The 144,179-nt window shown below is 38.2% G+C and overlaps 1 long non-coding RNA gene across 1 annotated transcript; it reads left to right on the top strand.

Annotated features, from left to right (window-relative positions):
- The first annotated feature begins 49,841 nt into the window (after positions 1-49,841).
- Positions 49,842-113,865, top strand: LOC140509114 (uncharacterized). Its single transcript, XR_011968579.1, has 3 exons — positions 49,842-50,372; positions 54,256-54,424; positions 112,888-113,865. It is a non-coding gene; the product is annotated as an uncharacterized lncRNA (long non-coding RNA).
- The last annotated feature ends 30,314 nt before the right edge of the window (positions 113,866-144,179 follow it).

Genomic DNA, 144,179 nt, shown 5'->3' with positions numbered 1-144,179 from the left:
CCAGAAGGCTTTTTGCTTTGTTTATCCCTGAGTTTAAATCAGAAGACTCCCTCAATTGCCAAGGCATATAGCTCATCACAGACTGAGCCTTATTATGTTGCAGATACAGGATTGTTCTTTATTGGGAGGAGGGGGGGAATTGTCTACCTCATGGTTTTGCCAAGGGCCAGGCTGGATTCATCACTATTAGAAGACAGGGAACCATAGACTTATATTAGCGGACCCATGGTAAGATGCTGTGTTGTCAGTGGGCAGAAAATATTTATAACTGTTCATGAAACCTTTGCAGAATCCTAAGTAATGTTTCTGGCATCCACAGCAAATATCATAATCAATTAATTGATCAATCAATTAAGCATATATTAAGTGCCTGCCATGTTCCAGGCCCTATGCTAAGTATTGGGGATAGAAATACAAAAAATGAGGTAGTCCCTTCCTCAAGGAACTTATATCTACAAAAGGGCAAGAATCATGAAAGGGCTCCTTTGTATGAACTTCCTCGTGCAGTTAAATAGCTAGGATGGATCTGGTATCTTAGGTCACAAGATTCTGTGGGAATAGGGTAGTTCTGGATAAGGAGGGAGCTCATCTAAAGAGTGGGGTCAGGGGAAAGAAATGTGCCACCTATTAGCTTCCTAGTGTATCCATTTATTCATGCTAACTGGGTACTAGGCTCACCTTCTACCAGCTAGTGGAATATAAATACTGCCATCATGCTGGTACAAAAGCATGCGTTACTTTCACCCTGGTTATGGCTCCAAGTCTCTATAACTTCATGTATCAGCATGTATCATGTCAGCTTGAATACATATAGAACTAAGGAGCCCACTTTTAGGCCTGGCTCAGCAAGAATGTATTGAGTTAAGTGGGCTCTCTCTCTTCCTTAATGAAGTTATCCACCAATATTTATTAAATTTACTCTTTGCCTGGCACTAAACTAGACTGAAAGATACTATTAATGAGGCACTTTGCCCAGCTCCTGCTCTTAGCCTTCAATGGAGCCTCAAAATATCAATTCTAGCATATGTATCCTGGATGAAGAAATTAGAATAATTATGGATTTCATATCCCAAGGGGCTGGCTTCTGATTACTGTGCAAAGAAACCAATCATTTACAAGGCTTTAAAGGAGCCAATCTACTTTCTTTTTGGAAAAAGACAACCTTGTGGCCTCAAGCCCCTGAAATAAAGTTCCTGCCATTACTATATGTATTACCACCAAGGGCTAGCTCCAATCTATTTACATGCATCGATAAATGCCTCCCAACTTGCCCAACATCTCACCATATTAAAGACAAAAGGACAAGAAAAACTCCCATGTGGTAGAATTGAGGTCTAATCCAGGGGGTCAATAATGAAAAACAAGGAAGGAAAAACTCAGGTGCTGAAACTAAGATACAAGGTCAGAGTAATTTGGTATCATAGGATTATTTATAGGATCACCGATTTAGGGATGAGTCTTTAGAGATGATCAAATCCAGTCCCTCATTTTATGGATGAAGAAACTGAGACTCAAAACTATGGATCTATGGATTCATTTATTTTCTGTTTCTAAGGTCTCATGGCCTGGGGCAATACTAGGACTTCTGGTAGGTCTTAAAGTGGCTCTAGTTGGAGAGTTCAGAAGGATGCCAGGACAGGGTTCTGGGAAAGTCACTGGAATTTCCTGACTTACACTTCATTTAAACACAGGGGCTAGATTTCTTGACTGAATTAGTGCCCCTCATTTGTCTGGGCTATACTCAGTCCCTACTACTAGGCCTCTCTGATACCAACTACTCATCTGTCTGGTCCTCTCCTGATTGCCACTTGAATTCCTGTTTGGGGTGATTTTGACTTGTTGACTATGAAACATATGCTTGCATAACCATCCTTAGATCATCCAACCACAGGCCTAGCTTCCATGTTTATCCTTCCAATCTTCGCCTAACTCTGAGGGTCTACCCAAACTCTCAGTTTAGCTTTTTCTTTTTCCTCTATTAGTTCTGGTACCAAGGAGGGCTTCAAGTTCTACCAAGAGGTCCTAGTTTACTGGTTGGAAATTCCTGTATTAAGCCTTTAACTTATGCATCTTATTCATGTAAAGAGGAGACTGGCCAATGGGGCCCCAGTCCCACAAGCATTCACAATCTATTTTGTTGGATGCCAACAGATGCTTGCAATGCCTGCTACTAGGAACATGTTATGATATGTAATGGAACTTGAAGGTAACTTCCCTAAGCATCCACCTGGGTTATTGCAAGGGAGATCAAATCACAAATGCTTGAGGGATTGGGTCCTCAATGAGCAGTGCCCCATCATACTAAGTTGGCAAAACTATTTGTATTATGAGAATCACCCCAGTTTTTTACATGTGTGATCACCCAGGTATGCATAGTATGTTGATTTATGCATGTATGTCCACATGTGCATGTTTGAAAAGATTATTTCTGTTCTTTGAGAGAAATTGGAGTGAGATTGTACCACTGAAATTTTTCATTTTTTTAAACTTTCCTTTTCGTATAAACTTAATTATCAACAAATAAGAATATTTCGATGCAAAGAAAAGCTAAAAATGGGATATTATGTCTAGTGAGTATCACTCTGACTTTATTTTCCTTGAATGGAATTAGTTACATCTCCCAGTCAGAGTTTTAGGGGAACTGCTGAGAAATTAGGTTGTCTATCTCTTTTCTAAAGGTATTAGCTCAAGTTTCCATTTTGTTAACATTTCCCAAACTTTTTAAAAGTAAAATTTTACTGATATCTTTTTCTTACATCAAAAAATTTTTCCCAGTATCCCTTCCTCTCTCCCCAGGGAGATATCTCATATAACACATATTTTTAAAGACAAAAAAAATCAGCAAAATCTATCAATATTTTTAAAAGTCTAAAAATATGCAATATGTGGACCTTGTAGGGACCTCACACACATGAACAAAGGGGTAAGATGTGTGTGTTTTTTCATATCTCTTCTTTAAAGTCATATTTTGTAATTTTTGATATTTGTAATTTTGATATTTTTTTTTGCTCTTTCCATTCACATTGTTATAATCATTATGAATATTGTTTTCTTGGCTCTCTTCACCCTGACTCAATTCATATAGACCTTTCCATGCTTCTTCTGTATTCATCATATTTATCATTTCTTATGTTGTTGTGATGGTTGTTCGGTTGTTTCAGTATGTCCAACTCTTAGTGACCCCATTTGGGATTTTCTTGGCAAAGATACTAGAGTGGTTTGCCATTTCCTTCTCCAGTTCATTTTATAGATGAGGAAACTGAGGCAAACAGGGTCAAATGCCTTGCTCAGGATCACACAACTAGTAAGTGTCGAAGACCAGATTTGAACTCTTGAAAATGTGTCTTCCTGATGCCAGCCTAGCATTTTATCCACTGTGCCACCTACCTGCTCCATAATTTCTTATAGCACAGTAATATTGCATTACATTCATGTACCACCATTTGTTTAGACATTCTCCAATCAGTGGGCATCTACATTTTTTTTTCAATTCTTTGTTATTACAAAAGATGTGACTATAAATATTTTGGTGTATATAGAGACTTGTTATTAATGACATCCCTGAAGTATAAGCCTAATAAGGGAATCTATGGGTCAAAGAGCATAGCCATTTTGTTAATTTATTTGCATAATTCCAAGTTGTTTCCCAAAATGATTGTACTGATTTACAGCTTCATCAGCAATGATCTACTGTGCCTATCTTCCCCAAATCCATGAAATGCTACCTTTCACTTCTTTTCTCATCTTGACAATTTGTAGGGTGTGAAATGTAATCTTAGAGTTGTTTTGGTTTGCGTCTTCCTTTTTTATTAGTGATTTTGATAATTATTTCATATTGTTTTTAATAGCTTAACATTTTTCTTTTGAGAACTGTTCATATCCTTTGACCACTTATACACTAGAGAATGGCTTTTCTTGAACAATGACTCAAAGTCTTGGTACAATTTTAAGCTTTTAATAGGAGCAAACTGCACTGTGACTTTTGGGACATCATTTAAATATTTGTTAATTGCTTGTATAACTTGGATACCATATCCTTATGGAAAGACGATACAAAGATTTTTTTTCTCTTATTTGACCACTTCCTTTCTTGTCCAAATACATTAGTCTTGTTTGTGTGGAAACTTTTCATTTCATGTAAAATTTCTCTTTTATCTTCTTGTAATTGTGTTCATTCCTTGCTTGGTTAGTGATGCATTTTTTACCCATACCAATGAGATATATATGATCTGTTTCTCTTCTATTTTTTATGTTATGATTTTCAATGTTAAGGTCACATAACCATTTAGAATATATTATAGAATATGATGTAAGGTGTTGTTCTAAACCTAATTTCTGCCAGACTGCAATCCAGTTTTTTAAAGTCAACAAAAGAGATATTTCATAAGATATATCTGTCTATATCTGTCTCTCTATATATACACATCTCTGTCATCAAACACTAGGTTATTGAGTTTCATTGTTTCATATTCTTCCATGTTTAGTTTGTTCCATTGATCTACCTTTCTATTTTTTAAAACCAACATCAAATGGTTTTGATGACTGCTGCTTTATGACATAGTTTGAAGTGTGGAAGTGTTAGTTCCCCTTTGTCCCTACCTCTTTTCTTTATTTCCCTTCATATTTTTTATTTTTATTTTTCCAAATGAATTTTATTGATTTATTATTGTTATTATTATTTAGTTTTGTAAAGTATACCTCAGATAATTTGATTGGTATAGCATTAAAAGTGTAAATTAACTTGGGTAGTAGTGTCATTTTATTGCATTTGTATGGCTCAGCCATGACCCCTGATTATTCCTTCACCTATTTAGTTGTTCTTAATTTCTTTAAAGAACACTTTGTAGCTGAATCTATGAATGTATGAATCACATATTTTGTATGTTTTGGTAGATTGATCCCCAGATATTTTATGTGTTTTGTAGTTAGTTAGAATGGGTTTTCCCTTTATATTATTGTCTATCAGTAATTGGATGCTTACTAAGAAAATAATCAAACAATTCTAAACCTGTTCAGTAGACTTTTACACTACTATTATTGATGGTTGTCTGGTGTTTAAATCAGACAGACCCCAGTGAAATGTCAGATTCAGCATTGATTCTATACTTTGGGGATAGACAAAGGGATTTATGGGAGCTGAGAAATGTATCCTTGACAATGACAAGGGATAAAAAAGGTTTTAGTATTTTACTTTGGACTATTAAAGAATAAGATCTGTGCTGAATCAAACATAGCTCATGAAAGGGTCCCTCTTTCTACTCTACCTCTTTAATGAAGCAGCTTCTTTTTCAGAATTTTCAATATCTGAAATCCTTAATCTAGTTAATCTGATAGATTAATACTTAATCTATCAGAAGGATGAACTGCTTTAAGAAGAACTCAATAAACCAAAACCCACATTTAGAAAGCAGACAAATCAAGGTCTATTTTCCTATGCCAAATAGTTATTTACCTTATAAAGGGAATGATTTAGAATTCAAGTGGATAGCTAGTTGCCTTAATGAACATACCATATGATTTCATTTAAAGGCAACTTTTCAGGAGTACATCTACTGCATAATCAAGGCACATATGTATCAATAATATTATTAACAATGTTCCAGATATTTCATCATTTTACTTAGTGTTATTACTGCCTCCGTAATCATCATTATCGTAAACATGGTTCCAATTAGAGACTATGGGTCTGTCATTTGAGGACTAGTCTAGCTAAGGCTGGTTTTATAATAATTTTTTTTGGTTATAGCAGCTCTGGAAGACCATGCAGCTAGTCATGACCATGTTGAGATCTATATCTGTAAATGGCCTACTAAGACCACTGTAATCAGGGATCCTTAAATAAAGAAATCAACAACAGGTTCTAGCCTATTCTCAAATGGATCTGTGATCTCACTGAATGTGGGCACTCCCTCCAGTAAGGCATCTCACACAGCCCTTTGATATAGGGACAAGCTAGGATCATTAAAAACAACACCACCAAAAATTCAATTTTTCAAAGGGAATCTAGTTTACTTTCCTTCATTCAATTCTGAACCCAGCTCAATGTCCATTTACAGTGTCTTACACACACACACACACACACACACACACACACACACACACACACACACGAATGAACTCTATAGGTTGACCATTCAATAGACTATACAGGGGTGGGAAAACTACGGCCTCAAGGGCACATGTGGCCCTCTAGGTCCTCAAGTGTGACCCTTTGACTGAATCCAAGAACAAATTTTGAAGTTGAATTCAGTCAAAGGGCCTCACTTAAGGACCTAGAGGGCCACATGTGCCCTTGAGGTCGCAGATTCCCCACCACTGGATCATAATCTGGACAATAGGTGATTTTTATCCATTTCGTATTTTCTGTGGTGTATAGCTAGATCGAACTCTTTAGAGTGATTGTGGGTCTGATTTAGAGGCTCTGTAATATTCTGAGGCTTCAATTAGCTTGATATTGTACACAACAGGAGTTTATGAAGGACCTTAGCAGCTCTGGGAAATCCCTTTTTGACTTTTGCTCTGCACTGAATCTCTTCTGCCACCCCAGAAAATGTATTTGGTGAGCATATATTTTATTCTTCACTTGATATTACTGAACAGAAGGCTGTTAAACAGTTATTCCTGTTGTTTTATCTTTCAAGGAATCTTGTATGGTTTTGACATATACATGAAAGATACTTTACAGGAGGTAAGTCTTAAGAAAAAGCGTTTTTCTCTACTACAATTTTTAAAATTCGTCAATAAGCAGTAAACAGTGGGACACCTTGTATTTTCTGCATCTTTCTATTTTGTGCAATGGTAAAAAATCGATCTGATCTAGAATATTGCTTATAAAATCTGGCCTGTTCCCTTCTAACACTCTCAATCAAAAATGACCTTGTATAAATTATTCTCATAAAGTGTTATATAGATGGAAAAATAGGCATATGTGTAAGTCAACAGTTATAAATATTCGCATTTTTTGGGGGGGAGGTAATAATAAGGTCTGAAATTTTTCCCATGACTTTTGTATCTCTTCCGTCTTCAAAGACCTTTAGAATGAATTCCTCAGTGCCATCAAAATTGTTTTGTTTCCATCACTGATCTCTTCTGATCACTCAGAATAGACCAGATGTTTTATCCAGCTTTGTTTTCTTCAGGGCCATTTCTACTTCCTTTTGAAGCACATCTGCAATTGATATTTCAGAGTCCAAATAAAGTAGCTCCATTTTCCTTTCTGGTAAAATAGATCATTATAAAAAATTTTTACAGATTGTGTCTGTCTTTTTGTCTGTTTGGTGTCTTTCCTTCAGTTTTTCTCTTAAATCCCCTTGGGATGCCTTAGTTTAGTTGGGTCTCATGCTGAGCTTCTTTTTTTTTTAATCTGCTTTTTCATACTTCTGACTGCCTTTCACTGTCTCTGAGGCAATACTATTCATAATTTTTCATTCTCCTTTTCTATATTATCTTAGAAATGAGTTTATATTTGAAACCAGTATTATCTTTGGCTTCTATATTCCTCTACTTTGCAAGTCAAGCATTTCCTGACTAAGCAGTTATTCAGGATCTTTTGGTTTCTCATTCTGATAATTGATTTGCATTGGTTAACATTTTTTAAAATAGAATTGTTGTAATCATTGTCAATATTGTTTTTTTCAATATTTCTTATTTTAGTATTAATTACTTAGTTCATTTACATTGTTGTTTAGTCATTTCAGTCATGTCCAGCTCCTTGTGACCCCATTTGAGGTTTTCTTGACAAAGATACTGGAGTGGTTTGTTGTTTCCTTCTCCAGATCATTTTACAGATGAGTAAACTGAGGCAAAGGAGTTAAGTGAGTTGCTCAAGGTCAAACTGCTCTTAAGTGTCTGAGGCCAGATTTGAACTCAGGAAGATGAGCCTTCCAAACTGCAGGCCTGGTATCCCTATCCATTGGGTTACTTAGCTCTTTTAATTACATGCAATTGGCGTTTGCCTAACAAGTGATATTCATCTCTACTGTGCCAAACTTGTGAAATTTACAGGGTCATTCCCTCTAACTATATCAGATTCTGCCCTATTCAATTCAGTCTTTATCATGTATATATATAAATGTGAATAGCTTATTATAATCCTATTGATATATTCAGTTATTTACTTTTCTTGGGCTTTTTCATGCGTGTTTTTCACATAGGCTCAGTGGATAGAGTGCTGAGCCCGGAGTCAGGAAAATCTAAGTTCACATCCAGGTTTTGACACTTCTTAGCTGTGTGACCCTGAGCAAGTCATTTAATGCTGTTTGCCTCAGTTTCCTCATCAGTAAAATGAGCTGGAGAAGGAAATGGCAAACCACTCCAGTATTGTTTTCCAAGAAAACCCCAAATGAAGAGTTGGACACAACTGAAATGACTGAATGATAGCAACAATGCAATATATTTTAGAATTCTGCCACTATTCAAAGTTTACCGGATCATGTTGTAAATTTTAATACCCTAAACATGGAGCAGCTGAGACCTCAGAAGGCCAGATAAGCCATCTTCTGTCTCAAGTCAGTAGATGACTCAAGAACAGACACCTCCTTTCCCGTTAGCCTCCCCAGCCCTTTCCTAGCTCTCAGAATAATGCTGGGTTTTCTAGGCCATATGATTAATGACGCTGATTAAGTGGATTTGGGATTTGATTTTCAGTGACACTACCCTGGATCTTGCCTGTGTCTGCACTGTTTCTTGTTTGGGGGATTTTCCCCTGTTGGTCACCATTTCAAATGAGCCAGAAGTACTGCAGAGGAGAAGGATTTGAGTGGGATTTGATTAGAAAGGTCTTTGGCCACTAAAAAGCACTAGATGACCTTTCAGGAATCTGGATTTGATGTTAGACAATGTCCGTAGGCAACACTCTTTACTTTAGGATTCAAAGAACCTCAGAACTGGAAGGGAGTGAAGAGGTCATGTAGTTCAGCTATCTAAGTCTCTTAATGGGCTCTGGTGGGAAAACGTAAAATTGAGCCTCTGAGTAAAGAGGTATGCTCTGGCATTCCCACTGATTCATTACTAAAATTCTTCATGAAGAAAAAAAGGCAAAAACAAACCAACTGATCTAAAGAGAATGCACTCATTACTTTTTCTTTGCTGCCATAAAGGACATTTACATAGTCACTCATATAGATTATTTCACGTGATCCTTACAGTAACCCTCTGAGGCAGACTCTACTTATTGTCATTTCCATTTTATAGATGAGGGAACTGAGGCGAAGAGAAAGGCTAAGCTTGTGGTAGCTCATCTAGTAAGTGTTGAGGACATGATTTGAACCTTGGCCTCTCTTAATTTCAAGTCCAGAGCTCTTTGTATCATACCACACTGCTATCACAGCATGATGCTATGGTCAAGTTAATGAGCATTTATTAAGTATCTACTATTTACCAGATAAGCATATAAGAAGCATTTTGATAACTGAAATGCACTGTCATCTTAAAACAAAAATGACTGATCTTGGCTCAGGATCTTTTCAAGGTCGTTGTTTTCTCAGGGATTCAGCCAATTCCTCAGCTCTGTTGGTTCTCAGTGCTTGGGTAAGATGGCAATTCAATGAATGGATACGATGCTGGCCTTGGATTCAGCAAGACTTGAATTCAAATCTGGCCTTAGTTACTACAGACTAGCTATTTGACCCTTGGCACCTCATTTAGCCACCACTTGACTCAGTTTACTCAATTATAAAATGGAGATCATAATGGCACTTACCTCCCAGGGTTGTAAGGATCAAGTGAGATAATATTTGTAAAGAGCTTAGCACAGTGCCTGGCACATAGCAGATACCTGATATATCCCTCTTCCCTACTTAAGGAGTGCAGCATTTATGCCCTTACACTAATAACACTTTTTTTTTTTAAAAAGAAGTGATTCATTCATTCCTTTCTGAAATTAGATATAGTGATTGGAATCCTCTTTATCCTACTCGGCAGTTTTCCTTTATGGGGAATTATGAGAGAATAATAGGTAGAAAGTTCAGAAGAGGGAAAAGAATAAACAGAATGCTGAAAGGAGAAAGGACGAGGAATGCTGAATGGATAATAAAATATTTATTGCTTTTCAATTAACTGTTCTCACGATTAGTACACTAGTATATTATATCATAAAAATCATGTCTATTAATTTTTTGCAGCCATTATCTTGACTGTGATTTACTCCCCTCAAATCATTAACAATGCTATTAAAAAGGCGGATGGAGGTGCATGTCCTGGAGAGCTCACAGGAAAAGCAGAGGATTATAGCTGTGGGTCAAGAGAAGGATTGAAGAATAAAGGCTGGAGGGAGAGGGGAGAGCCATCTGAGGGCAAAGGGGAAAATAAAGAGGAAGAAATCCAGCCTCAGCTTTTATGTGACTGTCAAATTGGCCCAGTGGATCAGAGGTGCTAGGAGGGGAGGATTCCCCCTAAATGTGGCAGCATTATCTTAACCCTGGGAAAATCTGGTGCTGTGAAAACCCCAGTGTTTTGGATATCATCAGCTTTTTCTCACAATGAAATTCCTTATGTACATGGGGGGGGAGGGAAGAGGATAAGTGTGTGTGTGTGTGTGTGTGTGTGTGTGTGTGTGTGTGTGTGTGTGTGTGTGTGTGTGTGTGTGTAAGAGTCCCTAGGGTCTTTTCTGAGGCAATGAAGCATCCCTGTCTCAGGTTGCAGTGGCAGCTTGAGGGCAGCATTTCCATCCAGACGAAAAAAAAAGGCTATGACTCTTCATAAATAGTATTTTTCTTGGAAAATGAGATAAGCTATATAACCAGGAATATGTCAACCCAAGAGACATGAAGAACCTCAGCAGAGGGACTAGACTGCTGACACTGATTCAGGAAAGGTTACACGTGGGAAAAGTTTTCTTGAAGTTTATTGTGTTTGGTGAGGGTTTGAGGAGGGGTTGGCTTGAGGATATTTATTTTTGGTTAAGCATTGAGCTGTTCAAAACAAGGTAAAAATAGCAATTTTGGCTTTTTAATAAAACAACAGCAACAAAAACCCAAGGGAAAAAATACTATAGTCTTTAAGGTGATAATAGAAGAATTAGTTTTTAAAATTATCTTTTTCTCCCTTTATCCTGTAACTTCAAGGATATATGGAGCAACTTCAAAGTTTCTATAAATCTGATGCCTAGAACCCTGTCTTTCATTCACTCATTAATTCTTCATTCAGCAAACATTTATCAAATATCTGCTGTGTGCAAGACACTGTTAGGCACTAGAGATATGAAGCTATTTATGATATAGAACTTGCTGGCATGTATATCAGATGCTGAGATGGTACCAGAATTCCCCTGGAAACTTCTAGAGGCTCTAGAGAGTGCGCTCCAGGATGCCCCCTAGAAGCCAAGTCACCCTCTTCTATGCATCCTTAGAAGTAGCTGATGTGAGGAACAGTGAGAAAAGTACAAAGGAGAGCTCGAAGACAAAGTGCTAAGGGAGATTTTAGGAGGGAGATAACATTTTCCTTTGAGGAGTTAAGGGAATAATTCATGTTCCTCATTTAGTCCCTCAGGTTTGCAATCTAAAAGTCCTCCTGTATGCCTTACTATCTCTCAACCCCCTTCCCTGCCCCATGTCCAATCTGTTGTTAAGGCCTGTCATTTCGCCTTTGCAGCATCTCTTGAATATACCTCCTTCTCTCCTCTGACACAGCCACCGCTTTGGTGCAGGCCCTCACCTCCTGTCTAGATTATTGCAATAGTCTGCAGACAGATCTGCCTGCCTCAGGCCTCTCCCTACTGCAAATCATCCTCCATTCAGCCACCACAGTGATTTTCCTAAAACCAGAATCCAATCATGTCATCCGACTCTGCTCCATTTAATAAGTTCCAGTTGTTTCTTATTGCCTCTAGGATCGAATACAAAATTGTCTGTTTGGCCTTCAAAGCCCTTGATGACCTAGCCCCCTTCCACTTTACAGTCTTTTTACACCTTACTCAGTGGCTCATCCTCTTCAGTTCAGGGGTACTGGCCTCCTGGCTGTTGCACAAACAAGATACTTCATCTCTCATCTCTACACATTTTCTCTGGCTGTCCCCCATAGCTGGAATCCTCTCCCTTCTCAACTCTCCCTACTAATTTCCCTGACTTTCTTTAAGTCCCAACTAAACTCCAGTCTATTGCTGGAAGCTTTTCCCAGCCCCTCTTAATTCTAGTATCTTCTCTCTGTTAATTATTTCCTATTTATCCTGTATATAACTTGCTTTGTCTATTTTGTTTCCTTGTTGTCTCCCCCATGAGATTGTAAGCTTCTTGAGGGAACAGGAAGACTCTTTTGCTTTTTTTGTATCCCCAGTGCTTAGCACAGTCCCTGACACATAGTGCCACAACATTAATTGATTGGATTTCAGCAGATAAATATGGGGAGGGAATCCATTCCAGATGTGGAGAATGATATAAGTGAAGGCTGGAATATAGAAGGGGGAAAGGTAAGGACAGTGGATGCAAAGTAGTCTGGTTTGTCTGGAACACAGTGTTTAGGAAGGGAAAAAATGAGAAACTTTGACAGGTATATTACAGTCAGATTAGAGAGAGCCATGAATACTAGCTAGGGTAACAGCCTCCTATAATAATTAGCTCATTTTAAGCCCTAAGCAATAAAATAGCCCTTCAGATCCCTTCGGCTCCCTTGTCTTCTGTGTTAGGAAATTTATTTTAAACAAAAACTTATAGTATACTCAAAATCATCCTGAGCCTCCCATTAGGAAAATTCTAATATTTGAATAAATATCAAACAATGTCTATTCATTAGATCCAGGAGAGGCAGGTAAGGCAAAAACAACTCTTTTCTTGGAACTTGAATAAGTGGTGTAAAAAGCATCAGTTTGACTTTATGCTCTAGGATGCCTGCAGAGCTAATGATCCTGGCACCTTGCTTCTGTGCTGTATCTCAGTGCTATGTTCTATTTCTTATTTTTCAAGATGCCCTTAAGCTACCTTCTTTTCAGCTGAGCTATAGATGTCCCTATTCCTTCTCCATTGTCATACCCTCAGAATCCCTGTGATTCTGAGATAGCTTCTTATTTTTATGAAGTTCTTCAAAGAGTGACCAAGTTTCTCATCCAACACCTTGGCTTAATTCAAGGTCTTATTCACATATGTCTCTGATGGACTCAATCAAGAAGTGTTCTCACCTAACAAAGGTAATTACTTTCAAGCGGGTTGGGTAACCCTGGTGCTCCACCCATGTACTGGAATAAGGAGTCTATACTTTTTGGCAATGGGGAATCACTAATGGTTTTTGAAAAGAGGTTTTGTATGATCAGAGTAGTGTGTTAGAAAGATTATTCCAGTAGCAATACGAAGCATGGATTAGAACAGACCTAGATTAGAGGCAAAAAACTCCAAACAAACAGTTAAGAGACCATGACAGAAGTCTTGATGAGATGAGGACCAAAAGAAGGGTAGGTGGAGTGGCAATGGAAAGGAATGGATGAATGTAAGGGATATTGTCAAGGGAGAATATAAAGGACTAGCTAACTGATTGCATCAATTGGATGAAGGAGGAATTAGAGGAGACAGAAATGAATCCAAGGTTGTGAGCCCACTGGGTCACTGAGAAGATGATGGTTCCATAAATAGAAATGGAAGATGGCAGGGTTTTAATGATGAATATTTTACACCTGTTAAGTTAAAGGGCAAGGCAGATGGAAATATTTAAGCAAACTCTGGGGATGTGAAGGAGAGCAGAGATATAGACTTGGAAGTTATCTTCATAAGGGTGTTAAATGAAGCTGTGGGAGTGGATCAGATCAAGGGATTCTCAAAAAAGAAGAGCAGTAGACCATCAAAAGAAGCTTGGGTGACATCTAAGTTTAAGGAGTAAGAGGAGAATGAGGAACTAAGCAAAGAGACATAATGGTTGGAGGAGTAAGAAGTGAACCATAAGAATATAATGTCACAGAAAGCAAGGGAGAAGAGGACATCCAGAAGGAAAGGGTGGTCTACAATATCTTTGCACTTTGGTTGTTCCCAATGCAGGTTAGAGAATTAGAAATATGCTCATTGATTTATTTGTAGTTTTTAATGATATTGGAAATAAGTCAGATATTGGAACAAAGAGCCTTCCCTCCCCTCTTCCTGTCTTCTTTTCCTTTCTTCTTGTTAAATGAGTAATTTTCTAAATGAAATTCTTTTATCTGCCCATAAGATATGCTCATAAAGGGTAAATGGATTGGCCTTGATCAGTAATACAGGAGAAATGGAAAATTAGGACCCACTAATTAATCAGATAATATTTTTGAACACTTGCATACTAGTGGAATTTTATAGAAAGTACTAGGTGGGTGGGTGAGGTGCATTTGTTAATATGTTTAACTCTGAAAGGTTCATGATCTCATTAGCACGCATATCCCCTCAGCTGAGAGATCATAGCTCTTCATGATGCCTTTTTATCTTGATATGCTCTTTTCCATGCTCTGTCTTCCACAAAAAACCTGCCCAGTATAGTGGAGGCCTCCCTTTCATTCATTTTGTATCTCAGGAGTGCCCACATAATGTCCAGGTAGTCTCTCTGCTCTCGCTCACTCTTGCATCACCCTGAAGGAAGCTAGGAGGCAAAGATGAAGAGGGAGAACATTCCAGGCCTGGAGGATAACAGTGAAAATTAGGCAAAAGTATAAAGAAATCAGGATGTAATGATTTAAATAGCAAGATATGACCCATATGTATGGCATTATGCTGTTCCTTAGACAGCTTTTGTATTGTTAATTTCCATCAGCTGTATGCGTCCCATTTCATTAACCATGTTTATACAGGACTAAAAATGGACTAAATACTTTGACTTCCTTTATGATCAGCATTGATAGCTTCAGAAAGCTGTTAACTAGCTACCCAACTGAATAAGCATCCTAGCTGCAAAATCTGAGAAGGAAGAAAATAAAAGAGAAATCAATAACTATCATACGTCTAACCATAGACTAACCAAAGTCCCACAATGTCCCACTAGCATTCCCTAATGTCATTGTCGGTCCTTTGATGCAGAATCTTCATACTGGGCCGCTTGCTTATATAAGCAACACTCAGAAAATCTCCTCCATCAGCTTCTACTCATGTGGTCTTTTGGTTTCCATATGATAGTTCAGCTACGTATTCTCAGACACAAATTATATCTCCTTCTACAAAGAATGCAGCTCTAGGAGTAAGGCATGAATTTCTGTTGAGACCATTGAACTTGTTTAAAATTGGCAATTTGAAACTGATCCACAGAATGGGTCATGAGAAATCAATGTACTGTGTTCAGTCCTGGACATCACAGTCTAGAAAGGACACAGATTCCTGGGAGGTCGTCCAGAAAAGGGCAGCCACAGTGATGAAGGGCCTTGAGCTCATGTCATTTGAGGATTAGTTGAGGGAATTGGACATCTTGGACAAGAAAAGACTCAGGGAGGAGATTCTGTGGTTGATTGGTTGTTGTCCTTTTTCTTGAAGAGTGTTGGGGGTGTAAGCTCAGTTCCATGTGGACAGTCTCGGGCAGGTAAAAGTGAGGACTTCTAACCTCAGAGTTCTCATGAGGCCCCCCAGGGAACAGCTGGGAATTGAGGCGTGAGAGACAGGCTATCTCGTGCATCTCCGCCTCTTCTCTGTGGGATACGTGCTGGGGAGAGGATCCCACCCTTGAGATTGGCCCGGGGTCTGAGCTTACCTGTTGTTTACTAGCTAAAGGCTGAGAGCACACCCGGGTATTCATGTGCAAACTATGCAGCAGGAGAGCTTAAGTAGGGTCAGCAAAGCCTGAAGGCGCTCTTAGCGCTGAGGGGCCTTTAGAGGACAGAAGGCCACTCTCCCTTCTCCCCTCTCCCCTCTCCCACTCCCACTTCCATTCTCTTACTATAAGATCTTTGCCTCCTTGGGAAGAGGATTCCTCTCTCCTGAGGAAGAATTCACCCTGCACATGTAACCAAGACCCTGAATAAAGCCTAACCCTTGTTTGACTCTGGAAAGTCTCTTCTCTCATACGTTTATCCGGTTTGGCCAGCCGAAGACCTGCGACAGGTAAGGAAAGACTCGGGCAGCCCTTAGGCCTCTAGGCCTGACAGAAGAGGACCAAAATGTCATTACTATGTTGGGGTCAAGGTACAGTGTGTGTGGCTGTGGCTGATCAGAACAATACGAGCTCAGAAGGCTCTACCACAAGTTGGATACAAATAATCCATATGAATATTTGGAGTGGAGATGTCTCTGAACTTGCACATCTCACATTTCTTTTGAGCTACTTCAATTCTCTTTTGCTCATAGAGCACAGCACTTTCTTTGATGTGGGCATGCCATGCTGGGTAGTCCTGTGTCAGTGTCTCCTATGTCTCAAAATCAATTCCAAAGTTTTTCAGAGAATCCTTGAGAGTGTCCTTGTATCACTTCATTTGACCTTTACATGAGTGCTTACTTCTTAAGCAAATGTACTTTTGGTTTTCCCATGATGGGACCAGCCTGTTGGAGCTGAGCTCTCTACCATAGAGTTTGAATACTTTCAGTTCAACCTAAGAAAAGACCTCAGTGTCTAGTATCTTATCTTGCCAGGTAATCTTCAGAACCTTCCCAAGATATTGTAGAAAGAATCAGAAGACTTAGGTTTGAATCTCAACTCTTCCATGTAATACTTAGGTGACCATTTAAGCTTTCTCAGCCTCAGCTTACTCCTCTGTAAGAAGCTTCAACTAGATGGTCTCTATGGTCATAATCCTTCTCATCCCTTGTATTGTATCCCTTGGCCCTTGTATCTGTATGCCTTGTATGTAGGCATATACTAGCAATGTGGAGCCAGTAGCTGGTCTTTTACCTGGCTAAGACTGCCTGAGCAGGTCTTTAAAAAAAAAAAAAGGTAAAAGATGTACTTTCTTTTGGCTTCCTAAGAGTGCACTGACCAGACTGGTCTTTGTCTTACTTATGCTATCCCAGAGCTGGAAATGACATTGATGAAAGCACATTTTGAATGGTGTTGAAAGAATGTGGTCCCTACAGATACTCAGTCCTAAGGGGTGATCTATGATGGATTATCCTTGACAATGTTGGGAAAAACATGTCACATGTCACCATCATGGGCCAACAGGATATAATGAGAAGGCTGCTTATCATGGCAGAGAATAGAGGGGTTGCGGATTAGGCTCCAGAAAGGAGTGCAGAGGTTTAACCAATATGGAGGCATAGTGACCATCCAAGAAGCAGGATGCTTCCCAAGGTCTGATCAGAGGGTATAGCTGCAATCTGGAGAAGGTTACCTATGTCACAGGGATGGTTTGTGGATGAGAATGTGTTGCAGCATGTAGGAATCAACACAGGCAAACATCACAGGCTCTTGACAAACATTTCAAATAGAAAATGCTGGTGCTAATCAAATGAGATAATAGTTCTAAAGTGCTTATCACAGCGCCTGGAACATTAGTAGATGCTTAATGAAAAGTAGGTGCTTGGAACATAGTAGGTGTTTAATAAATGCTTGTTCCTTTCCTTTTGAATTTCCCCTATTGACAAGACCTTATAACTGTACCAGACTTTGTACTACTTAAAGTACATTAACATTACCTCAGTTCACTTGATTCTCACAAGTTTTTTTAATTAAAAAGACATATTCATCTGCTAAATATATATTTATAATTCTTCCCCCTAATCAAAGAAATCACTCTTTCTAGTTTTACTAACTTATAATCACATCTCAGTTTCTTATAAACAATCAACTCGTATTTTTATTCTTTTCTTTCATAATTATCTCTCATCTTTCCCATAATAGGCTTGATGCATTTAGCTAGTTCCTCACTTGATCCTCATTAGGACCCATATGGAAAGTATTATTACTCACATTTTAAATATGATAAAGTCAGGGAACAGAATAGTTAGGCAATGTACTCGAGGCTACACAGTAGCTGGAACTGAAAATCAAACACATCTCTTGACACCTAGTCCAGCAGCCCTCAGCTTGAGCTGTGGCTGGCGTAAGCAGTTTTTATGCTGAGCAGCAGAAGGTGGCCCGTGATGCCCTCTTGCCTGGCACACTGTTACTGTGGAAGTCCCTCACTTTGGCAATCCTAGTCTCCTAGACATACAGTTGGAAGGGATGTCTGAAATCATCGATTCCAATCCTCTCATTTTGCAGAAAGCTCTCCCTCCTCATCCACCTGATGAATCCCCTGGCTTCCTTTTTACAGGAGGCCTTTCCCAACCTTTCTTAATTCAAGTATCTTCCCTTTGTTCATTATTTTTTATTTACCCTCTATATAGCTTGCTTTGTCTGTATTTATTTGCATGTTGACTTTCCCACTAGATTAGATTGTAACTTCCTTTAGGTCAGGGACTTTTTGCCTGTATTTGTGGCTAGCACATAGTAGGCACTTAATAAATGTTTATTGATTGATTGATTACAGATGAGGCCTAGAGAAGGAGACTTGCCCAAGGTCATTCAGGTAGTCAGTAGCAAAGGCAGGATTTGAACTCTGGTCGTCTGACTCCTTCCTAATAACTTTTTTACTGAGCCATACTCTTTTTTTTTTCCCCCATTACTGTTTGCCACCATTAAATCACTTTTGCTCCACCCTTGATTAGTACAGTCTTTCCCTCTTTGAAGTTGGTCCTCTTCCAAGCAAAGGATTCAAGACCTCCCAGTTGTGGCACAGGAAGTTATTTGTGTAGCTGGTGAGTTGGAGATGAAAGACTCCAGCAGGTAGTCTATGTAGAGTATCAGGCAGCAATCTAGAGCTCAGGGAGACTTGGTTTCCTTCTGGATTCCTACTGAGTGCTTCTTAGGGTAGCCCATAGCCCTCCAGGTATAACTCCTCACCCTCCTGTAGTCACATTGTTGTATGAATGACCTCAAGTGGAAAAATATTCCCAGAATGGCTCTGTCATCTCTACTAATTCTTTGTTGTGGTTGCTCAGTTGTTTCAGTCATATCCAATTTTTTGTGGCCCCTTTTCAGGGTTTTCTTGGCAAGGATACTGGAGTGGTTTGCCATTTTCTTCTCCAGCTTATTTTACAGGTGAGGAAACTGATATAAACAGAGTTAAGTGACTTGCTCAGGGTTACCCAGCTAGTAAGTATCTAAGACTAGATTTGAACTCAGGTCTTCCTGACAGCAGGCCTGAGCTTTATCCACTGTGCCACCTCCCTGCACTCTCTACTAGTTCAGAAGCTGTCAAATATCCAGGAGATGTGTGCTGTGGCCCTTTGTATCTTTGTTTGTATGGCACTCAGGTCTACATGTATTCATTTCTGCATGAAGTGGTGCAGAAACAAGGAGGGCCTATTCTATATAATTCAGCAAAGATGCAGTGGGACAGGGACCATCAACTGTCTCCCCTCCATGCACAGTTGTCAGATTGCTAGCTTCTCATTTCGAGACTGAAAAGAATACATCATTTTCCTTCATGAAACACAAACAATGGTGGAACAAAAGGCTATCTACCTCAGTTGAAAAACATTTCAGAATATTTATTTCTCATTATAATCTATTCATTAAATTTGGTGCCCTCAATCCCCTGGGGAGGGGTGCGCAGCACAATGCATTCTGGAGACCTAGATTGTGCATTTAGAGCTCTGACTGGGCTGACAAATGGGAAAAACTGTAAGCTACTAGACAATTCCCTGGTGAGCGGAGGCTGCTGGAGAACGCAGCTGGGGATGCACAGGAGCAGAAGGTACGCCAGTTAAGTCTGGCCTAAATCTGCGCTTAATATCTTCATTCAGCTCTGACTTTTTGTAGGGTGCAAAACAGCTCTCGTTATTCAAGGGCTATAACAAATACTCACTTTGGACTATATCCATTCACTTGATGGCTATTAATAATGCTTTTGCTTTTTGCCCTGACTTATGATTTTTGTCAGTATTAGAGAAGTCCCTGATGTGGGAAACTCCTTCTGCTAATATGGATCAGTGGTTTTTCTGAAATGTGCTCTTAGAGAGAACTGCTTACGGCACTAAGAGTTCAAGTGACTTGCCCATAGTCACATAGTTAGTATTGTCAAAGGAGAATCTTGAACAGAAATGGTAATAATCATAACTGGCCTTTATTCCATTGTTTTCAATCACATCCAACTCTTCATGACCCCATCTGGGGTTTTCTTGGCAAAGATACTATTTGCCATTTCCTCCTTGAGCTCATTTTATAGATGAGGAAACCAAGGTAAACAGAGTTAAGTGACTTATCCAGGGTCACACAGCTAGTAAGTGCCTGAGGCCATATTTAAACTCAGGAAGAGGCATCTTCGTGACTGCAAGCCTGCCATTCTATTCACTGAGCCACCTAGCTGATCTAACATTTAAGGAGTACAAAGCACTTTACAAATATCTCATTTTATCATCATCATGATCATGTGATCATCATCATCCTCGGATTGGGAAAGGCTTCTTATAGAAGGGGGGGATTTTAGCTGGGAATTGAAAGAAGCCATAAAGATCATGGGGCAGAGGTGAAAACAATTGGAGGACAGTCAGGGAAAGACATGGAGTTGGGAACTGGAGTCTTGTGTGTGAGGAAGAGGAAGGAAGTCAGTATGCTAAAGCATCGAGAGTGTGGAGGAGAATAAGGAAGGGGCCAAATCCCAAACAGAGGATTTATTTAATCTTGGAGGGAATAGGGGGCTATTGGAGTTTATCGATTAGAGGGATGATAATGTGTCATTGTGGACAAGTCATCACTCCTCTCAGAGACTCAAAGTCCTTCTCTGTAGGATGGAGGATAATAATTGTTCTACCTCTTTCATGGGTTGGTTGTAAAGAAAAACATTTAAAAATACTACGTGAGTGTGTTGTTGTTCAGTCATGTTTGAGACTTCGTGCCCTCGTGGACTTTACTCTTCATTGGGTTTTCATGGCAAAGATACGGGAGTGGTTTGCCATTTCCTTTTCTAGTGGATTAAAGCAAACAAGGTTAAGTGACTTCCCTGGGGTCACATAGCTAGCAAATGTCTAAGGTTGAATTTGAACTCAGGTCTTCTGGACTCCAGACCCAGCATTGTATGCATGGAGCCATCTAGCTACCCATCATGAGTGTGAATATGAGCTCTTATTATTTTTCTATTTTACAAATTTGTTCTAAACTGAAGCTCAGAGATTTCAAATGACCTGTCTATGCACACATAACTGGTAAGTTATTGTAGGCCAGACTCAAATCTGGCCCTCTTGATTCTAAGCCCAGAGTTCTTTCCACTGCACCAGGCTGCCTCTTTCCACATAATTATAACAGCTGTGTGGCTTTGGAGGTTCATCATTTCTGGATGACAGGGAAGCCAATTTTTGGAGTTCTGTGTTGTAGCTTAATATTATAATGTTGGTTCAGTGTCAGCCTAGAGGCAGATTAAGTGGATTTCCACCTCGATCACTCCTTGGTCCAGGACTATTTAACATTTCATTAATGATCTAGATGGTGGAATAGAGAGTCTGTTCATTACAGGTACAAGTGACAACAAATTGGGTGGAGCAAACCTAGGCCTGGTTTCAAATTCAAAGGCTGAAAAACTAAAGAAAAAGATGTTTATAAACAGAAAGGAGTTTGCAAGAAAATATGACCTAACAATAGGGGGCCTGGAGTACTAGGAAAAACTGAGTTTAAATCTGACCTCAGATATGTACTAATAGGGTGACGTTGGGCAAGTCATTTAATCCTGTATACCTCAGTTTCCTTATCTGTAAAATGAAGGAAGGAGAAGCAAATGGTAAACCACTCCAGTATCTTTGCCAAGAAAACCCCAAATTGGATCATGAAGAATCACAAAACTGAAATGACTGAAAAGCAACAACTTATATAACACTTTAAGGTTTACAGAGCACTTTATACCAATATTACCTTATTTTATCCTCACAACAATCCTGAGAAGTAAGTGCTATTATTGTTCCTATTTTACAGACAGAAAAACTGAGGCAAGCAAAAATTAAGTGATTTGCTCAGGGTCACATAGCTAGGAAGATGACAGACTTCTCAAGGGTCCTTTTGTACCTAGGAGTCTATGAAGTGCTTGCTATTAAGGAACTCAGGGCCATTATAGAAATCAATGAATACTCAGAATATTCTATAGGGGCAGGGACAAAAAAGTGTCTAAGGCTGGTTTTGAATGCAGTTTTTCCTTATTTGAGGCTGAGTGTTCTATCCACTGGGCCTAGATACAATACATTTGAAACCGTGCCAGGGTAAGGTAAGGGCAATATTTCCTTTAGTGGCAGCAGGACAGGAGAATACCTAGGGAGTTAGCATAGACTTCAAGTTATGCAGTGGTAGAAATATAATGTTACAGTTGCAACATGCAAACACCAGGACGTAAACAGTATATATTCAAATAAAACTATTCTCTACTTCAGGTGTTCTTGTGTCATAGACCATCTGGTAGTTGGTGATACTCTTGTCTGAATAATGTTCTTAAATGCATAAAGTAAAATATGTAGGATTACGAAAGAAACCAAAGGTTAGTGAGAAAGAAGATTTTTTTTTTATTTGCTCTTTCATTCTTTAGTTCACTTCTTTCCTTTATTCTTTTCACCTTTCTTTTTCTCTTTTTCTTTTTTTCTTTCTCTTCTTCTTCCTTCCTTCCTTCCTCCCCCATCAGAGTTCATGGATTTTCTGAAATCTATCCAAAGACCTTTGGGGTCTGTGGAACTCTTCCTCTAATAAACAACACATGCTTTTTTCTCATTATTTTCCCTCCTCCTCATGGTGTGGAGATGACTCTGAGTTCTCTAGGGCTGCACCAGGGGAACCTAAACTCTGGCAAGCCCTATTCACATGGAAAGACTTCAGATAGGGGCCCAGTGACAAATTGTGTTATCTGTCATCCAAGAACTAGCCTCATTGTTTGGAAAAATTCGTCACCAGAAGATGGCCACCAGGTAACAGGGAGTTTTTGGTCATAGCAACACATACAAGCCACTTATTGGATATCAAAGGGATGCAATCTACATGTGTGAAGAGATTAATACCCTCACAGATCCCTGAAGTGTTATAGAAAGGATGTTTTAGAGCTAAGGCTAGAAATGGTCTCACACAGTGATTCTTAACCTGGGGTCCAGGAACTTGATTTAAAAATATTTTTGATAACTACATGCAATAGGATTAGTTTTCTTTGTGATCCTGTGCATTATTTTATACATTTAAAAACATTATATGGAGAAAGACTTCACTAGAATCTCAAAGGAGTCTATATCACAAAAAAAGGTTAAGAACTTCTGGACTAACTGAACATATTTGGAGGCAGAAAAGCAGATGAACAAAGACTTCTCCAAGGTTCTTCTCTACCTAAGAGATTGAATTGCTTGCTATTATTATCTCAGGGTCATTATAATAATCAACAAATCTTCAGGATAGCCTAAAGGGGGATGGGCAAAGAAAGTACTTCTCATTTCACTGATGATGAAAATAGACCTGGAAGATGCTTAGAGCCCCATGTCAACAATGACAATGTTGAAACCAGGTTAGGACCAGGATCTAGAGTCACAGGAGAGGCTCAGTAAATGCTCTTATATGATAAAAGTTCACTTTCTTCCTCCCAGGCACCAGTTTATGCTAGAAGGACCAGGCATGTCACATGATACAAAAATTGTTATTGTAATTTTACTTTAAAATGACAGTTTTCATCTGATTTCTATTTTCTTTGCCATATGGATAAAAAATGCACTGAGTTGATTTCCCACAGTTTGGTCTTCAAGGTATTCTTGAATTCTGGTCCTTCTTAACACCTAGACTCTTCCATAGCATGTACAAAAATCTAGTCTTAAAATGAAATAAACATGCAGCATGCCAGGCCAGCCTGCAAGTTTACAACACTCTGTCTTGTAGGCCATTGTCTAGTTGTTGAAAATTTTTTGTATTCGTTCCATATGGAGTCAAAATATGAGATCATGACTGTGATAAGAAACATCATCTTCACTGGGCTTTTTTAAAGGGCTGAACTAAACATCAGTGGATCTCCTGAATGATTGAATGAAGAAAAATACCATGACACAGAATTTGTAAATGGATATCATAAATTCCGAGTCCAGCTTCAAGAGCAGCAGAGCAAGTGACTGTCCATATGGCACCTCCAAAGGGAAAAAAAGTGTTGTCTTACTCCACAATGCTTCAAATTCCTTTGAGTGGTAAAGGAACTTGCTCAAATCACAGGGTGAGTTAAGTGAAAGGGTCAGGACTTTGGCCTAGGTTTCCTGACTTCTACCCCAGTGTTTTTGCTACCTACAACCATTACTAGGATGGGGAGATCTGGGCTTTGTCCCAGGATGCTGAAATTTAGAGGACACTGACAGCATTTGTACCACTTTAGGAATTAGAAGCAGGTGAGCTTAGTAATGAGTTATCAAGAATAATTAGTTCAAACTGGAAGCTATGAGACGGTATTTGCTTCTCCCCACCTCCACCTCCTAACACTGATACTCTGTAGTGGCATTTCTGATGAGCTCCTTGCTGATTTGGTTTCAACTTGCAGTGTTATTGCCAAAGGGGCCCTACGATGTTCTGTAGTCTTTACGTGTATAAGCCGGTATCCCCAGTTTCTCCTTCTGTAGACCTTATGACTCAAGTACCAGATCTCTCTGAGATTTCCACCCAGTATGAATTTATCAATTTTTTTTAAAATTTGGGATGCCTTTCATATTGTTTGCTTTATTACATACAGTGTCACTTATAACTGTTGCTACAACTTCATTGATTCTCAAATTAATTTACACCAAGGTACAAATAACTGACATGAGTTACTTCCTAAGACAGGAAAGAGAAGTTATGTAGTTCAGTGGATAGAGTGAGAGCCAGACCTGGAGTCAGGAAGACTCATTTTCCTGAGTTCAAATCTGGCCTCAGATATATATTGGGCAAGTTGCTTAACCCTGTTTACCTCAATTCCTTCATCTGTAAAATGAGCTGGAGAATGAAACGGCAAACCATTCCAACATCTCTGCCAAGAAATTCCCAAATAGAGTCACAAAGAGTCAGACATGACAACAAAAAGAGCAAGAAGGAGAGTCAGCAGAAAAGAATAGGGTATTTAGAGAGCTTTGAAACTGGGGAGGGAAAGATGCTTCTCATGGGGACAGAAAGATGCAGGAAGCTAAGTCTATTTATCAAGTAAATTTTACTTGCTTCATGATTGTGCCTGATCTTAGTTTTGAGAAGTCTGAATATAAGTGTCACTCAGTAGGTATAAACCTCAGAGATTTTCATAGGATTCTTAAAGTTTTTTCAGCAGAAAAAAAATAGAAAACTGAGCAGAATTATATAGAGAGAGATTCTGGAGAAAACACAATGGCCTTGGCACCTGTCAGGTCTTATGGCGGTCTTTTTATAAAAAAAAAATTTTTTATCTATATATTATATTTTACATTGCCTAGACTCTTCCCCATATATATGTCCTCCCTCCACCTTAAGCCATCCTTTATAACAAAGGATTTAATTGTTTTAAAAAGCTAAGAATAAAAGAGCGAGAAGAGGGGGAAAAATCAGCAACACCGAACAATACATCAAAAAATCCCTGATGTATGCCATGTTTGCACTTGTGGACCTTCCCTCCCTTCTGTAGAAGTGTTGGGAAAGTGCCTTCTCATAGCTCTTCTTTGGAGCCCAGCTTGTTTTTTGTAATTTTAATATTCATTTTAAGTTTTTTGGGATTATTATTCTTTTCCTTTATATGATTATAGTCATTCATTGTGTATAAACACTTTTCTCAGTTCTGCTTTCTTCTTTCTTCATGACTTCAGGTTTTTCAATAAATCAAGCAACATTTATTAAGCACCTACTGTGTGCCAGATATTTTGCTAGCCACGCTTCTCTGTAGTTGTCTTCGTCCCCATTTCTTGTAGCAAAGTTCTCTTCCACTCCCTTCATGGACCAGAATTTGCTGAGCCAGTCCCCTATTGTTAGGCATGTACTTCGTTTCCATTTCCTCATTACCACAATCATTGCTCTTCTACAGTCCTCACCTAAGCTCTTCTTTTTTTCTATCTCATAAAGAAAAGAGTGAACATTTTAAGGGCATAGATGATCTCTAAAAGCTTCCTTCTCACAGGATAGCTGACAGGTAGATGCAGCTTTAAAGTTTGCAAAATACTTTACATAGATTATCCCCACAAAACACCTGTCAGTTAAGGACTACAGGGATAATTATTCTCCGTCTCACAGATGATAAAATTAACCCTTAAATACTTGTGCATTGTCATATAGGTGGTGCCAAAGGTGAGACTTGACTGTCCTGATTCCATACTCAGGCCACTAGGTAAGATAGTGGATAAAACATGGATCTGGAGTTAACAAGATCCCAGTTCAGATCTGACTTCAGATACTTACTAGCTGCATGAACCTGGGCAAGTCACTTAACTTTTGTCTGCTTCTCTTTCCTCAGCTGTAAAATGGAAATAATAATAGCACCTACTTCCCAAGCGGATGGTCTGAGGATCAAACGAGATAATATTTGTGAAGCATTTAGCACCGTGCCTGACACGTAGTAGGTACCTACTAAATACACATACTCTTTCCTCCTCCTCCTATATCACGCTGATTCCCAAATGGAAAGGCTGTTTCTTTCAATTCCCCTCACAGTTAGGTGGGCAGTCAACATGGCACCTTGAGGCAACATAAGACTCTTCCCAGGGGAGGCAGAAATCACATTACTCCAAGCTCAATAGCTTCTCTCCTCTCTTCTTTTCACCCTTCCCCCTCACAGTGCATGCACTGTAATTGCTATTTGTTCCTCAGAAGCACTTGTATTCTGTCTCTCTCTCCACCCACTTTATTTAAAATACATATGTGTATACATATATGAATATATATATTCCTCATCTTCTATATCTTTCCCCTGTAAAACTAAGTTGATCATTTAAGGCAGTCAATATCAGTGCCAGAGAAAATGTATCGATGCCATCTTTTTTTGGAAACAACTGTATCTGCAGTTTCCCATTTGTGAATAAATGCAGGACGGACAGAGAGAGTCGTACATTAATCTTAATAGGCTGATTTTTTTTCCCAGTTGTGTGATAAGGGGAGTGGGGGAGGAGTGGTGACTCTGAAGACTGAAGGTTTCTCATTCTTACAAACTGTGAACATGGTCTAATTTCAAATGAAATGCCCTCAGCTTTCTGCTGTGATAAATTGTATCCATATAATACCACAACCTCTCAGGCCATGGGTGATATACTAATTAATGCCAGCTCGGTATTGGCAGCTTTATATTGAGCTTTGGAATCTAGAAGTCCCCTGCTTGAAATATAAAATCTCATTAAGGGCTCCTGTTGCTACACTAGGCCACAAATAGCCAATATATTACACCAGAGTGGCATATACAAACACAGATAGAGGGGAAGCCGTGGAAAAAATGGAGTGTGAGGGGAGTGTGTGCATGTGTATGTGCATGTGTGTGTTTGCATATGCGTGTGTATGCACGTTGGCCTAGAGGATATTTTAAAGGAGGAATTAAAGACTCAAGACAACAAGAAGCTAAGAAATCCTAGTACCATTTGCCTTGGCAAAGAATGTGAATTGTAAAGAAAGCAGATGTAGTGATATATTATCAATAAGATGAAATTATTGCATAACCCAAGAGGGAGCAGGCTAAGTACGTTTCCCAAATTATTCACACACTGTAATGATAACTTTCAGTAGAACTGTGTGTTTTTGTGACAGTCTTTAGGTTATTGGACTGTTCCATGCATGCCATTGCCTGGTGATTTGAATGGCAGAGAAGGGCAAACATTTTCCCGTCTATAGCCTCTTTGGCAGTTGATTTTTTTCTCCATTTTACTGGAGTTAGACAGCATGAATTCAAATTCTGGCTTTGCTGTGAATTACGTGGCTATGAGCAAGCTGTTTAACCTCTTTGGGCCTCAAATTCTCCCATCTGGAAAATCAGAAATCTTGGACTAGGAAATTCCTAGGGTCCTTTCTAATAATAATAAATAGCATTTACATGACACTTCACAGTTTTACAAAGTGCTTTACAAACATTGCCTCATTTGAGCCTCATGACAGCCCTGGAGGTAGGTACTACTGTTATCTCCATCTTACAGATGAGGAAACTGAGACAGACAGAGAGGAAGTAATCTTTACCCAGTATCACACAGCTACTGAATGTCAGAGATCAGATCTGAACTGAGGTCTTCCTGCCTCCAGGCCCAGTGCTCTATCCATAGTATCACTTAGATGTCTTTTTAGCTCAAAGTCCTATGAATGAAGCCTATGATTCCTTTAAAAAAACCTGACTCTCCTTATTCATCCAGGGAGGAGACAAGTTGTAAGCACTATTATAAGATTAAGAAATTTCTGTTAATTCAGTTATGAACTTTGCTTAAACTTGGGCTGAGCTTCTATTTGGTTCAAATCTGCCTTGATTCTTTAAAAAAATGTTATGTTACATATTGTAATCTCTGACAGGTATGACACTGTGATAATATATTTCTAGGGAATGAGAAGACTGGTGGGCTGTATTCCTGATGGGAAAACTGAGGCTCAATGATATTTCTAAGCTCACACAGTGAGTTAGTTAATGTTTGGGAGACCCAGGACTTGGCATCCCATTCTATCCAGGAGACCTAATTTACCAATTCTACTTTTCTAAGCTTCATTGTTTTCTAGTAACTATACATTATTTCTTGCCATGAGCGATGCTTTTCGTGAACAATTCCCATAAGCTGTGTGTATGTGTGTGCATGTATGGAGTGGGGGTAAGAGATAGGAGGGTGGAGTGGTTAACTACAAGGAGAGACGAGAGGAGAGGAAGAGGAATATATAGACATATAAAGGACTGAACTCCATTGAAATGGATTGCCTAGAGATTTCTAGAAGTAGCCGAGATCTATATCGTTTTCAGCATAATATTTTCTGACCAAAGACAAAAAACAGTGGCAATGAGGTATGCACTGTGCATAGTGACAATCACAGGTCCAGAATGTCACTGGCTGGCAGTACCAATTTCCAGGGCAGTGGGTTGTTATCAGTGGAGCCCAAAAGGAATGCCAAGCCAATGAATTCTCTTCCACTAGGTAGTCAGGACAGTAATCCTTTGATTTTTGTGAAGAAAACTAGCTTATATAAATAAGAAGAAATAGGCAGGAAGGAGTTTGCAAAGGCTGAATGTTTTACCAACTTTTCCAATTCCTCATTGAAACTGAGCAATTGTATCGGAGTCCTCTTTCTTTTCCATGTAAATAGGAATAATCAGATGCAGAAAGTGTTAAACCTCTGGTGCCCTATATAACTGACTTGCATTAAGGCACCTAAGCCCCAGTAGCCTTTCTTAATGGTCCTTAACATCCTTTGTAATTAAGTTTGATACCCTGAGAGCTATATCCCCAGCTAATCACCCAAGGATCAGCTCTCCAATTTGGCTAGAAGATAGGACACATACAAATTATTTGCCACTGACCTGCAATATATTTTATTCCAGGGATCTGATAGTTGTCTACAGAATAGGATGCTTGGGAGAAAGCAACAATAGAATTCTTGTCCTTACATTTACCTAAGTCATTCTACAAACATTTATTAAACACCTATAATGTCACAGGAATGACAAATAAGAACTGAGCACACATAGGAAAACTTTCCTTGCTAACCTGTGTACCCAAAATGACTTTCTGTCTCTACTTTAATTGATTCTACCATTAATGAATCAATCCACTGTTTATTAAGCACTGACTATGTGCCAAGTTCCATGTTAAGGCACTACTTGTGGTTTGTTCTTCATTCTCGAAGAGGACCATGACATCAGGAAGATGATGACTTGCAAGTGAATTGGATTTAAGTGAGAGAGGGCTGTGCAAAGTCACCAGCCTCACTTTCTCCTCCAGAGTCCTCTGGGTCCAGTGGTGAGATATAAACCAGGACAAATGGAGATGACCCTCAAGGCACTAGGAATACCAAGACAAAAGCAAAACTCTAGTGTCTACCCTCAATGAGTTTATATTCTAAGGGGGGAGTGCTAGGGAGGGAGGTAAAGTACAAAGTGTATGCAGATAATCAAATATAAGATAAATACATGTACATACACATATGTAATAAATACAAAGTGATGAGAAGGGGCAAGAAGCAGATAGGACAAGGAGAAGGCTTCTCAAAGCACATAGCAGTTGAGCTGAGCCTTGAAGGGAGGTAAAGTTTCCAAGAGACGGAAGAAAGGGAGAACACTTCAAGCAGGGGAGTGAGGGACATCAGTTTGAAGTTATGGAGGTAGGAAAAGAAATGTCACGTATGAAGCAAGTAGGTCTATTTGGCTGGATTGTAGCATGTGTGAGGGGGAATAATGTGTATTTTGGAAAGCTAAACTGTAGCCAGATTGTGAAGGATTTTATAACAATTGAGTTAAAGAGAACTGAATGCCTTGTCAGGGAATAAGGGGAGAAGGTAAAGCAGAGTTGGAGCAGCTAGGTGGTTTTAGTGAGCAGAGGACCAGGTATGGAGTCAGGAAGACTCATCTTCATGAGTACAAATCTGGCCTTAGACACTTGCTGGCTATGCGATCCTGGGAAAGTCCCTTAACCCTTTTTGTCTCAGTTTCCTCATCAGTAAAATGAGCTGGAGTAGGAAATGACAAACCACGCCAGTATTTTTGCCAAGGAAACTCCAAATGGGGTCACAAAGAGTCAGACACAACTGAAACTGAAAAACAAGAAGCAGAGTTAGGCCGAGCTCTCTCTTCATTTTTTGCATGGAAGACCAAGGTTAAACTTAAAATTTTATCTTTCATTTGTTATTTTGATTCCCTACATATGTTTTTCTGAAAGGCAATGTGGGGAATAGCTAGGTGGCATAGTAGGTAGATAGACCAACCTTGTAGTCAGAAGGACCTGGGTTCAAGTTTGGCCTTGGACACTGACTGTGTGACCCTGGGCAAGTAACTTAAATTTGTATTTTTAATAATGTAATATAAATAATATTTTATTGATTAAATTAATTTTCATTATAGATATATAATTATGTTGATTAATTAAAGTTAAATATAGACATACATGTTTATTATAATTATAAAAATATTTATAAATTACAGACAAGTTGCTGATCTTCCTTATTGGAGGGATTCCAAAAGCAAAAAAGTTTTTCTAATTCTATATTGTGGTCCTTTGGGACTGCAGTCGTCTCCCATTACTTCCCACTTTTACCTCACTTCAAATACTAATCTTCTACCAGTAAACCCCAGGGCTTGGCTTTCTGACCTAGCACAGTCCCTGGCACATAGTAGGTGCTTCATAAATGTTGATTGATCAATGGATTATTCTGACTTTCTCTGCTGGTTGCTTAACCATTTTACCACTTTTCCTCTGCACCTAGATTCCTTGGACAATCAGATTTGCCTCTAGAAAGGGATTGCTGGAGAAACACATAAGCCTTCTTAGGGATTTGTGAAAAGTCTTCCCCCACTGATCCTTGCAAGATGTGATGTTCTTGTCTCCACAGCCCTCAGATCGAATCCCCAAAGTTGTGGTTTTGGGAGTGGGAAGCAAGGACAGGTGATTCTGTTCCAGAGGCCCAGTTCACCTTAGATTTTCTTATGGCAGATAGCTGGAATGGAGGCTTCATTTTACCAAGGCCAGGGCTGGGGGGCAGTTGTGGTGCAGTGAGGAAAGGGGAAAGGAGCAGAAACAATAATTTATTTAAAAAGCCTGCTATGTGCTAGGTAGAGGCAGCTAGGTGACTCAGACTGCTGGGTGTAGAGTCAGGAAGACCTGAGTTAAAATCCAGTCTCACATACTAACTGTGACTGTGGCAAATCATGTAACTTTGTTTGCCTCAATTTCCTCATCCGTGCAAAGAACTGGAGAAAGAAATATCAAACTATCCCAGTATCTTTGCCAAGAAAACCCAAGTTGGGGTCACAAAGAGTTGGGCATAACTGAAAAGACTGAACAACATTTCTGATTTTTTTTCTTAATACTGCTCCTTTGAGAAAAATCCAAAGAAGTACATTTAGGTGAGTATGGGGAAAAAAAGGGAGGAAGAAATAAAAATGTGATAAAAGATGGTGACTCAGAGTATGTCCCACCGCCCCTCAGGTAATAATTGACATTTCTACACCAGGTCCTCAGTAAATTTGAGATCTTACTGGTATCGGTTTTTTGTTCAGTGATGCAACTCAAAACCTGCCCCATATTGCCCATTCTGTGTGAGACTTTGTCCATGTCCTTCCATCAGTTTGCCAAGGATGGGAACCTCCTTCATGTGCTTTGGACTTTCCTTCATTTCTCTTAACATTTATAGAATTCCTATGGAATATATCAGCTGGCTGTCAATGATGCCTGACTCTCACCACATGACCAACCCAGCTTTTTCTATCATAAATGTTGTCGATAACCTTCTTTATTCCACTTCTTTGTAATTCTTTGTTTCTAATGCATTACATGCTTCTGTAGCCCACCACAGGTCTCTCCATTGTACCTTGGATGATCTTTGACATCTGTTTATTTATAGTCCCCATCATATCCCACACAACATCCCTTTTATATAATATTTTACAGTTTGCTAAGCACTTTATGCAGACTGTCTCATTTGAGCTACACAACAGCTCTTGACTTGCATGCTACATATTTTATTATTCCCACTTTACAGATGAGGAAATTGATACGTCAATTAAGAGACAACCTTAAAGAGGCAGCATGGTATGATTAGAAGAGCACTGGTTCTCAAGTGAGAGGACCCAAGTTGAAATCTCCTTTCTGATGCTTGCCTTGAATGTGACCTTGACTTCCTGGGTCTTAGTTTTCCTTATCTATAAAATGAGGCAGCTAGACTAAAGGTCACTGAGGTCCCTTCCAACTCTACATCTAAGATCTTATGACTTTCACATGTTTACACAGCAAATTGTCACAGGTAGGATTCAAATCCAGGTCTTCTGGACTCCAGGTCTAGCACTCTCTCTGTTGCCTTATTCAGCCTCTGTCTGTCTGTCTGTCTATCTCCTATTTCTCTGTATATATTTGTGTAGAATTTTATAATAAATAATTCAAGATTTATGAATATAAGGAGGAGAGGGCATGTGTGTTTGGAGAGAATTTAATAAAATCTATGTCAAAGTAAATTGAAAAGTTCAAATGCAACACAAATGTGCAGTATTGTCTTGTGCAAATCAAACCTAAATAAATAAAATCATGATCTCTTTCGTTGTCACTGGAAACGAGTAAGTCATGGTTTGATTACTGCGGCTCTCTGGGGTTGGTAGGAAGGTTCCTTCTGTCCCTCAGTGGAATTTTTTTGATGAGAACCACCAGAAGATTAACACATAAAGGCAAAAGATGAGAAGAAGGATGAGTGATGTCATCAGCAACAAACTGGGCCTCCATGAATAATAACAACCTCAGGAGAGTCGGTCAGGGCTTCTTCATCAAAGCACTAGTCTGCAATTTTTTAATAACTGAATAGAATTATATTTCAGGGTCATGACAACAGCAGTTGAACTACTCAATGTTTTTAATAGTCTTTTCGAGGTGTTTTTTTAATTGTGCACTATGGGAGGGAAAAGCTCACAAGGAAACAAAAACAGGACAAAAATGGCTTAGTCCAAACTTTAAAAATATCTGGAAGTGCAGTTTTCTGGCTTTATTTGATAACTATAGACCAACTGGGGTTAAGGTGAAAGTGATAAAGGTCTTCTGCTCTAGGGCAAACAAAAGGCTCAACCCTTCTCTGGGCTCATTAACCTCAGTACCATCATATGATTATATGGCAGTTGAGCTTATGTCTCATTACTCTGTTTGAGCCCCAAGGGTGATAACTGGTACTCTCTTAAGAGAGAAGGGTTCTCAGGTATGATCTAGAAAATGTCCCAGATCACCATCTGTAGCAGGATCCTGACTTCATGTTTGCTTGGAGTAGGTCATTTATGTATTTGGTAAATTTCACATATTTCATCTAACATCTGGATGAAAACTTAAAAATTCAATCACCTGACCAAATTGACTGGGAAAAGAGTCTACATTTGAATTGTATTGTTTCATTTTCAAAATGCTTTCATATATAATATCTCATTAGAGCCTTACAACAACCCTTTAAGAAAGAGGCAAAATAGGCATTATTATCCCCATTTTGCAGATGAGGAAACTGAGGGTCAGAGACAGTTTGACTCACCTAAGGTCATATAACTAACAAAGGGTAGACATGGAATAGAACCCAGGTCTTCTGACTGTAGCGTCCTTTCCACCACACCATTCTATTGATCACATGATATTTGAGAACTTTTAGACTTTTAACCAAATCTTTTGGTTTTCATCCATCTGTTTGGTGGTAGCATTAAGGTATAACATTACATAATGCCTATAAAATAGCTAACAGATGTTTTTGGAGTAAGGGATCGACCATTAAATAGCCAAATATTTTTTGCTAGATCACAAGTAAAAATAGAACCAGATTTGTTCCACCCAGGAATTTTATCCAAAGGTTTGTTTCTAAATGGTAAGTCCTATAATATTAAAATGTCCAAGTTTGTCTGCAAAGGCTCTCTGGGCATATAAATGATGAACAAAAAGATATCCTGTAGGCAAAAGCATTGAATAAGACTGAGATGATGTAACCACCACACAGGACTATAGTCACACATCCTTTCTCTTATGTAAGAGCCTCTTTGGGCCTTGGGAGAGAGAACTATGTGAGGAAGTCTTTTCTTGGTGGGAATTGTCTATTATTTTGAATATCTGTTGAAAGTATTTTAATATTCCAAAACCATAATGAAAAGATTCTGGAAGTCTACCACATTGGAAGAATCTCAGTGATGAGTCACCAAAGAAACCCTGGGGAAGTAGGCGGGGCATTCTTCAGACAGGAAACAGGAACTTAGTGGTTGGGGTAGGTGGGGAGGGAGTACTCATTTGAAACAGGAAATGAAGAGGTGTGTGTGAAGAAAGAGATCTGTTTCTGGCTGGAGTAGGAAGCAAATACCATGCTTAAGAGTAAGAGTTTAGAGCTAGAAAGGACTTCAGAGGCCATTAAGTTAAACACTCTCTTTTTGAGGAGAAGCTGAAGACAGCTAACATCTATAAGCTATTTTATAGCCATTATCTAATATTATGCCTTCATGTTACCAAACTGACAGATGAGAACCAAAAGATTTGGTCAATTGTCCAAATGTTCTCAAATATCATGTGACCAGTAGTATAGTGCTGTGGGAAGGATGCTGGAGTAGGTATCAGAAGATACCCCTCCTTTTCCTCAAAACCCTCTCTCTCAAATCATCTTTTCAGATGAGGAAACTGAGGATACTCCAAGATGCCATGGTGGCCTTTTGTCAAATAGAGATCAGAAGATCATACATTTAGAGACGGAACATAGCTTATAATCATAAAGGAAGAACTGTAACTTTACTTAAGAGTTGAATGGGTCCTAATAACTGACTGGTAGATATGCTTCACCCAACTTAAATGGGCAGGGTTGGTGAAAGAGAAACGGGATGCCCCATAAGTCTTCCTTTTTCTCCTTTCTTTGATATGTCTTTTGGTTAAAGGAGACATACCAGTATCCCTTCACATTCTACCACTCTTATGATGGTATCATGTCTTGCCTTGGTTTTGTCATTGATGGTACAAGAGAAATGTGTTGCTAAGGGAGTCTGTGGAAGTTCTTACACAGGAATTCTTTCAAGTTAGAGGAAAACTTTGTGATGGCTACAGTTTACCACTGACTTGATAGGAAATTATACAGCAAATTTTAGAGGTCCTATAATCCCCATGAATTAAAAAAAATTTAATTAGATATCTCCAATAATCATCACCAAGGCCATGTTTTAAGCTTTGACAATTTGGGAGGACCCATCAGATTAGTATTCTGCTGACAAAGCCTTTGAGAGCTCAAGGTCACTGTCACACTACTATAAGGAACTCTTTTTGTAATCAAAAGACCAAGCTGACTAAATTCAGAGAGGTTCATTGTCATGTTGGCTGTGGAGTAATGAACTTTTTCTTCCCAGTGACTCTCAGGCATCATATAGTATGTTGTAGAGAGGATTCAATTCGAGTTAGTAGAAGGGACATCCTCATTAATAAATTTATAGATGCATCAACATCAAAGTTAATTTTTCTTCTACTAAACCTGCCATTTCCTATTATTCTTTGATATAGATACAGCTTTCTATCCGCAGGTCCTGTGGCCTTAGGGATGATGATTTTTTTAGTCAGATTTTTTAATCCATTCTTTTAAAATTAATTAATTTTTAGTTTTCAACATTCACTTTTATAAAATTTTGTGTTCTAAATTTTTCGTCCTTCCCTCCCCAAGATGGCATACAATCTGATATAGGCTATACATGTATAATCATATTAAACATATTTCCACATTAGTCATGTTATGAAAAGAGAATCAGAACAAAAGGGAAAAACCACAACACAGAAAAAAAAGTAAAAGCAAAAAAATAGTATACTCCGATCTGCATTCAGACTTCATAGTTCTTTCTCTGCATGTGGATAGTGTTTTCCATCATGAGTCTTTCAGAGTTATCTTAGATCATTGGATTTCTCAGAAGCGCTAAGTCTGACAAAGTCGGTCATTACACGTTGTTGCTATTACTGTGTACAATGTTCTCCTGGTTCTGCTCACTTCACTCAGCATCAGTTCATGTAAGTCTTTCCAGGCTGAAAAGTCTGCCTGCTCATCATTCCTTATGGAACAATAGTATTCCATTACATTTGTACCACAACTTGTTCAGCCATTCCTTAATTCATGGGCATCCCCTCAATTTCCAATTCTTTGCCACCACAAAAAAAGCTGCTATAAATATTTTTGTACATGTGATTTTTTTAAAGCTCTCTCTGGGATATAGACCTATAAGTGATATTGCTGGATCAAAGGGTATGTGTGGTTTTATAGCCCTTTGGGCGCAGTTCCAAATTGCTCTCCAGAATGGTTGGATCAGTTCACAATTCTGACCATGATTTCTTAAAATAAATTTTTAGTGATATCTTTTATTTTTACATGGTCTTAATTTACCCTTCATCCCCTTTCCTCCTTCCTGTCTGTCTTCTTCTTCTTCTTCTTTTTTTTTTTTTACTATTAATAATAATAATAAACAAGAGGAAGAGAAAAAAATCAGCAAAACTAATCAATTCATTGAAAAAAGTCTGGCATTATCCCCTGTCTGTGGATCCACCATCTTTGTGAAGGATTGGAAGGTTTCTTTTCTTTTCTTTCTTATTTTTCAAGGCTATGACTGTTCTTTGTGATTTTTCTACATTAATTTTTGATGTATCATGGTGATTGGCAGGATATGACAACTGACTGGATAGAGGAGGTGAGCAGCACAGGAAACCCGGTGCAATTGTAATGTCAAAATATTGAAAAGGGAGACTCTGAGCCTCTCTGAACCTAAAGAATCTCTTACCCTTAATCTCAGCCTGAGTCATCCAAGAAACAATTGCATGCCCCTCTTAATGAGAATGCTTTATGATATTTTGAACAAGACATGAATCTATCCCCTCCTCTATCATAGTGGGCTATCAATCCTACTCATTTCTCTATCAATTTCACTTTCTCTTTTGGAAATAGCAAGATGAGATGATTTATTTCAGACTTTTTTCAAAATATTTCAAGAAATAACTATCCACCTGTGCAACATTTTACTGCTCATCCATTTTCATTCATCAAACAAATGTTTATCAACTATCTGCTATGTAGAAAACCTTACTGCTGAGTATAATTCAGGCACAAAAGCAACCAAGAGAAAAAGACTCCTTCTTTACGTATCTCACAAGAATATCTGTTTGGGCCTAGGTTCAATAAGAGTAGCAGAGTTTGAATTAGAACCCAGTGCCCAGAGTCCAGTGCCTTAAAGAGCTCTATTAGTGTTGGCCAACTCCAGTCATCACACTAGGCCTCAGGTTCCTCATCTCTTAAGAGTATGGATTGGATGATCCCTGTGGGCCATCTCTAAACTACAAGGATATTTACTGTCACTTGTGAAAATGGATAAGAATCCTGTACTTTTTCTTTGGCCTACAGTGGAATATTGGGTAGCTGTTAAGGGTATGGCATGCTAAACCTCCACTTATTTAATTTTCTATAGTTGTAAGACACTATCCTCTCAACCTTTTGAAATAGGTAATATGATTATAATTGTCACCCTTTTACACATGAGTATGAATTTGCTATGGAAAAATGAGTGAAGTAGCCTCCTGGTTATCCCTGTTGCTAATTTCCCACTGATGTTTTCATGAGGATTTTCCCTTCCCACCTTGATCCTACACTATTCCTTGAGGTCTCACTATGGCATAGGTACCAATAGGGCAACACCAGGCAATCTTCAGAGTGAGATGTGAGAGCGCCAGGACACTGGGGGTTGGCAGCCTGGGTCTGGTCAAGAGGGTGGAACTGGATATTTGGCTTCCAGGAACTCAGTGAGTGGGAGGGAAGGACTACTATCTCATGCTAGTTCCAACCCTGGAGCATGGTAGCATTTAGCAGAGAGCAGACTCACTGAAGAAATGTTGTCATTAGGGTGGAGAGGAGAAGGAATTGGAAAAGAATTGTGGAAAATGGAGGAGGGTGTGACTGAGTAGGCCCCTCTCCCAAGTGATGCCCCCATTTTAAGCTTTTGAACCCAGGCTGGATGACACCTTGTCTGGAATGCTATAGAGTGAATTCCTATTGAGGCACAGGTTGGAATACATGACTCCTGAAGTCCTTTCCAAATCTGAGAATGTCCCCCACCCCCTTCCATTATTTTCATAGGATCAGAGAATTTAACCATGGAAAGGATCTCAAACCTTACCTAGTCCAAAACTGCTGAGAAAACTGAGGCTCACAGCCTTGGAGTCAAGAAATTTGAGTTTGTCTCTTAGCTCAGACACTTCCTAGCTGTGTGATTCTGCACAAGTCACTTAATGTTTCCAAACTTGTTTCCTCAAGTACAAAATGGAAAGAATAATAATTATGATAACTCATGGTGTTACTATGGGGCTCAAATGAGTTAATACTAATATTAAAAAAAACCTTGCAAGGTGTAAAGAGCTATTTGAATGGTGAGTTATGTCTCTCATAAGCATAATAAGCAACTTTCCTAAGCTTACAAATTTGAATTTGAAACATGTCATCTGACTCCAAATCCGATCTTTTTATTAAGTTCCTATTGAAAATATCAAACTTGTCTCAATTAAGCCAAAAGGAAGGTTTTTCCCTTCCCTTCCTCAATTTTGGTCATTGTGGATGGATGAAGAGAAAAGAATGCCCCTCTAGAATAATTGTAGTGATGACAGTGACTTCCAAGCCCAGAAGAGCTGGTTGACTGGTACCAGAAGTGAGAGATTGGAGAACTAAGAAGGGTGGTATCAGGGCTAGCTGGAGACGCTATCCTCTTTCTACCTTGTGGTTCGAAATCTCATGCTTTGGGTAGATTTTGTGCTGGACTGTAAGTTTGTTGGGTTTCTGTTCTGGGTATATTGCAGCTAGATGGTACAGTAGATAGAGTGCCAGGTCTGGAGTCAGGAAGACTCTTTTTCCCAAGTTGAAATCTGCCTTTAGACCCTTTCTGGCTATGTGACCCTGGGCAAGTCACTTAGCCTTGTTTGCCTCAGTTTCCTCATCTGTAAAATGAGTTGGAGAAGAAAATGGCCAACCCCTCCAGTATCTGTGCAAGAAAATCTTCAATGGGGTCAGGAAGAGTTGAACGTGACAGAAATCGGTTGGACTTTACCAGTTTTCAAGTGGGTTCCAGAGTTCTGAACCCCAGGTTTATTCTCAACCATGGCTTAGCTATCCAGTATCCTCTTTATGTTGGAGAAGTAGCTCAATGACTCCATGTTTCACTTTGCTCAGCACTCGAAGAGAAGCAGCCACGCTTAGGCTGGTACAAAAAGCCACGTGCAACGTAACGTGGTGAAAGCCTTTGCCAGCCACAAAGGAGTGCCCAAATGTGCGCTGTTGGTGCTGCAGATGCTCCTCCTCCTATTCCTACCACCACCACTGCCATCAGATGGCCAGATTAGCTAATTCACTGAAAAAAAAGTCAGTCAAACCAAGGTGAATACCAAACTTCCATTGATTTCTTCCCCCAGTATTTCAACTCTTTTGGCATGGTGTGGAGACAGTGTAGGAATCCAATTTAAGGGAGTGCCTGGATGCAGCAGAAGCTTGCAGCGGGGGGCCAAAGCTTCAGGATGGATTCACAATATGATTTGGCAACATGAGAGTTGTGTGGATGGAAACAGTGGGTCAGGAAGCAGAAAGGCAATGAATGGTCTTTCTCTGAACAATCAGTGAGACCACACTTGGAACGATGTGCCATGATCTGGGAATCTCATCACCAGTGAGGTGAAGACAAATTGGAGAGAGTTCAGAGAAAAGCAACAAAAACGATTAAAAGACAGGAAGGACTGATTTATGAGAAGAGATGTACATAACAAAACACGTTTAACTTAGATCCACAAGAAACTGAAAAAATGTGATAACTATCTATAATTATGTAGAGACTGTTAATACCCCAGGGGGAAAGATTGTCATTCAGCCTGATAGTTGAAATAGTGTATCTCAGGGAGTTTCATGAATAGTATGGTAGTCTGGTTCAACACATACTTGTGTGTGTGTGTGTGTGTGTGTGTGTGTGTGTTTTAAAGCATAATTCCTGACCTCCCTTTGCCCTTCATGCATTCTTAGAGTTAGACTTAACCATACATATTTGCCGCATTTGCTCATGAATTTCCACTTTCTGCTTTCTTCTGATGATCTCCACAGACCCTTCCCAGATCATAAATTCTTTTATTCCATGATTTCACACCCTTCCCCCCCCTTTTTTCTCCCTCCTGAAAGCTTGATATAGGAGCAGTGGAAAAGGTCGTTTAAAGTAGCTAATTCACCAGGCAGCTAAAGTGAAAGAGTGAGCCAGGCATGGTGGCACATGCTTGTAATCCATGCTACCAGGGAGGCTGAGACAGAGGATCTCATGATCTAAGCTGCAGCGGGCTAAGCCAGACAGGTGTCTGCAGTAAGTTTGGAATTAATATGGAGAGCCTCTGGGAACAGGGGACCATCAGATTGCTTAAAGAAAGGAGAACTGGCCGAGATGAGAAACAGAACAGGTCAAAGCTCCAGTGCTGATCAGAGTGGAAATGGCCCATGAGGAGCTGGGTCAGGGAGGGAGAGAAAGAAAGAAAAAGGGAAGAAAGAAAGAAAAATAAAAGACAGGAGAAGAGAGAAGGAAGAAAAGAAGGAAGAAAGAGAATAAGAAAAAAGAGAGAAAGGAAGGAAGAATGAAAAGAAGGAAGAGAAAGAGAAAAAGAAAAGAAGCGAGACAGAGGAAGAAAGAAAGAGCAAGGAAGGAAGGAAGGAAGGAAGAAGAAACAAAAGAGAGGAAGAAGAAGAGAGGGGAAGAAAGGAAGGAAGAAAGAGTAAAAGAAAGAGGGAGAAAGGAAGGAAGAATGAAACAAAGGGAAAGAAAAAAAGAAAGAGGATGCCAGAGAGAGAAAGGAAGGAAGGAAGATGGAGAGAAAGAAAGGAAAGAAGGAAGAAAGGAAGGAAAGGAGTGGTTTCATTGCTCACAGCTCTGCACTACAGTTGTGCCCATTTTCCTCTTTTTATATGTGTCTAGCACCGTTTGGAGAGGAGAGAAGGGAGGGGATACAACAGAATTATAAGAAAAAGGACTGTCTTCAAAGAGACCATCACCTCACTGAGCAGATATTACAAACACACAGGGAATGTTTGTGACTAATACTAGACAATACCGTCCATCACAATAATAGCGGACATTTATGTAGCACTTTAAGGCTTGTGACATTCTTCATCTATATCATCTCATTTGATTTTCACAATAATCCACCAACGTCGGTACTACTATGACTCCCATTTTGCTGATCAAGAAACCAAGGCTAGGAGAAGTTAAGTGAGTGACCCAGTTACACAGCTACTAAGTGTCTGAAGTAGTATTTGAACTCATGTTTTCCTTCCTGACTCCAAGTCCACTTCTCTATCCACTGTATTACTTAGCTGCCTCAACTGATCAACAAACATTTATTAAGGGCCTACTATTTGTCTAGGCTCTGGCAAGTATAGACTGTTTTAGACCCCTGTTTCTTATTACATCCAGTCCTGGAACAGGATCTGTAAATTAAAACCATGTGAATTGTCTTTCAAAAATATTTTGTTTATTTTTAAAAATATTTTCCAATTACATGTAAACATTTTTGATATTCATTTTTAATAATTTTTGAGTTCCAAATTTTCTTCCTCCTTTCTGTCCCTCCCTCACCCCTTCAGAAAGCAAGCAATATAGTTTCAGATATGCATATATATATATATATAGTCATGCAAAAAATATTTCCATATTAGCCATGTTGCAAAAAAAAAACCCCATTCACACAAAACCAATAAACATAAAGGTAAAAAAAAGTATGCTTCTATCTGTACCCCGAGTTTATCAGTTCTCTCTCTGGAAGTAGATAGCATTTTCCCTCATGGGTCCTTTGGAATTGCCTTGGATCCTTGTCCTGATCAGAGAAGCAAAATCTTTCACAGTTGATCATTCTTATAATATTGTCATTACTGTGTACAATGTTCTCCTGGTTCTGCTTACTTCACTTTGCATCGGTTCATATAAATCTTCCCAGAAAACCATGTAAATTGAATAGGATTTTCTTCAACCAATTATTATAATGAGAGTTATGTTACTGATCAGGGACACGACTTTTTATAGAACTGATCATAGACATCATGCAAGGGATCTTTCCTAACCCTTCTATCTGATGTCCTCTCCCTCCTCCAACTTCTAAATCACCTTATATATTTTATATTTACTTCTATGTGTATATGTTGTAGAAGGGGTTAGAATATGAACTCTTTGAGGGCAGGTTTTCTTTTGTTTTGGAGCCTGGAGTGTGGTAGGTGATTAATAAATGATTATTGTTCAGTTGGTTGAACTTTTAATGGCAGTTGCATGTGAGAGAATACTAAGCTTTCCAAAAATACACCCAAGTCAGTTAGAGTCCAGAAGTAGGCATAATGAGGAACTCTGAGCATCTGTCAAGTGATGGCTGGTTGAAGGAAGACTGGATGTTACTATGGAGAAGAGAAGAATTAGGAAGGGAGATGATCACTCTTTTTAAGTATGTGAAGGACCATCCCTTAAAAGAGAGATTAAGCTTGTTCTTCTTGACCTGAGAACAGAACTAGAAGCAGGGGATGGAAGAGGCAACGGATAAGATATAGGTTTATTTTAGGGAAAGAAATTTCCTAACATATTTCCTATGTTGGAGAGAACCCTTCGAAGAAAAAGAATTTATATTTATGGTCAGGGAATTGCAGAGGAGGTGTTGGGCTCCATCGCACAGGACATCTTCAAGCAACAACTAAGCATGTTCCTGAGGTGATTATTGTTCAGATATGGGATACAATCAATTAGCCAATCAATAAGCATTTAATTAAGCATCTGAAAGGAAGGAAACAAGCATTTATTAAGTGTCTACTATGTACTAGACTCAGTGATAAGCACTTTATTATCCTCATAACATGTGAGATAGGTTTTACAGTTTTACAGTTGAGGAAACTGAGGCAGACAGAGGTTAAGTGACTTACTTGCCCAGGGTCGCTTAGCTAGTAAGCATCAGAGACTGAATTTGAACTAGTGCCCTAACCACTACATCACTTAGCTACCCCATCTGAGAAGAAGCATGGAGTATGGATAAAGACCTGGTCTTGGAAGGATGATGTGAACTGAAGTACTTCTGACATCTAATTGCAGTGTGACCTTGGGCAAGTTACCTAACTTGTCTGTGCTCTAAACAACTCTCTAGGACTGTAAGTTGCAGAAAGGGTCCCAGGTAGCACTGGGAGTTTCTTCATTTGAGAATTCTACATATCAGTGAAATCACAGGTCCAGTCTATCCCTCTTTCTGCTATGTACCAAGTACTGTACTCTGTGATGGGCATACAAGAACAGAAAGAGGGTACCCTCTGCCTATTCTCTGGGTGAGAAAACCTGTTTATAGATATGCAAATAAGGATCTTTGCAAAACAAGTTGCTGGGAGGATAGGGTAGGGTGGGCAGTAACAAATGGGACCAGAGCATCAAGAAAGGCTTTTTGAAGGAGGGAGCATTGGAGCTAAGCCTTGAGGTTGGCCAACGGTTCAAGGAAGTGAAGAGGAGATGGCTTCTGAACTTCCTTCCAACTCTGAAATTATGTAATTTTGTAAGTAAATAGCATGAAACACTAACCAATCATAGATGATTCAATTTTATTTATTTAAAATATTCTTTGGGTTAAAGCCTGTGCAGAATTGGGAAGGACCATGAATGGGTTGGAGGAAACAGCTGGAGTTCCTCCAGAAATGACAATGTGCCAAAGGCTAAGAGTAGAGAGAAACCTCTGAATAAAATCTATGTAGAGTACGAGGCAGGAGGCCTCCTGAGGTCCCAAGCCACATGTGGAATAGAGTCTGTTGCTCTGTAACACATCAGTGTGACCATGACATTTTGTGTGTTGTATGTCATGAGTAATAATCCAGATCTAATTTCTGTGCCTATGAATCACTGTTGATTCACTTGACTTTCAGTCGAGATCTGTGTGGTGAAACGCATCTGTATGCTTCATATGGTACAAGAGTCAGCCTGCTGAGGTACATAGAGAACCTGAAAGATCTGGGTACAAATCTTATTTCTGACACATACTGGCTTTGTGACCCTGGGCAAGACATTTAACCTCTGTTTGCCTCAGTTTCCTCATCTGTAAAATGAGGATAATAATAGCACCTACCTTCCAGGGTTGTTGTGAAGATCAAATGAGAGGATATTTGTAAAGTACTTAGCATAGTGTCTGTATATAGTAAGCTCTATATTATGTGACATTATATATTATATTAATGTATATATTATATATTAATAGAATGTATTATTACCTACTAAATCAAAGCAAAACAAAAATGTGTGGTGTGGAATATGAGTACCAGAGGAGTTAAAAAATGTAGAACCATGTGAGCCCAGAGAATTCATGTAGGATTTCTTTGAGGAAATAGACCTTAAAGGACATATAGGATTTGTAAAGAGAAATCAGAGAGGAGAAGGCTTTCTAGGCTTCGGAACCAGCATAAGGAAAGATGTTAGATGTATAGGGGGCAGTATGGTACAGTGATACTAGCATTATACTAGGAATCAAGGAGACCTAGCTTTGAGTTCTTGTGCCCTTAGCTAAGGGTATGATTTTGGTCAAAATTTTACCTTTACTGCCTCTCAACTTTCCTCTTTATCAAATGAAGGGGTTGGATTAGATGGCTTCTAACATCTCCTCCAGTTCTAATAATTTATGAAACTCTGAATGAATAATACAGTCAGTCAGCAAGCATTTATTAAATACCTACTATCTGCCAGGCACTGTGCTAATAAGTACAAAATATAAAAAGAAAGGCAAAAGACAGTCCCAAGGAGCTCAATCTAATGGAAGAGGCAACATAAAAATAGCTGTGTACAAACAAAAGATATAGAGGATAAATTGGAGATATTCAACAGAGGGAAGGCAGTAAGATTAAGAAAGACCAGGAAAGTCTTGTTTCAGAAGGTGGAACTTCAGCTGAGACTTAAAGGAAGCCAGAAGATGTAGAGGAGCAAGGAGAGAATTTCAGACATGAGGGATAGCCAGTGAAAACTGCAAGGGATTAAGGAATGGAGTGTCTTGTGAGAGTTAGGAGTTAGCTCCAAGAGAGGAGGGGGTTCACAGAATCAGAGAATGATAGCCATGATTGTACAGCTAAGGGTAGAATAAAACTTAGAACTCATATAGGTAGGAGTACTCAAATTCCCCTATTATTTTGTGACTTCCAGGATTGTTCTTTTCCCAGTTGGGAAGTAATGAAGAAAAGTGCTTACAGTGGTGGTACAGAAAACTTTTTTTCCTCAGAGTTTCCCCACCAAAGTGCCTGATGTCAGTGTTCTATATAGTATTTGATAATACCTGTTGATTGATTGAGGGAAAAGATGAAAGTGCTAGTCTTGAAATTTATTTCATTGAACTGAGAAGGCACAAGAATAAATGTGATACAGCACCATCTGGAATAATTGGATAATAATATAGAAGTAGAATAACTAATTTTATTTCTCTCATTTCTTCTTTCAGTGGCTTTATGATTTTATCATATTCTGATATTGGGTAATATTGCTAGACATATTAGAGGTATATTTACCAGCATAACACAAAGAGTTATAGAAGTAGTATTTTTTGTGGTCATTTTATCTTCCTCTCTTACTAATATTTCTCACGGTGATAACGATTGGTTAATTTCACACTTGGGTTTCTACTAAGACAAAATCATTTTTGAATTAAAATATCTGTTATAAGCATTTGGAATACTAAAATCAGGAAGGTGCTTCTAGTCAAATGGCAGCAGAAAAAAATTAAATAAGTAAAGCACTAGACCCTAGTGTTTTTTGACACATTCATTTATTCCAATCACTCACCAGAGTTTAGCATTCCAAATGGAAGTTTCAAAAAAGTTACAGAGAAAAATAGCTGGAAAAGCTCAATTAGGTCACAATATCTGTTCTTTGCCAAGGCAAGATCCTCCCTCTGCAGTATAGCTACTTTTGCTGCTCTACTTTTCAAATTAGCAGACAGCCAGGCTTTGGGGTGGATTTAAGCTATTAAGTCTTTTGTTCTCTAAAAACAAATCATACCCCCCACATGAAGTTGCAGGAACTTGGCTGTTCTCCATACAAATTCAGCTCCTACTCATTCGTGAGGTAGATTTCCTATGGTCAAAATTCCAGCTCCTGGTGCCAGCCTTTGGAGCAAAGGGTCTTTGGAAAAAAAAACCCCAACCAGTTATAAATAAGGGTGATGTACTTATATTGTCCATACTCCTTGGGGCTGCCAAACACAGCCGCAAATCTCCCCAGAACAGGCTTCCTGGAAAGGTTTCCAGTATTTCCTGCTCCAGGCTGGAAAGCAGGAAGAACACAGGGTGCCAACAATGAAAAAGAATGGCCATTCCAAGTTCTGCCAACCTCATCGGAAGGAGAGGTGGAGTTCAGAGAAAAAGATTTCAGGGGTTGTGTTTCTTCACTTGAATATCAGTTTTTGAAATGGATTTTCATCGTTATGTTTGAACACTTTAAGGAAAAGGGGGCACTTTCTAATCAGGAGTGCTTTGTTATGGGGTTCATTTTAGAGTAGGCTTAAATTTCAATGAGGACCTGTGCCTTTTTCCTGCTTGGTCTGATGATATGGCTGATATTCACACAGCACTTCAAGCTTACAAAGAGCTTTCCCGCTTCAGAGAAACATGAGAAGGTTTATATGAATCGATGCAGAGCAAACTAAATAGAACCAAGAGAAACATACACATGATTGCTACAACAAGGGAGTGAAATGATTACTAGAGAAGAGTTGAACTCTGAGTAACTTGACAAACCAGTGAAGGTCCTAGAGAATGGAAAATACCGTAATTCTATTCTCACATCAGAGAGGCCAGCATTATTAAGGTGAAATATAGTAGACATTGTCCAATGTGGTTATTTTTGCTTAATTATTTTTCTTTGTTTCATGGGGGAGATGTTGAAATGACTGTGATATAAAGACAAAGGCCATCATAATATATATCAAAAGCAAAGAAAAAAAGACTCTCCTGATCCATTATCTAATTTGTTCTTTATACTAACTTGTGAGGTAGGTAGTACTTGATTTATCCTCATTTGATCAATATCCACATATGATCAAACTGCAGCCCAGAGAAATGTGATGACTTGTTCAGTGCCGTACCTCTAAAAAATGGCAGAACTGGGACGAAAAGACAGATCTTTGGATGCCTGGTTGAATATTCACGTCACTGACCCATGATGTTTCTCTACTGCTAAATTGTGGTGAAATGCCTGGAATGGCTATATAATATAAAGACAAAGAAGGGAAAATGGAGGAAAAGGAACCATGAATTACTCATTTGCCAGGAACTATGCTAAGCACTTTGCAAATATTATCCCACTTGATCCTCAGAACCACCCTGGAGGTTGCTGATATTATTATTTGCAGTTTACAGTGGAGGAAACTGAGGCAGAGAGAGGTTAAACAACTTGCCCAGTGTTAGATAGCTAGTAAGTGTCTGAGGTCAGATTTGAACTTTGATCTTCTTGACTCCAAGTCTAACAGTCTATTCACTTGAGACAATGAACATTAGTAGATTATCAGTAAAACTTAGGAAATATAATAATATCACTAAATGTTTCCCAATTCTGTTTTCTGAGTGAATAATATATGGGTAATATCATATTATATATGATCGGTATAATATAGATTGTATATATTTGGCATGTATTTATTCATATGTATGTATAGCAAACTGTTATCTCTATATATTAGAAAGTATTCGGTAGAGGTACTCATCTGGGCAGGATAAGGTAAAACTCACCTGTCAGAGCTATGGGTAGAACGTTTGAACTGTATATTAAAAAATGGAAATTTGTCAGGGAAGGAAAAATAGTATACTTTTAATGGGACTGGAAATCATATCACATAAGGGGTGATTGAATGAAGAAATTAGGAAAGCCTTATCTCCTCTCTCTTTTCTCCCTTTGATCATGGAAGATTTTGTGAACTTCTGAAGGTTGAAATATTTGAACTTCTCATCGGTGTCCAATCAGTGTTTATGGAAAAGCAGTAACTGGGGACTGAGGACAAATTAAAGGCACTGGGTAAAGGCAGCTTCAGGACTCTATAAAAAAAACCCAGCAGAAGCTATATGATGCCATGGGAAATAGCTTGAGAACGTTAGGTAAGGGACTTTCAGGAGCTATGGGTTACCCAATTTTCCAAATGTGCCCTAAGCTTGAGATGAATTCTCCTTGATTCTATGAGTAATTGTAGGACAGTGCATTTGGACTAACTGTACTTATCATAGGTTAGAACAGTAATCTTACAATACCTTTGCAACTAATCATTTTTGAAAGCTAATTCTGGCTATGTGGTATCACCCGATAATTTGGGGGAGAAACATTTGTGGGAAGATATGCTCCTGTAGATTAAGAAAAATCCACAAACTAGAAGGTAGGATCATTGAGGAACACATCTGGATGAGGGTCAATGAGGAGAGAAGAATGATATCACGGTGAGAACATGCTACAGAGTTCTGGAAGTGTATGAATATAGATAATTTTTTTTAAAGTAGTGATGGGGACTTAACAATCTGAACATCTTTTGGGACTTTCTGACCAAGCCAGAGCAGCTGAAGAATTCCCAACCTGCTATATCTACAGTCATTCTTGAAGGTAAGGGAAGTGATTAAGGTACTGCTATTGTCGTCCTCATTTTAAACAGTAGGAAGAATTGATTGCCATAGTAAAATGACTGGAGCCTTACAGGGAAGTTACCATACCATATGAGAATTTGTGGTTGATCAAGAGAAGGAAAACTAGATATAGTTCAAAGGGTACTTTTGATTTTGGCTTCCCTCTTTCTTATCTCTCCCCTTCTAATTTTCTGCATAATTGCAAAAATAATTATATTAAAGTACAGGCCTATGTTAATCCTTCACTAAAGGATTTTCAGTAGCTCCCTATTGCCCTTGGGGTAAAATACAAGAGCTCCAACTCATATTTCTAGGCATCCCCCACATCTCCCCACCATTTCATTGCATTTCATGTAATCTTTGATCAGGCAAACTTAGACTTACCCAATCATGACATCTCATTGCTTGTCTCTGGGTTTTTGTGTAGATTTGCCCTCTCAACTTCTATGAATCCATATAGCTTCTTTTAATCCTCGGTTCAGGTGATACCAGCCCTCCTTGATCTCCCTATGCTTCTGCATGAAACTGCTTTGCATTTACCTATCTTTGTACATGTGACATCTCTCATTGTAAAGTTTCTTGAGAGCAGAGAATGTTTAACTTTCCTCTTTATATCTCCAGCACCTACCAAAATGTCATGTACATCATAGGTGCTTAATAAATGCTTATTTAATTGAATAAAGAATAAAAAGAACTTTTAAAAAATTATATGTTGGGGACAGTAGGACAGATGATATGATGATAATCAATAATGGAAAGAAGGCAAAAACTACTCAAATTTCATTTTACTTCTGTGTTCTTTACCAAGTAGAATGATATTTAGTCTGAGAAGTGTAGCAGAAAAACAGCTAACAAGGAATTAAAATCCCAAGTGAGATGGTCACAAAGCAACTAGCAACTTCCAGTATTTTAAAGCCAACATATCTGGACAAGCCATAACCCAGAGAATGAAAGAAATTTATGGGTGTTGACTGCTCAACCACTGTTGAAGCTGTTGAAATTTCACAGAGTAGGAAAGTTGCTGTAATGCCAGAGAAGAGCAAATGTCATCTTGATTTAAAAAAAAATGAAAAGAAAGCAGAATCTTCATACTGTCATGTGATGAGCTTGACTTCAATTCTTTGTAAAATTCTAGAATGCCTTTTTAAAGGGATAACTTACAAATACTTAGAAAGTGATGATTACTATGAGCCAGTATGGGTTCATCCATAATAAGTCATGTCAACCTACCCTCATTTCCTTTTTTGATTGGATCACCCTCCTAATAGACCAGAGTATGGATTATGGTAAGGCATTTGATAAAAATCTGCCAATGTATTCTTATAGATAAGATGTCAAGAGATAACAGGGGCGGAGACCCTATGGGCTGGAGGCCATATGTGGCCCTCTAGGTCTTCAATTACAGTCCTCTGACTGAATCCAAACTTCACAGAACAAATCCCCTTAATAAAAGGACTCTTTAAAACTTGAACTCAGTCAAAAGGCCACACCCAAGGACCTAGAAGGCCACACATGGCCTTGAGACCACAGGTTCTCCACTCCTGGGCTAGAATATAGTCTTGTTCAGGGGATTTGGAACTAATTGAATGTCTAGGTCCAAAGAATGGAGGTTAATGGATTGATCTCGATCTTAAGGAAAAATTTTGTGGAATAACTTGGGGCCCTTGGTCTTGAAGTTTTCAACATTTTTATCAATGACTTGTGTCTTTTAAAGGCATATATGCTGAATTTATTAAATTTGTGGACACCATGAAGGTAGGAGGGATAACTAACATATTGATTTATCAAAATGGTATCAAAAAGATCTCAACAGTCTAGAACAATGGACCATGTCTATTAGGCTATGACTTAGTTAGAATAAATGTAAAAACCTTCAGAGGGTTAAAAAGTCAATTGCCCAAATATGGGAAGAGGATGATATGACCAGATAGCACTTTATGTAAGAAAGACCTTGCCGTTGTAGTATCTGACAAACTCAAGATGAATCAAAAGTGTAACATGACATCCCAAAAGGCTAACATACATTAACAGAAGCATAGTATTCAGAATGAGAAGTGTGATACCTGGTAAACCCATATTTATGATATTGTATTCAATATTAGACCTCACCTTTTGGTGATAACGTTGAAATGCTGGTGGAAATATAGAAGAGGACAACAGTATGGTAAAGGGATTCAAAATCGTGATATCATAATATTTTAAAAGAAGTGAAGATATTTAGCCAGAAGAATAAAGACTTAATGGAACATAATAATTCTCTTCAAGTATTTGAGGAGCCTCCATGTGGAAGAGGTGTATACTTGTTTTGATTTCCTTCAGAAGGCAAAGTTAAGAGCTCATCCCTACTATGTTTTTCAAATTCTTACCCTGCCTCCAACTAAGATTCCATCTTCTCTATGAAGGTTTTTCTGATTTTGAGTGCCAGAAATAATCTTTCCCTCTGCTGATTCAATTCATTCTGTTTTTCCTTAGAGGGCAAGACAAGGACCAGTAAGTAGAAATTACAGCAAGTCAAATTTCATCACAATAAAAGTTAAAAATTTCTTAATCGTTTCAGCTATACAAAAGTGCAGTTGATCTCTTTAAGTGGAGACTGAAAAACCAGTTATTTAGGTGAGTGTCAATAGGGTTCTCACTTAGGGTCAGATTGGATTAAATGACTTCTAGGGTCCCTCTCTTTTCTGACATTCTATGATTCTCCAAGACCCAGGATGGCCTCAATGCCCATTTTTCAACAGTTTATAGAGCCATGACACCTAAAGACCCAGCAAGGAGAAATGCCTAAATGATTTCCTTTGCTCTCCTGGGAAAGACTGTATCTAACTCTGAGGCTGTGGCTTCACAACTGGCGGTGCTAATAGCATCTACACCAAATATCAGTTCAATAAATTGCTTTCCTTCATTAATCTGGTTGTCTGTGTCTGTGTTAATGGAGTTTACACAGCAGCAGGTCAGAAGGGGGATCCATGGCCCTGTTTGTAATGACATATAGGGCAGTACAGCAGGCACTAGAAAGATACAAGGAGAGGAAGGGTGCCTCCCTGACTATGCTCAAAGATGATCTCCTGGTCATTTCTCCAGAAAGTGAAGGGCTCTAGCTGTCAAAATCAGACATTTTGTATAGGTTGGTCCTGTCTCTGCTTGGAAATTTAGGCAGAACACTGCCCTTAGGATCTGCTGAATTTGTGTGTAGCAGGCTTAAAGAAAATGGCAGAATTTCCTCATCCACAGTATTAAATAAGAGAAGATTCCCTGCAATGTGCGTATAAATGTTTATTATTACTATAATTTATGTTATTAATAATAGCCATGCTGTAAATGTCACTGCAAAGTATGCCATGCATCCGGAGCAATTTTGCAGCACTTGGTCACCCCCCAAGGAGGCACAAAAATAGTTCAATCGTTTATAATCTGGCAAACGAAGGATTAAAATTCAGTATTCTATGACTCACCCTTGGACTTAGTGTGCATTTTCTCAGAAATATCCTGGGTTATAGGGTTATGTCTCTGACTCCAGTCTCAGGATGTTTATGGATTGGGTTCTGGGGCTATCCTTTCCCTTGTCGGCAGTTGCTGTAGGCAGTCTGTTCTGGATCTTGTAGTAGGGAGCATCATGGAGACTGGGTACCAGAGCATCCTACGGTTTGCTTGCTTCAGCGTGGATCTGCATCCCTAAGGTAGTCCAGTTACTTTGCACATGATCACGCAGTTTCTGGCTAAAGGCCAGAAGGGATTTCTGTTTCCGTGTGAATAACGTATATTGTTCTTTACATATGTTGTCTCATCTAATCTTCACATCAGTTTTGTGGGATCAGTATGTCCCTGATAGGTAGATATGCCAGACCATGACATATCTGCAAAGCCTGAGGATTTACTGCAACAAGTTGGGCTATCCCAGTATTTAGAGAAGTCTGAAACCTTACAGGAGGAGAAAATGGGGTACCAAAGAGAAAATGCTGGTTTTCTTATTGGGTTTTGGGAGGCTTCTTCCCTCACATTGTTCACTGACTTTAGTTAGCATGCTGATACAATAACTTCTGCCATAATGGGCCCTAAATATATGACAAGAAATTCCATATTGTGGTGGTAGTCCTCAAGAACTCAAGAATTGAAGTCTTGATCCGAATAATTGTTGAATATTTTCCATATTTGGTGTTGAAAAGGAAAGGAGCATGGTTGTTTCCCAAGGGGATAGCGCAACTACCCTCTTCTTTCCTCTCAGGGTGGTAGTGAGGGAATGGCCCTACTATCTTTGCAATTGTGAAGTCAGGAAGAAATCAAAAGAGAAGGAAAATATACTAGATAAATAAGGTAATGACAGCTCTTTTGTATAATCCATAGAATGAGAATAAGTGGCATTAAAGCAATTTGTGCTTTATTTGGGTGGATGAACTCCTCCAAGAGATGAGGGCTGAGATTGATAGACTTGTAGGAAAGACTTGAATTTTCCTCTTAAGATCTCTAAAAATTTCACTATAGTCTAAAGCAAACCATTTAACTTTTCTGTTCTATGATTCCTTGATTTTACCTCCAATATTCTTATGGCATTAATAAAGCAATATTTGGAAAGCACATGATTAGATGAGTGTTGTTGTAGAATTAAATATTTCAAGTAATTTATGGGTAAATCATGAATGCAAAAGTCATAATAAATGACCTTATATCTAGACATCTATTTTTCTCTAGCAAATTATTACCCTATTAGCTGAGAAACAGTGTGGTGTGGTGGAAAGGAATAAAGAATTAGAAAAGGGTATCCCTGGGTTCAAATTCCACCTCTGACATTTGCTAGTGGGTAGTCACAAGCAAGAGATTTAGTCTGTCTAAACGTTGATTTTCTCACTGGTAAAGTGGAAATAATGCTGTCTTGTTTGGAGACTTCAATGAGACAACACGAGTAAAGTATACTCTAAGTTAGTATAAGTGTATATAAAGCATATAAGTATATAAAGTATACTCTAAGTTGGTATGTAAGTGAATTGCACATTGTGTTCAACTTTGGATTTCTAGAACTGGGAAAAGAAGAGAAAAAATAGTGTAGTTACTCTTGTGACAATTTTTATGCTTTTGAACATGAAGGTTTCACTGGCAAAGGGTAGGTTGGGATCTTTTCTGTTATGTCCCAGTGCTCACAAGGTCTCACTGGTTTTCTATGACCCCTTTATTCAGGAATAGTACACGAGCTGTTTGTCAGGGCACGTGGCTTTGTTTGGAAGACTACCTGGAGGGAGGAGGCATTTCTTGGATTGATATCAAGTTACATTGGCTTCAAACAGCCAGTAAGGTTGTTTAATAGCAGTCCAGTCCATGTCCCATGGAGAACACTATTAATAACCAGGTAAGAGCCTTTGTGTACAAGCTGATTCCATTTACAGTCACATTATGTCAGGAAGATGTCAAAGTCCTATCTTGTCTTAGTCATAATGATGGCTAATATGATACATACAGGATAATAGATGGGGAGGAGAGGATGACAAAGTTAAAAATCAATCATGACTTTTCTCATACATTTCTGTGCCTTTGTGGCTGGTTAAATCATCAACGCTCTAAGATTGATTTTTTGCTTTAGTAATCAATCCTTCACAATCTGTTACCTTCTCCTTTTTAAAAAAATATGTAGACAAGAGTTAAATTCTTTCTCAGAATACAGATTGAGAAATACACCATGTTCTGAAAGGAAGACAGCACATTTTGAAAACAGCTGGTATGTTATAATACCAGTCAAGATTTGGGGGAGTGAGAAGTGGAAAAGAGAGTGTTTTCTACAGAAATGAATCTTGTATACTTGGACACTTGGCATTTTGTTTTACTGACTGAAGTAGAAACTCAGTTTTTATTGCCAAAGGAAATCTGATCATAACACTTAGTCAGTGGGACGTATTAACATGGAAAATATGGTCTTTTTCTTGAGTTGAATGATGACAAGAATCATTCTGCTCTTGCCTTGTCTTTAGATTTCTGTTTGGAAGCCGGGAGTGTTGCAGCTGAGTTAAGGGGAAGAATTTTAAAAAACTCAGTTCAAAAGGGGCAGCTAAGTGGTGAAATGGATGGAGCACTGGCCCTTGAGTCAGGAAGGCCTGAGTTCAAATCTGTCCTCAGATACTTGACATTTACTATCTGCATGACACTGGGCAAGCCACTTGACCCTGATTGCTGTGACCCCAGACCCCCAAATAGTCAGCACTAATCAGCTGTGTAACCTTGGGAAAATAATGCAAACTCTCTGAGACAGTTTCTATTGTATAAAATAAAGGGATTGGAAGAGAATTCTGGGATCTCTCTAAGATTTAGCATTTTATGACTTAAAAAAAAAAACCCCAATGTTGCTATGGTTCCTAGAATTAGGATAGTATTTTGACACAAAGCAGCAGTAAACTACCTCTGCCCCCAAAGTATTATTCCCAAGGCTTCAAATTATTTCAGGTAAAATCTATAGAGTTTCAGGTAATTTTCACAGAGTAGGTTGAAGGTCAGTGGAAGAAAATGGATTGACTGGGAACTGATGGCAAAACACAGGCTCATGAAAATCCTTGAAGTTCAAATATTGCTAGTGATCAGACTGTGAATTTGGATGCCTACTTGGATCAGATCCAAACCAAGACACTTTCAAGTTTTGAAATTCTCTCCTGGAAATTGTCAAATAGAAGATTTTTTTTCCTGGCAAGATTTCTAGGGTCCAGTGCTTCCTATTACCTAAAGAAACATCTTGATCTGGGTACTTCATATAAGCATCTTGCTGTTTTTCTCATCCCTTTTTATTCCCATTCCTATTGGAATCTGAACCCTCTGAACCACAGTAAGACATTCCTAGAATGTTTAATTTTAAAAGAAACTCCTCTTGAGAGAGTAGGTGATTGGTGCCTGGGGTTGGGGAGAAAGTAGATTTTGGGTTATAGGAATGGAGTTATAAAGTAGCAGAATTTTATAAGCATTTGCAGATGGCATTTCTCATGTTCATTCATCATATTCAGAAGTTACTAAGTTTTCACAAAAAATCCTTAATTTTGAACACAAAGGACATACATGTTTTCACGGGAAAAACAATCCCTTTAAAGCTTATTGGATTAAATGGGTATGTGAAGTAGTGCTTAAAATGGATGGCAGGAAAGGGATGCTCAATAATTATAAGTACTTTGTAAAGTGACCCACCGAATACACTTATCACAAGGAAATTGACCTAGGGTGAAGACAGAGTCTGGGGTCAGGAGAGCCCTCAAAAAGTGACCCTGGACCTAATGATTGTCCTAGCTCTGAGGCTGTTACTGATGTAACTTTCTACCAAATGAAATTTATAGATGAATACAGACCTCCTTCTGTTTATTTTGTGTGACCATAGGGGTTTGCAGAGAAATAAAGCTGAACCAATTAGGAAGCATTTCATGGGTCCTACGTATGACAAGGTTGTATTCCACTCTGATCAGAAGAACTGAGAGAATTTTAAACTTGGCCCTGCGTAATTCAAGAAGCTGTTGAACCATGATGTGTGTTGAACTGGAGAGATCATTGGCTTACAAAGCTTGGAAATGTTTCAAAGGCTTCTTCCTGTGTGCTTACTCTATTAGCTTGGGTATGGAAGTGGGGATTTCTAGGGCTAACTAATCCTAATGCTTGGTGACAGATTTTTGCTTTGTGGCAAATTTGCAAGTGATTTAAATGGCTTTGTGTGGTTGAAATAATTCCCTGCAATATAACTTGACATGTGGCATCTTATTTTATTAAACTGAGAAACTGGAAGAAAAATCAAGGACTTGAAGCATTTGTTGCTAAAATAAATCAGCCATCATTTCCCATAGGTTTAGAGTAGATCTTAGGTCTTGTTTTCTAAGCCTGTCTTTATGACACATGACAGTCAAATTAAAACCAGGTGTTAACCTGTATCACCAAGGCCTATCCCTTCCAAACACTTCATGGTCTGTGGAGCTACTGTTCATTGCCTTGAGCATTTGCACATGTGTGCTTGGTAGAGATGTGCTCAAGTCCTCAGAAAAGAACCTGAGAAAATGGAAAATAAAGAGGAGAAATCAACTTTCCTTGTATTTACAGCAGAGAGGTGATATTGCCTAATAAGTGAACAATCATTCAACATATACTTTTTACATTTCCATGCACATCGGTCTACCTACAGTTTCCTGCATGCCGCATTCTCTCCGCATCTCTAGGTCTTGCAAAAACTGTTCTGCATTCTTGGAATGCTCTTCTTTCTCACAACCACATTTTAATATCACTAGAATTTTTCTTGGTTCAGATTGTGCCACCTTCTATATGAGATTCATTCTGATGCTTCCATTGGAATTCCCTTTCTCCCCATGTCCTGAAATTTCTATGTATATATTTTCTGTTTACTTATTTGTGCACTTTGTAAACTTGCGCTGTCTTCCTCTAGTAGTACATAAGTTGCTTGAGGGCAGGGAGTCTTTTGTTTGTACCCCTGCAAGGCAACCTGGCTAGAGAACTGTCTTGGTCTCAGTCCTGGGTTTAAATCCTCACTCTGATCCACACTGATTTTGTGACCTTTAGGTGAACTACTTAACTTCTCAGCGCCCTCTGAATTGCAGAACAGGTTCTGATCTATATTAATAGGGGAAAGTTTCCACCTCCAAAAAGCTCCCTATAGGAGTGAACTTATAGGTATAGTCAAAAATCTCCAGGACTTAGGACAGGGCCTGGTATATAATAGATGCTTAATAAATATTTGTTGACTGAGATGAATTAATGCAAAGTGAAAAATCTTCTTCTATCCTTTTCACTGCATCCCAGCTGATATTCTTTATGCTGAAATATCTCCTGTCACGTAGTTCTAAAGGGGAAGATGGATAGAGTTATATCAGGACCATCTGGTGGTCTGTGTGACAGAAAATCATCCCTGATCCTTAGAACATAGTCCTTTTCTATGGCCTTTGCCACAACCACTTCCTATGTTAGTTCCTCTCTTAAGTTAAGTGTTTATTGCCCTCTAAGTCTAAACTTTTATATGTAATTAGCAGATGAGACTTCTTGGGGCCCAATCCTATTATCCATTTTCTGGCCACTCTCCTATTGAAATCAACTACTAGTCTCATTGATTTAGTTGGGGCCTATTTTATTTTAATCAATGCCTAGCAGTTGCTTTGGCTGGAAGTTCAAACTAAGAAAGTCTCAAAGAAGTGGGATGATGTTTCATTATTTCATAAATATTTCCCTTAAGCTATAGTATCATTTATGTTCCATTAAGAAATATGCACTTTTAATTTGTACTAAGATAAGCTCAAAACAAAGGGCTTAAAAAAGAAAACCCTCTCCATGCCGTAGTGCTATTATTGATCTAGTTGGAAGGGCTTTCTTCCTATTGAAAAATGATTGGTTTAAGACTAATTATCTTTCCACCAGCTGTGATGTGGAGCAGTACTTCACCTGGGGAGTAGAATCCTTCTGAAGGGGAATATATGTTAGGTTCTCATCATTCAAAAGAAAGAAAATCATTTTACTGAAAAGGAAACATCCCATTCAGCATGTCCTGGGGAGAAGTCCAGTTTTTGGTTACTCTCAAGTAGTAATGATTAGTGCCTCCCCAGTGTACAGAGGTTTGTACTCTGCACATGGAGTTCTTGTTGGCTTCAAAAGGGCTGGGTAGGTTAGGGTGTGGTTCAGAATGAGAATAGGTGTCAGTATGCAGAGCCATCGAAAAGTATTATGGTCAGGACTGACCAATATTAGCCAGTGTTTTCTTAGTCTTTCTTCAATCCCAGATTTAATGCCTTTTCATTCTGGCCAAACACTTCAGCCATTTTTCTCTGGATTTGACCTGGCCATTTATCCCACTTTCTCTTGGCAGAAGAATAGAAAACAACATTTGCAGCATCCCTAAATTAATTATACTTTTCTCAAGCTAAAGAACTGTGACAGAGGCACAAAACAGCAACTGAAAACTAATTCCTTAAAAGAATATGAAAAAAGGAAGTTGTATAAGATAGGGTAATTAATCTTGCAATAAAAATAATTGTTTACAGTTAAAATTAATGTAACATGCATTCCTCAGCAGATAATAAATTATGGATTTTCTCATTAGCATTTGAATTGATTTCCTCTAATTTCTGAGGAGCGCATGAGCATGTGACTAGATTAAGTTTAATTGGACTACAGCTGGCGCTGATTGTATGTGGATAGGGTTGGGAAGGGGGGTACTGTACTGACTGATTGGCTGTCTCTGCATTTTGTCTCCATTTTCTTTCCCTGTTTTGCTGTTTTTGTCACACAGGTTAGAAAGTTCTAAAATATCAAGGAGAGAGGATTATGGGATTTGTAGGAAGAGTCAAGTGAGGTCACTTGTGGGTAATGTTGGCTAACTGAGCCTCTCATCAGCAAGACTGATGGGCCCTCAAGCATTTCCATTGCCCCCCAATAGAAATTTATTGTATGTTATAGACAGATGTCTATGCAGGATGTCTACTTAGAAAGCATGCGTATTTGTTGAGAAAGTAAAGAAACATAAGAAGTGAGTAATTATAAGGAGGACAAAATATAGGATGATAGCTTGAGAACTAGAAGGGATTTCAGATACCATCTGATTCAATTCTATCATTTTATAGATGAGGGAAACAAGACCCAAAGACCTTAGTCACTCAAGTAATAAACATAAGAGAGAAGACTAGAATCCTTGTCTTCCAACTCCAGAACCAGGACTCTTTCCACTGAATCACACTGCTATTATCATCTCATTGACTTCTCGATTATGAAAAAGCATTAAGTACCTTCATTAAAGTCTGCTAAAAAGTGGAAAGGGAGGAAAGTCTAAGAATGGACTAATCAGCAGTGTGGGTTAAGGGAAATGTATACCTGGCCTAATTCTGACATAGGTCTTCTTCCTGAATGATGAGGAGGTTTCTGATTATTGATGAGGTAAAGGGCAGATAGATGCTACAGTGGATAGACTACTGGATCTAGATTCAGGAAGACTCATCTTCTGAAGTTCAAATCAGGCCTCAGACACTTATGACCTTGGGCAAGTCATTTAACCCTGCTTGCCTCATTTTCCTCATCTGGGAAGTGAGGTGGAGAAAAAAATGGTAAAAACTCTAGTATCTTTGCCAAGAAAGCCCCAAATGGGGTCATGAAGAGTCAGACATGACTGAAAAATGACTAAATAATAACAGCAAATAAGGCAAAGTAAGCAATTGTGGGACTTGAGCCCTACCCACAGTATTTTCTCTCTTCAGGAACAATCTTCATCATTTGAAGTAAAACAGCATTGTAAGGTCTTTTGGCAAATGAGCTCCTTCAGGGAACTCAGTTGATCCAAAGGCTGATGATCTTTCCATAGCAGTGAGAATTTAATCTCAGGAAATATTTTACTCCTCTTAGTGTCTGACTAAATCACACTCTTTGTCTGTTTACTTTCTGATAATGGGGAAAGGTGACAACTCTTTGGAGAAGAATCTAATGCTTTGGTAAGATGACCCAGTCAATATTATCAATCAAAACAAACAATAACAATTTTACAAGTAGCTTCCCTTTTGGATACTGATACTTTCTCCCCATAATTATTTATAAGCTATGGATTACCCTACAGTATTATTCATATTGAGGCACCCATAGCCTCCCAATGGTGGCTAAATCTAACTAGAAATATTGGCAACTTTGACAACTAGGATCAGAATTGAGAAGCATCTATGGCATAGTGGATAGTCAGGATGATCTGGGTTCAGATCCTGCCTCAGACACACATGAGAAACTCTTGATTTTTCTTTGTTCAAGGAAACTCTCTGAGACTATAAGTAATGTTAAGAGTTGATGGTCTCTTTTAGTACTGGGAATTTCCATGGGAGAGCTCCCTATACCCATGAACTTGTAGGTTTGGACTCAAATTTATCAGAATGAACCATTTTTGAATTAAATTCCATACTTATTAGTAACAGTGCAAAATAATAGAATAAATGGAAAGGGAGGTCTTTAGGGAATGTGATATCTATTTCATATTACATTTGAATATGGAAGCTTTTATCATTCATTTTCCCTGATAAGACTTCAAATCTTTTTCTTTTAAAAATATATTTCTAGCATGATTGATCTTTTGTCCTTCCCCAACACCCACAACTAATTAAAAATATGTGAAGCTAAAAAATATATCAGTTAGACCTAGAAGATCATTTATACAGCCACCTCTTCTATAGATGAGGCTTCTGAGGGCCAAAGAAGGAAAATAATCTGCTCAAAATCACTTAGAAAGTAAAGAGATGAGGCAGGAAAGCTCATCCCCTTTCTATCTAAGGTTGGTAGAGAAAGAGGAACCTACTATTTGCTAATTATTTTTAACACTAGACTTCCTTCAAATGTCATGGACCCTATGGGCAGTATGGTGAAGCCTATGGATTCCTTCTCAGAATAATATTTTAAATGCATAAAATAATAATAGTATTTCAAAGAAAGTCAGTTGTTTTGAAATACAGTTATTTCTATATATAAATATATTTAAACTAAAATATATCATTTATATTTATAAATATATTTAACACAAATATATTCATAAGTATGTATTAATATGCATGTGTGTGTATATGTGTATATATACATATGTGTATGTGTATATGTATGTATACATATATTTTTAAAATCCATGGGCCCCACTTTAAGAACTCCTTTTCTAGATAAAAGTTTGGGTCTGAGCAAATATTGTATTATATTATTGTATTGTATTGTATTATCTCTACTGGACAAGCCTGACAACAAAGTTTTGTGACCCCACCCCCACATTTCTCGGACTTTTTGTTATATTATATTTTCATGTTCCTAAATGTCTCTTCAACATTCCTCCCTGCTTTTTACCTTTTCAACCTTTTGTACCTGCTTTGATCAGGTGTTATTAAAGATCTATAATCCACAGCTTTTGTTTTCAATTTTATCACAAGCTGAAATACAATCTCACTTAAAATTTCCCAATAAATAAAGTGCCAGTGTTGTCCCAATCTTGCCTTTTCACCTCATTATAGCCAAGTAGAGTGGAGAGTGATGTCATCCTTGACCCAGTACCAGCCTGCCCATAAATGATACAGTATGTTCCCCCTTTTACTTCCTGGCTCCAGAATCAAGGAAGGAGCCTGATATGAAGCTCATGCCGTGATGACAGATTTAAAAGTTGCCATGGATTCTAATAGACAGCAACTGCATTTTGTAGACACACATGACACATACCGTGCTCTTGTATCCCAGAGTGATGACATCCTTCATTTATAGAGCTCTGGTCATATCGCACATTACCCATGCTTGTTTGGGAAATGAAGGTGGGAAAAAGGAGTTGGGAGGGGGGAAGAAAGGAAGGTAAGGAAGGCTAAATTGAAGGTGTAGAGATTTACCAGAGGACTATTCCACATGCTAGTCAGCAGTTTAGGGGCTAGACTGGCTTGCAACAGGTACCGTTGGGTTTGGGGCCTTCCAGGGGCTTTAGAGTTGAGTTGTCAGTCCACTGCATTCATTGGGGTTGAATAGTCCCTTAGACTTTTTAATGTTTTGCCTCTGAAAGCCCACATGGTGGTAAATTGTAAATCTGCAGGCAGCCTACTAAAAGCGTGCCAAGCTCAAGAGACCCCTGTTCAGTTTCAGCTTTCCAAGCAATTAAATAAATAGCAGCCACGTAATGTCTCATGGGAAGTAAAACATGCCATGAAGGAGAATTTACAGGAGCAGTGCGATGAGGGGGTCTCTCAACAGCATTTCTCTAAGGCATTTTGCCTGCTGCTGGGGACTCTCCTAAAAAAAAAAATCCAGTTTTATCCAAATGTATTCTATGGACATGGCTGACAATGATCCCTTTCCTTGATCTCCCTATGTGCACTGTCCAATCTTGTTTTAGCTCACTGGTTGAACAAAGACTTGTTTCATTCCTAGAATCAATTGGCAAATATTTACTAAACACCTACTGTGTGCTGGAGACTGTTCTGGGGGCTGAGGATACGAGTACAGAAAATGAGACAATCCCCACTTGTAAGAAGTCATATTCAGATGGGGAAGACAGAAAGTGCATCTATAAGGCTATACAGCAGAAAGATAAAGAAACACAAGTGTTACTTATATACAAAGTAGTTAGAATCAAGGTCATTTGGGAGGGGAAGCCCTAAGAGTGGGGAAAAGAAATCGATATTATACCTATAAATTATCACAGATAGATGACGTTATTATTTGTGGATAGGTCAGTGGTTCAATGAATAAATCACCTGACTCAGAGGCAGGAAAGGCTGAGTTCAAATGCTGCCTCAGACACTTATTGGCTGAGTGTGACCCTGGGCAAGTTATTTAACAATTATGTCTCCACTTCCTCATCTGTAAAATGAGAATAATAATAGCACTTATCTCACAGGGTTATTGGGAGAATTGAATGAATTAACATATGCAAAACACTTTGAAAACCATAAAACAAATATAAATTTTAGGTATTATTATTATTCACTTTAGAGAATTCCTTAGGCTCTTAGAATCTGGTCAGGATAATCCATCACAGAAAAGCAAAATGCCCTGGGATTTAAACCAATGAGGTAAGATATTCCTGAAGTGAAGTGTTTAAAACTTTGAGAGAATAGGGAGGAACTCACCATGTTTTCATTCTTTTCCAGACTCCCATCCATAGGACTTTCTCTACCATGCTACTCTACTCCCTGAAAGTTCGTTCCACCCTTGCACTACTTCTCACATTGAAGTACCCTTTGCTCCTGGGTTCTCTCCATCTGAATGACTGATTCCTCCCAGAACCTCCATTTTAACCAGAGAACCTGGTCCACTATGTCCTAATTCCTTTCCAGACTTCTCTGCTTACTTACCTCCACAAGACTTTCTCTATCATGCCTTCTACACCACATATCTCGGTGGAACACAGTTACGTTCATCCTTTGTTGCTGAAGAAGAGCACGCCACCAGAGAAATGATGACATGACTTGCACTTGACTTTGTTTTGAGTGAGGGAGGGCTGTGCAGGTCACCAGCCTCACTTCTCCTCCAGAGCCATCTGAATCCAGTGACCAGATATTCATCAGGATGACTGGAGATGACCCAGGGTACACTGATGCTTGATAAATATTTATTGGCTGATCGACACCCTTAGCCCCTTTCAACTTTCTTTTATGTACTGTCTTCCCCCACTAGAATGTGAGCTAGTTGAGGCCAGGGCCTGTCTTTCTTTCTGCTTGTATTTTTATTTCCATTGCTTAGCATAGTACCTGGCACATAGTTAGTGATTAATAAATGCATGTTGAGAGACTGACTAGCGAACATCATTGGATATAATGTCTGCTCCAAGGTCCAAGTGATTCTTTTGAAAGTAATAGGTAAGGGCCACATCAGTGGCTTTGAGAGCTCTCAATGAGAAGTTACTCGAAGTGTACAAAGTTTAGTTATGAGTATTGTTACATTACAGGAGTGAGTTTTATAGATCAGTGAAAGGTCTTAGATTCAGGTGGCCATAAATTATTTCTCCAGAGGCACAGAGAATATTGGTTGGCATGGTGATTCTATAACGCAGTCTGACACTTTCTTGTGGAATGATAGCTCATGGAAGGTTTCCAGAAGCTATTTGCTCAGATACAAGGGCAAGGTTGCCAATGCAAATGACTCTGAAAATCAATTCTTTGGCCTTGGTAGTTTTTTGTTTGTTTGCTTACTTTGGTGGGGACAGGCCTGTAATCCGCATTCAAGTAAATATTCTAATCATCTTCTTGGAATAGTAGTCAGTGCAAAGGAAGGCAGAAGCAAGGTACCTTCTCACTAACATTTTAGCCAACTATTCACTATTGTATTCCATGTGAATATTTAGTTATGGCTTAAGAGTCTAACTAATTGTGTACTAGTTAAAATTGAAATATTCCTGGTCTTTCTACTTGCCTTCAAATTTGGTAATATACAGGGAATGTAATAAACAAGGAAAAAAATAATCTTGAACCAAAGTTTAGAGAAGCATTCAATTCTTATTTCTATTTTTTTGTGAGGGGAAATGGGTGGTATGGTGGATAAAGAACTAGCGTCAAAGGTAGAAAAGACCTGGGTTTAAGACCCATCTCTGATATAAATTGGCTGTGTCGCTCTTTCCAAATCACTTAACCTTTCAGTGCTCTGGGAAATTCCAAGAAAAGTTGCATAGAAGGTATTGACCTGTATTGATAAAGAGTTTCCTTGCCTAGGAATTCCATATAGTAATAATCCTTTTTTTACCTTAAAACCTAGCAAAAATATCTGAACTTTTTCTGTTTTGTCTATTATTATTGCCAAACAAAAACTGTATGTCCTAAAATATGTGAGCCAAATAATTAAAAATATTTATTGACATGTACTTAATTTTACAGAAGAGGAAACTGAGTCTCATAGAAGTTAAGTAACTTGGTCAAGGTCATAGAAGTAGTAAGCATCAGAGGCAGGATTTGAACCCAGTCCTCTGACTTCAAAATCTGCATTGATAACTAGCATGGCAGTATATTAGGCCTTATGGGGAGTATAAAGACATGGAAAGTACAATCCCTGCCTACTCACCAAGGCAATTAACATTTCAGGAAACTAGATAAGTGTCAAATGGATGAAATGGACAATAAGAGTCATGGGAGTTCAGAGAAGAAAGGAGGCACTTCCAGCTGAGGTGTTTAGGGAAGCCTTTATGGAATAGGTGAGATGTGAGTCAGACCATCAAAGAGGGTATTTAAAAAGGCGGAGGGTAAGTGGTAGCTGGTGTTTTTATAATGATTAATATGCTGTGTTGTGGCCACAGCAACCTTGAACTGAATCATGGTTTTATCTTCCTTCTTTCCTTTTCTTTTCTTTCCTTCCTTCCTTCCTTCCTTCCTTCCTTCCTTCCTTCCTTCCTTCCTTCCTTCTTTCCATCCTTCCTTCCTTCCTTCCTTCTTTCCATCCTTCCTTCCTTCCTTCCTTCCTTCCTTCCTTCCTTCCTTCCTTCCTTCCTTCCTTCCTCTCTTTCTTTCTTGCCTGGGTGTAGTAGCAAACACCCTAACACACCCAGGATGGCCTGCTAGCACAGGATCTTTGATCTGCTTTGCTAAAGGAAAGACAACTTCAAAGGAGTTAACAATCCTACCTCAGTTAAACATATATGTCACTCACTAGTTCAGGGGAAAGGTTAATACCCTGAGGATAGAGAAAACGCAAGCAGAGAAATTAGCACAAAGATCAACAGACAGGGCTCCAACTGTCTGAACAAAGTGATACAACCACCTACATACACCACCAGATGGGGGAGCACCAATAGCATTTGAGTAGTGGGGGAGGGGAGGTGGCTCTTAATAAATGGCTACCCAGAGTCCCATCCAGGAAATCAAAAGGTCCTTCTCGTAAGCAAAACCCCCAAAGTACAATGCTCACGTCCCACTATATATAACAAAGATTCAGCTCCTGATTGGCTCAGAGCCAGTAGGTAGGAAACCTACAAGATTCAGCACAGCTGTGAACTGTCAAGGTTCAAAGGAGATCAATCCTTCAGATGTTTTCAATGAGCCTGAGAAACTGAACTCCAAAAAGAAAACAATAAAAAATCCCACTTTGCTTGGCCTTACACTGAAGTCAAATGGCCAGCAAGTATTAGGGGTGTGATTTGAATCCAGCTCTTTTTGACTCCCAGGCCAGCTCTCATCTATTACTCCAAGCTATCTTTCTTTAAAAATAAAGAATTAAAATGATTCTAAAACATTTCTGAGATTCATTCTTCCACTTCCATTGCCACCAATTTATTTTTGACTCATATTTTTTTATACCTGAACTACTCTAATGGCCATATAATAGTCCCTGTCTCTATCTCTGCCCACTCATCTCAGGTGTCATAGAGCATAGAGTACTGGACATGGAGTTAGGAAGACCTGGGTTTGAATCCTAGCTCAAACATTTAACTAGCCAAATGATACTGGCAAATATCTTCGGTTTCTTTACCTGCTAAAAGAGGGGGTTGGATTTGATGGTTCCAGATTTAAATCTGTGATCCTTTTCTAGACTAATCTTTTAGAAACATAGCTGACACCATGTTCATTCATTTTAAAAGGACTTAGCGAGAGAGAAAACCACCACCTCATTTCCTTTTGCCCTTCTTCCACTGACAGCAACAAATCAAAACACAAATTGTTGGGAAGCCTCTGCTGGAAAAGTTCTAACATTTGGGACTTTGGGTATTTACATAAATTTTGAGATTACTATTTACCCATTCAAGTGTTTCTTTTATTTTATCATCAGATAAGGTAATATGTGTAAAATACTTTGCAAACCTTAATATTCTACATAAATGTTAGCTATTAATAATAAAATTTTATTTCACAATATTTAAACTGGGAACTTGCAAGTAGAAAGGCAGTCACCATAAGTATTTCTGGGAGAGTGGATCATCATGTGTTGAGTTCTCTGGGTTTCCTGGGTGACAGTCCACAAATCAAAAGAAGTAAGAGGGAAAGACATACTTGGATAACAATTATGAGATTCTCTAACACAAGAATTACATCTTTTTGCATATTTCTTTTGCATTCCCTTAATTGCTTAGTACAGTGCCTTATAAAAGGTACTAGTTGGTAAATTTTAAAATTTGATCTATGAATCACTGATTAATAGAAGGAAAACTACCATAGCATCTGCTTCCTTCCAACCCTGAGCTACAGGCTTGCCAAATAGTGAATGCGAAATAATCTGGGATTCATTAGTTTTTGTTGTTTGTAGCAGTTAACAGTGGAATATATAAAATGAGATGAAATCCATTTTTTTAAAGGTTGAACTCCTCTGGGAAGATCAGATGAGGATACAACCTGCACAACTACTTTGTAGTTTTCTTTACAGGAAATCACTCCTTTGACATTTGCTGTCTGGACTGCTTTACTATTATTATTATTGATTTAAAACAAAAATTTTAATGTTGCTGTTGGCTCATTATTTTATGACCCATGGAGGACATTATTGTTGCAAAATTAAGACATTTTCAAGGAAGTATGGCTGGCATTATGAAACCAGGAGGAATTGAGAGTCATTTTGAGGCAGAGTCCTTGCTTTCTCAACCAGAGGCTTGTATTAACACCCCATAAAAAAAGAATCACAAGGGACCATATATTGACCCACTACCAGGTCCTCATCAACAAGGGGCCTTGCAGATTGCAATATTATTAATCACTCCTCCACTCACGCACTTTGATTTTTCCTAAGTAGTATTAAAGGAGAATGGAAGTGGAACTTTTCTTGATACTGCTAGAGTTCAAGTGAGGCCATTTTATTTCTCAGAAACATTATCCTATGGGCAGTCATTATTGAAATCATGTCTAGTCAGGCCTGACACTGGATGTCCCTTCATGGTTGGAAGTGATGAGACTTGTACTTGAATTTCCTGCTGCATGTAAAATGATTTGCAAAACTGAATCATGTCTTGTTTTGGGTTTATCATGTTTTGGATGACTGCATAAGGGGCAGGCAGAGGATGAATGACTAGTTGTCATAGACAGGATTTGGAAAAGACCTAGCTTTATGGATTTTGTTCTTCAAAATCTTGGCAGATATGTTTACTGTTGTGTAGTTTTTCTTTTTCTAGATGGGATAATAATTTCAGCAGTCTAAATTAATGAATTCATGCCTTTTATTTTTTTAAAAAAATTACTTATTTTTACAATTTTAATGTCTTATAAAGATTCCTATTTTCAAAATTGATTTCCAGATAGTATTTCATTTTCTCACAAAATGACTTAAGATCCTATCTTAAATTTCTGAAATTCTGGAATGTGCTTTTTGCCCATTTTCAGAATTATCATTATACAAAATCTTTACAATATTTGACATCAGTTACTTATTGTCATTCCAAATGCATAACTATTACTGGTCTAACAGAAGGAAAAATGGCCTGGAGCAAGTCACATTCTCTCTCTCAGCCTAACTTTCTAAATCTCTCAAGTGAAGGGGTTGGATCAGATCAGTGTTTCTCATCTTGTGGTCTATGGTAAATTTTTATCAATCCACAAAGTCAAAGGGCCTAACTTTCCCTGAACGTCTATAACTGGGGAGGGAGAGAACCCCAAACTAAACCCTCAACAAAACCTTTATTTCTCTTTCTCTTTATATTCTGCTCCTCCCACCTCTGGCTCCGTCTCTCATTTTCCTTCTAACTGTGCCAAAGGTTGAAAATACAAAGAAAGACAGGAATAAGCTTCTGCCCTCAAACAATTGATTTTCTGTTGGGGAAGATCAACTAAATAACTCAGTACACAGGAGATGTATGCATGTAGGTGCATACATACATGATTTAAATATTGCATGTGTACATGCATGTATATATGCATACATATACACATACAGATACATATATATATACAGAGGCAGCTAGGTGACTCTGTGGATGGAGTGCTAGATCTAGAGTTAGGAAAACCTCAGTTCAGATCTGGCCTCAGACTTACTAGCTGTGTGACCCTGGGCAAATCATTTAACCTCTGTTTACTTTAATCCATTAGAAAAGTAAATGCAAACCACTCCAGGATTTTTGCAGAAAGTCCCATGGACAGTATTGGCATGCTGTGATCTAAGGAGTTAGGAAGATTCAGACACTACTGAACAACAATACATATATACATTTGGCATGTTTATGTTTGTATGACTGCATATTTGTACATAAATATACATATATACTTACTTATGTATGCAATACCCAATATACATATAAACACATATATTCAGGTTATTTTGGATCCTTTTTCTAATATCTGATTTTATTAGTAGGTTTTTGGTCCTTGGGATATTTTAAAACATTACATTCTAAAGCATCAACTTTGTTGATAACAAACATTTTTATATATTGTATATAACATATATACGTAGGTCTTAAAATTAGAAACTGACTCCAAGTTTCTTATTTCCTTTTATTCTTGGCAAAGTGAACAAAGCGCTGTACTTGGATCAAGAAGATATGGATTCCAATCACACGCATGATGCTTCCTAGCTGTATGACCATGGCCCTTAATTTCTCTGAGATTATTTGCTTATCTGTGAAACGGAGATAATAATACCAATTGCTCCCAATTCCCCTGGTGTTGTGAAGTCCATGCTTTGCACTTAGTAGGTGTTTAAAAATGGTTTATGAGACCATAACTTATCACATGATTTGGAGGCATTTGAGTACTACAAATGACTCTCTGGTTATCCTCTCCTCTGACCTCCTTATTCATAGACTGCCTGTAAAACTGCCATCTGTAATATTGTCTCTTGAGTATTTTTCAGCTTTCTCAGGAGTTGATTCAGGGTACCCCATGGTGAAATCAATGTCATTTTAGACAGCTTAATAAATCAAATTATGAAAGAGAAGTTGATTAAGTGTAAACACGTAGACAAAGGAGACCTGAAAGTGAGGTGGTAGGCTTCTCCTAAGCTATCATTCAGCATAAGAGCTCCTAGAGGGGATGTGGGATGTATTCTCTCCACTCTGTTCAGACTTAAGGTCAGCTGCATCTGAGAATATAGTAACAGGGAATATGGCAGCATTTACATCTCTTCCACTTGGGGGGCAAATTGTTGGATCTCCCTGGATATAAAGGCAGAATTAAATCTAACTGATGTTTCTGACTTTTTAAAAAAATACTTTAAAGGTTTATTGATGCCCTTTCACTGAGAGGCAGTTAGGTGTTATAGTGGATCCAGAGCCAGGAAGACCAGAGTTCAAATCTGACTTCAGACCCTTATTAACTTTGTGACTCTGAGTAAGTCATTAACCTTTGTAAGCCTCAATTTTAGGACAGCTGCGTGATGCAGTGGATGGAGTGCCAGACCTGGAATTAGGAAGACTCATCATCCTAAATTAAAACCCTCCTTAGAAACTTCTAGGCTGTGCGACTTTGGGCAAGTCACTTCCTTGTTTGCCTCAGTTTTCTCATCTGCAAAATGAGCCAGAAAAGGAAATGGCAAACCACTCCAGGATTTTTGTCAAGAAAATCTCCAAATGGGGTTTCATCCTCTGTAAAATGGAGGTAATGATACACCTGTCTCACAGGGCTGTTCTGAAGATGAGATAATAGTTGTAAAGTACTTTGCAAACTTAAAATGCTAGCCATTATTTATGTATCTATTACTTTTATACCTATCTACCTATTATTTTTCTACCTAATCATTTATTTGTTTGCTTATTGATTGAGTGATTTATTTTTGAGACTAAACCTCTCTATTTCACCTGGGCCAGAAGTACAGTGCTGCCTCATGGGTCCAATCTCACTACTGATCAGCATGGCCCTCTCTGCCTCTGACCAGGGCTGCCAATTTGCTTTTCCCTAGGTAGCCTGGTGGCCCCCCCATTCCAAAGGTTCTTACTCTGTCACTGCCAGACTTAACATGGATACCCAATCAGCTTTAAACCACCGCTGCTCAGAAATTCTGAGCTCAAGCAATCCACCATTCATGGCCTCCTCAGTAGAAGGAACTAAGGGATTACAGGGCAGAGTGCCCCCAGCACTGAAGCCTCTCTTGTGCAGAATGGTTAACCAAAAATAATTGCTAAAGTAACGGCATATGCTACACTTGGCTCCCAAAGTCCCCCACCTCCCTGCAAAGAGAATGGAAATATATCTTCTCATCTGTTCAGAACCTTTCAGTATTGTTTTTGTTTAGATTCTTATAGTCATTGTATAATTATTTAGGGGTGGCCAGATGATGCAGCGGATAGAGCACTGGGCGTAGAATCAGAAAGACTCAACTTCATGAGTTCAAATCCAGTGACCCTCAGCAAGTCACGCAACCCTGCTTGCCTCAGTTTCCTCATCTGTAAAATAAGCTTGAGAAGGAAATGGCAAACTACTCCAGTATCCTGGCCAAGAAAACCCTAAATGGGGTCATGAAGAGTCAGACACACCTGAAAAAACAGAATAATAACATATATATTGTTTTCCTGATTCTGCTTTACTGTACATAAATCTATTCATTTCTCCAGATTCTTCATATTAATAATTTCTTGCGGCACAAAAGGGATTTCATGACTATTTTTTGTTCAACCATTCTTCAGTCAATGGAGGACATACTTTATTTCTAGCATTTTTTAAACCACAAAAGGTACAGTTATGAATATTTCAGTATCTATGGGACTTTTCTGTCTATGCTCTCCTTGTGTTGTATATGTTTAGTAGCTGGAATGTCTATTAATAAAACAATTACCAGAAAAGTCATTTTGAAAAAATGGAACTTAAAATAGTTTTTGAAAAAAATCTTTTAAATTAATTTTGAACTTAAATATAAAAAGGAAAAAAAGAACATTTCTATGTACACAGCATAACATACCAATATTCATATCATGAATTTTCATTTTGAACTGTTTATTTTGAAAAACTGTGTAATAAATACTACACATTGCTTCCAAAGCTACCCTACTTTCTGTGCTTCCTTCCAAGTTTTCTTTTGTTCTCTACTGTGCCCTTTTATTAAAAATTAGTTTTTGAAAGATGGCCAGGATCTACGGGAGAGGACCTTGAAGGTGGCCGAATAGAAGGAGCAAAATTACTGAGTTAGAAGTGAGCACACATCATGTTAGAGAGAGTAAAATGGTCAGCCTGATAGGAACTACATCTTTTGGAGAGTAGCAAGAAATGAGGCTAGTTGGGTCAGGTGGTGCCAATGAAAGGAGAATTTAACCTTGGAGATATAGAAAAGGAGAAACCATTGAAGATGCTAGAGTAGGGGAGTAAGTTGATGAAAATGATCTTTTCAGGATATTGGCATGGTAGTGGTATTCAGGATTGATTAGAATAGTTCAGTCATGAGGAAATGAGGGTGTAGATGAGGGTGGTCACAGTGGGTGGAGAGTGAAAAAGATCAGTTTGAGCAATATCAGAAAAGAAAGATCAGCAGGGTTAGTGATTGATTGAAGAGTACCAGACAGCATCAAGTTTTCAGATTGTGCTTTTTAATATCTTTATTAATGACAGAAAAAAGTGTAGATGGAATCCTCTGCAAAGTCAGCATTTTAAAGGACTTTGAGAGATTCAGACATTGGGACAAATCTAATAAGATGAATCTTTTTTTCTGGACCTAGTCTGTGATTCCATTGGGGGGAAAAAGAAAGCTACTTTTGTAAATGATAACTTGATTATACAGTTAAATAATTATGTAATCTGTAGTTATATTGTTATATATTACTTGTTATATGATATATTGATGAAATATTATTATAAATTATATTTATAATTATATAAATATGTAATAAATAACATAAATACAGAATTACATATTGAATAAATATAAATAAATGATGCTTTATTATAATTTTAAAGGAATGCAAGTTGTACATAATAGATTTGCAGTTTCATGTAAAATAATTTTTTCCTATTCTACTATGTTATGAAAATGCTTGCTTTATTTCTTAAATTCAGAATAAAATAAAAGAAATTAAAAAAGAAAAAAGAAAGAAAATCCCCAGTGGGAAAATCCCTCTCTACCAATGAAAATTTGCACCTGTTCTATAATGTGTTATTTCCAGAGGATACAAGGAGGTTAAATGATTTGCATAGGGTCACATAGTCAGGATATTTCAGAGTCTTCCCCACTCCAAAGGCAGTCCTCTATTCACTACACCATGGCTCTAAGTTGAATCTTAATAGAAATTAATATGAAGTCTTTGCTGTTGTTTTTCAGTCATTTTTCAGTTATGTCCAACTTTTCCTGACCCCATTTGGGATTTTGTTGGCAAGATATTGAAGTGGTTTTCCATTTCCTTCTTCAGCTAGTTTTACAGATGAGTAAACTGAAGAAACTGGAGGAGAAAGTGAGGCTGGTGACCTTGCATAGCCCTCCCTCACCCAAATCAAAGTCAAGTGCAAGTCATGTTATCATCTTGATGTTATGGTCGAGATCAAAGGACAAACACACAACAACACTTGATGTTGCATGCCTGGTGCTGTATCTACTGTATCACCTAGCTGCCCTGAATATAAGGTCTTACACATGGGTTAAAAAACAAGCAACCTCTTAACTACAGTGTTAGTGGATAGGTAGATAGCATTTCATTTGGAAAAAAACATCTGAGAGGTTTAGTGAATTGTAAGCTCAAAAGGAGCCACTATTACAAATGGTATAAGAAAACTAACCTATCTCTGATGAAGACGTAATCTTCTCTCTTTTTAATCTTCAGTTTTTTCCTATTTGTTGTTTCCTGCCCTGCTGCCTAAAAACATTTCTAGGTCTCTGCATCCTAGCAACAAAAAGCCCTCATTAGATCCTAGCATCCCTGTATCTCTCCTCCCCTTCTCAGCTGAACTCCTTGAAAAAGCTAATGCTTCAGTGCCTCCATTTCTTCTCTTACTTTCTTCTAAACTCTGCAATCCAGCTCCCAATTTCATTATTTCATTGAAATGACACCTTCCAAAGTCATTGTTGATCTTTTACTTGTCAGGTATAATAGCTTTTCCTCAGCCTTCATAATTCTTGATTTTTCTGCAGGATCTGACACTTGACCACTTGTTCCTCCTGGACACTTGTTATCTGGATTGCTAATAGATAACAGACAGGCAAGGGGCAATATTGCCTTCTAATAGGCAGTAGACTTCTAATTGGCGTTCCTTCCTCAAGCCTTTCCCTGTCTTCTACACAGCCACCAAAGTTAGTTTGCCTCCTAATAGGCATTAGTGAATTGTAAACTCAATCTGTCTTCTACCCAGCCACCAAAATGATTTCCCTAAAGTGTAGATCTGACCATGTCACCACACTACTCCAATGGTGCCCTGTTACCTCTAGGCACAAATGTAAGCTTCTCTGTTTGGTGTTCAAAGCTCTGCACAACATGGAGCTTTCCTACCTTTTTAGCCTTTTTGCATATTTCCCCATGGCAGCCATATTGGTCTGTTTGTTCTTTCTTGCACATGATAATTCATCTTCTATCTTTTTGTCTTTTCACGGGGAGTCTCTGATGTTTGAAATATTCTACCTCCTTATCTCTTGCCTCCTGGAATTCCCAGTTTCATTTTAATTTTGACTAAGGTGTCTTTTTTAGGATCCTTTTCTTTGCTGACTAGTACTTTCCCCTATAAGAGTACCATTCTTTATAACAAATAAATTTTAAGAGGAAGAAGGGAAAAAAATCAATGAAACCCATCAACGTATTAAAAAAAAAAATCTAATAGTACACAAAATCTTCCATATCTGTGAATCCCTTGTCTCTACAAAGGTGTTGGGAGAGGTGTCTTCTCACATTTTTTCATTTTTAACCTGTTTTTTTTTAAAATTTTTTTAAATATGAGAAATATATTTTTTCTCCCTCCCATTCCTCACTTTATTTGAAAAAATAAAAAAGAGCCAATTCCTTGTAACAAATATGTAGCCAAGCAAAGCAAATTCCCTAATTGGCCATGTTCAAATAAGATATTTTTCATTCTGTACTTTGAGACCATCACCTTTCTGTCAGGAGGTAGATAGCACACTTTATCAGCAATCACCTGGAATTATGAATGCTTACTGCGTTAATCAGAATTCTTACAACTTTCAAAGTGACTTGTTTTTGTAGTGTCTCTGTTATATAAATTATTCTCCTTGTTCTGCTCATTTTAACCCTCATAGATAAATAAAAATCTTTAAAATTATTCATTTTTAAAAAATTGATGTTACAGTATAAAATGTTCTTCTGATTCTGCTCACTTCACTCTGCATCAGTTTATGCAAGTTTTTCCACATCTCTCTAAAATAATCTATTTCCTCCTTTCTTATAGCACAGTAATATTTCATCATATTCATAGACTAGAATTTATTCAACCTTCCCTAGTTTATGAGATCCCATCAGTTTCCAGGGTTGTTGTTTTTTTGCCACCACAAAAATATATTTAAATATTTATATGTATGTTAAATAAAATATTTATAGTTAATTTAATGAAATGACTATTTTAAATTAATTTAAATAAATATGACAATTATTTTGCAATATAGCTATAGGAAAACTGTCATCTATTCTTATCTTGTACTTCCTTTCATTTGTAAATTTTGACTGTTCTTGCTCTTCGTGGTATCTACTGAACCAAATCCTGATATTTTTAGTGAGCTACCATTTTGGCTCTCCTCTGTGGCAGTGCTGAGAATTAGACATTGGACTGATGCAAGATTAGCATGATACCTTTTTATTGGCCTGATGTATTTCTTCCAGTCATCAGAAAGTTGTTGAGGTTCATTTTTACAGCCAGCAACTTTAGCACCTACAAGAGCTATATTTTTACAGATTCTTGAACAATTTCATTTTTCTGCCTCCTTTCTCTCCCGTTCTCTGTCACTTCTCACTTTTTTTTTCACTTTTAATTTAGTTGGCTCTCACCAAAGTCAAATATGTTATATTACTTGTGCTATGTTCTTAATTCCAACTTTTCTCTTCTGGAGTGAACATGAACTTTTTTTTTGGATAGTTTTCCTTTGTGCTTCCAAAGTTCCTGTAGGATCTATGTGTCATCTAGAAAAGTGCCATTTCAGAAGTCAGCACTGTGCCCTTGGACAGAGAGTTGATGAATACAAATGGCTTGTGGTTGTGAGGCAAACTTTCCTGAAAGCTCCATAAGCAAAAGTATATACTTTTCCAGCCTTTCAAGAGGACTTCCTAGTTAACTCAGACATTCTTGAAGCACAGGGACAAGGTAAATAAATTTGTGTTCTGCCTTGAACTCTGGACATCTCATTTAGAAGACAGCACCATTAATAGATCATGGGCAATTCCTGCAGAAGGCACCATCATCACGATATTGCAGTGATGTTCATTTTGTGGTAGGGGCTTGACATGAGAGATTAAAGGACTTCTGTCATTTCCACATTCACATGACTTCTAAGGCAAGCCAATCAGTCTCCCAGGGGACCAGCTTTTATAGTGTTCTAATGAATTCTCTGGAAGAGTAGCATTACCTTTACCATTTTTTTCAAACTTGACTTCACAAATCTCCTGCCAGTAAAAACTAACCAGAATAACTACACTGAAATAGGCTTCCTGTGGTAGCACTATCTAAATATAACAAATGAAAGAGATTTGATGCATAGCTTATGCATACTCTTTGTATAGTTGTGAGTGAGAGATTTACCATTTGGTATAAGATATTTACATCTGTTCATCAAAATATGACTCCCCTTTGCAGTCTTCTAAACCTATCCCTGTAATATACATTATTATGGTAATTTAAAAAGGAACCTAGTGTAGAAAAAGAACATGATAAATGCATATCATCTTACTCTTTATGGCTCTAGTAAATTTCATACCTTAGGCAAGACCGAATACATTTGGAGTTTCTCATGCAACAATCATTCTGGAAATGAGTCAGTCAACAGGCTTTTCCTTACTCATTATTATTTAGCCTAAAGATCTGAAGAATCTGGTTTTATTCTGTTATCAATTTATTTCCAAGAAATGTCATTGCCTTTACCTACTAGGATGAGCACTTCTTTTCTTTCTATTTATAATGCTTGTAAAACTAGATGCTTTCCCTCACTCTCTTCAGCTATTTCTAGGGCTGAACATTTTATTTTCTGTGGGATGCTTTCATCTATAAATTAGTATACCAGATCTTTCTGGCACAGCAGCTGAGCCTCTGACAAAGTATTTTTCCGAAAATCAGGAGATCAGGAAGATCTTTCATGTTCTTTTTATTTGCTAAGCACTAAATCCTTTCGTCTAAAACAGGGAAAAAATAACTAGGAAGGCGTTTGTTGAATTACACAAAGGGCATATGGTTTAGACCTTTGCTGGAGCACGGACTGCGGTTTAGCTGTCTAGGCACTATCATTCCCCTCAAAGGTGAAATGATTTAGAGGCCTAGGGAAACTTAATTTTTCTTGATCACCATGTGCAACCTGGAATTTTAATGGCAGGCATAATTAATTCTTCTGATGTTAATCATCAGGGCTGGGCTCCACAATTATCAGCCTGGTGCAGCTGGGGCATGGTGCAGACATGAAAAATTAGGAAAATGAATCAGTAATAGGGTGGCAGATTTAATCTGCATCATGAAAACAAAGTTAAAAAGAGGAAGATCGAGAGAATTTCAGCTGAAGCTTTTGTGCCAATGAGCAGTGACAGAACTGAAAAATGTTGCTGATGTCCAAAGTGATTGGTAATTACCAAGCCATTGAATTTTTTATTGTCAATTTATCATTGCGCCAGAGGTTAAATTTAACATCTTCTTCTAAAGCCATCACTCTAAGAGGAAGGCTGGCTGGGTGTCACGTGGCCCAGAGTCAGTGAAAGGTTAATCAGGTATTCCTTTAGTTTGCATGTGCTCCCAGATCACTCCTTCTGTGTCTTTCTGTGCCTTTCAGTGAGGGGCATCCATGCCACAGGGTATTTTCTGCTTTTTTACATTGTCTGTAATTTTCAGATAAATATTAGATTCCATTTGTCAACAAACAGGCTCTCTTCTTGGATTCCTTCATCTTTTAAGGTAGACTATAGGATGCATTCCTTGCTGCCGCACCCTCCCCCACCCCCCATTCTTTTCTCAGATTGGCATTTTCTAAGAAGGCTGGTGCAAGGGAAGAAGAATTATTTCCCAAGTAAGAAAAATCCCATCATTTCAAGCCCTGGGGACACCTCATTAAGGTGCAGCTGAGATAGGGCCCCATCACATCTACCGAAGTCTGTTCTTTGTTTTATAAAATGCTATTTTTGTGGTAGATGGTCATACGGAAAGAGGGAAAGAAAGAAAAAAAGAGAGAGAGAGAGAGAAAGAAAGAAAGAGAGAGAGAGAGAAAGAAAGAAAGAGAAAGAAGGAAAGAAAGAGCTTCTTATTTTTAAAAAAAATTAAATTTCTACCATTATACTTGTAAAGGGTCTGATTTTGCTTTCTTCATAATGAATCTTTTGATTAGCAAGTTCATTATTTGAGGGAAAACAAACAAAACCCAAACAAAACAAAGCTTACCTAGTTTAAAGCCATGAGTCTATTTAATGACCAAATACTGAACATGTCCTAATCTTTTTCTAGATGAATGGGTCATAATAGGTAGATTTTTTTTTTTAAAGGGAGGATATAACATCCCCAAACCCTCTAAAATATTTCGGTAGATAAAACTAAGAGATGCAGACACTGAGACTCCACATGTAAATGCTCATTTCTCTAGTCATTTTCTTTAGCTGCTGCTGCCTAATATGTCCTTTGCCCAGTCTTAAAGCAAGGCACCTGTTATTGTTGTTTTGCTGTTTGAGAAGGGTGTTCCTACATATTTGCACAGTCTCTGTGTATTTGGGAATACAGTCTGGACTCTTATTAAGGGAATGGTATGCATTTTCTATAAATTAAAAATGGAAATGGCCTTTCAGGGAGGCTCAGTGGAGAAATCAATGCGTGCATTAATTACTGCAATTCATTACCTAAATAAAAATGGGCTCAACCTTTCACTGGGATACAAATTTAGGGACGGAAGATGTTTGGGAAAGACAAAGCCTTGTGATCCTGGCCATGTTAATCTGCAGATCAGAGACTATGCGAATCCATTGCTGGTGGAAACTCCTCAGGGGATATTCTAGCTGGGATCAATCCCAAGTATACAGGCAGTGAATTATTACCGCTGAATACAAAAGCTGATCACATGACTGTCACCTACCAGCAGTGGCAGGAGTCCTTCCCCAGACCAGGCTTCATAGGACCTTGCTTTTCTGATCCCTCACTTTTCCATAATTAAATTTGAACCATAAAAGCCATACCTGTCCAATAACCTCCAGTTGCTCTCATAAACAAAACGGGCTCTCCCAAACATAGCGATTGTTTGCCATTTGGACAAAATGCAGAAAAATGGCTTTCTTTTTCCTTTCTTTCTATATTTTGTTGTTGTGGTTGAAAGCCTGAAGCTTCCCCTTTCTCTCTTTCCATGTTCTATACGCTGACTCCTTTCCCTTTCTGGAATTTCAACAGGAGACTGGAAAATATGCCACATATTAAAATATACAGAAAAGATACAATGATTTATTGAAAAGATTCCCCAGTCTTCTCCTGAATTAGTAACCTGTCCTTTTCCAGAGAAGAGGGAAGAAAGTGCTGTGGAGGAATGTAATATTTCTAACAGCCTTTGGATGGCTTTCTTGATCATGTTTTATGGCTGGGGGATAAATTACTAAGTGAAGGTTTCTGTTCAAACCCTGTGTGTATTTAGGATGATTCGAATCCTTCTCTATCTTGCACAATAGCCATTTGCTGGAGCGAGGGCTTAACATAAGTATCAGCAGCTCGTAGCCTAACACGTATTAGCTAGTTCCTTTCTGCCATTGGAACACTCGGCTATTTTAATTGGATTCTGTCCCAAACTGCAACTAATTAAGAATCAATTCAGGACCATTAGTAGTGGGACTAGCTAGCCAGTGTTGCATATTTCAAAAGAGTTAGTTTTAATGAGAGGAGTTCCTGGATTGGGGAGGGGATGGGGGCTCCAGGGTAGAGGGTGGAGAAAGAAACATTAAAGATAGTGTAGGGACCCTCTTCATGGAAGACTAACAACTAATGGAACATAGAAAGATGCTGAACTTGTAGTCTTCTCTAATTGATCTACTGACTGTTCTTAAAGAAACTACAAAAATGAACGCAGGTATTTACTGTGCATTAGTGGTTCAATTGCAATTTATAAACATTAGGGATTGTTGCATTCTGGGGGCGATCTTTCCCTTCATCAGAGAAACATATGCTATCTCTTTTCAGAGATATTAACCTTAGAACTGTCAAGCCATGTTCTCTTCTCTGGGCTTTGTACTCATGCAACATCTGTTTATCCATACAGCATCGCCTGCAGATGGTATTTTTAATTTGTTAAAGGGTTAGAGATGCCATGTTTCTGACAGCTGTAGTTTGGTCCCTTTACCACAAAGAAAAACTTTGCAAGAACTCAGTGCTTTGGGGGAGTAATTTGATGCACATTTCTTCATTAGTTACATTTATTCTTTCTGGGATCCTAATATCACATTCTCCATAATTGTGAATTGTACGCACGTTGTTGTTTTTCTTCAGGGGATGAAGGCAGAAAGTTAGTGTACAGTTAACCTTCTTTGAATGTTGCATTATGAATATATGTGCACTTACCATGGGGTAGCCGAATATTTAATCATTAGAGAGGAGAGGTAATAAATCAAATGTCTGAACTTGGATGCATTATCTGAGAGTCTTGATTTCAGACTTAACCTTCCCCATGGACTTCTGTCGTGAGAAATTACTTGGATCAAGTTTCTTCATTTGAGGCAATTCAAACACAACGCAAGGCTACTGTGACTATTAAAATCCCCCCCAAAACACAACAAACAACAAATAAGATTGTTTGTTTCTAGCAGCAAAAGAAAATATTATTCAATGGAAAGTAAATTATCTGAAGTTAAGATTTGATATATGGTTTACATGGTTTATGGAATGGAAATGGAAAAAGTAAATTTTCCCAGGATGTTGTTTTAAGAGATTCCTTCAGACATGCTAGAATGAAAGAGGGGAATCTTGCCTGTTAGGTTTTTTCTTTTATGCCATAAATGACATTAGACCAGAACTGATCTACTATTACTAATGTCTGCATTCACATTATGGTGTGACTGAGACTCTAACCACTTTGAGGTATTGGGGGGCAGTACCCCTTTTGGGGAGGTCTGCATCTCATCTGAAAGTTTCCTTCTCCCCCCTCTCCCCACCCAGTCAAGATGGCTCCCTCAATGCATAGTTCCTGTATTTAACATGCAAGTCTTAACTAACCTGAAGAACAGCTATCACAAAGCATTATTTCTTAAGTGCTTATTTATGAGTAACTTCACAGAACTACAGAAATTTGAAAGCTGAACAGGATGTCAGTGGCCGTGTAACCCAAACCATACCTGAGCAAGAATCGGCTCCACACCGTTCTGACAGGCCTTTCCTTGAAAGCCTCCCCTGAGTGGAAACTCTATGGCTTCTCAAGGGATCTCATTCCATCTTGGGGGGTGTTCTGATTATTATTAAAGTTTTTCTTGCAGGAAGTTTAAACTGACCTGCTTCTAACCATTGGTTCTGGTTCTGTCCTCTGGAGCTAAACGGGGCAAGTCCAATCCCATTTCTCTTTAGAGGCTCTAAAGGTGCTTGAAGAAGGTTATCAGGATTGTGTTAATGCATCTCTTACAAGAGGCTCTCTGAAAACTCTTCACAACACTTTTGAGTTCAAACTGTGTTGTTACTATATTCTCCACCACTTTTTAAAGCCCAGACAGTTAACAAAACTACAGATCAACCTCTGATTAATAGCATTTGTTCTTTCAGAGGGGTAATTACTGTTTTTTTTTTTTGTGGGAGAGAGGCAATTAGGTTTAAGTGACTTGTCCAGGGTCGCATAGCTAGTAAGTGTCTGACGCTGCACTTGAACTCAGGTCCTCCTGAACTTCAGGGTTGGTACTCTCCCCACTGCACCACCTAGCTGCCCCAAAACACGGACAATTTAACAAGTTGTTTGGTGCTGACTCCAGCACATCCCTGCCGGTTAATCATCCTCAGTTCCTTTGGCTAATCCTCATTTGGTATGAACTTAATTAAGCTCCTTCACAATCATGGTTATATTCCTCAGGACTCTCTCTGGCTTATCAATGCCCTTCCTCAGAGAATGGGACACAATAGTCTTGATATGACTTAACTAAGGGATACATGGTAGGTACAAAGTGACTATCAACTCTGGATTTCAGGATGCCATGCTTTCAAGAAGTCTCAGACTACATTAACTTTTGGCAGCTAGGGGGCACTTTGGTGCTGGGCATAGAGTCAGGAAGACCCGAGTTCAAATGTGACGTCAGACACTTTCTAGCTCTGTGACCCTGGGCAAATCACTTAACCTTGTTTGCCTCCGTTTCCTCATCTGTAAAATGAGTTAGAGAAGGAAATGGAAAACCACTCTATCATTTTTGCCTAGAAAACCCCAAATGGGATCATGAAAAATTGGACATGACTGAGCAACATGATTTACATTTAAACATTCAGATTAAAATCAAAACCAAAGAACTATCTAGCAATAACCGCCCCCCCATTTTAAGATTATGAAGTTAATTTTTTGAACCCAAATATAGGACTTTACATTTTTCCGTATTAAATTTAATTTTACTAGATTTAGTTTTGGTTCTAGTCTGGAGATGTCAAACCTCCTGTCCATGGACCAAAGGGCAACATTCTCATGCAGCCAGAATCAGATTAAAATGTAATTGGGAAAGAGTTAACAAGATAATTAAAAATATAATAAAACATAGATAATGTTACTATGTGGTTTTCTAAATCAATATGTGCTCATAGGGATCCTTATCTATGGTTAAATGGCACCCATTTCTATGTGAGTTTGACATTACTGATCTAGCTCACTAGGAGTTTTTTAGAATTCTGATTCTGTTATTTAGGGTGTTAGTCCTCCAGGCTTTATATTATCTGCAGATCTGTAAGCATGTCGCTCATGTCTTTAGCCAAATCATGGATAAAAATCCAAATGGCTCCGAGCCATTTGGAAGGCTTTGAAAAGATTAAGTGGAGATAGATGTAGTTTGTTCTCTCTGGGTTTGCGATCTGAGGCAGTTAACACTGACACAGATCAGAACATCAAAGATAGAGTCTGAGAACACTGCCTCAACCACAGACTTCAAGATTAAGTCAAATATTTACATTAGGTACCTCCATGGGCAAACACTTAATGTGGTGGAGAGTGTGAGTCATGTTGACTTGGGGAGAAATCATCACTTTCATTACAGCTAATTGAAAAAGTTTGGGGAGGAGTATGGACTTTGAACACTTGGTGAATCTGGGCACAGGCTAGGGCATGAAAGAAAGGCAGCTCCCTCCCATTAAAAAATCATCATCCACAACAACAAGCTTCTCTCCCCAAATCCAGTAGTACCAGTGGTTACATTGTTTTCATTTGATGATTTGATGACATAATGTTTATAAAAGAATGCAGGGTTAGGGAGCGTGTAAATAACCAAATCTGAAAACTCTAGGCTGTCTTCTATTTCCTGCACTGAACACCAGCTATTTCTGCTCTTATTAATGCTTCATAGTTGGCAAGAAGCAGCACAGAGACTGCCATTGGCTTTTAGAATGTCTTGTTTTTAGTTCCTGCCTTGTGGGCTTATGGGATTTAAGTGTGGAAAGAATAAGCACTAAGACACTTGCCCCATTCTATCAGACTGCACTTGGCTGCCTGCAGTGTCCAGTCCCAGATTCAAGCAGAGAAGCATTGTCCAAGTCCATTGACTCTTCATCCTCAGCTTTCTTTCACCAGATTTCTTGATGGTCTTCCTTGTTAGCTGCCATCATCGTTATCATCATCATCACCATCATCATCATCATCATCACCTTCAACATCATCATCATAGTAAGAGCTGGAAAAAGTCTTAGGTGTTATCTAATCTAACCTTTTCATTTTACAGAACAGGAAACTGAGAACAGGAGAGGATAAGTGAGTTGCCACACAGAGAACAAATGAGATTTGAACCCAGGTACTTTGAATCCAAATTCAACATATCTATACCATGATGACGCATCAATTTGCTCATCAAACATTTATTTTGTCTTTTTTACATGTAGTACACTGTAACCAGGGACTGGAAGGGGTACAGAGATAATCAAAACACAGTTTCTGACTCTCAGTGCTTAGTAGGAGGCTAGTAGTGGAAATTAAGTCAGATAGGTGGACCAGTGGATAGAATCCAGGACCTGGAGTCAGGAAGACTTGAGTTCAAACCTGGCTTCAGACACTTATTATCTATATGATCTTGGGCACATCACTTAACTCTTTTTGCCTCAGTTTCTTCATCTGTAAAACAAGCTGGAGAAGGAAATGCAAACCACTTTAGTATCTCTGCCAAGAAAACCCCAGATGGGGTCATGAAGAGTCAGGCAGGACCGAAACAACTGAATAATAACAAGGGAGAGATAAGGCAAGTCATAGTCATCAGTAATAACCAATAATTAACATTTATATCCCATTTTAAAGTTTGCAAAGCACTTTCCCTGTCATCTCATTTGATAACCACAGCAAGCATGTGAGGAAGGTGCCAGAAAAATAAATATAAGTTTGAATAGAAGTGCATTAGAGGAGAATGAAGTGCTCTTAGGATAGAATATCTCACAAGGCAGTGGTTCCCAAACTGTCTTCTAACGCCCAGGCAGTGGTGGGAATGGTGGATTTGCAGTCAGATCATCTGGCTTCTGGTCCCAGCTCAGGGGCTTTCTACCTTTGGGACTGTGGCCAATCACTTAACCTCCCTGGGCCTTATGTTCTTTGTAAGTGAGATGAGGGGCTTGCGTTAGATACACCTGTGGTCTCTTCCGGCTCTAGATCCATCAACCTCATATTCAGTATATTATGAATAGGGGTCCAGAGAGAACATTTTGATGCTCATGATATTTCTTGTTCTAAAAGATTAAATATAAAATTATGCAGGTATCAAAAATACTTATATGGGTCATCGTGAGGGGACATGAAGAAGACTTTAATTTTTGTATTTCAATACTGAGGACTGTATCCTGAGGACCAGCATTTATAGGTTCTGCCAAAAGGCGAGGATGTTCCATGGTCACATTTGAGGAAACATTATTATAGGCCAATTAGGAAAAGAAAGGGAAGGGAGATGAAGAGAATGACTATTTACATAGCATTATCTAAAAACTTGACAAATATTATGGCATATAGTAGGCATTTAATACATGTTCATTATTATGATTTCATTTGGTTCTCAAAACAACTGGGTAGTAGGTGCAATTATTATCCCCATTTTACAGATGAGGAAACTAGGGCTGAGCAATTTGCCCAGGGTCACATAGTTAGTAAATATCTGAGGCTGAATTTGAACTCACATCTTCTAACTTCAGGCCCAAGACCACCTAGCTGCCTCAAGAACAGAGGTGCTCTAAACAACCAAGGCAAATTCCATGCCAAGTTCTAGAACTTTTACAGACAAATGAGATGACATTTTCATTTACTTATTTGGTTGAGAGTAGAGGGGTGGGACAGGCCCAGAGAAAAAGAGTATAGCAGTGTATCACTTATAAAAAGATGTGATCTTTTCAGGGAGGAGGCAGGATCCCACCGGTCTTGAGCCATGGCAGCTACAAAGCAGACTGGGTGCCTTTCTATGATTCACTAGATCCATGATAGATCATCAGGCAGGGGTTCCAGGAGTGCAAAAGTGTGAAGAGGATACATGCTTCATTTGTTCACTTGTCCCTGGAAGAATCCAAATCTAGCTGATATGCAAAGAAGGGATTTACCTCAATCAGCTGCCTCAAAAAGAGAGGCTTAGCATCCCAGAGAACAGGGAAAGAGAGAAAACCTATGAACATTCTGGGAAATTATGTCACTGAATCCCGTTTCTGTCTGGGAAAGAGAGGATTCAAGAAGGTTTGGTTCCTCCAGCCCAGTCTCAAGGTGACTCAGAATTGCACATCCTTTCCAAGTACAAAGAAGACCTAGAATCTGTGTGTTACGGTTCCCCTGAAAACAAGGTGGGACAAGTTAATTAAGGCAACTGGCTTTAACTTCTCCACCAGCTGAAAGAGAAAAGATCTTTCTTATTTCTTCTCATCATGTAAATATAGAGGTTACCCATGACTCTGTTATTTGATGGGGTAAGAACAATCTCTGCATTACAGGATAGGCTACTTTTTCCTTAAAAAATATTGAAATGATCTTAGAGACTTAATTGACTCAAGGAACTAAGGTCTGGCACAGTGATGTAGTTTCCTGGTTGCCTGAATAAAAAAGCTAGCCCAAGAACAGGTCTAGCTTGACCTCCCAGTTGCTAGAGTCCTTCCCCCTGAAAATTACTTTGTATTTGTTAAAAGCATATTTTATTTACCTATCTGTGCTTGTATTGTTTCCTGTTCCCTCTACCTCCCACTTCTCTATAGAATGGAAGCCCCTAAGGCAAGGGCTACTTACTGATCTCCAGCCTGTAGCACAGTGCCTGGTATAGGAGAGACATCTGATAAATGTTTGTCACATACATGAACTGAACAAATACATTCTTATCATGAGGCAAAAGTGTGGTTTAGAAGCATAGGGCGAAACTTCACTTTTAGAACTTCTGGAAAACTACTTATCACAGCTTGGAAAGTGAATTTGGTGCCTGGTCAATACCATCATCCAGACTAGTGGGAGGTATTTCCTTAAGAAACTTGATAATGCGATCTGGCACTGAAATGGTAAGTCATTTTTCCAGAACATACGAACACACTTGCATGTGCACACACATACGCACACATACATTCCTTTCTACCCTAAGCTCTGGTGGGGAGAACTATGGCTAAGGGAATCTCAATTTTAAATTTTTAAAAACAGTCTCTTAAATGAATATTTTCTTAAAAAGCACATGCACGCACAGAGCAGTAAACCAACAATCCTCAGAACCCAATCAAATTCATCCATGAAAAATTCCATTAAAATAACATTAAAAACCCACTCTAATCCAACAGGAGCCGGGGGCCTTGGAGTTAGCCTGACACTTCTGTTCTTAATCGTTAAATTTTTATTGATAAACTTTACAACAATAATCTGTTATTTAGTTCACCACATTTACACCCCAATAAATCCCATTCCACTGTCAATTTTCCCCAATGTCCAAATAAAAAGGAAAAAGAACAAAATACTTCAATGCTTTCTCTTTCTCCTTCAAAAACACTGGAGCAAGTGGTAAGTAGTTAGGGTGATTCACCTTATAATTAATCCTGCTTAAATTTGTAATCTCATTTTTTAAAAAAACACAACACAAATGCATTCCAACTAGCTTTAGTGAAAAAAATTGTCTTTCTCAAACTTATCAACTTCAGGCCACAAGTGAGACAATACGCTTATGTAGGCCAAGTCACCTTCTGCTTCTGCTGAGCTGGTCAAATTGATCTGGATTTCACTTGGATTCAGCTCTGGAATGCTAGAATCCAGGGTCTTGTCAAATTTATAGATATTTTCTTCTTTTTCCAATCTCTTGACCATTTCATTGCTTACTTGAGCTTCATAGAACCATTGAATCTTAATGTTGGAAAGGACCTTAAAAATCATCTAACACAATTATCTATCTATGGATGAGAGAAATTCATATCCCTATGGTCAATTTTTATTCATTGTTATAATTTCTGGTCAATACTTGCCTGGGGCAGGTAGATGGTACAGGGGATAGAGTATGGGGTCTGGAGTCAGAAGGACTTCTCTTCCTGGATTCAAATTCAGCCTCAGACTCTTAATAGCTGTGTGACCCTGGACAAGTCACTTAACCTTGTTTCTTCATCTATAAAATGAGATGGAGAAGGAAATGGCAAATCACCCCGGTATCTTTGCCAATAAAATCCAAAATGGGGTCATGAAGAGTTATGTACAGCTGAACAAAAACAAATGAAATCTGGTGAGGAATTTAGAGTGTAGAGAAGATATTAGTTCAATGATAAAAGGAGACTTGCGAATTATCAGTAATTCATCAAATGCCTAGTTGGGGATTCAAAGATCTTTACAATGTGACTCTAGTCTATTCTTACCAGGTTTATTTAATATTATGACTATTCATACACTCTATGGTCCAGCAATACTGGACTACTCACTATTTCTTGGATTTAGCTTTCCATTTCCCACTTGTGTGACTTTGCATGGGTTCCCCAGGGTCTGGAACACACCGATTCTTGGAATCCCTAACTTATTTCAAGTTCCAGATTATGTATCACCTCCTAAAAGAAACCCACCTGATCTCCCTAGTTATTAGTGCTGCTTTTCAAATTATCATTTGAATGTGTATTTGCTCACACACTGTCTTTCTCAGGTGGAAAACAGACCCCTTGATGTTAGGAATGTTTATCCTTTTTGCTTTTGTAAACTTTTCACATAGCAGGTGCTTTATGAATGTTTGTTGGATTGGATTGAATTGTAGCCCTATCCCTAAGACGGCCTTCTCTAACAATCCATCCCTGATTAATTGGAAGAGAGATTGTGTTGTGTGCTTGATATGCAACTCTTTCTTGGCTAACCATCCAATTTATTGTGAATTAACCCTCACGTAAGATACATACGTAATTATATATATATATGCATATATATATAATTACGTATGTATCTCATTTTACAGAGCAAGTATGTACCCCCATGTTGCATATAAATAGACTTTTATAAAACACATATTTTAAATTCCCTGAGGGACATTGTTATTTAGAATATAATTTATTCAGAACATACCTATTCATTCAACAAATTTTGTTGATCAGTCTCCATATAAAACAATGTGTCAAAAATCCAATAATTTCTTTTGCAAAGTGAAGAATTCTTATGTAGGATGAACAACTAATTTCTAATTTATATGTGATAAGTATGAAATTTCAAAAATTTGAATCATAGAATTCTCCCCCTGTTTCCCTGTCATTATGAATCATGGAACATCATAGTCTCAGAATAATCGAAATTTACATATGCCTCTAAAAGATCATAGATTTTTAGCTGGAAGAGATCTTAGTGGTCATCCAATTTGAATCCTTTATTTAGGAAACAGGCTAGGTTAAGTGATGCCCAGGATCACACAGGTATTAAGTGGTAGGACTGGAATTTAAACCGGAGTCCTTCAACTCCAAATCCATTGCTTTTTAGGTTATGACATGATGCCTTATGGAGGGTCAGTAGGCTTACACATGCTACCAATGGTGACTTTTATGCAAGAGGTGGGCTGATCATGTAAGGAGAGATGACGATTATATGAATTATCCAAGTGCTACTGTGACTCTGTCAATATAGTAATAGAATAATAGAAAGGTCCCCACACAAATTGTATAGATCCTCTCTGGAGAATTTCTGGAATGATATCATTAAGAGTTACACAGGATGAGAAGGCATGGAGAAGTTTCAACAAACACTACCTATTGAGATCATAGAACTATAGACATATCAGAATGGTGAGGAACAACCAAGGTAAACTATTTTAAACGCTACCTGAAGGATGTAATCTTGAATATTAACAGTTAAGTATTTGCTCAAAGACTTCTTGTAACATAGAACTCACTGTCAACTGAAGCAGCCCATTCAGTAGTATATTTGGGTGACTCTAGTGTTGAGCTAAAGTCTGTCTCTGGAGAAGAAAGTGAGGCTGGTGACTTTGCACAGCCCTCCCTCACTTAGATCCAATTTACTTGAAAGTCATGGCATCACCTCCCTGATGTCAAGATCCTCTTCTAGAATAAAGGACAAATAATGACAACAAACAAACATCCCTGCAATTTCCACCCATTAATCCTTGTTCTGCTCCTGGGGCCAAAGAGGATAAATATAATCTTCCATTAATTGCCTCTTCAAGGCTGGAATATAGTGATCTGTCCTTCCTTTGTCCTCTTTTCTCTCAGTCAAATATGTTTAGGGCCTTCAACTGATCTGCCTGTGATATAGCTTCTTAGAGGATGGTAAAGCCATGCTTCATTTGAAAGTTTAGTGCATATACCGACTATTTACTTGTCAGTACATTTTCCTATACATAAGTACACTAATTACTTGTCTTAGATAATGCATTTCTTGAGGTCTAAGGTCATGATATGGCACCTCACACAGTGTGGTGTGTATACATATAGACCTTCCAAGGGAAGGTAATGCTTACTGAAAACTACTAGTGTCCACCCTTCCCCATATACGCCCTCCCCTACCTCCTGGAGCAATATCATTCACCTCCCTGGTCAAACTTTCATCACTTCTTCTCTGTACCGCCATAATAGCCTCTTAATTGGCCTCCTTCTTCCTAGACTCCATCTTCAATTCATACAACTACCCGTATAAACATTTGTTATTGTTGTGGTTAAGTTGTTTTAGTTTGTCTGACTCTTCTTGACCCCATTTCAGTTTGATTTGGAGTAGTTTGCCATTCCTTCTCCTGTTCATTTTATAGATGAGGGAACTGAGGCAAACAGAGTTAAGTGACTTGTCCAGGGTCACATGGTTGGTAAGAGTCTGAGGCCAGATTTGAACTCAGGAAGAGGAGTCTTCCTAAGTCCAGGCCTGGTATTGTATCCACGATTCCACCTACTTGCTAATATTTCTCCAAAAAGTTCTCCCCTGCCCAAAAATATTCTTTGGCTCCTTGTAGCTTCTGAAACTTCTTGAAATGCTATTTAAGGATCTCTACAATCTGATGCCTAGCCAGGGGTATGCTGGTAAATGTTTAACAACTAACTCTGTGGAAAAAAAATTTAAAAATATGCAGGACAGACTTTTAAATTTAACCTGGATCATTGACATCCCACCCTTACCCACCCCGTTTCTCAAGTTGAGACAGACAATGAGGAAAAAAATCATCCAAGTTGTAACCTGTATCATGTGCCAATTTCTGAGGTGTAAGTGCTCATGCTGAAAATTTAACAACAGGCTCTGAGAAGCAGTGTAAGTTGACACCAGCATACCCCTGCTCCTACCTCCATTTGTAGCCTCCTTATGTTTACATTCTGCTCCGAGCAGTAATTGCTTGTGGTTTGATGAACTTGACACGCCATCTCTTGCCTCTATGCATTCACAATATGTCACCCCATGTGGCTGATATGCCCTCCCTCTTCATCTCTACTTAGAATCTTTGTCTCTCCTTCAAGGCTTAGCTCAGCTATTACCTTCTTTGAGAAGTCTTCCTGCCCTCAGTTAAGGGCTCTCTCCTGCCATGATTTATCTTCTAGTAGACTTATTTGTGTGCATGTTGCAAAATATATCCCCAACACAACCCTAGCATAGTGCTAAAATGTTTGCTGAATTGAATTGTTTCACAGATAAGTCAGTCAATCAATAAACATTTATTAAGCTCCTACTGTGTGCCTGGCACTGTGCTAAGTATTGGAGATACAAAAAGAGACAAAAGACAAAGCTTGCCCTCAAGTAGCTTCCAATCTAATGGATTTGTGTTAATGTGTCTAGCTCTATGTCCTATTGCTAAATACTCTTAGAGTAAATGAATTGCTTAATTTTTAAAAGAGAAATGAATGTAATTGTCCTAATATGGATACAACTACCTGACTACTGTCACAAATAAGGATGCCTGAAGGGGTTTTTCTGAGGACTGAGGAGAGATTGTAAAAACCAGGAGTTGATGAATATATATACAGGGGTTATGACAGGAGACATGGAACAGATCCTGCCCTCCCTTTCCGGCTTTTAAGATTATCAAGTATAGTTCATGAGAGGTTGGAATCCCATTGATTTTCATTATCACATGGCATTTGCATCATCAAATACTCACTTGCATGTGCTACGGTAGTCTTATTGTGGTGGTTGTTCATCCTTTGTTTTGAAAGAGGACCAATGATATCATGGAGTGATGTCTTGACTAGGGGGTGAATTGGATTGAAGTGAGGCAGAATTGCACAAAGTCATCAGCCTCATGCTCTCTTCCTGATTCATGAAGTTCAGTGACTGGTGATGGCTCAGTAGATTATGTTGGCATCTGGAATGTCTGATCAAGGTCTAAACTCTCAACAGTGCCTACTTCAGCCACCTTCGTGGCCTTTGGGGCAAATTATCCTCATCCATTTTGCCCCGAGAAGTCTTCACATGCTTGCCATACAAAGGGAATCACATAGACTGCCATCCATCCCTACATCTGGGAATTCAGAATCTACTACCCACCAGTGCACATTCAGATACAGATCCTTCAGACAAAATTACAAAGATATTAATCCAAGACATAAATGGACATCCAATAACATAAAATTCAGTTGCTCTTTAGAGTGAGTCAGACTTCTAATTCAGGGTGTTAAGAGTTCATTGCTTTGATTATGACCTAGAAACAGCTGAATAATGATTTGTCTCACCATTCAAAATAGTGAATCTTCTCTGTCCCCTCCTCTGAACAGAGCACATATTAATAGTAATACTATGGCAGACTCTTTGGATTAGAACTATTTGATGGGCCAATCCAAGGACCCATGTTTGGCATTCTGTTTCCTCAGGGGCCACATATTTTTGACTTTATGATGTGATTAAAAAAAAAGATACTTCTTGCAGTCATCCCCTTTTCTCTTCTCATGGAAACTGCTAGGTCAAGTGTTCATCCTTTTTTGTCTTGACTTTTGTGATAGTCTCTCAGCCCACTTCCTGTAATTTGTCCTCTGCACAGCTACCAAATCTATATTTTTAAAGAGCCAGTCTGACCATGTCACTCCTCTGCCCAAGTAACTTCTTTGGTTTCTCAATATTTCTAGGAAAAAGGCATTCCTCTCTTTGGCACTTAAAGTCCTTCACACTCTGCCCCCAACCTATATTTCTGGGTTAATTATACATTACTCCCTCCCTCACACTCTACTCTACATTCAAACCAATCTGTCTCACTTCCTGTTCCATGAACATGGATCTCACATCATCTCTGCCTTTACTGAGGATGTCCCCCATGCCTGGAGTAAGGCCTCCTTTCTTATATATGCCTCCTGGGATCCTTTGTTCCCTTCAAGGTTCAAATCAAGCTGCACACAACAGGCTTTTCTAATTTCCCCTCTCCCCAGATTATTAGTATTCTCCCTACCATCCTTGAAATTGCCATGAATTTACTATATATTTGTATATATGTATATACATATAGATGCACACACATAGCTAGATAGATAATATCTGTGTATATACACTTTCTCGTTAACAGAATGCAAGATCTTAAACTTGGTCTCCTTGTGGGAGAAAAATAAAGTTCTATATGCTTACAAATCAAGAACATTAAAAAAAGATGCTTAATTTTTTGAATCTCTTCAATAAATGTCTCATGTTAGTAATGTAATTACCAGCTGTAAAATTAATACAGCTCAAACCCAATAAATTATATTCTCCCTGGATTTCTTTGCTTATTTTCCAAATGAATAGGAACTTGAATTTTGAAACATTTTTGCCTTACATTATTTCTTAAACATCAAAGCTATACATTATATTGTACTCATTCTGGTCCAGTTTCAACAGAACTAGGTGTGAATTTACTACCCCATAATTCATGCTCTGGGATGTCTTATTACAATTATAATGTTATATTATAAAATTTTTAAAGAAATATTTATATTGTTAATTAAGTGATGATGATTCTCATAAATTCTGAGTAGTGAATTATGGTTCATTAGTCACTGCTCAGACTTATTAGCCAATCAGATGATTTGATTTTTCCTGTTCACATTTTTAATTTACTTATTAATTAAGCTTGCTGATAATATTTGCTCCTTTCTATTTTCTGCAAAAGACATGCAGTTGAAGATTCTATGGGGTAACAATATCCCCAAAACAGCTTACCAACATCAAGGTTAAAATGAAGAAGTCATGGTTAGTGGGTAAGATACTAAAGAACTTTTTAGTTATTTTTTCTAAGATCCCTTTTGGGCATACATTTCTCAGAAGGTTTCCATACTTTACAGAGAAAATGTGTTTTGCTTTTCCAGTCATGTCTGATTCTTTGTTACCCAATTTTGGAACTTTCTTGGCAAAAACACTGGGGTAGTTTACTATTTCCTTCTCTAACTTATTTTGCATTTGAGAAACTGAGGCAAATAGGGTTAAGTGACTTGCCTAGAGTCACACAGCTAGTAAGTGTCTGAGGTCAGATTTGAATGCAGCAAGATGAGTCTTCTTGACTTTTTTTAAAATTTAAATTTATTTATTTTTAGTTTTCTACATTCATTTCCACAAGATTTTGAGTTCCAAATATTCTCCCCATCCTTCCCCTCCCCTCACCCAGATGGCATGCATTCTGATTAGTGGCTGCTGTCCCTTTTATCGTCCACCCTTTTATCCCCTTTCCCTTTACTTTCTTGAAGGGCAAGATAGATTTCTATTCCCCATTGCCTGTATATCTGTAATGTTAATGGGATTTATGTTAATGGGAGTTAAGGATCTTCCCTGTCCATTAATAGGCCTCATGTGGAGCCCATTGGGGAAGGAACTTGTTTAAAGGAAAAGTTTGCTTATGGGGAGGTTTGCTTGCTTGAAGGCTTTCCCACCTTTTGTTAATTAGGCACTGAAGCATAAGGGTTGTTATGCCTTCTGGTTCTGAAAAATATACTCTGAGGTGAAGTTTTGCTTTGGGCTCACTCTTTGGAAGAAGGTTCATATACTAGATGAGACTCTGGGCAGCCATTAAGGAACCCCCCCCCCCCCCCAGTTTTGAAAACCTAGACATTGGTGAGTCTCTCTCTGGTAACTATGTATATATGTAATGGTCAGATAGTTGGATCTGTCTTTTTATCTGATGTATGTATTGCTTATGGTCAGACAGTCAGAAGCCCTGTCTGTTGGTCTTTATTTCTCTGCTTGCATTTTCTCTGTTGGTGAATGTAATTAAAGAAAACTGTTGACCCCTCAAAAGGTGCTTTCTTTTTATAAAAGCAGATCTAAGAACCTGTGCTGGCAGTCCAGCCTGGATGTATCATGGTGCTTGCTGCTACAATATTTTATTTCCCACTTGCATGTAAAAACATTTTTTTTTTAACATTTGTTTTTTAAAACTTTGAATTCCAAATTCTCACCCTTCTTCCCTTTCCACCCACCCCCATTGAGAAGGCAAGCAATTCAATATAGGTTATATATGTACAGTTACGCAAAATGCCTCCATTATGTTGTGAAGGACTAACTATATTTCCCTCCATCCTATCCTGCCCCTCAATTATTCTATTTTTTCCTTTCACCCTGTCCCTTTTCTCAAGTGTTTGCTTCTGACTACCCCTTCTTTCCCTTCTATTCCCCCTCTTATCCCCTTTCTCCTGTTTTCCTATAGGGTAAGATACCCAAATTGAGTGTGTTATTTCCTTCTTAAGTCAACTCCAATGAGAGGAAGGTTCACTTATTCCTTCTTACCTCTCCCCTTTTCCTTTCCATTGTAAAACATTTTTCTTGCCTCTTTTAGGTGAGATAATTAGCACCATTCTATCTCTTCCTTTCTCCTTTTCCCAATATATTCTTCTCTCATCTTTTAATCTTATTTTTTAGATATCTTCCCTTAATATTTAACTTGATCCATGCTATCTATCTATCTATCTATCTATCTATCTATCTATCTATCTATCTATCTATCTATCTGTCTGTCTGTCTGTCTGTCTGTCTGTCTGTCTGTCTGTCTGTCTGTCTGTCTGTCTGTCTGTCTCCTCCAACTACCCTAATACTGAGAAACATCTCATGAGTTTAAATATCATCTTTCCCTGTTGGAATGTAAACAGTTCAACTTTAATAAGCCTTCTGTGATTTCTCCTTCCTATTTACCTTGTAATGCTTCTCTTGATTCTTATATTTGAAAGTCAGATTTTTCTATTCAGCTCTGGTCTTTTCATCAAGAATGTTTGAAAGTCCTCTATTTCATTAAATGTCCATTTTTACCCCTGAAAGAGAATACTCAGTTTTGCTAGGTAGGTGATTTTTGGTTTTAATCCTAGCTCCTCTGACCTCCAGAATATCATATTCCAAGCCCTTCAGTTCCTTAATGTAGAAGCTGCTAGATCTTGTGTTATCCAAATAGTATTTCCACAATACTCAAATTGTTTCTTTCTGACTGCTTGCAATATTTTCTCTTTGGCCTGTAAACTCTGGAATTTGGCTACTATATTCCTAAGAGTTTTCCTTTTAGGATCTCTTTCAAGGGGCGATTGGTGGATTCTTTCAATTTCTATTTTACCCCCTGGTTCTAGAATATCAGGGCAGTTTTCCTTGATAATTTCTTGAAAGATGATCTTTTTTATTTTGATCATGGCTTTCAGGTAGTCTAATAATTTTAAAATTTTCTCTCCTAGATCTATTTTTCTGGTTAGTGGTTTTTCCAGTGAGATATTTCACATTGTTTTCTATTTTTTTATTCTTTTGATTGTGTTTTATAATTTCTTGATTTCTCATAAAGTCATTAGCTTCCATTTACTTCATTCTAATTTTGAACCGATAATTTTCTTCAGTGAGCTTTTGGACCTCCTTTTCCATTTGGCCAGTTCTGCTTTTTAAGGCATTCTTCTCTTCGTTGGCTTTTTGGACTTCTTTTCCCATTTGGGTTAGTGTATTTTTTAATATTTTCTTCAGGTTTTTTTGGGGTCTCCTTTTGAAGCTGTTGACTCGATTTTCATGATTTTCTTGCATCACTCTCATTTCTCTTCCCAATTTTTCCTCTACTTCTCCTACTTGATTTTTAAAATCCTTTTTGAGGTCCTGTATGGCCCATGATCAATTCATATTCCTTTTGATATAGAAACTTTGACTCTGCTGTCCTCCTTTGGTTGTACACCCTGATTTTCCTTGTCACCAAACTAAGATTCTATAGTCTGAGTTCTTTTACCATGTTTATTCATCTTCTCAGTCAAACACTTGACTTCCTAACTCTTTGCCAAGGTAGAATTCTGCTTCCAGAGGGGGTGGGTGTACTGTCCCGGGCTTCAGGGATTTTGCATCAGCCACTTGGTCCCCCACCATCTGTAGACCCAGAGCTCTGAAAGCAGCCTTTGCTATCTTCACTGTTGCTGCTGCTGCTGCCGCTACTGGCCACTGCCACCACCATGGTCACTACCCCCATGGTCCTGGGGATGTGGCCACATCTGACCAGACTGCATACTCCTCTTTCACCATGTCCCACAGAGTATTTCCACTGATCTTTTCAGTGTTTGTGGGTTGAGAAGTCTGGAAACTGCCACAGCTGTTAATGATTCAGTCCCCTGAGCCTGCTCTGGTCAGTCCGTACTAATGTGGCCCACACAGGATTGTACTGTGCTTCCTGCCCAGTGTGAAAGACTGTTGGCCTTTCAGGTTGTCTCGGGCTAGGGATTTGTTTTACTCTGTCATTTTGTGGATTCTGTAGCTCTAGAATTTGTTTAGAGTAATTTTTTACAGGTATTTGGAGGCCTTTGGAGGAGAGCTCAGGGAAGTCCCTACTTTTACTCCACCATCTTGGCTCCACATCCAAATTTTCCTGATGTTAGGCCTTCCACTCTATCCCCTGTACCACTTCATTGCCCTAGAAAATGTTACCACTCCAACAACTTTCAGTCATGTCCTGGTATTTATAACTCCTCTGAGGATGTACAGAAAAGTTTCATGCAAGTGTTTGTGATAGGTTGATATGAATATCCACCTAACTCCCACAGGGCTATGGTACCAGGAATCCCAGAATTCCAGAGGTGGTAGAATGTGACACAGAACAGCTTCCTCTGATTCCCTCCTTTTCCTACCTGTGTACTTTCAGGAATGGAAGACTATAGGTAGAATATAGGAGCTGGAGGGGATGAAAGTAAAACGGTACTTGGAATTGTTTTGTTTTTTTATTCCCTGTCCTCTCTCTGGCACTTGGAAGAAGCTCACTGCCCTGGTTGAAGTCAGAAAATGTGACCTTCAAGTAAGACATATGCTTGCTGCTGTGGAAAGTCCCCCACATTTGCACTCAAAGGTCCCCTAGGGCATCCTCTAAGTCTCTTCTCCAACCTGGTTATTGCACTGACCTTATTCAAAAGATCCCAAATCTTTTCCCTCTAGAAAAAGGATATTTTCTCTGTTAGAGTGATCACAATGCAACATGGATGTATGTATTTCCTTGTGTCAGCACAAAGTGGGTGTATGTACCTTGGGAGCTATGAAAGCTGAATTGTGGAAAACATATTAAATCTCCTATTTACAATTATTGTACTTTTCATCTAAAGAAAATAAAATAAATTAAGCCCTAATTTAATACATGGATTGATCCTGGCACCTTTATTTGGTGCATATGTCAGATGGTCACATGCATTATACTTTACCAGAAGTGTCCTGAGGGAAAAATGAAAGTCCCATGATGCAAAAGGAGGTGACACTCATTCCTCACTTATCCATTTATTTTCAGCATATTATTACATATTGCAGCTTACATGTCCCGATTTAAGGAATTTTATGGATAACTTTATGTAGGTTTTAATTCTATCAATTCTCATAGAATGTTTAAGTGGCCTAAAAAGACTCCTACAAAGAAACCATGGATTAAAATCTAATACTAAAAACAATATGAGCATAAATGAACAACAAACCATTAATAGAGCTGAAATTTCTGCTGCTAGGAAGAAATCTTTGTCAGCCACATGGGGAGGCAAACATAATAATGATCTAATTGGTTCTGACAAGAATTCAACCCAAAATTCAAGATTATCAAGATGATTATTTTAATATGGCTTAATATTGGCTTTCATTAATGATGACTCTTGCTCTCAGCATAAAACTGTGTCTGGAGATATTAGCTAATGATAGGATGAAACCTCTATGATTACCAAGCTATGTTTAGCAAGTATGTCACCTATTAAAAAAAACCCCCAAACCTCTCATTTACAAAAAAAGAAAAGGAAGTAAAATTTTCCAATATGTTTAAAATTTTTCCAACCAAAAGTTGCAGTGGTTTTTGAGCCCATTTATTAAGTATATAAAAATTACATTATCTTCCAGTTAGTTTGCAAGAACAAGTGAGAAACATCAGGGAAGACAGAAATTTGCTAACCAAATTTTAACAGAAACCTTTGCATAATCATTGGATGGAATTGAAAAATTCATATCCCGATTCAGTAAACCTAGCCAAACATTCACTTCTGTTTAGATCTATGTATATTTTTAGGTGATTTTTCAGCTATGATCGTCATTAAGACCAAGTATCAAAATAATCTGAGTTTAAAACCAGGTCTTTGGATACGGTGTCATAGAGCATTAAACCAAGACTTAAAAGATAATGAAGCAAGTTGCTCCCACTAAAAGATATTATTTTATTATTGCTGTTATTATTTAATTTCTGTGGTGGAAGCAAAAGAATTTTGTACTATTAATAAAATTATATCCTTAAAACATTATCTATTTAATATTTATTTCATTTTTTTAAACACATGTATTTATGTATAGATAGTTTGTGTATGTTTTATAACGCTCATTATAGATTAGAACAGTAGTACATGTATGCCAAGTTAGGGACAGGAACTCAATCTATGTTATCATTAGCACTGGGGACTAAGAGGTGAAAAAACTTCATCTACAAATGCAGTTTAGCCAGAATCTTCTCTGCATCTTTCAGACTTGTAGAGCTAAATAGAACACAGAGATTAAATGACTTGACCAGGATCACACAACCAGAGTGCTTGGACCCAGGTTTTCCCAGTTTCTAGGCTGACTCTCTATCCACTATATCATGCTGTTTCTCTTATAAGTATTTAATTAAAAAATAAATACACTTAATAGAATTATTAATTATTATATTTAATTAATTATTAACATGATTACATAATTAATAACTATGTAATTCAGAATGTGTGCCCAAACATTTTTTTTTGCTGATAGGGATAGATAATAAAAATGTTGGAGATACATGGATAGAGTGCTGAACTCGGAATCAGCTCTGGGTTTAAATCTTGCCCGTAGTTATGAAATTATGGGTAAGTCATTTCAACCAAGCCTCAGTTTCCTCATTTATATAATGGGAATAGTAATATGTGTGATGCCAACTTCACAAGGCTGATGTAGGAGAAGGTCAGAGGAAATCATGTAAAGGGCTTCATCATCATGGCAGCTAGGCAGTGTGGTTCATAGAGCACTGGACTGGAGTCCAGAAGACCCGAGTTCAAATCTAGCCTCAGATATTTATTAGCTGTGTGACCCTAGGTAAATCATTTAACCTCAGTTTCCTCATTTTCAAAATGGGAGTAATGATAACACTTACCTTCCAGGGCTGTTGTGATGATCAAATTAGATAATAATTATAAAGTGCTTAGCAAAGTGGCTGGTACATAGTAAGCTCTGTATAAATGTTAGCTCTCATGATAATGATGATGATGATGATAGCCCATATTTATTTTGTATGTATTCAAAGCCCTTTTCAAGTGATCTCATTTGATCACATGATCATAGGATTGTAGATTTGGAGCTAGACAAGACCTTAGGTTCCATCTTGTCCAAGACCCTTGTTATATAAATAAGGGAAATGAGTTCTAGAAAGATTAGGTAATTTGCCAAAGATAATGCAGGTAGCGATGGATACAAGATTTCAATGTTAGTTATTATATCTCTTCCTTCTTCTCTTTTGCCTCTACTGTTACTACTCCTTCTGGTGCCCTGAGCCTGGCACACTGCCATTCATCTCTTAGTCCTGACCTTGTAGACACCTCCCCCATCCCCATCTTATGACGAAGAGAAGGCAGAAGAAATTGTGTCACTGCTAACTTAAGAAATTTCAGATTAAGAGCTCTTGATTCTGATCAAGTGAGATCAAGATGAAAATACTTCACACACATTATTTTATCAATTTTCGCAGCATCACTTGGAAGTAAGGCATGATAAATAGCTCACATGTATAAGACTCTTTCTTTGGAGTGTTCAAAACACCTTCACATATTTCCTAATGCTCCCTTCCATTCCTCACTAATCCATGAGATAAGCAGGAATAAGGAAATTTCTAAAGTTGTATTCAGTCATATCTGATTTTTCATGACCCCTGTTGGAGTTTTCTTAGCAAAGATACTGGAGTGGTTTGCTATGTCCTCCTCTAGTTCATTTTACAGATGAGGAAACTGAGGCAAACAGGGTTAAGTTACTTGCCCAGGCTTACACAGCTAGTGTCTGAAGCTTTTGAATTCAGGTCTTCCTGACTCTAGGCCCAGCATTCTATCTACTGTGCCACCTAGCTGCTCAGTAAGGACACAGTGCTTAGGATTTATACCAAGTTGGTCACATAGTGAATCTCTGATGGAGCTAAGATTAGACTCCTTTTCTTCTGACTTCCTGTCTGTAAACCTCTTCATAGAAATGATCTCCTATTGGGAAATTCTGTACAGCAGCAATTCTACTAACCAGAGCAGTGTTAGTTTCTTGAACGAAAATTTAGGTTTTCCAGTAGTAAACACAGTGAAAATTAGTGAAATGCGGTGTCAGATGACATTCTATATAAAAGATCCTATGCATGACCAATTTTGCATAATTTTCAGTTACATTATTGAATTTGTGATGTTCAAGTGTGAAGAAGCACTCTTACATTTTAATTGAAATTTCTATAATGTATTTTACACAATTTAAATACCTTGGTCAGTTTTATATTAGTCTCAGAGTTCTTGTCATGATTTTTGACTTTTTTTAAATGTTTATTTATTTTATAAAGTAACTTTATTTGAAGACTATAATTGAGCTACTTTAAACATATTATAACTGAAATAAACACCTAACTTGATTTGAACATGGAGTTAATTGAATATGAGTCAGAAAACTTTAGATTATAATCAAAAACCCTTTTCAGAATTATTATGCATTCTGGAAAACAGCTCCATTCAGACAGAATGGGCATAGTAGGTGCTCAATAACATTATTTCCAATTTTCAGCTCATAAATGGCATCATTGCTAGAGTATGGTAACCTGAGAAGACATCAACTCATATGTCTCCTTTCTCTTTTCTTTACAACTTTTGTGAGAATGGCTTATATAACAACAACACTAATTGATATTAATCTAGCCTTGTAAAGCCCTTGTAAAGCCTCCTTTGATCCATATAACAACTCTATGGGCTAAATGGTAGAAGTATTATTATCCATTTGTATAAGAGAGGAAACAAGCTTAGAAGGGGTGATGACTTGACTAGCATCAAACAGCTAGTGAATGTCTTAGTATTTGCAAGTAATCCTGACTCTGAGATCTATGTAGAAGAGAAGGATTTATGACCAAACAAGAGATAGAGGACATTATGAAATGCAAAATGGATAATTTTGATTACACTAAATTAAAAAGGGTTTGCAGAAACAAAACCAATGCAACCAAGATGAGAAAGAAAGCCAAAAACTGGGAAACAATTTTTACAGCAAGTGTTTCTGATAAAGTTCTCATTCCAAAACAGAGAAGTAAGTCAAATTTATAAGAATACAAGTCATTTCCCAATTGACAAATGGTCAAAGGATATGGACAGACAGTTTTCAGAGAAAGAAATTAAAGCTGTCTATAATCATATGAAAAATGTTCTAAATCACTATTGATTAGAGAAATACAAATTAAAACAACTCAGGTTCCACCTCATACCTTTCAGATTGGCTAATATGACAGAAAAAGAAAATGATAAATGTTAGAGAAGATGTTGTAAAATTGAAACACTAATGTATTGTTGATGGTATTGTGAATTGATCCAACCATTCTAGAGAGCAAGTTGCAACTATGCCCAAAAGGCTATACAACTGTGCATACTCTTTGATCCATTTTTGATACCACTACTAGGTCTGTTTCCCAAGAGATAATAAAAAAAGGGAAGAGGATCCACATGTACCAAAATATTTATAGCAGCTCTTTATTTTGTGGTGGCTAAGAACTGGAAATTGAGGGAATGTCCATCAACTGGGAAATGGCTGAACAAGTTGTGGCATATGAATGTAATGAATTATTGATGTTCTATAAGAAATGATGAGCAGGTAGATTTCAGAAAACCTGGAAAGACTTACATGAACTGATGCTGAGTGAAGTGAGCAGAACCAGGAGAACACTGTACACAGTAACAGCAACATTGTTCAATGACTAGCTTTGATAGACTTAGCTCTTCTCACAATACAATGATCTAAGACAATTCCAAAAGACTGGTTATGGGAAATGCTAACCACATCCAGAGAAAGAACTATGGAGTCTGAATGTAGATTGAAGCACACTATTTTAACATCTTTGTTTTTTCTTTCTTGTGGTTTTTTCCATTTTGTTCTGATTCTTTTTTTTCACAGTATGACTAAGTGGAAATCTGTTTAACATGCACCTATGTCAGATTGCTTGGTGTCTTGGGGAGAGAGGGAAGGAGAAAAATTTGGATCTCAAAAATCTTACAAAAATGAATGTTGAAAACTATCTTTATATGTAATTGGAAAAAAATACTATTAAGAAAAAAAGTGCTGAATCCAGCACTTTTAACCACCATACCATGCTGCCTATATCAAGTATATTCTTGATAAAAAAATATGAAAAGGGAAGGATTAGGCTTCAGTTTGTGTCCTATGTCTAGGAATGTAGTGGTAATGGTACTTGCCATTGTCATGGGTGACATTCTGTGCAAATTTCAAATGGAAGGCCAAGCTTCTGTAGGTGGTGAGGTCCTCCACTTCAGATGTACTGTCTTCCACCTCCTTCCTGCTAAGTGGAAAGATCAAGATTATTGAGCATCTACTGTGTACAAAGTACTGGAAAATGCAATGATTAATAGAAGTTTGCATTTTCTCAGGAGGAGCTTAATCTAAGGATCACATACTCAGTGTGGTATAGAGAGAAAAAAAATGTTTTTCATCAAGTCCAGTTCACTTTGGGGATATGTATGTGGGAGCAGGTAAGTTCTTAGGGGTCAGAGATAATATCCTTTGTACACTCTATACGCTTGAGTATTGAGACCTTCGTTGTAGGCTTACATACACAATAGCTGCTGCTGCTGCTGTTAATGCTATTGCAGTTTCTGATCCCACAATCTATAACTATATAGACTGGCCCTATACTTATTAACATGGGTCCACTAGCAACGGATCCTGAGTCACTACAATTTGTACCCTATGCCTCGATAGTATTGCTTACACCCTCATATGATTGATGATTAAAGAAACACAGCAGTATCACATACCCTTTGCCATGCTATCCAAAGACACAATGTATTATCATTGTCTCACTATGGCCAATGTCATTGGTACTAGAAATAAGACTTTACCTAACTTAAATTGAGTTCCTAACAGAGCCAAGTTCAGTAAAAGTCAACAGCTTGGCTCTCTTGGTGTAACAGAGGAACCTAGCTCTTTAGAATGTAAGTTCCCTGAGGTTGGGGCTGTTTTCCATGTTGTCTTTATGTCTGCTGCTTCTAGCAGTATGCCTTGCACTTAGTAAGCATGTTATAACTTCTTCTTGAATTGCTGCATGGAGTAATGTTTTCCCCATGTACAAGTTGTTCCATGGGATTTAGAGACTTTCTGGACTGCTTTTAAGGGTAAGTCAGGTAATTTGGAGGAATAAGGGGAGTTTGCTTAGTTTTCCCCCAAAGAGTCAATCACTCAATAAGCATTTATTAAACATTCCCTACATCCCAGGCGCTGTGCTAAGGATTGGGGATAAAAAAAGAAGTGTTTGCTCACAAACTGCCTCTTAGAATTCTGGAATTTTACTTTCATGGCAAATCTCAGGCAATCTACTTGAACACGTGTGATCAATTTTCCTCTCAAATCTCCACAGCAGGTATTCTCATTTCTTTCCACTTGCTGTGAATGCATGGAACTCCCACTGGGGGAACAGAATTGCCTTAATGCATGGTGCAGTTCACCTTCATCAGGTTACTTGTAATAACATTCCTAGGTTAGATTTGAACACATTCATTCAGATTCATTTGTGGTAGTTTGGAGAAGGTTTCAACAGTCCTAGGAAGAGTAGGGGTATTTTCCTAGTAGTTTATGGGATTGTCTGTACCTTTTTAAAATTTTCTCTTTGGTGGCCTGGTGGGTTTCAGGATGATTATTTAAAGAAGTTATTATTGTTATCTGGTCATTTTTCAGTCATGTCTGTTTTTTTTGTGACCTCATTTGGGGTTTTCTTGGCAAAGATTCTGGAGTGGTTTGCCATTTTTGTGTGCAGTTTATTTTACAGTTTAGGAAACTAAGGCAAACAGGGTCAAATGACTTGCCCAAGGTGAGTGTCTGAGGTCAGATTTGAACTCAGACCTTTCTGATTCCAAGTCTTGTATTCTTGCACACTGTGCCACCTACCTGCCTGCCCCAGGGGAATAGCGTGACCTTATTTTGAATATTAGTATGTACAAAAATTTTCATTTGAACCTTTAAGCTCAATAGGTCATAGTCAATCATTATTTTATCTATTGGAGTATAATAGTAATTCATATCTGAAGACATAGGGTAAGAATATTACAAAGATAAATGTATGAGAGAGAATAGAAAAGGGGAAAAAATGAAAAAAATGGGTATGTAAGAAGAAATGATAATAGGCCATAAAAGGAAGGCAGTGATGCAACCATAGAATCTTAGAACTAGAAAGGACCTTAGAAGTCATACACGGGATCCATATTTTTTGACTTCCAGTCCAGTGCTTTTCCCAGTATCACACATTTCTTTTAAATAGGTGAGTGTGGGGTAGAATACAATTTCCTGGTAGCCTGAGAATGAAACATGGAATTACTCAGTACAAAATATAGGTCGCTTGAAGAGTGTCAGTGCATTCAAAAATTCTAAAGTTAAAGGCTTAAAGCTGCACTAAGATTTTTGGGACAGCCTGTATATCACACAAATTGATTACCCAAGAACTATCCGTTGAAACAAATTTCCATATCTCTGAAATAGAGATAAAAATAGATTTTGGGTGCTTCAACATCATCATCATTTTTACTGTCATTGTCTTTACTATAACTCTCATTTATAAAGTGCTTTAAGATTTTCAAAATATTTTATATAATTATTTCATTGTATCCTCACCACATCTATGTGAGAATAGCACTAGTGGTAATATTATACCCATTTCACAGAGGAAGAAACTGAGACTGAAAGAGGTTTAGTGACTTGCCCATGGTCACACAGCTAGCAAGTATCAGGGCTGGCTCTCCCATCCAGGTCTCTGGAATCAGAATCACACAAGCTCAGAGGGTCATCTCTTCCAAGCTGTGCCTGAATCCGAATCCAACTCACCCATCATCCTGCATTTGCTTGAAGATTCTGAATGAGGGCGAAGCTTATTCAAATACTGGTGGCTTTCATTGTCAGGACATTTCCCCCTTACATCCTGCCTAAATTTGCTTTTCTTGTAGCTCTATTCATTGCTCTTAGTTCTGCCTTCTTCTACCAACCAGAAAAAGTCTGATTCTCTTCCCAATGACCACTTTTCAGGTGTAGAAAGGTAGCTAATCATGTTGCTCCAAGCCTTAGTGATGACTCTTTGGGTCTGGTCATTCAAATAGTTTCAGACCCTTCCCCTGTTCCATCCTTTAGCATATGTCTCTCTACCATGTCCACAAGATGAGTACATGATAACATTTCTAGGAACTAAGTAAGCTACCTAAAGAGCTACTGTCAGCTGTCAGTCTAAACCCTATAAAAACAAGAAGTAAATGAAGTTAGTCTAGAGAGTCTTGTTCTTAATGAACTATGCTGGCTCTTGCTTTTCTGACTGTTCTAAGGGTGCTTCTCTTTGGATTATACCAATAGTTCTTAAAGTATGATCCACGAATCCCTGGAAGTCCTCAAGATCTTTGCAGGGGGTCTGTGAGGTCAAAATTGTTTTCATAATAATCAGACATCTTAATTTCTAATATGGTAAATAACGATTTGTAGAATCCATGTAAGCAAAAGCTGTTTGGGAGGGTAGAAGCCTCAATCATTTTTAACAATTTCAAGGGTTACTAAGACCTAAAAGTATGAGAACTACAGTACTCCCTATGCCATATAGCCTTACACAGTGCCTCGTAATTTCATATTTGGAACTATTTAACATGACTGTAGGCAAGCATTTGAGAGTCTAGGCAATGGTGTTAAGGTCAAATAAAAACAGGAATCCCTAAATTATACATAAGGATCCCCATGGGCCACATATTGACTTAGAAAACCACATCTTAACATTATCTATATTTTATTATATTTTTATTTATTTTGTTAAATATTTCCCAATTATATTTTAATCTGGCTCAGGACTGCTGTGAGCTCCATGGAGCCACTGGCCATGTATTTGACACTTCTGGTCTAGTGGATAAAATACCGATTTGGTGTTGGAAAAAAAGATCTGGATTCCAATCTCTAACCCCCTAGTTCCCAGACATATTCTTTTTGAGTCTCAATTTCCTCACTCATAAAGGGATGGTAATAATAACATCAATCCAACATTTTATGTATATATATATATACATATATATATATGTATATATATATATATATACACACACACATAAATATAAAGTGCTTTGCAAACTTTAAAGATATATACACACACACACACACATATATGTATATATTTATATATATGTGTGTATGTGTGTGCAGTATTATCATTGTATATACAGACTGATACAGTCTGGGAAAGAGAGGGAGAGACTGAGGGAGAAGAAAGGAAGAAATATATTTTCTGTGTTTCTATTCTTTGCAGATTTTAGGTAAGAGGCTCATTAACGAAAGTTGGGGGTTTAGGATCATAAGTTTCTGGGGAGTCTGGACTTCTCATCCCAGTACTTTTCCAGAGTACTACTAACCTGAACTGTATGTAGCTCACCAGCTGTTGCCACCATGGGCTCTCCTGTAGCAAGTATTGATAGAAAACAAGGTACTAGGATACAAAGATTCTCTGGCAGTTTTTCTCTCCTCTTTTCTTTTGATTATGCCAAAGCCATGTTTTCAGAGGATAAAAATAAAAAGATAAAGGATTACCCAGTCTGGCGGTTGCATGCTCCCCACCGGGTACAGCTATTGTGGGAATGGAACAACGGCTGCCGACTGCTGTTTTACTAATAAGGAGGCATTCCCATAAATCCCACGTGAAATTGATTTTTGACTGTTATATAAGAATCAAATACCAGGCTTTAAAAAGTAATTGAGAAATCCATTTGTAATTTACTTTGCCTATACGAACCTGCTGTCCTGCTATAAACAATTTTACAGTATTTCCTCCCTGTTAAACAGCTATTTTTACACATCTGTTTGGCCTCTCTGGTATGACATGCTGTCATGAGGCAAAATGAATCCAGGTTTGAAACAACATGCGGGCACAGTTTCTTCCCTTTTCATCTTGAAGGGAATCTTTTGCAAGTTTTGATATCATTTTCATCTCAATACAGGTGAACTATTATTATTATCTAACCAATGGCTAATTATCTAACATGGAGGTCTGACTGATGAATCATAAATGTGCTTTTTGATGATTGAAGAACATGATGAAACAGCACAGCATTGGAAATAAAGACCAGTTTCTCACTTGCCTTTAAGTTTCTTAAAGAAATATGAGCAAAAGACAAATCTTCCAGGAAAAGAAGCAAATGAAATAACTTCCTGATAGCACATTTTAATGCTCAGTGGAGGGATACTAATAGAAATAGGCATTAAACACCTTTTAAAGTACTAAAATTGTAATAGACTATTTCTAATTTTTCCAGATTTCCATTTTTTCTCAATTTTTCTTCAGATCCAAATGAGAAGAAATCTGAAGGTGAATTAGAAGTAAATTTATTTTAAATTATATTTTAGTTTTTAATTCTCATGGTTGTGTCTATCTATTATTTCTGTCTGTCTCTATTGTTTTTTCTATTTCTCTCTGTTTCTATCTCTGTGTCTCTCTGTCTGTCTGTCTAACATCCTAACGCACACATATACATACAGATGGGCCTAAGAAGAGTTTTAGATTAGTTTTCATTGGCTCCCAGGCCCCTGACTCCTTATACTCATCCTGTCAATGGGATGATTTCCTTCTGCTCTCTTGATTTTCCCAGATTTTCTTTCCTTTGTCTTTCCTTCCCCTCAGAGACTTTGTTCCACATTCCATCTCCAAGTTATTCTCTCCTATGTGTCTGCCATACTTTCATTTCCTTTGATTTTTAAAAAAACCTAATTTCCCTTTAGCAAGATTCCTATGAGACAACATCATTAGGTCCTAACTTTAAGGAGACATTTCATCAACTTGGATACTTCTTTACCTGATTCAGATTACAAGCACTCTTTACACAGTTAGATGGTCTTTAGAATTTGCTGGAGCCTCTTAAATCCATCATGCTATAACCAACCTCTCTTAGCCAAAATGGTCCTCTAAAAGTAGAAATGCAAACTTTTACTAGGCCTGTGCTCTAAAGTTTTGCAGTTTCCTAGTACCTTCCAAAGTTTATAATCTGCTGGCATAGACTTCTTTGAGAATACAAGATGACATGAACAGGATAAATAAGAAATAAGAGGGGGAAGGCACTGAAATTATAAAGGTTAGGAAAGGCTTGCTGTAGAAGGTAGGATTTCAGTTGTGACTTAAAGGAATACAGGAAAGCCAGTAGATGGAGATGAGGAAGGGGAACATTCCAGGTATGGGGGAGAAATGCCTAGAATGGAGAGGTGGAGTGTTCTGTTTCTGGAACAGCCAGGAGGCCAGTATCACTGGATTAAAGAGAGATGGAGAATGAAGTCTAAGACCAGTAGGAAGTAGGCAGATTATGAAGGGATTTGAATGTCAGAGGATATTGTATTTGATCATGAAGACAATAAGTAACCACTGGAGCTTATTGAATAGGGGGTGACATGATTGGATCTGTGCTTTAGGAAAATCATTTTGATGGCTGAATGGAGGATGGACTGGAGTTGGAAGAGACTTGATGAAGGCAAACCCACCGGTAGGCTCTTGCAATAGTTAAGGTGTGTGACAATGAGGGCCTGTACCAGGGTGGTGTAAGTGTCAAAGGAAAGAAGGAGGCACATTGGAAAGACAGTGAAAAGGTGAAATTGAAAGGCCTTGGCAATAGATTGGATATGGGGATGAGAGATAGTGAGGAGTCCAAGATGACACCTAGGTTATAAGTCTGAGGGATGAGGAGGATAGGAGTCCTTGCTTCAGTGAGAGAGAAGGTAGGAGGACAGTAGGGTTTAGAGGAAAAGATAATGTATTTGGTTTTGCACATGTTGAGTTAAAGATTTGTGCTAGATATCTAGTTCAAGATGGTTGAAATGCAATTGAAGATACAAGACTGGAGGTCAGCAGAGAGGGTGGGACAGGTAGATTTAAGAACTGTTAACATGGAGATAATAAAATCCAAGAGAGCTGATGAGATCACCAAGGGAAATAGTGAAGGAGAAGAGAAAAGGGCCCAGGAAAGAACCTGTGGTATACCTTTGGTTAGAAGAGAGGATCTAGAGGATCCAGCAAAAGAGACTGAGAAGGAGTGGTCAGATAGGATGGAGGAGAAACAAAAGTTTAAGGAGAAGAGAGTATCAAAGAGGAGAACATGATCAACAGCGTCAAAGATTGTAGAGAGGTTAAGGAGAATGAAGATTGAGAAAACCATTGGATATGGCAACTGAAAAATCATTGGTAACTTCAGAGAGAGTAGTTTTGGTGGACTGATGAGGTAAGAAGTTGGATTTGATGGAATTAAGGAGAAAGGGAGAGGAAAGAAAGTGGAGATGATACAGCTCAGTGGGGACATGATAGCTATCTTCAAGTATCTGAACAGTAGTCAAGTGCAGGAGAGATTATACCTTTTCTGCTTGGCCTAAGAATTAGGTTCAACTGATGAAGTTATAGGGAGACAAATTTAGGTGAGGTGTAGGTGTCTGTATTGACCTGTATTGTCAGTGTTATGTTAAATACTGCCTAAATGTCTCTACAGATGAGATTTAGAGATGGAAAATATGTGACAGGCCACCTCTTCTCACACCCTCATTTTATAGCAGAGGAAGCTGAAATCTGGGGAATTTATGTGATATGTTCACGGTCACAAAGGAGTTAAGCACCAGAAACAGAGGTTGAATCCGGATCCCCTGGCAGCACCATATAGCAGCTAGAACACTGGACTAAGAGTCAGGAAAATCTGGGTTTGAATCCTTGCTCAGACACTTACTATTTGTATAACTCTGAGAAGTCACTTAACCTCTCTGTTTCCTCATCTGTAAAATAAGGGAATTGGACTCTTGTGGCCTCTAATGTCACTTCCAACTCCATGTCTATGTTTCTATGAAGCTATAACTTTAGTGCCAGAGGTCTTTCCATTGTAGTATGAAAAAGAAAAGATCATATTACAATAAGACCATAGACATTTAGATCTGGAATGGATCTTGGAAATCATCAACTTTAAAACCATTTATTCCATATGATTCAAATATCTGGCTTTTAACAATTAGAACTAACCCGAGGTATGGGCCCCATTAGGAGCTAGTACGTTCTCCCTGATTGGGAGAAACACAAGTTGGATTGTCTCTTGTCAAGAAGAAAGTAATGGAGATTCTCTCTCAGGCACAGGCTAGAATAGCATTCTGTGATTATGTGAATAGGTACTGAATAAATGGAAAATAACGTGGACTGTAATAAATGTTTCCTTACCAGAGGAAAATACACAGCGTTCCATCTCCCATCTCTATACCTTTGTATAGACTTTCTCCCAACCCTAGAACTCTCCCCCTCCTCATTGCTACTGTGGAATCTCTTGCTTCCTTCAAGGTTCAGCTCAAAAGCTATGTCTTAGACAGGCTTGATTTCATTCCACCCATTGTGAGGAACCCAATGGATATTACTTGGTATTTACTTGTCCGTGTACATAATTTTCCATCAATAGAATCTAAACTCCTTGAGTACAGAGACTTTTTTTTTGACTTTTTTTTTGCATTGCCCAAGACAATGCCTGACAAATAAGCATTTAATAATTGCTTGTAGAATGTATGAATAACAAAAACCGTTCTGCCAGTGATGTTTAGGAAGACAGCAGTAACAAGAAGCAGAACAGCAGCAGCACAATGACTACCTTGCTCCTTGACCCCTTGAAAGTTTTATTCTCTATTTTGACTCCCAATTACCATGTCGACCTTTGGAGAACAGGAGTCAAGACTGGGTTTCTTGGCCGCATTGTCCAGGGATGACTGCTGCGGGGTTCTCTGGCTGTGGTGGTATTGGCCTTTATCCAATCTGGTTGTAAAGTTGAAAGTAAAGTAAAAGCAGTTGGATCTAGGGCCAAGAGGTGGCACGAAAGGGATTAGGGAAACCAGTCTCAAGTTATGAGGAATTTTTTCATCTAATTGGGAATCTTCTCACATGGCTCACTTTGCTGTATCGCTGGGACTCTAAGTCAACATGTGTAAAGCCTCCTCCTGAATAACAAAAGCTCAGATCTTGGAAGTGAAAGCTCAGTAAGACATCCACTGCAATTAAAATTCCAATCATGATCCTGAGATGAGGGCCTTTATATATAACATCCATGTTATTGTGATATTAATAATATTTCAAAGGTGTTAGAGGTTTAATGTACTGAGGAACATAGATAAAAAACTAGTATTTAATCTCTACTTTTTTTTCTGTTTCCATATTTTTTACAGCTGTTTCAGCATGAATATCACCTGCCATAAAAGAGGAATCATTTCAAGAAATACCATAAAGTCCAGAGTTCAGCAACATTTTACTTTTTTATTAGGTTGGTTGGTGATAGCAGGTAAACAGGTGCCTCTCCTATTTTAACAAGCATGATGAATACAAGTAAAACTAGGAAGTCAAATAATTAATTCAGGGAATCATTTTCATTTTATTGCTTAAAAAATCTCAGAAAAGAGAATCCTAAATGTAATTCAGCAACTGTATGGAGAGGCAGCATGGGGTAGTAGGAAGCATTCTAGCTTCAGCACTGGAGACCTGGGTTCAAGTCCTCATCCAGTTACTAACTAACTCTATGACTTTGGGCAAGTTATTTTAAAATTAATATATCTGAACTCCCTCATTTGAAAAAAATCAGAGGATTAGATAGAATGTTTTCTCTTTAAAAAAATTAAATTTCATGTGTTTTCTTTATGAAAAAACCTTATTGGATTGTTATTTCCCTATCACTGGCATTCCTGAACTTTCCTGTTCCCTTATTCAACCCATCAGTTAACTTTCTCCTAGTAACAAAGAAAAAAAAATTAAATAAAACCAACAAAAACATTAACTAAGTCTAATAACATATGTAACATTTCACACCCACAGACTTCATATTCATAGTCATCCATGTCTCCAACAAAAGGTGGGAGGTATATTTGTAATCTCTTCTCTAGGACCATAGTTGTTCATTATACTCAGAAAATATTCAGCTTCATCGCCCTGTTCTTTTCACATATAGTCTTGTTGTCATTATGTAAGTATTTTCCTGGTTCTGTTCACTTTGCTTTTCATCCATTCATATAGGCCTTCCCATTTTCTTTGAATTGTTCAGATTTGTTGTTTCTCACCTTGCAGATAATATTCTATTATAGTAATATACCACAATTTGTTTGGGCATTCTCTGATCAATGGACACCCACTTTGTTTCCAGTTCTTTGCTACTATAAAAGTACAGCCACTAATATTTTGTTACATATGGAAGTACCTGGCGCATATGCACTTAATAAATACTTATTCATGGTAATACAGGATTTTTATTTTTGTTTTTTGAACATATTGTGGGTCTAACCCAGTAGTAGTATTGTGAGTCAAAAGGTATGGATAATTTTTTTGACTATATAATTTTCAAAGTCCATAGAGTTCCATATTTTTATGGTCTCATAATAAGAGTGATAGGATGATATATTGGCAAGAACTCTGGCTTTGAAGTCAGAAAACCTGGGTTTCAGTTCTGCCTCTACAAGTGTGACTTTCAACAAGTTGTCTAACTTCCCTAGGCTTCACCCATAAAATGGGAGATTTAGATTAGATAGTCTTAAAAAGAAATCACATTGAGCTCTCTACCTCCCCCTCTCCTTTTCCTCTCCTTCTTCCTTTGTTACCTCTCTCTATGTCTCTCTCCATATAGGTGTATACATACATGTTTCCATAGATGATATTAGAATCAGATATATGATTCTAGGTATTTGACACACATGATCATAGAATCATATAGTCATAGTTGAATATGTAATACATATGTGTATATGTGATATGTGTATATCCATATATATGTCTATATATGTGATTCTCTGATCCTCAATGGAAACATTTAGGTTTTATCTACAAAATACTATCAAGTCAGATTTCAAGATGCTTTTTTTTATTCATACCAAACTTTTGAATGTTTAGCAATGTCTGGACAATTCACTGGATCTTTTGGTTTTTATCCAAATGTATGTGTCATGTTGTTATAATCATCATGTATATTAGACATTCTATAACTTGATATAATGGGATTAAAAACAGGAATTTCTAAATAATATGATTTAGAGATGGCAGAAGTATTTTAAGAGCATAAGAAATGAAAAGAATAGGTATGCTATTTAATCACTGATTTATTCAGGCGATCCTTCCCCTTTAGTCTCTCCTGAATACGGGAGGAGAAGCATATACTGGGTATGCATTAATGTTTCTTTGTTGAGAGTTCTCCCTTTGTACAGCTACAGAGTTTGTGATGATAGAATATTCCTAAAGAGGGCATTGCATTTCACTTTCTGACCCCATGCTGTTGTTTCTTGTAAGCTCCCCCTACCCCAGCTAGGTATCTATTAAATGCCAAAATTCATGATTGGTTCAGCTAAAACCAAAACCAAAACCATAAAAAGTAAGTATTTTCATATTGTGTAATAAAACAATTGATTTAGTAAACATTAAAAATACTTTTATTGATTACTCAGATGTTTATGAACAGATGGCTTTGAAACCAACAACCCAAATCCTTCCCTATCACTTGTCTAAGAACATGACAATAGGAAATTTAAGTATTTTCTAATTCATAAAGGCATAAACCGAAGTCAGTAGAGAATCTAGCATAGGTACAAAGAGCATCACATCTTTTTTTCTCACTCTGAGCCCATGGGAAGTCTTATTGGTGAGCTTCTAGACACAGAAGGGAAAACTGAGTTAATTTTGAGATATGGTTCTCTCTGTGGCCCACTTGACAACTCCATGTAAAATCAGTATAAAAAAATATTTTTAAATCATATTAGCTGTGTGTGTAGTCTAGGGAAGTAGTAGATACCTAGCAATCAATATCAACAAAAAATTTTTAAATACTTAGTATTAAGTGCTTAGAGCACAAATAAAAAGCAAAAGTAGCCCTGATCCACAGGTTTAATGGAAGAAAGGACACATACAGGCTGTCCCAAAAGTCTTAGTGCAGTTTAAAGCTATTAAAGCATAAGTAAGTATACAGGAAGTACTTATGGAATAGATGGAAGGGAACCTTAGAGGGAAAAGCACTAGCAATAGTAGAGTGGCAGAGGGGGAGGGACCTTCTCCTGAAGATGGTATTTGAGCTGAATTTTAAAGGAAGTTGGAAAGGCATCCCATACATGTTTGACTGCCAGTATAAAGACAGGAGGTAAAACATCACAGCAAATAAGCTAGTATGGCTAGATTGTCGAATGTGTGGAGGGATAACATATTTAAGACACCTGGAAGGGTAGGAAGAGACCATATTAGAGTCAGCAATAAATGCCCAACAAAGGATTTTAAATTGAATCCTTGAGGTAATAAGGACCTCAAGGAGTCATTAGACTTTATTGAGTGGATTGGTAGGTGGGAAGGAAGAGCTGATTTGATGAGACCTGTGATTAAGGACTATCTTTTTAGCAGATTGTAGAGGATGAATTAAATAAAAGAGAGATTTGAATCAGGGAGAAAAATTAGGAAGCTATTGCATTTAGTATAGGTGAGAGGTGATGAAAACCTGAAGTAGGGTGATAACGAAGTGAATGAAGAAAAGAGAATTTATAAGAATTGTTTTGCATAGAAATTGTAAGATTTAGTTGCTGGTTGTCTATATGGATGACTGAGAGTGAGGAGTCAAACAAGACACTCAAGTTGCAAACCTAGGGGAATGGGAAGTTGGGACCAACACTGACAATAATAGGGAAGTTTAGTAAGAGGTTTCAGCTTTGGGGGAAAGATAATGAGTTATCTCCTACATATATTGAGTTTGGGACATGCAGTGCAAAATGTCCAATAGGCATTGGACATGAGGAGATGAGGAGAAAGATAATAGGTCAGTATATAAATCTGAGAATCATTAGCCTGGAGGTGATAAATCAATCAGTGAGAGTTGATGAGATCACTCAGTTACCAAGACAGAGCCTTCAGAAGCCCCCACAGTTAGTGGGTATGACATGGAAGAAGATCCAGCAAAGGAGACTGAGAAGGAACTCTCAGATAGATAGAAGGAGAATCAAGAGAAAAATGTGTCTCAAAAACCTGGAGGAGAGAGAACCCAGGGACAGAAGGGGATCAACAGAATCAAATGCTACAGAAAGGTCAAGAAGGATGAGGATTGGGAAAATATGACTCATTAGATTTATCAATTAAAAAGGACATACAAAGGAAGAAGCTATCAATATCTAGAGAAACAACTGATACATAGAAGTATGTATAGAATAGTTTTACATATATATGTGCATATATGTGTATATATGTATATATACACACACATACATATTTGTATCTAATGGTAGCTATCTCTAGGGCAGGGGTGGGGAGAAACGGAAGAAAAAAGAAATTTACTTAACTTTATTGTCTATTTATATATAATATATAAATATATCTTTATATATATAAATTTATTATATATTATATATAACTTTATTATATATTTACATAACTATTACATATTTAAAAGGAATAGTAAGTTGTACATAATAGATTTTCAGATTCTTGCGAAATTACCTTTTTTATTGTACTACATTATGAAAATGCTTATTTTAGTCTGTAAATTAAAAATAAAAAAATAATTTTATTAAAAGTTACTGGTAACATTGGAGAGAGTAATATCAGTTGAATGATGAGGTTGGAAACCAGACAACATTGAGTTAAGAAGGGAGGGAGAAGAAGGAAAGGGAGTAGAAACCCAAGGAGTTCAGCTATAAAAGGAGGGAGAGACAAGGAGTGGGGAGAGAGAAAGAGAGAGACAGAGAGAGGAGAGAGAGAAAGAGAATGATCAGGTTGTCAGAGTAGAGGGCAGAAAGATATGAAATAGGATTCTTCTTCAGTGTTAATATGAGAATATAGTTAACATACACTGTGAAAGCATTGGAGTTACTGTTCATTTTTAACTTCATTGAAGTTCAATAAAATATTTACTTTATATAAACATAGGAAGGGGCATTCATTTTCAATTTTATTGAAAGGTTCAGTAACAATTCTTATCACTCTTTTACTCTTTCCCCTGGAATGACTTTTGGCAATAAATGCAATACACCCTGGAAGAGAATCAGAAAATATTTCTCTACATTGCTAGTTGGGAGAGTGGGCAAGAATCTTTGCCATCTCTGGTGTCAGCTGTGATATTTTTGGCTTGTTTTAAGTCTTCCTCAAGAAGACTTTCCCAGTTTCTCTTTTTGCTTATATCTTCCCTTTAAGATTCTCTCCAGTTTCTCCTGTCTATAGCTTCCTTTATGTTTTCTCCTTCATTAGATGGTGAGGTCCTGGGACTGTGTTTTTGTCCTTTTGGCCTTTGGGGGTTTTGTTTTGTTTGTATCCCTAGTCCTTAGCACAGTGCCAGGCACAAAGACAGCAATTTAACAAATGCTTGTTAAATGAATGAATGAATGAATCCTCAAACTAAAGATATTTCTAGGGCATTTTTGATTCTTCTCCAAGTTTCCGGGTATTATACTTAGCCTGACATCAGCAGTGGGAATATGCAAATCAGTACAGGCAAATAGAAGGGAGTAAGACAGTTTTTTCTTGGCTTCAAAGAAATTCAGTAGGAAGCGCTAACCATTAAGGTAGCACACTGCTTTAGTGTAGGGAAGTAGGGAGGAGGTCAAAAGGATTTCATTTGCCCTAACTTGCTAAAGACTAAGGGTTGAGAACCATAGATTGAAATAGGTGAGTCAGAAATATTTGGATATCTACATGTTTTTCATGGACTAGCTGAGTGGGATTATAGGTCTGAATAGATACATAGAACAAGGGCTGGAAATATATTTATTTACTAGTCCCAAGGCATGTTAATATGGGGGAGATTTATTCTAAAAGAGCTGAAATAAGGAAAAGAAAGAGGTGGTAAATGAATGGTACCTGGCAAGCTGGTGGCAACAACAGCACCTGTGGCTCCAAGAAACTGTAACGTGCACAGAAGCCACACCCTGGTAAACTGTTTCAGCAGATGGGCTGAACCAGGTTGAAGGTAACTGAGGGACATCAAACCTGTTGGTGAGTTAGGGCTGTCTACTCCAAACATGTGAAGACTTCCCCTGGTAGAATGGGCGGATGAGAACAATTTGTTCCAGCAGCCATGAAGGTAACTGAAGCAGGCACTGTGGAGAACTTAGAGCTTGGTTAGACATTAAAGATGCCAAGGTCATCCACCGCATTTCAAGCCATCACTTGTCATCTTGACTCTGTCCTGCCACTGGACTGTGATGACTCTGGAAGAGAGAGTGAGGCCAATGACTTTGTGCAATCTGCCTCACATAAATCCAATTTATGCATGAATCAAAAGACATCACTCATACCATTTTACCGTTTTTACCTATTTCAAAGTCCTATGGTGACAGACAGTGATGAAGCAGCAGGTACAGATAAAGTAGGAGCTGTAGTCACAACCCTGCAGACCTGTAGACCCTTATCATCAGTGTGCCAAAAGAGGACAAGCATGGTAACTTGGAGGGAAAATTGAGCCAACACACAGTTGGCAACAGTGGAACAGAAAAGGACTGGGCAGCTTTTTTATTTTTAAAATTTTATTTATTTATTTTTAGATTTTGACATTAATTTCCACAAAATTTTGAGCTCCAATTTCTCTCCTCATCTCTCCCCTCCCCCACCCCATATTAGCTTGCATTCTGATTACCCCATCCCTCAATGTATCCTCCCTTTTATCACACCCCACCCTTCCCTTATCCCTATCTTCTCTCCTTTCCTGTAGGGCAAGATAAATTTCTATACCCCATTACCTGTATTTCTTGTTTCCCAGTTACATGCAATAATGATTCTCAACATTTGTTTCTAATACTTTGAATTCCAACTTTTCTCTCTCCCTCCCTCCCCACCTATCCCCACTGAGAAGGCAAGCAATTCAATACAGGCTATATATGTGTTGTTTTGCAAAAGACTTCCATAATAGTCATGTTGTGTAAGACTAACTCCATTCTACCCTGTCCCCACCTTTTTTTTCCTATTCTCTCATTTGACCTTGTGCCTTCCCAAAAGTGTTTACTTCTAGTTACTCCCTTCTCCCATCTGCCCTACCTTCTATCATCCTCCTCACCCCACTTGTCCCCTTCTCTACTACTTTCTTGTAGCATAAGATAGACTTTCATACCAAATTTAGTGAGCATGTTATTCCCTCCTTAAGCCATATGTGAAGAGAGTAAGCTTCATACCTCCCCTGTCACCTCCTCCCCCTTCTCCTCCATTGAACAAGATCTTTCTTATCTCTTTTATGAGTGATAGTCTGCCCCATTCCATTTCTCCCTTTCTCCTCCCAATATTTTCCTCTCTCACCCCTTAATTTTGTTTTATTTTTTTATGGATATCATCTCTTCTGATTCAACTCAACCTGTACTCTCTGTCTATGTGTGTGTGTGTGTGTGTGTGTGTGTGTGTGTGTGTGTGTGTGTGTGTGTGTGTATAATCCCTCCATCTACCCAAATACTGAGAAAAGTCTCAAGAGTTACTAATATTATCTTTCCATGTAGGAATGTAAACAGTTCAGCTTTAGAAAGTCCTTTATGATTTCTCTTTCCTGTTTACCTTTTCATGCTTCTCTTGATTCTTATGTTTGAAAGTCAAATTTTCTATTCAGTTCTGGTCTTTTCATCATGAATGCTTGAAAGTCTTCTATATCATTGAATGACCATTTATTCCCTTGAAGTATTATACTCAGTTTTGCTGGGTAGGTGATTCTTGGTTTTAATCCTAGTTCCTTTGACTTCTAGAATATCCTATTCCAAGTCCTTTGATACCTTAATGAGAAGCTGCCAGATCCTGTGGCATCCTGATTGTATTTCCGCAATACTCGAACTGTTTCTTTCTAGCTGCTTGCAATATTTTCTCCTTGACCTGGGAACTCTGAAATTTGGCCACAATATTCCTAGGAGTTTCTCTTTTACTGTCTCTTTCAGGAGCTGATTGGTAGATTCTTTCAATATTTATTTTGCCCTCTGATTTTTAGAATGTCAGAGCAGTTTTCCTTGATAATTTCATGAAAGATAATGTCTAGGCTCCTTTTTTTGATCATGGCTTTCAGGTGGTTCCATAATTTTTAAATTGTCTCTCCTGGATCTATTTCCCAGTTGTTTTTCCAATGAGATGTTTCACATTATCTTCTATTTTTTCAATCTTTTGGTTTTGTTTTTTAACTTCTTGGTTTATCTCATAGTCATTAGCTTCCCTGAACTCATCTCTCTTTTAAAGAACTATTTTCTTCAGTGAACTTTTGAATCTCCTTTTCCATTTGGCTAATTCTGTTTTTTAGAGCATTCTTCTCCTCATTGGCTTTTTGGACCTCTTTTTCCAATTGAGTTAGCCTATTTTTAAAGGTGTTATTTTCCTCAGGATTTTTTTGGTTCTCCTTTAGCAAGCTGCTGACTCACTTTTCAAGCTCTTCCATGGCCTGGGACCATTTTATATTCATTTTGGAGGTCCTGCAGGCAGAAGCCTTGACTTCCTCTGACAGTATGCTTTGTTCTTCCTCATCCTAAAGAATGGAAGGAGACACCTGTTCACCAAGAAAGTAACCTTCTATGGTCTTATTTTTTTCCCCTTTTTTGAGCATTTTCCCAGCCAGTTACTTGACTTCTGAATCCTTTGCAAGAGGAGGGTCCTAGTGCTCCTCCTCCCCCCAGTACCATGCTCAAGGCTGAGATTCAGATTAGCTGCTCAATTCCCCCAGGGGCTTTGGGTGAGGGTGGGGCCACCACTGAGGGCTGAGGCTCAGATCAGATGCTCATTTCCCCAGAGGCTTTAAGCTGAGCTGCCTGGACAATGGACCCAGGCTGTTTCCGTGGCCATCATAGCCACCTGCCATCTGCTGCTGTTGCTGCTGCTGCCTCCTCTGCTACCACCTGGGGCCAGTGCTGGGGGTCCCCACTCCCCTCTCACCCAGCTGGGAAAGCCCTCCCACACTGACCTTTGGAGCTTTCTTTATTGCTTGTGGTTTGAGGGATCTGGGACCCTATCTGCTGGAAATTCTGCCCCAGAGGTCTGTTCAGGTCCTGTTCCTACCCATGCTGCATGGCCAGGGCTGGCCTTCACTCTGCTCAGCATCCTGTGAGATAGATCTTTCCTGTTGGCCTTCCAGGTTACCTTTGGCTGGAAACCTCTTTCACTCGGTTGTTCTGTGGCTTCTGCTGCTCTATAATTTGTTGGGAGTCATTTTTTACAGACATTTTGCAGGCTGTGGGGGAAGCACTAGAGTACATGCGTCTTTCTACTCCACCATCTTGGCTCTGCCCCCTGGGCAGCTTTTGAAGATGGGTGTAGAGCACCACATTTGCTCATCTGGGTCAGAACACTTGCAAACATCAAGGCTGCTTTGACAAAAATGGTGGGGAAATTCAGAAGCTGCTAAATAAAAAGCAAGAACTCCACAGGGTTTACCAGCAGGATGGATAGTTCATCTAAGAAAACAGCATTTAATTCCATCAAAAGTAAAGTACAAACAAGGTTAGAGAGATGCAGAATTCCTGGCTCAGTAAGAAGGCAGATGAAATTCAGTTTTATGCAGATAGTAACAGTCCAAAGTGCTTTTATGATGCTCTGAAGGCTATTTGGCTATAGGCCAAAGACCAACGGTGTATTTCAAGTACTCAGTGTTGATGTAGTCACATTGATTAGTGATAAGAGCATGATCCTAGAGAGATGGACTGAACACTTCCATAGTGTTCTCAACAGACCATCATCAATCGATGCTGAGGCCATTCACCATTTAGCTCAGGTTGAAGTCAATCCCTCCCTAACTGAAGTTCCAACTGAAGAAGAGGTTTGAGGGCCATTAGGCTCCTTCATGTGGCAAAGCTCCTGGGATTGATTCTATTCCAGCTGAGACTTACAAGGTGGAGGGTCCATTGCTCATACAAAAGCTGATTGAAATTTTCCAGGTTATATGACAAGAGGAGGTTAGCCATATACTCTCACAATTTCCCAATAACCAGTGGTGTGAAACAAGGCTGTGTGCTCGTTCCCATGCTTTTTAGCATGATGTTGTCAGCCATATTGTCAAATACCTTCAATGAGGATGAACACAGCATCAATGTCAGCTACCACATTGATGACAAATTCCTCAATTTGAAAAGGCTACAAGTCAAGACCAAAGTGGAAGGAGCTCTGTTTTGCGTATGATTGTGCACTCAATGCAGCCTCTGAGGCTGAAATGCCGAAAAGTATGGATTGATTTTATGTTGCTTTTTTGTACTATTTTTAACCTAACAATTAACACCAAGAAAACACAGGTGTTCCATCAGCCAACACAATACCTTCCATATGTGAAACCATTGGTTGTAGCATATGGAGTTTTGAATGCTATGATAAGTTCACTTACTTTGGCAGCATACTTTGTAGGAATGTACACATTGATGATGATGTTGACACACACATTGCAGAAGGAAAGCTTGACAGAGAAGACATATTAGACTGACTACCAAACTGAAGGTCTATAGAACCATTGTGCTGGCCTCATTGTTGTATGTCTATGAAAACTGGACAGTTTACCAGTGCCAGGGAAGGAAACTGAATTGCTTCCATTTGAATTGTCTTAGGAAGATTCTGAAGATCACCTGGAAGGGATAAAATACCAGATACTGAGGTCCTTTCTTGAACTAAACTGCCAAGCATCCAGACTATTGCAGGGAGTGCACCTCTGATGGGCTGCCCATGTTGTTCAAATGCCAAACATACCCTTGCCTAAAAGACTTTTTTATGGAGAACTCACACTGAGCAAGCACTCACATGGTAGTCAGAAGAAGTGATACAAAAACACTCTCAAGGTCTCTCTTAAGAAATTTGGACATGATCTGCCCCTATAGGACAAAAGAGAAGATGGAGACAAGGGCAGAGAGGGATGATAGAAGAGAGAGCAGATTGGTCATAGGGGCAATTAGAATGCTTGGTGTTTGGGGGGGGAGGGGATAAAAGGGGAGAAAATTTGTAACCCCAAATTTTGTGAAAATGAATGTTAAAAGTTAAATAAATAAATTTAATAAAAAAAAAATAAAAAAAAATAAAAAAAAAAAAAAGAACAAAGAAATTTGGACATGATGGTGTGACACAGGAGACACTGGCACAGGACTGCTCAGCATGTCACACCCTCATTAGAGATGGTCCTGTACTCTATGAGCAAAGCAGAATTGAAGTAGCTCAAAAGAAAGTTGAGAAGCGCAAATTTAGAGAATCCACCCCAGATATTCACATGGACTCTTTGTGCCCAACCTGAGGTAGAACATTCCAAGCTCATATTGGTCTGATCAGTCAAAGTTGGACACACTGAAACTTTACTCTTACATAGTAATGCCATTTTGGTCCTCTTTGAGAACAAAGGAGAACAACCAACCAAGTTTACAAAATCACATTCTAGCCAAATTAGCCCCCTTGGTTTTCACCACACAAGATAACCCATGGCCTGTTTCCAAGGCTCCAAACAGACTATCTCTCATGCCCCAAACCAACTCCACTTTCATGTCTGCCTCAGAGTCTCTAGCAGGTTGTCAATTCCCCCTTGATGTGCCATCTGCTCCTGGAGACCTATGCCAATCCCTTCCTCAGGTGCCTGTGTCTTCCTTCCCACAGTTACTGTGTACCTACTTGGAGTTTATTTTGTATTTAAATATCTGCGCATGTGCTGTTTTCCCCAATATACAAGCTTCTTGTGGGTAGGAACTGGCTTTGGATCCTTAGTTCCAAGAGGAAGTGCTGTAGTATTGGTGAGAGAATGAACTTCCAAGTTTGACTTGTGCCTCCGACCTTGCCAACTGGGTGCTTCTGGGAAAGTCACTTATTTTCTCAGTGCTCTAGGCAACTGTCCAAGTAGCTGAGAAGGTGCAATTCTCTGTTGGTAGAGGGAATTTCCTTATTTACTGAGATTTCCATATCTTTGAAATCCCACCATCAATTTGTATCTCTATCCCCAAAGTCTAGTGCAAAGTGGGCACATAATAAGTACTTATTTCTGGAGATACTTAATATTCTATTTTTCTGATTTACATGTTGTTTTTTAAAATTCTGAGTTCCAAATTCTCTCCCTTCCTTCCTTCCGCCCAGCCAAAAAGGCAAACAATTTGATACTTTTTGAATTGATGATAGAATATTCCCAAGGCAAACCTTGGGTGGGGGTATGAGTTAGAGAGAATTAATTTAAGAGAAGTCTCCAATATATGAGGGTCCTTGTGAACTCAGAGCTGTTTTGGGAGGGAAGTTATAATATAAGCCAAGAAAGTTGATAAATTCAGTTCATAGGAGCAAAGATTTAGAAGGATCCTCAAGGTCACTGAGTTTACCCCCCCAAACCTATTTTGCATATGAGGAAACTGAGGCACAGAGAAGGTTAAGTAACCTGCCTGAGATCATAAACCTACTATGTGTCTGAGGCAGGATTTCAATCCAGGTTCTCCTGATTCTAAGTCCACTGTCCTATATTAGAAATCATTCTACCTCTGCTATTCTCCACATGAGGCTAAGAACAGTGCCTTCTGGAGACATGGAAGGGAAAGGAAATATATTAACACTTCTCCAGATCAAATTTTTAGTCACCTCATGCCTAACAAACGGGAAGATTTAAAATATATATATTTGTAGATCGTCTACATGAGGCCAGATTGAACTTTATTATGGTCTCTTTTAAAGTTAAAGAAAAAAATCTTACCAATGACATTAGAATTTAGTTACAAGTTATGTTTCTTTCTGAATGAATGTGTGGGTAAAACAGCCCCCATTCATATCTACTTTCCTTTTGCAAAGGAGATCATAATGATTTACCATCTTTCTGCTTATCTCCTCTATGCTCATCTCCTTAGAAGAGAAAGATCTCAGAACTTTTAGAGATGAACTAGACCTAGGGATCTAAATTTCTCATTTTACATATGAGGAAACCTCTAGGTTAGATAAGTAACTCTCCACATAGTTAGTTAATGGTAGACTAAGGCCAGAACTCGACTCCCATGACTACCACTTTATTGTTTTACCCCCTCCCCCAATCACATATGCTGCCCCTTTGATTGCTCTTAAGACATTAATTCCAGAGAATAGTTGCATGGTGAATAATGAACTTGATAAGAATGACCTTAGGCAACACGATATAAGTGGATAAAAAAGCAGAAATGGAATCAGGGAAAACTTGGGTCATAGTTGTAGCTGTCATTAACTTACTCTGTGGAACTGAATTATTTATTTAACCTGGTCATGTCATCATCTTGATGTCATGATCCTCTTTGAGAACAAAGGACAAACACAACAACAATAACCTTTGACATGCATTATCTCTGTTACCATAGGCAAGGCACTTAACCTCCTGATGACCTGAGAAATTCTCTAAGATTATTGTTCTAGATAAGTTCCCAGACTGCACAGTGGAAGACATTTCTACTTTGGGTGTTCCCCACACCGAAAAATTACAAATCTGAGGGGGAAATATACCGTAAAAATCTATGACTTCAGGACTTTTTATTTCCCATAACTTGGATGGCTTTGGAATCAAAGGACCCGGATTTAAACTCTGACTTTTTTGCTTAGTGTGGTGTGACCTTAGAGAAATCATTGCATATCACAGGGCTTCAGTTTCTTCATCTCAAATACAAGGGAACTAGACCTGAATGATCTCTAAAGTCTTCTCCATCTCTAAACTTATGGTTTTATGGAGTCTGGTACAATACATTTTATTTTTAATGACAGTAGATTTATTAAAGTTATATCTGGGAGGCTGGAGCCAAGATGGCTGAGTAGAAAGATGCATATTCTCTAGCTCTTCCCCCACAGCCCATAAAATACCTGTAAAGAATGACTCTCAACAAATTCTAGAGCAGCAGAAACCACAGAACAACAGAATGGAAGAGACTTCCAGCCCAGGGTGACCTGGAAGGCCAATGGGAAAGGTCTGTCACACTAGATGCGGAGCAGAGCCCAGTCCAGCCTTGATCATGCAGTGCAGGGAGGAGGACCAGAGTAGGCCTTAGAGGTGGAATCCTTAGCAGCAGCAGTGGTGCTTCACAGATCCCTCAACCCACAGGTGCAAAGGTCAGTGAGAGGGCTTTCACAGCTGGCTGAGAAGGGAGCAAGGTCCCCCTTATAGTTCCAGCCCCAGACAGTGGTGGCAGAGGTCTCAGCAGGCACCAGCAGCTCAGACAGCAGGCAGCAGCTGACATCCATTGTTGGAGGCCTCATCACAAAGCCCCTGGGGGAATTGAGCAGCTGATCTGAACCTCAGCCCTGAGGGCTGGCTTGGTGGAACTGGAGACGAGGCTGCTGTGGAGAGGAAATTCTACTACTGGCAGATTCTGGGCACAAAATTTCTGGTTGCTCCCAGATCAGTGTGCAGGCTTGATAGTGCCACCTTGGAGAAACTGAGATCTTACAGAGTATACCCTACTGTTGATAAAGAACCCCAAAGTCAAGTAACTAGTTGGGAAAATGCCCAAAAAAATGAGAAAAAAATAAGACTATAGAAGATTACTTTCTTGGAGAACAGGTATCTTCTCCCATCCTTTCAGATGAGGAAGAACAATGTTTACCACCAGGGAAAGACAAAAGTCAAGGCTTCTGAATCCCAAACATCCAAAATAAATATTCAGTGGTCTCAGGCCATGGAAGAGCTCAAAAACGATTTTGAAAATCAAGTAAGAGAGGTGAAGGAAAAATTGGGAAGAGAAATGAGAGAGATGCAAGAAAATCATGAAAAGTGAGTCAACAACTTGCTAAAGGAGATCCCCAAAAAATGCTGAAGAAAACAACACCTTTAAAAATAGGCCAACTCAAGTGGCAAAAGAGGTTCAAAAAGCCAATGAGGAGAAGAAGGCTTTAAAAAGCAGAATTAGCCAAATGGAAAAGGAGGTTCAAAAATTCACTGAAGAAAATAGTTCTTTCAAAATTAGAATGGAACAGATTGAGGCTAATGACTTTATGAGAAACCAAGAAATCACAAAACAAAACCAAAAGAATGAAAAAATGGAAGATAATGTGAAACATCTCATTGGAAAAACAACTAACCTGGAAAATAGATCCAGGAGAGACAATTTAAAAATTATGGGACTACCTGAAAGCCATGATCAAAAAAAGAGCCTAGACATCATCTTTCATGAAACTGTCAAGGAAAACTGTCCTGACATTCTAGAGCCAGAGGGCAAAATAAATATTGAAAGAATCCACCGATCACCTCCTGAAAGAGATCCAAAAAGAGAAACTCCTAGGAACACTGTAGCCAAATTCCAGAGTTCCCAGGTCAAGGAAAAAATATTGCAAGCAGCTAGAAAGAAACAATTCGAGTATTGTAGAAGTAGAATCAGGATAACACAAGATCTAGCATCTTCTACATTAAGGTATCAAAGGGCTTGGAATATGATATTTCAGAAGTCAAAGGAACTAGGATTAAAATCAAGAATCACCTACCCAGCAAAACTGAGTATAATACTTCAGGGGAAAAATTATTTTTCAATGAAATAGAGGACTTTCAAGCATTCTTGATGAAAAGACCAGAGCTGAAAAGAAAATTTGACCTTCAAACACAAGAATCAAGAGAATCATGAAAGGGTAAACAGCAAAGAGAAATCATAAGGGACTTACTGAAGTTGAACTGTTTACATTCCTACATGGAAAGATAATATTTGTAACTCTTGAAACTTTTCTTAGTATCTGGGTAGTTGGTGGGATTACACACATACACACACACACACACAAGCACACACATACACAGAGAGAGAGATACAGAGCGCAGGGAGAGTTGAATAGAAAGGGATCATATAAAAAAATAAAATTAAGGGGTGAGAGAGGAATATATTGGGAGGAGAAAAGGAGAAATGTAATGGGGCAAATTATCTCTCATAAAAGAGGCAAGAAAAAGACTTTTCAATGGAGGGATAAAAGGGTGGAGGAGAGAGGGAAAAAATGAAGCTTACTCTCATCACATTTGACTCAAGGAAGGAATAACATGCACACTCAATTTGGTATGAAAACCTATATTACAAAACAAGAAAGTAGGGGAGAAGGGGATAAGCAGAGTGGGGGGGATGATGGAAAGGAGGGCAAGTGGGAGGAGGGAGCAATTAGAAGTAAACACTCTTGGGGAAGGAAAAGGTCAAAAGAGAGAATAGAAGAAATGGAGGGCAGGATAGAATGGAGGGAAATATAGTTTTACACAACATGACTATTATGGAAGTCATTTGCAAAACTACACATATATAGCCTATATTGAATTGCTTGCCTCCTCACTGGGGATGGGGCGAGGAAGGAAGAGAAGTTGGAACTCAATGTTTTAGGAAGAAATGTTGAGTATTGTTCCTGCATACAACTGAGAAATAAGAAATACAGGGAATTGGGTATAGAAATTTATTTTACCCTACAGGACAAAAGAGAAAATGGGGATAAGGGAAGGGAGGGATGTTAGAAGGAAGGGCAGATTGGTGGAAGGTGTAATCAGAATGCTCAGCATTTTGGGGTGAGGGGAGGGCAGAGGTGGGGAGAAAATTTGAAACTCAAAATTTTGTGGAAATGAATGTTGAAAACTTAAAATAAACAAATGAATGAATGAATAGATAAATAAATAAATGAAGTTATATCTGGGGGCTTTTCTCTCCCCAAATCAAGTCACTGACCACTGGTGTCCTATTCCTGTGTAGAAATATCCTAGAATATTTTTAGCCTAGAAGAAAAGACTCAGGGGGCACATGATAGCTATTTTTAAGTATTTGAAAAGCTGCTTATGAGAATGGTGTAGATCAGTTCTGTTTGATTCCAGAAAACAGATCCAAAAGCAATGGGTGGAATTTATAAATAGACTAATTTAAGCTAAGAGATAGGAAAAGCTTCCTGACTTTTAGAAGTAGAAGGGGCTACCTAGAGAGATTTGTTGTTGTTGTTCAGTTGTGTCCAACTCTTTGTGATCTCCTTTGGGGTTTTCTTGGCAAAGATACTACAGTGGTTTGCCATGTCATTCTACAGTTCATTTACAGAAGAGGAAACAGAGGCAAACAGTGCTAAATGACTTGAGTTACAGGGTCATACAATTAGTAAGTTTCTGAGGCTAGATTTGAACTCATGAAGATGAGTTCCCAATTCTAAGCCCAGTGCTCTCTTCACCATGCCACCTAGAGAGATGAAGGTCTTCAAATGGAGATTTAACCAGTACTCATTGCATATGATATGATAAAGATTTCTTTCATGTATAGGCTGGCCACTAAGGTCTCTACTAGGCTTAATTTGTGTGACTCTGATTTCTATTCTAGGGTCCTTTGATCAACTTGAGTCTTTGTTCCAGTGTTATCATGTAAGAGAGATGAGGTGTGCTATCTATAATCAGTCATTCAGTCAAATAATCATTCCTACAAAAGTTATAGTCACCCACAAAAATGAGATTGTCTGCAGGACATCAAGTTCAGAAATAAGATAGGAATGCCATTTTGTTAATGTCAGATATGAATATTTTTACGAATCTTATATGTCCAGATTCATTATCCATTTAATGAAGCCAATGCACAGATGTTCAGGAAATTAGTAGCAGATAACTTCATTGGGAGTTGATAGTGTACTTTGTGTAATCCAAGATTGTCAAGAACATGCTGTCCCCACAATATGGCAAATGGGCAAACACTGTGACTCTCTTGTTATGTCCAAGCTCACTATTAACACTCAATAAATGTTAATTATGTAATAATAATAAAAAATATTGAGCTTGACTCTCCCCAGTGAAACACAACCATTATTTAAGCCAAAATGAAATGCCCTCTGCATTTAGAAATAATCTTCTTTTTGGACTTAGGCCATATTTACGTTACTGAAAGTAAATGTGTTGAGATGGAATTAACCAGTGCATAAAGTTGTGGGTGGTAGTTTCATGTCATGGGAGCCAAACCTGGCCTACAAAATGTTCCATTAGGACATCTGTTGCAGATGCTTCAAATATTCAACTACATTCAGTGAAGAGAGTTTCAGACCAAACACCTTTTGATTGGATGTCATGATCAATTCAATTCAACAAACATTCATTGAGGTTCTACTTTGGGCCAGGCACTGTGCTATGTACAAGGGGTACAAAGACAAAAATGAAATATTCTCTCCTCTCAGGGAGATAATTTTGTACTGGATAAAGTGGGATACTAAAGATAATGCATTAAAAATGTCCCTGTCATTCCAAGATATCAGAGCAAAGTTTAAGATAAAACTGGGTACTGATCATAAAGTAACTAACAAAAATGCTGTCTAGTATGAAGACAGAGATGGATCCTTAGGGTACTTCACTGTAGACCTCCATCCTAACTGGTATCAAGCCATTAATATCTATTCTTTGAGTCTCATCATTTGACCAGTCATATATTCACCTAGCTACACTGATGTCTAATCTGCATCTCTCTATCACATCCTTGGGAATGTGACAAAACTTGACTTTGTCAAATGTCTTGTTGAAATCTATAATTGATACTCTACCTACACTTGAGTTCATACTATTCAAGATCAAAAGTAGAAGATGGGGAAAAACATGGTAAGGATCAAGCTGCAGTGGAATGACATCTGAACATGAATCAATATTGTGACATGACCAGTAATGAGAATGTTATCCATTAGTATTCCACTTCATCCAGTGCAATGTAAACTCCACTAGAAGAGAGAATATTTTGTTTTTGTCTACTTTGTTGTTTGTCCTCTGTTTTCAGAGAGGACCAATACCATGCTGGGGTGAGTTGGATTTAAGTGAAGTAGAGTTGCACAGTCATCAGCTTCATTCTCTTTTCCAGAGTTTTCAAAGTCCAGTGGCAGTACAAAAGTCAAGATGACTGGTGATGGCCAGGGATGCAGTGGATGGCTCTGGCATCTTTGATGTCTGACCAAGCTTTAAGCACTCCACAGTACCTTCTTCAGCCACATTCATGTCATTGGAACAAATTTTTCTCATCTACCCATTCCCCTGGAGGAGGTCATCACATGCTTGGGGCAGACATCTCCATAACTTGCTGACAGGTTTGAGTTCTATCAGTTTTCCTGAATCTGGTTTAGCCTGTCTGCCAAAATGGTTTTACTAGGGTGTGGTTATTGCACGTGCTATAGCTTCTTGGAGCCATGGGTAAGAGTTAGGTGGCAGGTAGACACCAAAGGTGGATGAGCAGCCCTGAAAAGAACTCGGCAAACCTTCACATCAGAGCTGCTAGTGCTCCCTGAACACCTCACACCCCCTTTGGTCTTTGCACATAAGATACGTTAAGAGGCATATGTCCACTTTTTAGAATGAGCATCATTATGGGGAGAACAACCAAGACAGTGAAAACCATTTAGATTCAGGAGAATATAAGCTCTCTGAGGACAGAGAGCCATCTTTCACTTTTGCTATCTTATTCCCAGTACTTTTCATATTGTTGGTGCTTGGTAAATGTCTGTTGAATGGAAATTGGCCCCATCCTCCACACCTGATCCAGTATGCATCCATTAAAGATAATACTCTCAAGTGATTCACATAGGTAAAAATATGAGAGACAAGGCTACTTGGCAGGGATGGGGAAGGATGTTGGAACAAATAACACTACCAAATTTAGAAACATTTGCTTAGAGGGACCATAGTCATCGTCATCATGTTTGACTTTGAAATGTCATTTATACAGCTTAAGATGAAATGTGACAGCTCCAGAGTCCATTGAGAAAACCCCATGTATCAAGGCACCAGGGTGGAACATAATAGATACCAGTCAGTTCCACAAATGCAGTTCAAGAGGGGCTCATGTGAAATTCATGTTTTGAGACGTATTAGCTATTTATTTAAAACAAGTTGGTATGCAAAGGTGGGAAATGGATCTCATAAACAGACTAAGCTCTGTTTATGAAAACAGAAAGAGGAAAGAGGGAAAACAAATTGGTTTGACCAACGAGTAACTTTAGTCATCTATGTTTCAGATTCTTTAAGGAGATGTCACTGGTTTGTAGAACAATGGTGGCATCCTCTGAGTTGATGGGAAGTTCACAGTAACGATTTTCTGACAGTAGGGACTTAGAAAAAAAATGTAGAAACGCTAAAGAGACTTCAGAAGGAACATGGTGAGTGTTGCATCTGAAACACTCAAAATGTCCAGTTTCCCAACAGTCCCTAAACTATCAAATGTCACTAAATTCCCATAACTGTTTGAGCTCCTCTATGCATCTTCCCTCTATCATTTTGGGCAAGATGTAACATAGTTCAATAGAGAGGGGCCTAACCTTGTGGCCAGGAAGATCTGAATGTATGTCCTGCCTCTGACCCATGCTTGTTAGATGACCACAGATAGGTAAGTCATAACCTCTCAGTGTTGTGTGCAACTCTACATCTATAAGTTATAGAGGAGTTGGCTATCTGCACCAGGAGAGGTACTTTCCATACTGGGAATTATTAATGATAAAATCACAGATCCAGATTAAAAAAAAAAAGGGAGTGCTCTGTACACTGGTGAAATATTGGGTCTGGACCATAAAGAGGGAGATATTTTGGGTGAAGATCAACAAAAAGAAGTTAAGGTGAACAAGCTTTCATTATTCCTAAAAGGAAAATATGTTGTTTCTCAGCTTGAGCAGTCTGCCTCTTTTTTCCCAACTCCTGCTCCCTGTAGTCACTTAAAATGATAATTGGCTTAGTTGTAGCGCTACACTGTGGACCAGTTTATCACACTGAAATTCTTGGATGACAATTGATGATGTACACAAATGTGTAATACTCTGTAAAATGGGAAGTCTTGATAAGTGAAAAAAATTTGAACATCTCCATTAAGCATACCTTAATGTTGCCATAGTCCATTAAGCATCCCCATATAATTCACTGGCTTCTCCCTTCTCCCAATCACCTCAAAAGGGCTGTCCATTGTCACCAAAGCTGCAGCCAAGCTGCTCAGGAGAGAAGGCACTATATTTTCCCATTAGTTTTACTATTATATCACTAATTTTAATTAGTTTCAGCCGCAGAGTGTTTTCCCCTCCCCCCTCCCCCACTCTCCCTTCATACCACCAGGGTATTTGGGCAGCTATGTACTCTACTAGTCGGAAGCATGGACAATGCGACACACAAAGAAATCACAAATCATAACTCTCATTCCTTATATCTTCACACGGCCAGCTGAGGTAAGACAACTCTACAAACAATGCATTTGAAAGCACATTTGCTGGGTGAATATATTACAAATATGGCTAGGAAGTGGGTTGCAGTATATCTTCAAAAGTGACTGATTTAAACCCAAACTTAATGTATTTTGGAGGCCAGCAATAATTTGACTTGCTGAGTGGATAGAATTTATGGTTGTAATGCGGTGCAAATAAAAACATCCTCTTTCAGCAGTAAAGGTGTAGACTCTGTCCATAGTGGAGGGGAAAAGCTTTCTTTATCCCTCATTTCCATGGTAGACTATGGTAATAAATGAGTAAAGCTTGATGCCTATTTTTTGTACTTTGTGAAGATGCCCTATTTGATATTTTGGGGTTTGGGATCATTTCTGTGTTTGTCTTATGGATTTGGATACTAAATTCTTATGAAACAACCAGGGAAAGCATATCCAGGTTTCAGGTTGAAGCATCCCAAGACAGGGGGAGGAAGAAATAGACTTATATGAAATTTATTTTTACTATTTACTATTCCCCCCCAAATAGAAGTGAATCCAAGTAAAAAAAGGAGGTTATCTTGTTCTGTAAGAATAATCCTAATTTGGTGACTTCAGCCTTCAGAGCCTTCCACTACTCAGTTCTTTTTCTTCTGAAAGATACAATGATCTCTGAATAAGAAAGCCTGGGTTCAAGTCTCACCTCCCAGACATCCTAGCTGGGTGGCCCTAGGAAAGTCACTTGGAATGAGTGAGTTGAATAAAAGTCATTCAGACAAGTGATGAAGAACTAGAAAATATGGCACCAGTAAAATTGTGGTCATCAAGATGTTGTAGAACTACTGGACATCTTGGCACATACCTGTGATCCCTGGTGGCCATGGCCACAAGCAAGGGATCACACTGGAATGGGTGATGCAAACAGGCAGGACCAAAAGAGAAAGAAGATCAGGTGAAAGCAGGTGACAAAATCACAGTCCAAGTTTGCAATTCCTCTCTTAACTTCTTTTCTTAATTGATGCACATAGGCGTTATCCTAGCAAAGCTGTCTTTGAACCATACTTCTGTCCTAGTCCTTGAAAATCCTCTTCAAAGATTCCTGATACCCCACAGCAACTTACCTTTCCAGATTATTTTTTTCACATTACTTTCTATCACAACTTCTCTATTCCTGCCAAAATGGCCCTAATAACAATGATTTACAATAATAATTATAATAACTAGTATATAATGTGAAGATTAAAACTGTCCAACCTATAATAAAAAAGACTGAGGCAGAACTCTGAGCCCATGACACTTCATTAAAGGGTCCATAGTCCTCTCTAATAAAGTGGACCTCAGATCTTCCTCACGATCTGAGATATCCCCTTCTTCCACAGCCTTATTTTTATAAGACTTGATATCATTTAATGCCTGAACATTTTAAAGAGGCTATCCAAAACAGAAACCCATTGGTTCATAGATCTTGCCTTGCAGGCCGAAAAAAGATGCATTAGCTAGAAACGGTATGTCAACAGGGAGATCTTGTTATGGTTGAAGCATGGTGCATCTCCACTGACTAAGTGGTCATAAAATGGTCATATGGTGGTTGCCTCCTCACGTTTGACAAGAGAGAATGGTCTGGAGGTAGAAAAATAAGTTGGGGCACTTTCCATGTCACCGAGTCACCTCCATCATGCTGGACTTGGTCACTATAACAAGGAAAAAGAAGGTTGAAAGGCCTCTAGTTAGCTTCCTATTGTTAAGCAAGTGAACTTACAATCTACAGTTCACAGCTCTGGGGCCTAAAATAACTATCCCCATGGAATCATATCAAACTGATTAATACTAATTGGAATAGAGTAGGGGTCCAAATGAAATATTTCTACATTATAGGAAGCTTTAGGTTAGCAAAGTGCTTTACACATTAACTAATTTTATCCTCACAACAACTAAGGGAAGAAGATGATATTGGTTTTTTTTGTTTTATACATGAAGAAACTCAGGAAGAACTAGGTTAAATGACTTTTCACAGGGTCACACAGCTAGGATTTGAACTCAGGCCTTCCTGATTCCATGTCCTGTGCTCAATGCATTACATCACCTACCTGTCCACTTGCTATTTCCCATACACAATATTCCATGTTCTACCTCCATATCTTCAAATAATATCCCATACCTGAAATATATTTCCTCCTGACCTCTTTGTCTTAGAAATCCTTGTTTTCTTATAGATTCAACTCAAATACTACCTAATACACAGAAAATGCTATACACATGAGGTCTTTCTGATATCTCCCATCTTTTTTCACTCTTATATAGCACTTTATTTATCTGTCTTTTTTCAAAATATTTTTATTTTTTTCTAATATATATAAAAGCAATATTATATATATATAATATATATACATTACATATATTATATATAATATATAAAAGCAATATTTTTTACATTTAAAAAATTTTTATTTCCATATTCTTTGCCTTTTTCCCATCCCTCTCATGGAGAGGGCAAGCATTTTGATGTAGGTTGTGCATGTGTAAAATATATTTCCATATTAGTCATGCTGTGAAAGAAAACACAGACAAAAAAAACTCACCAAGAAAAATAGAGTAAAATTAAAGTAAAGTAAAGTAAAATAAAGAAAAATAAAGTAAAAAGAAAATGCTTCACTCTACATTCAGACTCCATTCTTTCTCTGGAGGTGGGTAGCATTTTTTATCATAATTCTTTCACAATTGTCTTAGATCATGGTATTGATAAGTCATTATCATAGCTCAGTCATTCGCAGCTGATCATTATACAATATTATTGTTACTGTGTACAATCTTCTCCTGGTACTATTCACTTTAGTTTGCATCAGTTCATGTAAACCTTTCAAGATTTTTCTGAAATCATCCTTCTCATTATTTTTTATAGCATAATAATATTCCATCACAATCATATACCACAACTTGTTCATCCATTTCCCAATTTTCAATTCTTGAAAAACCACCACAAAAGAGCTGATATATATATATATATATTTGTACATATAAATCTTTTACCCTTTTAAAAAAAGTTTTAGGGTGTAGGCATATTGGTGTTTCGTGGGCAAATAGTAAGCACAATTTTATAGTTCTTTGGGCATAGGACCAAATTGTTCTCTAGAATGGTTGGATCCATTCAAAATTCCACCAACAGTGCCTTAGTGTACTAATTTTCACATATCCCTTCCAATACTTGTCATTTTCATTTTTCTGTAATATTAGACAATCTGAGGGTATGTGAGGCGATACATTAGAGTTGTTTTAATTTGCATTTCATTTAAATAGTGATTTAGAGAATTTTTTATTAAAAATTTTCCTTAATAATATTTAATTTTTTTCCAATTACATGTAAAGATAGTTTTCAACATTCATTTTTGTAAAATTTTGAGTTCCAAAGTTTTCTCCCTTCCCCCCTCCCATTGCTCCTTTCCAAGACAGCAAGCAATCTGATATAGGTTGTTCATGTACAATCATGTTAAACAGATTTCCACATTAGTCACGTTGTGAAGGAAGAATCAAAACAAAAGGGGAAAACCACGAGGAAGAAAAAAACAAAAAACAAAGTGAAAATAGCATGCTTTGATCTGCAGTCAGACTCCACAGTTCTTTCTCTGGATGTGATTAGCATTTTCCATCAGAAGTCTTTTGGAATTGTCTTGAATCATTGTACTGCAGAGAAGAACTAAGTCTGTCATAGTTGATTATTGCACAATGTTGCTGTTCTCCTCATTCTGTTCACTTCACTCAACATCAATTCATGTAATTCCAACCTTTTCTGAAATCTGCTTGCTCATCAGGTCTTATAGCACAATAGTATTCCATTACTTTAAAATACCTGAACTTATTTAGTCATTCTACAATTGATGGACATCCCCTAAATTTCCAATTCTTTACCATCACAGGAAGAGCTGCTATAAATATTTTTGTACATGTGAGTCTTTCCCCCTTTTTTATGATCTCTTTGGGATACAGAACTAGTAGTGGTATTCCTGGATCAAATGGTATGCACAGTTTTATAGCCCTTTAGGCAGAGTTCCAAATTGCTTTCCACAATGGCTAGATCAGTTCATAATTCCACCAACAATGCATTAGTGTTCCAAATTTTCCCACATCTTCTCCAATATTTATCATGTTCCTTTTCTGTTTTTGTAGCCAATCTGACTGGTATGAGGTGGTTTCAGAGTTATTTTAGTTTGCATTTCTTTAACCAATAGTGATTTAGAGCATTTTTATATGAGTATAGATGGCTTTAATTTCTTCCTCTGAAAACTCTCTGTTCGTATCCTTTGACCATTTATCAGCTGGATATTGTTCAGAAATTGCTTCCTAGCTTTCTTTCTAATCTTGGTTGTATTGGTTTTGTTTGTTTGTTTTTTAATGTAATGTAATCAAAATTATCCATTTTGCATTACATGGTGTTTTCTTCTCTTGGTTGGTTATAAATTCTTCACTTCTCCATAGATCTGACAGATAAACTCTTCCTTACACTCCTAATTTACTTATGGTATTAATCCTTATGTTTAAATTATATACCTATTTCAACCTTATCTTGGTATAAGGAGTGAGACATTGCATAGTTTCTGCCACACTATTCTCCAGTATTCCTAGCAGTTTTTGTCAAATGGTGACTTCTAATCCCAGAAGTTGGAGTCTTTGGGTTTAACAAACAGTAGATTACCATAGTCATTTATTACTACGTCTTGGTACCTAACCTATTCCACCAATTCATCGATCTATTTCTTAGTCAATACCAAATAGTTCTGATGATTGTCACTTTATAATATAGTTTTAGATCTGGTACAGCTAGGCCACTTTCACTGGCATTTTTAAAATCAATTCCCTTGACATTTTTGACCTTTTGTTTTTTCAAGTGAATTTTGTTATTTTTTTCTAGCTCTATAACATAATTTTTTGGTAGTTAGATTGATATGGCATTGGATAAGTAAATTAATTTAGTTAGAATTATCAGATAATTTTTACAGCAATGTTTCTGACAAAGGCCTCATTTCTAAAATATATAGAGAACTGAGTCAAATTTATAAGAATACAAGTCATGCCCCAATTGATAAATGGTCAAAGGATATGAACAGAAAGTCTCCAGAGGAAGATATTAAAGCTATCTATAATCATATAAAAATGCTTTAAATTGTTATTGATTAGAGAAATACAAATTAAAACAACTGTGAGGTACTACCTCACATTTGTCACACTGGACAGAAAGACAGAAAAGGAAAATGAGAAATATTGGAGAAGATGTGGGAAAATTGGAACACTAATGCACAGTTGGTATAGTTGTGAACTGATCTAGCCATTCTGGAGAGCAATTTGGAACTATACCCAAAGGGCAACCAAACTGTGCATACCATTTGATCCAGCAATACCACTACTAGGTCTGTATCCCAAAGAGATTATAAAAAAAGGAGAAGGACCCAAATGTGCAAAAGTATTTATAGCAGTTCTTTTTGTGGAGACCAAGAATTGGAATTGAGGAGAACCCATCAATTGGGGAATGGCTGAACAAATTGTAGTATATGAATGTATTGGAATACTATTGTGCTGTAAGAAATGATGAGCAGGCATGCTTCAGAAAAACCTGGAAAGACATATATATGAACTGATGCTGAGTGAAGTGAGCAGAACCAGAAGAACATTGTACACAGTAACAGCCACATTGTATGATCATCAACTATGATAGACTTAGCTCTTCTCAGCAATACAATGATCGAAGACAAATCCAAAAAGCTCATGATGGAAAATGCTATCCACATCCAGAGAAAGAACCATGGACTCTGAAGGCAGATTGAAAAATACCATTTCACTTTTTCCTTTTCTCTTGATTTTCTCTTTTGTTCTGATTCTTGTTTCACAACATGACTAATAGGGAAATCTGTTCAACAAGATTGTAACTTCTATCAGATTCTTTTCTGTCTTGCAGAGGGGAAGAGGAGGGAGGTAGGCAGAAAAAATTAGAGCTCAAAATTTTACAAAATGAATGTTTAAAACTATCTTTACATGTAACTGAGGGGGAAAATACTATTAAGGGAAAAGATAAGCCTTAGAAGCTCCTTCTCTTAGTATTCAGGTGCTCTGCTACTTTTGTTGGACTTGTTCTGAAAACGTTGAAGGTCTTCCACTGCATCCTGGGCCATCTCCAGTTGCCTGATCTACATCTTGCCCCTGGACCAGATGGCTCCAGAGGAGAAAGTGAGGCTTTCCCAGTCCTACCTCACTTAAATCCAATTCATCTTCCTGCTGTCATGGTCCTCTTCGAGAAAGAAGGATGAACAGCATGTTTTTGTAGGACTTTTTCCTTTCCTCAGTGAGTCTTGGTATCTGCTCCTCTGGGAATGACCAATTCTGCTGCTTTTGTAGGACCCTTTGAACCCTGGTAACTTCTCCTCTGGTGACAGGTTGTTCTGCTTTTGTAAGACTTGTTCCTCTTCTCAGTGAACCTTGGTAGCTCCTTGTTAGTTTCCTTCTTTCTCTTCTTGTTATTTTTGTGGCCGGATTTGAACTTGGATCTTCCTGACTCCAAGTTTGGTGCTCCACTGTGCCAAGTAGCTATTCCTTTAACAAGGCTTTCCTCATTAATGGCTCTGAATTGACATTACAGTCCTGAGTACAAAGTATAACTCTTTTCTCCTCGTCTACATATTTTTATTGGTATTTCATTTCCCAAGGTGCATTGCTGTTGATTTTTATGAGATGTTTTTTAATAACTGAAACAGAAATAAATAATAAGCCTATATTTTAGTTGCTCTGCTACCCTGCATGACCCAAAATTTGCGATTCCAGCTAACTCATTTCAAAACAAGGGACATACTAGAGTCAGCTGGTACCTGTTTTTAAGAGCTCTTTGTTAAATTTTCAGTGTGAGCATTTAGACCTTGGAAATTGGCAAACATTACATATCAGGAAGAACAGCTAGGTGGTTCAATGGATAAAATTCTTTACTTGGAGTCAGGAAGATTCATTTATTTTTAGTTCAAATCTTGCTTCAGATACTTTTACTACGTGTGTCACCCTAGGCAAGTCAGTTCATCCTTTTGCCTCATCTGTAAAATGAGCTGGAGAAGGATATTGCAAAACATTCCTGTGTCTTTACCAAGAAAATCTCAAATCAAATCATGGAGAGTCAGAAAAATGACTAAATATATCAGAACTTGATTTATTGTTATGATGAGGGTCTAGACATAAGAAAATTATGGAGAAAATATTAATAACACGGTTTAAATGTAAAAGTGTGTTGTGTGCACTTTTTTCCTGGAGAGATAGTTATTAAATAATTAGAAATACATTCCACACACTAGTCCATCAATGTAGATTCCAACCCTTCTATTCTTTGACTTTGTGACATACTGGGTTCAAAAAAGTTTAACATCTGCTGGCCAGCCTGATCCATGGGCCTCTCAGAACTTCACTGGGCTCCCTCCTGGATGATAGCTGAAGAGACCCTCACCAAAGTCTAGTCAGAGCTATAGTTCCATTTGTATAATCTTGGAGAATCCAAGGCTGACTTCATGCTATGGTGAGATATTGGAAGACTCCAAAACAGCAATACTGAGAACATTAAAGCATCCCTCACCACAGCATATTTTTTAAACTTTCCAACTCTATATGTCTCTAACATATAGAATTCCCCTTAAAGTAAAATGACTTAATTATTCCCACTTTAGAGATGATAGAACAGAGACTCAGAAAGGTTGAGAATTATCCTAGTTCATATGCTCAGCTGACAATACAGTTGGGGACCAGAATCTGCCTTTTAAGAAGGAACACCCTAGACCCCCACTGGGGCTATTTGTGTGATTCATAGAAAAAAGTACCTTCAGTCTAACCCTGATGGGCAGCTGGGTGGCTCAGTAGATAGAGCACCATGCCTAGAATCAGGAAGACCTAAGTTTAAATTCAGCCTCAGACACCTTCTGTGTGACCCTGGGCAAGTCACTTAACCCTGTTTGCCTCAGTTTCCTCAATTATAAAATGAACTGGAGAAGGAAATGGCAAACCATTCCACAATCTTTGTGAGGTTTAGAATTGAAAGGAGTTTTTGAAGTTATCTAGTACAATGTCCTTGTTTTCTGCATGGGGAATCTGAGGTCTAAAGAAGCAAAATAATTTACACAATGTAGTAAATGGAAGGGTCAGCATTTGAATCCAGGACATCTGATTCTATATCCAGTGCTCTTTATTCATACCACAAAACCTCAATTTGTGTCATTATTAAGTGTGTTGAATAATAATTGTTGTTTCACCATCCTCTAAATATTGTGTCTCCCTAACTGACAAAATAACATGCTCCTATCTTGTTTTATTCTATCATACAATTTCACCACTAATTAAATTGTGTTTTTAGGTGTCAAGGGTACGAGGAACACCTTCCATTTGACAGTGTTTACAGAGGACTCTATAGAGGGGTCAAAGTCAGGATCATCAAGGTCATTCATGGTGGAGGTGTCCAAGGTTCTGATTGAACCTCCCTAGTTTGGGGAGTGGGGTAGGAATGGGCTATGGCTGAGAAATCATTGCTCAGTTGAGGATCAGATTTTCAGTGTGGACAAGCTGAGTCCAAGGAGCTAAAAGGATAGGATGTGAGGGATCTGAAGAAGTTGGCTCAAATTCAAAAATCAAAGGAAAATTCAAGGGAAGAGAGACAGTGGCAGTAAAAAATTGTCTCTGAGGTTTGGGCTTCAGTAATTCAGTACCTCTGGCTCCAAGAAGCTGTAGCATGTGCAGTTACCACAATCCAATAAAACTGTCTTAGGAGATGGGCTAAACCAGGTTGAGGGTAATCAATGGGCCCATAGGTGAGTTACTGGGGTGTCTACTTGCATATATGAAGACTTTCCCCCAGAGGAGTGAGTAAACAAAAACAATTTATTACATTGGCCATAAAGAAGGCTGAAGCAGGAGCCTTGGAGCACTTAGAGCTTGGTCATTCATTGCATTCCAGGCCATCTCCAGTTGTTCTGACTTTGGTCTTGCCACTGGACATTGATGACTCTGGAGGAGAGAGCAAGTCTGATGACTGTGTAACTCTGCGTCACTTAAATCCAACTCACAAGGGAGTTAAAACGTGACATCACTGATCTTCTTCAAAAGCAAAGGATTAACAACTGGTACCTGGTAATTAACCAGGTATTGAATTAGACAAAGAATTATCCCAATTCACTGCACTTGGTTGGCTTATATGAGTATTTGTGTTTTTGTGACCAATCATTCTTTAATTTAGTTTAGTTTTGTTTTTTTTAGAAATTCCTTCCCTTGGAGAGTTCCCACTGCTGCTCCTGCCCTCTTTGTTCTCCATGACAAAGGCTAAGTCCATAATGGAACCTGTTTCTTCCATTAGAATATAAGTTCCTTGAAATCAGGACCATCATTACTTAGCACAGAGCATGGCACATAGTAGGTATTTAATAAATTATTGATTGACCCTGTGTACATTTAGTATAATACTAAGAATTTAGAGTAGATGGAATAAAAAATGACACATTTCTGCCAGATTAACATCTTGTTCCTAAAGTATGCTTTCATATCACTACCCTGCTCATGAACTTTCAACAGGTCTTCAGTGTCAGAGAACATAATCTAAACCAGTTAATCTGGAACTCAAGTTTCTAGAAAGAGCACTGAATGAACATCTGAAGACTTAGATTTGAATCTTGACTCTGCGACTTAGATGATAACAATGCCTTGGCAATTCATGTAGCTGCTCTGTGCCTCAGTTTCCTCATTTGTAAAAATGGGGAAATGATACTTGTACTATCTACTGAATAGGATTGTTAAAGAAAAAGAAAATGTTTCTAAACTTCCAAGCACTACTTAAACCTCAGTTTTGGTTATTTATTACTACTTTGTGTCAACTTACATGTCTAGCCTTATTTTCAACTAACCAAATCCAAACTCTCTACTCTCTATAGAAACTACTCTCCTCACTCTTCACAGCATATGTTGTGCTAATTTATGCCTTGAAGCCTTGGTCTATGCTGTTCTTCTGTCTCTCCCTGTGCTCCCAAGTGTCTTCCTCTCTCTCCTCAACTGATCCAGATCCTACTTCTCCTGCACATTTAACTCAAGCCCCACTTCTTCCATGAGGATTTCTGGATTATTCCAGCCCATGCTATCCTCCCCTTTCTCTAGCCACCGATGACACCTGGATCTCTACTACCCCTTATTGCTTAATCTGTATGTCAAAGATCTTCAACTAGATTAGAATTTTCTGCAAGGCAGGACCAGATCTTATGCTTCTTTGATTGGTGCTGGGCACAGAGGGGGTGCTGAATGAATGAATGAATGGAAATTGTACACTGACCATAGAGATCTCCAGCAAAGCAAGTAATCAAACTGGAAATGCTTCCCATTTTAATATAATTTAAATTTGTTATGTAATTCTACTGGGGTCCAAAAAGTGTGGACTGGATTTTGTATTATTCCCATATTGATAGAGAGAAAGGCCTAGGGAGCTGGGAGGAGAAAGATGGAGACTG

Source organism: Notamacropus eugenii, chromosome 5 (assembly GCF_028372415.1).
Source record: "Notamacropus eugenii isolate mMacEug1 chromosome 5, mMacEug1.pri_v2, whole genome shotgun sequence".
Taxonomy (NCBI): Eukaryota; Metazoa; Chordata; class Mammalia; order Diprotodontia; family Macropodidae; genus Notamacropus; species Notamacropus eugenii.
Note: the sequence above shows the minus strand (reverse complement) of the source record. Positions and strands in the feature narration are given on the sequence as shown.